Source organism: Camelus ferus, chromosome 14, assembly GCF_009834535.1.
Source record: "Camelus ferus isolate YT-003-E chromosome 14, BCGSAC_Cfer_1.0, whole genome shotgun sequence".
NCBI lineage: Eukaryota > Metazoa > Chordata > Mammalia > Artiodactyla > Camelidae > Camelus > Camelus ferus.
Window position 1 is genome coordinate 31,850,530 of NC_045709.1, and position 121,896 is coordinate 31,972,425.

A 121,896-nucleotide genomic window follows, 5' to 3' on the forward strand; every position below is an offset into this window, starting at 1 on the left:
GAAAGACATCAAGATTCAAAATTTGAAGTACAATTTCTGCTGAATGCATATTGCTTTTGCACCATTGTAAAGTTAAAACATCATTAAGTCAAGCCATTGTTGGATGGGGCTCATCTGTACAGTGAAAATCGCTGTATTGTCTTTCCAATTTTCTATAAATCTAAAATTGTTCTAAAATCTAAGTTTCTATTGGGAGAAAAAAAAAAACTAGCCTTTGCTAAACACTGTCCTTCTTTCCACTGCACAGAAAAGACCGATGCCTTCTGCGGCCCTATCATAGTGGTCATGGCAGGGGAGGCTCAGATCCTGGAAGTTCCTGTGTCTGAGCTGAGTTGGAGTGTGGGCTCCATAATCCGGAATCACATCTCCATCCTAATCCCACCCACTTCCCCCCTGCATACCTTTTGTTCATGGCACAACCGTCTCCCAGTTCCCTAAGTTCAAGACTTCGGGGTCAGCCACTCACTTTTTTATCCCGTTTTCTAAGCCCCGTTGCTTCTAACTCATAATTTTCTCTCAAATCCAGGTCATCAACTCAACACCATGGTCTTAGTTCAGGTCCTCAACACCCATCATCCACACCCCTTTATAATTCTCCCTACTCCCAGCCTCTCTCCAGTTTCAATCTGTCCTCCAAGGTCACCAGAGTTAGCTTCTCCAAATGTATTTTTGACCATGCCAACCCTGCCTTAAAGTTTCCTACTCCTTTCAGACAGAATGCACACTTACTAGCACCTACAGATGGTTCTTTACCATCTGACCTTGGACCCCAACTCACATTTCCACTTTCCTTCCCCACCACTCCCTCTGACACCCCTTACGCTGAAGTCACACCAGCTTGCCACTGCACTTCACGAATACATCCTGGACTCTCAGGACTTCACGCCTTGGCAGGTCCCTGGAGCTTTGACAGGGGTGCTCATGTCATTCCCTCCCTACGTTCCTTCACTCAGTGACCTCTCATTCCTCAAACCCCACAGCAGAGGTTACCTCTTCTCAAAGCTTTCTCTCACTCCCGCAGACAGTCCCCCTTCCAGCACAACCCATGTGTGATTAACCTGATTTCCACAAGAAGAATCTCGCATATGTGAGGACCACCTGCCACCACCTATGTCCTCCATGCCTCCAACAGTGCCTTTCCGTGCTGGGTACCCAGTGAATGTGCACTGCATGCTGCTGCTTGGCGACTCCCCACATACCCTCTGGGCCACACGCCCAGGTCCTCTGGCCCCCACACCACCTCCGCCTCCCACCCCCATCAGAACCTTCTTTCCCAGGTGACCACGTCCCTGTTCGCTCAGCTGAGGGTCAGCCAGGACTACCAACAGCAGGACTGGGAAGGAACTGGCACCTTGAGCTTAGCCACAGACAGAAGCCCGGGAGGCAATCCAGCTGGTGACTGTCTCTCTTCTCCTGGTAAGGTAATTTCCCCACACCCCTGTTACATCCGGCCAACTCAAGGTGGAGCAGCTGCAGCCCTCACGGGGACAGGGGAAACCATTTGCTTTTCCTAATAACTAGAGCATCCCAGCGCTTCCTCCCCGACTAGTCAGAGTTACAGATTCCAACAGAGAGCACAGGAGTGCCCCTGCCCAGTCCGGAGCCCATGAGCTCGTGTCCCACTAGCCTGCCTGGCATGTCACAGTCTCTTCCTGGCCCTCGGAGTCGATGAAACACTCCCTCAAAGCACATAGAGGTACCGCCAGGAACGCAGGTCCGAAAAAGGAGTCATGAACGCCTAGAAACCAAACTCATAAGAGAGGAAATCATCAAATAAATTTCCTCAGTCACACAGACACTCAAACATGTTCACACAAATTGGTGCTCAAAAGTAAGTAAGCTTAAAAATTGGACCCCTGACCCCTACTACCAAGTGACTGTCAAAGCCTGCATGCAGAGTTTCCCAAAGCTGTTTTTAGAGAAATCTATCTGTGATTACGGGAAAGCCCTTTCTTGGTTTTTATACAATTTGTCTAATAATTTGAATTATAAAGCACATGAGTTTTTCCCTCTTGTTTTCTGTTGGTTTTTCATATATATTATCTCTTCTCCTAAATAGTAATTCTTCTTATTCTTCAAAACATGTAAGGCCAACAACGGGGGATGGAGGGGTGGATTTTGGCATGAAATTACTAGAGACCAGTGCTTCCACTTGGGGCCCAGCTCTGCTGCATATCAGTAAAATCCCTCCCTTGCTGAAAGGCGCTCAGTTTTTTTCCACTGGGACCTAAACCTGTTCTCCGTGACCCTGATAACACTCATATAGTTCTGTCCCCAAAGTCGAAATTCAGTGAATGTTAAACGTTAGCGTTCTTTTATGCTACAATTTTCTTAAAGTTTTTAAATCAACTTTTATAAATAAGTATGCCAATGTCAAAGAGCATCATCTGTATATCAATAAGGATCAAAATCAGAAATACTACAGCTGTTTATTTCAACAGGTTCTACATTGGGTCATTAGGCAGCAGGAATGTAAAAAGTCGCCCCCTTTTTTTTTTTTGCTGTCATTCTCCAAACTGATATTTGCATCCGAGTTAGCAGCTGATAACAGAGAGATTATGAAAATTCTGGCTAAAATTAAAATGCCAAAACTGGGTCTTCTGGATAATGAGAAAGTGATTGCCTCTATCAGTGAAGAGGAAATGAAAACAGCAATAGAGAAATTTGCAAGTAGCAAGCCTCCTGCGGTGATGAACCAACTGGAACAGGATAACGCTTTTGAGGGAGAATCAAAAGACCTGTTATGCAGGATTTATGAGGACTGTCCACTTAGGAGACCCATGAAAACCCCAATGCAGAGCCTTTGTTCCTGTAATCTGTCAAATGTACCAACATTGGTCCTGTTTGCTTAATTAATTGCACTGGAAGAAAAAGAAAAAAAAAAGCTCTCCAGGTAGGAACTGAGTGAAACAATTCAGCTTGAGATGGGCAGTGGCTTCTTACCTGGCTGCGTTGACTGTACGTGCAAAATTTCTAATTTGCAAGTGCCAGCAAATAGGAATGTGCACAGAAGCCTTTATTATGCGGAAGAGAGATATTTACAAAGGCTTTGAAACAGATTTCATTTTCAAGAACTTTAGTAAACGAAATACAAAACCTGAGCCCCTTCGTGAGTGCATCAGTTAGTTAACAGTAAGCGTGCTTCGTTCTCCGTGGGAAGAAATGAGGGGTGTATAGTTGCCTCCTTGCTTCAGTTCAACTGTTGACAAAAGAAGTTTACGTTCAATTCAGTCGTGAAGTGATTCAAGGTAAAAGTTAAAAGTCATCCATCCTCAGTGCACAGTAATGTGTTCGTTCCACTTTTCAGATTACTTGTAAAACCTGGCCTCATCAAAACCACCGGCATCTGCAAGTAAACACTTAAAGAAAAGAAAAACAAAGACAAAAAGCAACTTGGCTTAACAGCATTTGCCAGCGGTAAAGAATAAAATCCAAATCTCTTCAGCTAAAGGAACTTTTTTTGACAGATAGTATTCAAATAACCCTTAAAACCTCTGAAGTTGATCATTTATTCATTCTCTTTGGTTGTTCTCAGACCACAGCCCCACACTCCCTGTGAGTGAAGGAAAAGAGAACATTTCATGTTCTTTCAGTTGCTTCTGAAATTATTCTACGAGACAACGCAGGCACACTGCCCGGCGTTCACCTGAGAGGGACTGGCTGTGGTGACACCAGCGTCTCCCATTCCTCAGCACCTTCTGCTCTGCTTGACCTGAAAAGTCCTTGATGCCGGTGAATGACTCAGAGTGCAGGTTCTACTTAAGGCGAGATTTTCCAGACTGGAGAGCTTATTTGACTCAAAACATTTATTTCCTTTCCTGTTTGTACAATTACTAAGCAATGTTACTTCCCAATGAAGTAAAACGTAACAGTAGCGTGTTAGAGAGTCAGGAATTGTAACCCCCTATGTTGACTGCAGCATTCGTTACAACAGCTAAGACACAGGAGCGACCTAAGTGTCCACTGATGGGTGAACGGATAAAGAAGATGTGGCATATGTACGTATGTGCGTATATTCCTATATAAGGGACGTGGAGGTACCGTAAGGGCATTATGCTAAATGAAGTAAGTCAGACAAAGACAAATACCATGTGATCTCACTTAGATGTGGAATCTAAAAACAAACAAACCAGAACTCACAGATACAGAGAACAGATTGGCAGTTGCCAAAGAGTAGGGGCTGAGTGAAATGGGTAAACAGAGTCAAAAGTACAAACTTCTAGTTATAAAATAAATAAACATGATGACTATAGTTAATAATGTATATTTGAAAGTTGCTGAGAGTAGATCTTAAAAGTTCTCATCACAAGAAAAACAATTTATCATCATGTGTGGTGACAGATGTTAACTAGACTTATTGTGGTGAGCATTTTGCAATATACACATACATCAAATCATTGTGCTACGTGCCTGAAACGAATATGATGTGATGTGTCAATTATATCTCGATTTAAAAACAGTCAGGAATTAGTAACCCTAGGTATACTGAAGGGAACTCATTGAAAGGATCTTTTAAAACATTAACAACTTTGTTATAATACATATTTGATTTATAAACTGTTATTTAAAATTTTCTTATCCTCCCTTTGTGTGTGAAATTAATATCTCTACTTTTCAAATAGCAAAACCAGGCTAACAAAAGAAATACTGTAGATGTTTATGATTATAGGAATGTATGGTTATTGAACTTTGCCGAAACTATTGCACATTGCTGGAGAAGGCATAACAAGAAACGAATTGCTGAGGAAGCTATTAACTATTTAGTATTTCCAGCCCAAGAGGAAATACTAATATTACATATTCATGAGGGTATGATAGGTACATTTAGTATGAAATTAATATTCTCTCAGTGGAATGGTTGGGGTTTTTTGTTTTCGCTTGTTTTTAGCATTTTGGCCAAGTTCCCATAAACACCAGTGTCTTTTGAAATTAGCACAGTTAGGTCTTTCTTGTGACATATCGGTGTTTGGAAGACTGCATTCCAGAACAATTTATTAGAGTTATGAGAGCTTTTTCAACAGATTGGCTGGCCCATCTAAGAAGGAGGATGCCAAGCACAGAACGGTAAGGAGGCATTGCTCAAGGGATGGCCAGCCTTCAGAAATTCTCTAGGGTTTCATTAGGGGAGGGGGCGAGACCTGGGCCCCACACTTACCACCCAGAATTACCAGACTCCAGGGTCTGTTGAGCCAATCCTCAAACCTAGATTCAGCCTAAAAGAACTCCAGTCAGGCTGCAAGTAGACACATGAGGGTCATGACGGAATGGGAAGCGCTTGGGGAGTGGGGGTGTGTGTGTGTGTATACACAGCATCCGTGCCTACACCCGCCAGAAGGTGGAAAGGGTCAGAAGAGGTGATGAGCGAGCTACATCTTGACAAGTGACTCAGAGGAGATCTTATGAACAAGGAGGGAAATGCACCCCATAAAGGGAAGCGAGTAGCTCGTAAAGGCACAGAGGTCTGAGGAAGCCGCTGAGTTAAGGGACAGGGAGATGTTCGCCGCGGCTGGATTGTAAGGGGAGGGGAGGTGTGGTGTCATGTCAGTTTCTCCTGGGAGAGCAGATGATTCTGGAGCAGGACCTCCAGGACTGGCTTCAAGATACCAGCCAGGGCACACGACTGTTTAGCTTCCAGAAGGATAGCCCAGCAGAGATGGTGGCCAAGATTCCGGAGCAGACGGCCTGGCTCTCCCCCTTTCCAGCTTTGTGACCTGAAGCATTTTACTTACTCATCTGTAAAATGGGAATGGTCATAGTATCTATCTTAGGGTTACTATGAGGATTAAATGACTTAATTATTTGTAAGGCATTCTGCAAGCATCTGGCAAAGAGTAAGCGTGACTGAAGTGCTTGGGAAACAAAACAGCGGTCGCAGCAGTGAGCGCATCAGCCCTTTATCTTCCAGGCTTGAAGAGAGTCGTGTTTTACAAAAGGACCCTGAAAGGACCCCTGAGGTCCCTTGAGTCCAGACTCTTAACCGAATAACTCGCTCAAGGAAGAATTCCAGTCTTGACCTGAGTATTAATTGAATGGAGCCTTGTGTAAGAAGTTATGGGGTTCAACTGAAAGGTGGGAAGTCCTGGGCTCCCCAGCAGAGACTGAATATGAGCCTCCCGGTTTGCTGTGGGAGACAGGCGAGGAGAAAGAGAGCAGATGGATGAGTCCCAGCAAAGCCAAGAGAAGAGCTTTTTCCCTCAGGGCTCCCTGACTATCCTTCTCCTCTCCAAAAAGCCATCATTCCTTTTTAAAGGTTCTTCAGAAAGAAATACAAGGTTATTAAGAACATTTCTAAATTCACAGAGCCCAGGTATTTTGGGGTAACTGTGTCATAATGACTGAGTTATGTGTCCAGATTGTATATAAAATCAATCGCTGTATATATATGAGCAAATGAAAAATGAATTACAATATTTCCTATAATTGCAGTGACAATCTCCTAAAAGAAACATTACAAGTTTTAAAGGGACACTCCAGGTGCCACTTCATCTGCAACTTAAACCTATATGGCAGGAAGGGCATTAGACATATAAAAGTGAGAGTTTACTTGCTAAATTCTTTATAGATTTATACTGCCAACTACCGTACTCTACTCAAAATAATGAAAAGACAGTATACCAATGTCATCCTAATAAAACAAATGCCTATATATATGTATGTGACACAAAACACTGACTTGTAAATTCAATCTACTAATGAATAACTTGCCAGGACCAGCATCTATTAAAAATTAATTATTGTAGTTAACGATTCTAATATAAAACTGCTTTCAAATGTTTACAACTAAGAGACTTGCCATTGCTTTAAAATGCAAATTAATTTGAATGTCTCAGCTTAGGCCTCCCCCACCACACCATCACCCTTCCCTAAATAAAATTTTACCTATAAAGAGAATAGGGGAGGAAAACCTGGATCAAAGATAACGTCTCTGCAACTTGGGCAGGATGGAAACCATGGCAGGCTATTACCTTTCTTTGTGATTTCCGGAAAAGAAACAAACGCATCCCCAAGTGCTCCATTTAAGTCAATAATAAAGCTTCTTTTGGAAAAAAAAAAAAGTAGAAGTCAGGAAAATTTTAAAAAGAATGCTTTCTGAAAGAGACTAACAAAAGCCTTCCGATGTCACGAACTATACTACCTCTCAACACAACTGTGTCCCTAGTGGGGACTTCTAAAAGGTTGAGTTTAAATTTTTTAGAAGTGTGTTTCATGTAAGCATCACCACATATGCCAAATGATCCATTAAGGACACTCCATTATAGCTTAAAGAGTTTTGAGTTAAACACACAGGGTATCGTGGCCTAAGATGCTAAGAAAATACACGGCTCCATTTCCATTCAATGTTACTCTGCGGGAAAACGTTATCCACAGAACATTTGCTGCGTTAAGGCAAGCACAGTGCCTTCAGAACGATATTGAAGTTTCTGACCTCTCTAGACCAAAGGCCATCTGTCTTCAGGTTTTGGAAAATTAGTCAGTTCTCATGAGGGATCTGTGTACATAGACCGTGCATGCAATCATGCCTGGAGGTCTAAATTAGATCTTCGGGTTTTCTCGAGGACTTCCTACCACCAAGCCAAGCCACTCTCCCGATTTGCACCCACAAGGCCTACCCTCTTGCCTTGGGTCTTTCCCAGGCTGGCAATTTCAGAGTTTAAAGCATGGACTGTTTGGACTTTTCTCCCAGTTCTCCTGCTCTCGTATGTGCCTCCCATGAGAGTCGAGTATCCTGAAAACACCTTTGAGACCGGATTACATAAGAAGTGTCTGACTATTTGGAGAGAAAACTGATAGATGCAAGTCACTGAGAGTGTCCTAGACTCAAGTCTGGCTGAGAATGTCCCGCCACCTGAGCCCCTGCAGCCCATTCAAGGTCAATGGTGCAAAAATATCCTCACTGGATCTTGAACAGATGCCATGCTGAGGGAGGGGGACATTTGATACTTCAGAGGGCAAAGCAAAGGATGCGTGTCTTAAAGGTATTGGTTTCCTGGAGGCAGTTTAGATGGCTTATTTCTGGAAAGCAGGGTTCTCCCACATCATCCTTTATATTTCACTTTCTCTCCACTCATTCACTCTGGCCATCAATCACCAAACTCAGTTAGGCATCATGAAAAGAAAGAGCCCAGCTGGGCAGGGAGAGGGCAGGGGAGGTGAGAGAGGCTGTAAGGGACAGGTAGGATGGGAGCCTTGTCTTTAGCATCTTGCCTGACAGTGGAGGCATGAAGAAGGCATTCTACAGGATGAATACATCATAAAGACAGGAATTGCTGCGAGGCATCGAAGGAACAGTGAGCATGCCTCTCCCCTGGTGGAAGATCTGGGTTGGGGATCATACAGGCGCTTGGAGAGTCAAGGTTCTTGAATGTCAGCCTCAGGGGGTAGGAATTTATCACACAAGAATGAGAAGTCACTAAAGGCTTCTGAGATAATGAAAACGACATCTCAGGAAGGCTTATCTGATGATGTGCAGAAGAGATTCGGAAGGACAGGCTGGTTGAGGAACACTAGACAACAGGAAGTATCAACAGGCCCTCAGCCAAACCTCTGCTTTAGCTCCATATGGTGACTTGGTCTCAGAGGGAGAAACCCAAGCAGGGGAGAAATGGAGGACTTCCTTCATCCAGTCTCACCCTCTCCCCACTCCCCAGGGCTACCCCACCCCATCCCCTAGAACAAGCACCCTGGGAGAACCCCAAGTCCAGCTCTGAACATCCCCTCGCTTATTCACTTACTGAGGATGCACAGCCAGATAAGCAGAAGCTTTCCTTTCTGGAAAGGAACTGGATTCTGCTTAGCTGATAAGGACCCTTTAAGACCAGTAAGTCTCCACCTGGGATATAGCCAACTAAACATATCTGAATTGTCCTGGATAAAAGGCTCCTTATCAAAGCCACTAATCTCTCTGCGTATTCTTCATGCTATGCCCAGCCAGACTGAAGTTTCTCCCACCTGCTTGTCAAGTTTTAGGGTCAGAAGGCCACCTAATGCCAGATCTCATTCCAAGCAGAGCTCACCTAACTCTGTTTACAACAAGACCTGCGCCGACCTCAGTTTGCTTGACCTGAACTTGTCTCTCAAGCATTGCCAGTCTCCAGGGGCCATGATGGCTCTGACTCACTTTCCCATAGGGATGCCATCAGCTAAGGAGGGTGCAGCCTTCCAGTCATAAGGTGAGAAGGTCTGACCCATATTGGAAGGAAAAAGGCAGCATCAAACAAAGCACCCGGATTTCTCCTATCACATCATAGTGAACGGGCTGCGGTCAGATTACTCTAGAAGATACAACATACAGATCATTCCCATGGGGTCTTGCAGAAGTCAGAATCGTGTCAGTGGAGTTCAGTCCTAAAAGACCTCTGTAGCACTGGTGTTAGGTATAAGCCCCGGAAGCTCATAGTAATTGCGTGCACAGCACACAGAAAGAGAAAGAGACTTCTTCGCCTTCCTTCTTTCAGAGAAGTAAATTGGGTCATTGAAGAAAAGCACAGAACGCTGGCTCTCAAGAATCCTTCATCACAAAATTCTGGTTGACTCATTTCTTTCCTGTAATACAAATTTGGAATGTGAAATATTTACATTCTAAATGAAGATGAGAGAAGGCAAAAAACAGAAAAAGAATTGTAGGTGGAATGTAATAGATGGTAACATAGGTACTGAGAGAATTTGTTCTATTCAGGCACCTACATAAACTATTACAACATAAAAATAAGATTTCTGAGCAGACCCAACCCAAAGTCCTGAAAATGCAGATGTGTCTGATAGTGATACACAAGGATGCATGAATGGACAGTCTGAGTTTGTTCTTTCATTAAACAGTTATACTAGGAACTTATTAAAGTGTAAAGATATTGAGGGGATTTTTTGAAACCTTTTTTTTCAACAATAATGACAACATTTCTTGTGGTAAGTGCAATAAATGCAAAATGCTAAAGAGACATGCAAGACGAGTTCTTAATTCAGAAAATGGATCAGGGCAGTCTTCCTAGAGGTGGTGACTCCCAGGCTGCGATGCTGAGGATAAGTAGGAATTGACTAGGCATGTCAATGTCAAGTCAAGGTGAACGGGGCAGCAGGTGCAAAGGGCTCAGCACTGTGACCAGACATGGACCACATGGGGAACTGGAAATCGTTCCATGGGACCGAAGCGTAGAGGTCGAGGAAGGAAGTGGTAAGGGCTGGGTAGAGAACAAAATGGGCAGGGGCCAGACCACCAAAGACTTTACATGCCAGTGTTAAGGATCTTGGATTTTATCAGGAAGGCAGTGGGAAGCCTGGGCCCCTGGTTAAGTGAAGGCTGATCAAAGCATTCACAACCCTGGGATTGCACAGTAGGTGAAGGGTGAAGCAATTCTCCAAGATAAGGGGCATATCGGCAGGAAACAGTGAGTTTGAATTTGAAGTTTTTTTGTCAGTTATCCAAGCAGAAACTTCTTGGCCTTTCTTAATGCTCAACCTCAAAAGCTTACATCCAAACGTCTCGACAACTTTTGTGTCCAAGTATGAAGTTATCATTCACAAAAATAATTTATTTGACTCTAAGGTATATAGTATTTCCCATGGATACCAACTTTGGGGTGACTGAGTCCTGTCGCCATATGACCTGTGGGAAGAGTACTTCCCATTGTTTCCGGGACGTGTCCCTGGCCATATACCCTTCTGGAATTTACTGAGAATCTCACTGTTTAGATTTCTCAACCCAGAAAATAATCATTAATCCTACTGGTTTTCTGTTTTTTAAACAACTTCCTACCCAAGATACTTCTTTAATAGCCTTTAGTACAAAACATTGTCCAGAACTTTTTGAAAAGTCTGTTATTGTCCTCTCGCACCTAACCTCTCTCAAAATTCTCGAATAAATTATTCAAGATGCTTCTTGATGAAATCTAGGAAGGACAGTTTCCACAGAGCTTATGAAATACAGCCAAAATGGCTTTAAGTTTCCAGGATGGATGGTGACTCAATAGTAGTTTTGGCAGGGGGGTAGGAGGGGGACGGTTTATATAAAACAAAGCAAGGTTTTCATCTAAGTGGAGCTTATAAATTGTCATTCTCCAAACCTTCCAGTTATGACCCACATTAATACTCTCAGAGAAGCCTTTCAAAACATTCCTGAGTCTTAAGCTCAAGGTCATGTTTGACCAGGATTAGTAAAGCACCGTTCACCACACACCTCTGTGCAAGTCGGGGGTGATGTGTGTGTCGGGTCACTTTCCCTCTCCAGGGCTGCCCCCTGACCTCGCACGTTAATGCAGTATCTTCCCTCCTTGTCCACCACTGCTCACGCCTCCTCAACTCTCAACACAGCCGCCGGAGGGTCCTTTGAAATCACTGAGCCAAGTTAAATCCCTCCTCTGCTGAGAACCTCCAGTGGCTCCCTCTTTGACGCAAAGAAAACGCCTAAGTCCTCACTGTGGTCCACAAGGCTCTACTGAGCCGCCCCACGTAATCCTTCCACCTGCCCGCCAAGACTCTCCTCCCACCAGCTCACTTGGCTCCAGTTCCACTGTCTGCAATTCCGGTTCCTTCAAAACTCCCAGAACAGTCCTTCCCTAGGCCCTTCGGCCAGACTGTTCCCTCTGCCAGGAACGCTCTTGCCCCAGACCCCCCCTTGGCTCACTCACCCCACATCTCCCCTCAATGGTCACAGTCTCAGAGGGGCCTCTCCCGACCACTCCATTGAGAAGCATGCACTCCACTCCCACCCAGAGCTCCCAGAGCCCCCAACGGCGCTCCAGGCCTTTTATACACCTGCCATTTCAGACATGTATCGTTCACATGCTGACTGTATTCACTGTTCACTATTGCTCTCCTCACACTGGAATGTAAACACAATGGGACGGTGGGGTTTGCTTCTAAAACAGAAGTTCTTCAGTTCTAATGCCTGGAACCAGGTCCGGCGCCTGACAGGCACTTAATAAATATTTGCTGAGAGAACGTGAATGAATAGTAAGTGAATCCTTTATTGCCCATAGTTTTCCGTTTGAATTTTACCCAGAAAGGAAAATGTGAGGCCGGAGGAAGAACTGGTAGGGAGACTCTGGGACTGTTTTCCAAAACTGAACAGAGAGAGCATATTGAGATTCCTGACCAAGTCGCAGCAGGACCAGATCCCCGGGACCCCAAATCGTTCATTCGTCCTTGCAACCATTTTCAGAAATCTGTGGGTGAAGAGACTTTAAAGGATTACACACTTTACTCTTGATATTTACTCACACACACCTTGAAAAATTAAAACATGTATTAATTCCTTTGTGTGCTAAACACTCTGCTAGGAGCTGCAGGGGACATTTTTAAAGATAAAAAGACAGGGCTCTTGGCTCGAGGAGAACAAAATCTAGGTGGGAAGGCCGGGAAGTGATTACATCTGACTAGGGATGAGTTAAGAGCCGTCCTCCCAGAGGAGAGATATTTGAGGCCAGTCTTGAGGGCAAGAATGATTTTGGCAAGTGGAAAAAGAGAAGAGAACATTTCAAATAGAGAGAAGAGAAAGAATTAGGGCCGAGAAGCATAAAGGGGCAGGAAGGCACTTCAAAGTCGTCTCAGCCACCTGTCCGTGTTAGTTGCGACGGAGGTAAGTGACTTTGAAAGTACAGAGAAACGAACAAACGTAAGAGGTCCTATAAAGACTTCTACCTTTGGGACTTGAGTTTGTACAATCTGTGTTTCATTCTAGAGATATCAAAAATACCATAGTATACAAGCGAGACAAGTCAGAGACAAATGCTGCATGATACCACTTACATGTGAAACCTAAAAAGTAATACAAACGAATGCATATGCAAAACAGAAACAAACTCACAGACAGAGAAAACAAACTAGTGGTTACCAAGGGGAGATGGGATGGAGGGGGTCAAATTAGGGATGTGGGATTAGGAGATCCAAACTACTATGTATAAAATAGATAAGCGACAAGGATATATTGTGCAGCACAGGGACTCAGAGCCATTATCTTGTAATAACTTGTGATGGAGTATAGGCTGCAAAAATACTGAATCACTATGCTGCACCCCTGAAACTAAAATAATATTATAAATCAACTATACTTTAATTTTTTTTAATTAGGTATATTAGAGGCATTTTCTCTTTGGTTGGCCATAGAAAAACTTAGTACCTTGGTATCATTTGCTCCTAAACAAAAAGAATAAAATATTGGAAACTTCTCCTCCTTCTTCTGCTATTTTGCCAAGTTACATATAACTCCTTAACTGACCTCATTGTCTCTACAGAGAAAAAGGGAGAACCACAAAGGAAGAGGAAATGAAGAAGAGAAATCTATTCATTGCTTGAAACACTTTTTCTACTACCCTCCCCTTCTCGCTCTACAGTGGTTCTTAATTTTTCTAGATTCTGGACTCTTTTGAGAACCAATGAAAGTTGTGGACCCTCTCCCCAGAAAATCACACACGTAGACTGTGGATTGAGGTTCAACCCAAAGAACAGAATCCTCTTGGGAATTGTAGTTTGTATTGTTCACCAATTACAGTATGGGAAGGCTCACCAGAAGGAGGAAAGGAGGTTAAAAAAAAAAAAAACATAGAAAAAGGGTGAATGGAAAACAGGCAGAAAAATGTCTGTGCACGTGTAAGACTATTCCACGGGCTCCCAGATCAAAACTTCCCTAAAACAACAAGCCCAGAGCGAGAGGTAAGACAGGGAACAGGGCACTCTACGTCAAGCACCAATGTAAAACAGAACGTGGCTTTTCTTTCATGTCAGCCTGTCCAGCTGACAAGCTGCCCTGCAAAGGCTGAACTGCAAAACCAACAGGAGACTTCAGGGCTAGAGGATACAATCATGTGGCTTGATCTTCAATTTCCTCATCTGCAAAATGGGTATAAAATCCTGCCCTATCTACCTCCTGGCATGGCTGTGCAAGTCACAGGAGACAGCATATGTGGAAGAATCCATAAGCTCTCGCGTGCTTACAAATGATGGCTAGTACTATGATGTCTGGTCCAGGGTATAGATCACCTTTAGGGAATCAATAGCTGCTTCTATCGCCCACTTGAAAGGAAAGGCTCTTAACTACTGAAGTGCTCCAATCAATTAATAGTTAATCGTATGTACTAAAATTAGCTGCTTCAGCCTAAGTCTGCTAATAGTATCGGATTGATCAAGCAGCATTTCCATTAACAAATATCTATTAAACACAGGTAGATCAGCGATGCTATTATTGAACGAGTATATATGGAATGCCAGGTGCTCCAGAATATTTTTCAAGGGAAACAAACACAGGGAGCTGAAGTTCAGCTTCCTACTAGAAATGCTCTTAAAACTCAAGAGGTCCCGCTGGAACAGACCACCTTCCCCTCTGCCCAGACTTCCTCCTCTCTCCTTTCCATTCTCACCATTCACAGCATCACTGACCCCGGATTGGCTCTCATCACCTTCCACTCCGCGTACCCCGTCCTCCACCTCCCGTATTCAGGAAAGCAGCGGTTCCCATCACTCTAATGACCAGTTTCATCCTCTTAGTCCATCGATGCTGTTTTTGTCCAGACCGACTTCATCTCTTGAAGAAATATTGGCAGAATCATCCTAAATGTGAGCTCTTCATATCTGGAGCAGGTAAATGAGATCAAGTGTTTTAGCTGTGTTGGTCAAATCCACTCTAACCTCACCAGCTTTTCTTTTTGAATGATCTACCTGTTACCAACAGGAGTGCGCTACAAATCTCCCACCGTGATGGTGGGGTTTGTGCCTTTTGCCTTGTGATTTTTGTCAGTTTTTGCTTTTTGAATATAACCTGCATTATTGCGTAATTTAAAAGTTTAGAGTTGTTGTATTCTTCTATTTCCTCCTGAATTAGTCCTTTTATCAAAATGCCATCCCTCAGTGTCCAATATCTGAGGGAAATGGGTCCCAGGACCCCCATGGATACCAAAATCCACTGATGCTCAAGTCTCTTACACAAAATGGTGCTGTATTTTCATATCACCTGAGCACCTCCTCCTGTATACTGTAAATCATCTCTAGATTACTTATAATACCTAATATAATGCAAATACTATGTAAATAGTCGCCAGTGTGCAGCAAACTCAAGTTTGACTTTATGGAACTTTCTGGAACTTTTTTCCAAATATTTTCAATCAGAGGTTGGTTGAATCCACAGACAGCCCAGTGCACAGATACAGAGGGCCAGCTGTAACCCTCTCTAACCTTGACAGTGTTTTTTGCCTTAAGGCCCCTGTGGCTAGACTGGCTTTCTTTTGGTTAGTGCTTAGCTGGTATATCTTTCTCCACCGTGTAATTTCCACATATTATGTCCTTATATTTCAGATATTTCCCTTGTAAATTACATACAGCTGGTTGGTGTTTTTATTTTTGCCTTTTGATTGTAAGGGATTTTTGATCTATTCTGATAATCTCTGGACAAAAAGTGGGAAATTTAGTGTAATTTTTGTGCTTATTTCTGCCATCTTACTGTATGCCTTCTTTTCATCTTTTTTCCTGCGATTTTTCCTCCTTCCCTGCTTTCTTTTGGCTTCATCAAGGTGTATTTATTCCTTTTCTCTCCTCTATTTATTTGCAAGTTCTGTTTCTATTCTTTGAATGCTTAGTGTTTTAGTATTTTGACAAGCCGTCCCCACTTCTTGTTACACAAAATAGGGCAGTTAAGTTGGGATGATGGGAATGGTAGCTAGGAAAGTAAGAGGGCGGAGGTGAGGTACCCCACGTCCAAGCCTGGCCACACTCACCCGTGTGATGCTCCACTCTCCTCCCCTGTAGTGGTGTGGGCAGAAGCCACATGCTGAAGGCAGGGGTGTCCCCAAATGGAAGAGGCCTGGGTTACTGAGTCACCACTTCAAAGACAATCACTTGAAGTCAAAAGCAAGTCCAGGCAAATGGGACAATAACAGTAAAGGCCCTTAGGGAGCAGGCTTTGCTCTTTCAAAAAGCATAGAGGCTAGTGTGTCTCGAATGCAGCCAGATTAGGGGACAATGGTCTGGAACAAGGTCAGGGAAGTAGACATGGGCCATATCATGTAGGGTTTTGTAAACCAGGGAAAGGAATCTGGAGTTTACTCTACCCATGCTGGAAGCCATTGGAGGGTTCTGAGCAAGAAAATGTCATCATCTAAGTTCCATATCCAGAAAAATCGCTCTGGCTGATCAATGCGTAGGATGGAGAACTGTTTGAGGAGATGCAGTGAAAACAAACGCTGGGCAGTCGCATCCTTTCTGCCTGATCTCCGGTCCGCCCTGTAAGTTCTGAGGCTCCACCACCACCTACCACCACCATCAGTGTCCACACACAAAGCTCTGGTCTCATACAGACATCTGGTGGCCAGTGTTGGAACTGATAGATCCTGTAGCCTCTGAAAACACCCAGATCTTCACAGAAAATCCCCACCTCGCCAAAGTCTCCTAACTTCGCAAATCAAACTCTTTCCAGTCCTACAGTTAAAAGCATCTGCTATTCAGTTTAGCTATTTTCTTTGCAAATATAAGAGCAGTAACATCTTTTACTATTTGTAAGTAAAACAAAGTCTGGACTAGACTCTAATGTTATAAACTGATAAAGTTATCATCTTATTAGTAAAATTTATTATTAATCATAATAGGTGTCATGGAAAAAAATGAGTTATCAAATTATTCCCTCCTCTGACAAACCACTTACGGACACTTCTAGAACATAACTAAGGGGTAAACAAGGTAATTTATGATGTTTCTTTGCTGAAGAGGTTGGAAGACAATCTCCTGTATGTATTTTTAGTTCAGAATGTGGTCCTTGATGTGTAATCATAACATCTGGAACAGCTGGTATGTGCTGAAAGAAGTTCATGATATTTTTTTTTCTTCGCTTAAGAAAGTAGCAATTTGAAAGATGAGGCTTTGTCTCAAATGGGAACGCTATTTATAACTGGCAGTTGGCAATTGTTAAAGCTATCTCTGGCTAAAATATATATATATATATATGAAAAGAACTGCCTTTTCCAGCAGTGTAATGGTCAAATCAGAAAGCTCTCCACTTTCTCTTGGCTAATACAAAGCAGCTCCTTTTACGTTAATTTAAAAATAGGGCACCGAGGCCACCAATCCCCTTTGAGAGGGTTTTTCCACTTGCAGTAACGTGGCTAATTGCAATGCTATAAGGAGACCTACTTCACCACACTGATATTTTCTTGTCCATCACATTGAAAGATCTTAAAGGCAATGCTTACTCACTCAACTTTATTCAGGAAACTTTGACACATAATAGCAAGTCTGTTAAAAATTTATTTCCCTGGGCAGAAAGATCTGCTGCTCTGCTAGACTGAGCTGAAGCAGTGAATTTTTACCCCAGACGTAATTAGATTGACTCTTACTTTGGGGATCCTGTTGGGTCTTCCCACATCAAAGTACGATCTGGAAAAAGAAGTAGCAAAATTCCTTTCTGGGAAAATTAATTAAAGTGTGGTTTTCAGTGTCTGCTCGTGGATTCTAATGAGACAGGTCTGTTGAAAACCACTGTGCTCTTGGTAATGATCTTCTTTCCCAGTCCAGCCTTACTGCTGCGTTATCCCCAAGCACCTCCTCTCGTGGGCACGCTCGACATGAAGTGAGTTAGGGGTCTCAGCCCTCTTCTCGGTGGAGACTTGCCACGGAATCCTTCACCACCATCGGCAGCAATTAGCGCTAATTGGTACCCTGGACGGCAGTCAGACGGAGAGGTCGGTGATGGAGAGTGCAGACAGCACGGATGACCCTTTCGCCTCTGGAAGGGAACTTACTGGTTCCGTGTGGAGCGGCCCTGTTCCTGCTACCTCTGCTGGGCCTGCGAGGCGGGGCAGGAGGAATTTATTCTCTGAGGCTGGAGAAGGTCAGCTCACCGAATGGGCAAAACAAAGCTGCTGAATTATGACCATGAAATGGCCATAAATAGGTCTCCCCGTCTGCAGCCCGTATTACCTCACCTCTTCCTGCCTCTCGCTCTCACTGTAAGTTTCTTCCCATTATATTATAAATCCAGTCACAGCAAGCGCTCTGTCAGCACTTTTCTCTCCTCACCACAGAGCCCACGTGGCTTACACTCAGGACTGTACATCCAGGTCACCCGGTGGCTGGGACGATGTGTCATCTGCCTTAGCTTTGCCTCTTCAGATATTCATCCTCCCTCCTTCAGGAGACATGAGGGGTGATGGTGTGAAAATGAGGAAAATCAGACCCATGCAAAACTTTCCCTTTGTAGAATATTAATTCTCCTAAGTGCCCTTGTGTTTGTCATCTTAACATCTTTACCATAGCTCCTTGAAGTCAGCGGTTTGAGAAATCCTTGAGAGAATTGTCAGGGAATAATTAATAATCCTCTCCTCTGCAACAAGGAGCCACCAGATGACTTGGCATCACTCACAAGACAACAGAAGGCAAAGGAATGTTGGCATCCTGCCACCTTATAAAACTTGCTCCTCCTTTTCACTTAACTCAAATGCCAGCACTTTCCTGAAGGCTGAGCAGAGGGGAATAGAGAAGGGAGTGGGCGTTTGATGAACAAAATCACAACAAATAAACTAGAAGACCAGCACGTAAGCCAGGGCCCTTCTGTCTCCCCAAAAAGAACAGTGCGTTTGAAACTCAACAAAAAAGATTCACTTTCCACTTTGTGGTACCTAGAAAAGACTTCTTGTCTGAGTTTCTGAGCATTCACTTGGAGAAAAGAACCAAGAAGTGGTTGACCTAGAAATAATTCAGCCTTGCAGAGTTGCCTGAGCCCAGACGTTAGCCAAAGCCAAGAGGGACCTTTCAGGACCATTTATAACTAGATCAATATGTCAACCGGTCCTGCCCGCAGCTCACTCAAGCTTTTGTTGGAATTGAAAGATTAGCCCAGAAACGAAACTGCCAGAAGAAACGTGCAGGAGGCAGATTTGTTCTGCTTAGCTTCATTTCCCTCCCTCCAAGGACTCCAAGATGAAGTTAATGAGGTATCTGGCCGGACATCTTTTTATTCTCATTGACTGACAAAACCCCTGACAATAGAAAGTGTTCAGCACCATTCATGATATGAAGGAACCGGTAAATACCTGGATGGTCATTTGAAGGCCGATAAAGGAATAAACTTCACAGCCACTAACTGAGCTCATTCCATTCAGCCATACTGCTGCTCTTGGCTGAAGTCCAGAATTAAAGTGCCTAGAGCAAAATGAAAAATGTGTAACACTAGCTAAAGAGTAATTTTTTTATTTTATTCAATCAACAAACATTTATCTTGACATTTAAGATGTGTCAGACACTGTGCTAGGCACTTGGGCACAAAGATGAAAAGCACAGAATCTGCCTTAGTTAGAGTTCAGTTTCGTTGAGAGTGTAGAGAGAAGAAGGAAGAATGACAACGCAGTGTGAGAGAGCCTTCCCCAGCTACATCGGGAGGGGCCCAGGGAAGGGGGCTGCCAGCCCTGGGGAGTTGATAGGGAAGGGACACTTGCTGGGTCTTTGGAGAGTGAGCAGGAAGCCAAGATGAGAAAGAGAATGAGGTTCCAGGCTTAGAGGATGGGCAGAAGAGCAAGGACTGGGCCGGGAGGGAGGACCACTGGGGAGGAGCAAGGGTTTGCGTGTCAAGTTCATAAGGGACACAAACAGGGTGGAGAGGGAAAGAGGCAGAAAAGGTGGAAGATGGGGGGAAGAGTGGTGGAGACTAAGAAAGCAAGGGCCCATGTGCTACCGAGAAACAAGCCGGGCTTGGTCCACAGGCACAAGGTACCACAAAGGAGTGACGTCGGGATCTACCTGAGCAGATCAGCTGGAGGACCACTTACCTGGCGAGTCAGTGCTTCCTCGTTCCCCGTTCACTTCCTGAGTGTCCTTCCGGGAGCTCTGAATGAATGAACGTTCGCAGAGATATTCTGTTTATTTAAAAACAACACAGAAAGGAAAACAGGTTGAAGTAGAAAAAGTCAGGAAGGCTGTTTAAGGGCAACACTAAGAGGGTAAAACTGATAAGCCCTGATGACTGAACAATCCCCGAATTAAGAGCGACAACTGACTTGACAGTAACTACGCGGCTTCTAACACGGCGACAGGATGCTGAAAACGCTTCTCAGAAGAAGGCTGGAACTTCTGTATTTCAATCTAAAAAAGAGGAACTTGGCTCTCAATACAGACTCAGAATTTTCATCACCATGTTGAACTATAACGTGCTTAAAAGCAGAGGCCAATGTCAGGCTTCCTGTTGGTGCCAGAAAATAGCAAGAAATACTTTAATCCTGACAAGCCTTACAGAGACCGACGAAAGTATTATCTCAAAACATTACAGTTTAGCAAAGGTACTGCTTTTGTTTTCTGTGCCTGTGGTACGTGAAAAAGTAAAGGTGACATTTAGAAGTAAGGACGAGAATGCATTTCAGTGATAAAGCCCCATGTTCATTCATTGCTAACTTCCTGATTTTAAGAGCAATCTCAATTTTGTCTCACCTGAGAAGAGCGTGCATTAGTAAAGTTAGAGTTCAAAAGCCTGTGAGACCACTCAAGGCCCAGAAACGGTGAACAGTGATGGAGAGGTGAACCAGCTTGGACGAATATGAGACAGATCGAGGCAGGGGCTTGTCTGGGTCAGTGGCGGCCCCTCCCACGGCCTTGCAGATGTTTGCCTCCTTTGGCCCAGGCCTTCCTTTGGGGACCCAGCCCTGTGCATTATTCATTTTGCCTTCGGCACCCAGAACACACACTTCCAAATACGCGGACAGATGGATGGACATAGCTATGCAAATAGCCCTTGACCGTTGCAAAATGTACCTGAAAATCACATTTCCCCAAGCTTGCCCTCAGGCATTTTAAATACTCAAAACCAGGTAGATTTTTCAATTTACACCGAAGTTAGCAAGTACTCCGCTTTGTAGGAGTTTCACTCAACTCCAACAGGAGAAGGTTTTTGTTTTTTGTTTTTTTTAAGTTATAAGCCACTTAAGTATTGTTTTGCACAATAAGGTATTTCATTTGGTTTTTAATCTGTATCAAAATGACACAATAAAATTATTACTACTTCCCAGCTGGTTCTAGCTGAGGTTTTATTTTTTGCTCTTACCCTTTTATTTCTCTCACAATCCCAGGAAATTAAGGATGAAATGTGTATTAACAATGTTTATGTTACAGATAGAAGCACAGAGAAGTCAGAAAATATTTTAATAAGGTTCCCTAAGTCATTATAATTCATCCACGCTGTTCTTATGCAAAATCCTATATTCTTGTCTTGTTTTCTATGTAGTTTACTGAGGAACAGATACGTGTGGCTAAATCCCTGTTTACAAAGAGAATCCTCACGTTTACTTTTGTTGACTCACATTCATAACCCAAGTAAACTGAATTACTAAATTGTTTTACTGATACTCACAGGGAAGACTTCATTTTTTTACTGTGTTTCTTGTTAATACCTGTCAGGATAACTAATCGAATTGACTCTTCATAATCTATTCTGCCTCTGCAAAGCCATGTTCTTTTTCCTCTTTGATTTACTATCTGAAACATACCAAAGATGACCTGAAGCTTTAGTGAATTTAAATCCCATATGAACTGTGTCAGCATGTGTATTTTGCCTTTACACACAAAAAGAGCTTTTTCTGACGGCTTCTTTCATAGGAGGGGATGCGGCAAACCAAGCAGCTTGCAGAGCGCCCTCTAGTGAAAGGCCACGGATGCAGTCTTCCAACTCGGTTATTCTCCGACGGGTTTAGGGATAAACAGCCTCCTCTTCCTGAATCCCGCACAAAACATCATAAGACTCTAACTCCCAATGCAACAGATTTCTTGACAACTAATCACAGCGACCTGGTTGCATTGCTGATACTCTATTAAAATTCCAAGTCAGCTTATTAGTGTATGCATTTCTTCAGTGAATAAAAACAAGAATTCTAACAGAACTCCCGTTAAAGCAGCAACAAAGCTGGAAACAGGCAAGATGATGAGGCGCTGAGACCTGGAAAACTCACCTTTAAGTTGCTATCAGAGGAACGAAAACCCCCAAATCTGGAGGTCATTCGACATAGCAACAACCTCTCTCCAATAAAAGACGAAAATGCCACATTTGCAGATATTGACCAAGACAAAGGAGTGAAGTCATGTTTTTTAAACATGTTTCATCTAAGAGGCCATTTTCATATGACAATCCTTAGCATCATGAGAAATTTAAGTAAATGTAAGGTTTCACTCTGTGTGTGCCTGTTTCCATGAAAGACTGGAGAATACCAAAGAGTATTTTTTTAAGTGAGAAGTATAATATTTCCTTTTTTTTTTTTTTGAGAAGTATAATATTTCTTACACCAATATTGTGGTTCATTTCTGTTTCCATAGGAAAAGGTAAACAGACCTAGGAAATTCAATGCAAATATAAAGAGGACTAAACGTGCCAACCCTAGTGATCAATATGGTTGTCTTTGGCTCTGTGCTGTTTTGAAATGATCAGGCTGCATTGAATGGTAAGTAGGATTTCTTTTCAAAGGGAAAGTTCCAAAGTAGATTTATTATTATGACTTCACTTGAGCGTTCTGAAGAAAACAGAAATAGTTTAAAGAAAGTATTGAATGTGGCTTTCAAATTCCCTAAATGAATCAACATGTGGAGGAAAAATGTCTAATGTTGAATATGAAGGTCATATTCCTTCTTGACCCTTCAGCTAGGAGCCAAGTTCAGGCAGGTACTTATAATTTCCCAGCTCCTCCAGGTGGATGACCACTCCCTCTTACCTATTACTCAACCTAGCATAAGTTTAAGTAATTTCATAAGTTACTGAAAGGGAAACATTGGACTCTGACCTTGCAAAGTAAATAATTCTTCGAGTTTATAGAGCATAGGAATTTCCAGAGGAAATCCTCAGCCCCTCCCCCTGGGTGGACCCAGACATGCACAGCAATGCCTTTCAGTCCTGTGTTTCCTACAGACCAACCAAAGTCAGATACCTAGAAGTAAGACACTTCTTGGTTCCTTCCATATCTATGAAGTACGGCCACTGCCTGCATTCTGTTGTTAAAGTGTTAAGTATGTTTAGAAAAAGTGTTCTCCATCTGGGTCAGACCAACTCTGCAGCACTGCCTCAAGTCTGAAGGCCACAACTTAAGAAGAGATACTGAGTAACTGGTGTACGTCCAAGGAATGTGGTCAAGATTCTCAAAGTAATGTCAAATAGCGAAAGATTGAAAAAGAACCGGAGATGTCTAGTTTGAAAAACACAGACTGTCTTATATTTCTCTCATTGCCATTTTATAAAAAAAGACTTATTTTGTGTATGGAAGGCTTATTTTTTTTTTTTTTTTGGATATAAAAGGCAAGCAGATTTCAGTTCCATATAAGAAAGTACTTTCTCATAATTAGAATATACTGCCTTGTCAGAGATAGGGGTCCCTTCCCTGAAAGAATTCCCAGCCACCATCTGTTAGCAATACTTTAGAAGATGATTTCTGACTAAAATAAAAGGTTGGACTCCTAACCTCAAAGGCAGCTTGAAATTCCAGGTTCCTAATAGTCAATATATTTTGTTAGTTCTTTTTTAAAAATTTGCATGAGAATTCTGAATCATTTCTGGAGTCAATAATTTCTTCCAAAGCAGCTCAGTAAGGCAAAGACACTTGATTTGATCCCAGTGAGTATGATTCCCATTACCTTCCAGATGGGGTAATAGATAAAATCCAGAAAGCATGGACATCAATGTTTGACTTAAGTTCAAATCTCTACTCCACATACAGAGGAAAGTGGGTGGGGAAAGGGAAGGACAAAAAGTTCAGTGTGCGCCATCTGTATACAAATAAAGACACCTGACACATCTCTTTTTAAAATCTTTTTATTTTAATATAACTGTGGATTCATGTTCAGTCATAAGATATAATACAAAGACATCTCTTGTAGCCTTTACACATTGCATACCTTTTTGTATAATGTTATTTTCTTATAATGTTAGGCATTGGTGGCAGATTTTTTTCCCTCCATCCAGTGTACTGATGCCAAAAGAGGAAATGGTAAATGTTGCTGAAGCCACTGAGAACTTGGATCCCTTGGGACCTGTGCAGTCACCCTTGGCTTTTCCCTGTAGCCTGACACATCTCACTGCCTGGTGAGTCTTCCTGTCTAGATAATGCCTGCCTTCTGCTTTGTGAAAAGCAGAGCCCTGCGCGCAGAGGCTGAATCTCTTGAACCCTTGGGGCATGGCAGTGTTGTGGCTCGCTGAAAAAGAGCACGGTTCCGTTGAGTGTGGTAATATTCCAATTTCTCCTGATTAGATCGATCGATATTCCAGTGCAAAGGTGATGTAGTATGTTTTCTTTCCTCCAAAAACAATTAATCTGTATTAATTGAGTGCCGGGGGAAATATATCCTACGATATATCTGAGATTGGTCTCAACACAGTGGGAGGCTTTTGTGTGGAAAATTCTCTATTTAGCAATTACATGCAATGAGAAAACTTGGAATTCATCAGTGATTCAGTAACTCAGAAGCCATGAAGAGTGCAATAAAAGCCAGAGGGTTCAACCCCGGCCAGGATTTGTCATATACACCAAACCAGTACTTCCCCTCCAAATGGCTACTCAACAAAATCTTGTGAGAAGCTCTAAAAAATACAGATTTCTGCACCAAATGCACCCCCACCAATCCCTGAGGGTCAAGGCAGGGCCAGGGAAACAGTACTTTCTCTAAAGCTTCACAGGGGTTTGATGGACAGCCAGGGCTGAGGACTGCTGCTGTGAGTCAGCAGACTTCAACATGATGAGTGTGCACTCCTGTTAGGAAAGAGAAAATGAACACGTTCCCTCCACCCACACGTTCAGCATTTTCCAATTACTCTTATTTTTAAATCATTTTTTACAATGATAATGAGGAATTCCAGTTTTTCTAATTACTTCCTGGAAATTGTCTAGTTGGAAGTATCAGTATGCCAATTTCATGGACGACGGTGACTCTAACTCATCACAAATGTGAAAAAAGAAAAAATGCTATACCCCACCACCAGAATAATCCACTTGTGTTAAAAACTCTCATCAATGCCAACATCTTCTAGCTTACCTGGCAGGTGGTGAAGGTGGCTGGCAAGCGGGGTGCCTGCCCAGCTACACATCTGCCGTGATGAAACCAAGAACTCGCTCACCCCAGGCCTGACAAACTCCTTTGCACCAGCACAAATCCCACCCCAAACGCTATCACTCATTTTGTATATCAGGACTTTCCCTTTAAAGACAATGTAAGGTTTAGGAGTCAAATCTCTGGTACTAAGAGCATCAACACATTTTTTAATTGAGCCCTTTCTAATATGGAGCTATTTCACACTGTAGCAGTAAAATTAAACACTGTCACTGTCTGTTCTTTAATAGCTTACAAGTATTTTATAGTCAAGCTAGGATTTCAAGAAATATCCCCTTAGTCTTTGACTGTGAAACAATCTGCATACAATTTTTTCTTACTCCCTCTTCACTTCATGGACTATTTATAACTATGCTTAAAGAGACAGACTCAAAATGAACATAAATTGTGCATAAACTTAAAAGAACATTAAGCTCAGGCAAAAAGGTTAGTCTGTATCTTGCCACGCTGAATAAAATGGTTTTCTCAACAACTCAGAAAGGATGGAGCCTACAGGAATGTACGTAGGGGGTTCATGGAAGGTCCCCTGGGGAGGAGTGTCCATTCAAGGAAGAGGGTGCACTTTAAGATGTGACTCATCAGATACAGAACAGAGGACACGGTGGAACAATCAGAAGGGGCCATACCCCTCACATGCCCAAAGGCCCTAGTCTCAAATGATTAACCCCGAGGGTGAAGTGTGATGTATGACAGCAGCTGTGCTCAAAGTGCATCCGGGGCCAGGAGCATCAGCATCACCTGGAAAACCGTTAGAAATGCAAATTCCCAGGCCCCACTTCAGATCTGCTGAATCAGAAGCTCTGGGTTTGAGGCCAAGCTGGTTGCGTTTAACAAGCTCTCCAGGTGATTCTGACGCGCACCCAGGTTTGAGGACCGCTGTATTACAAGAGAAGATATGGGCAGATATTGTCTGTCCTCCGGCTGTTAGAATCAAAACCTCTTCCACCCACGCCCCCGCCCTGCGTGCTTTTCTCTCCTCGAGACCCCGCTCCCTTTTCTTACATCCTCCCCTCCCCTTCCCGCCCCCCCAACAGGTACTCAAACGTGCGCACACGCCCCCACGTGCCCCACTGCACACCTGCAGAGCAGTCAAAGAACTGGAAACCAGCCCTCATCTTCTCTTTTCGTGGAGAGTTTATTTCATTACGTGTGCACGGCGCTGAGGCAGGGGCGGAATTTAAACAATCCCCAATGAAGGAGGACAGCACCACATATTTATCACATTATACTGTTGTGTATTTACCCCTTACCGCTCTTGAGGCATTTGCATATAATCTTTCATAATTCAGTTCACTTGTTTAAATCATTTCTTTTCTTTTCACTTATTTACTCTGATGGGAAAGCTCATTTCACAGATCACTGGGGCCTCCCAGTGGCGATCTTTGGTAATTTCAGACTCGGGGTTTATTCCAGGAGCTTTGAGGGACTGGTATCCAAAGCCTTACTTAGCTCTTCACCTCGTTGGTGGAAGCGTAAGACAGAATCGGAGCAGGCTTTTCGTTTGGGCTGAAGTTTCCTCAGATGATGACTTCGGCCTCCTGCGTTCTCAGGCTCCGCGTTGCGTCTGTTGCCCAGAGGGATGTCAGCCAGCGGGCTGGGTCTGCTGGTCCGTGTGAACACCAACCAGGAGTATGTGCGGTAAATACAGAGCCTCTGGGGAGAAACTTACCCTGCCATTCCTTTTTCTCAGTAACCTTGAGGTTTTCCCCCTAGAGTTTACACTCCCAGCATCCTGCCTTTGAAGTTGTGCCCCCCCACCCCACCCCGGGTGGCCCCGTCCTGCCAGCAGCCTTGGCGACAGCGTTCTCCCTCCTCTCGGTTCTGGAACATTCCGTGTCCCGGCCCACGTCGCTCCCAGCGGCAACGGGCAGGGTCCTCCGAGCCGGGCGCCCCGACAGCTGCCCGGTCCTGAAGTCCCCCGCCGCCCCGCCCGCATCGCCTTACATCCCGTCACTGGTCCAGGCCTCCCGGCAGGGCGTGAGGCTTACTCGCATATCGACCTCCCGGAACCGGAACCGAGGTGACTGTCATCGGATGAACCTCGGGCTGACAGACACCAAAGGCCGTTTCCACTTGGCCAAGCACTTTGCTGCGGCGCCGCTGGTGTCCTCCCTGTCCCCCCTGCCCGGTCCCTGTGCCCTCTGCGTGCGCTTCCGAAGGCCACGCTGCCTGAGTCAGGTCTGCCCTCGCCTTGAAAGGTTGCTGAAGGGTGGTTTCCGAGAACCCGAGTGCTCACGTCACCCCAAGGCTTAGGTCCGTGCTGATGCAGTGAGCGCTACCACCTAGCAACAGCCCTGTAAACACCAGCATCGCGGGCAGATCGGATGATGTTTTAAAGTTCAGCCCCGCCCCCTTGGCCTTTCCTGCTGAGAAGTCATCTGAGGGCATCCACTGGCTCCACTTCATTCCGTCTGAGCTGTTTCAAGATCACTGCAGAGCTTTAAATTAATCAATCTAACTTTTGTTCACTATTCCTTGCAAAAAAAATGTTAAGTCTTTGCTGGGTGTGTACATACATTTATACACACTGTGTGATCTACTATGAAAAGGCCTTCACAATGCAGGTGCACCTCCCATTTACACTCTTTTGTGCTCTGGAGGCCAATAAAGACAATATTCACTAAACTAGATTGCTCTGAATTTGCTAGAATAAACTCAAATGCAGGGTTCTGTCTTGCAGGGCTCGGAGTGGAAAATGGACACAGGGTAGTACTTGAAGAGATCACGAGTTTTGGTGCCATAGAAACAGAGGTTCCCAACCGACAGGTGCACGATCTCAGAGAAGCCGCCTTCTCTCACTGAGCCTCAGTTTCTTCATGTGTAAAACAGACTAATACCTCTAGGGTATTAGAGGCAGTCAGTGAGAAGCTGTATGTGAAATATCTAAAACAGAGCCAAAAACAGTGAGTATTGTGTAAAAGGAGTTATTTCAGCAAGATTATTAGAACCTACAATTTTTCCAGCCCAGAAAGGGTCCCGTCCCTCCATCTCCTTACCCAGCTACAAGTTATTTCTCCAGGAAGCCCCTACTGACTGGGGAGCAAGTTCCCTGCTATCAGCACACTTGACAGTGCTCTGGAAACGTGTCTACTTCCCTCACCATGCATTGACTTCGCTGCCTCTGCCCATTGACATGGAACCTTGAAGCCTCCAGGAGGACTGGCCCATCTCCCTCACCCACTGCATGTCTACAGCCCCTGCTTGGCAGACTGTGGGATTTCAGTAAGTACTGAATGAATGAATGAATGAATGAATGAATGAATGAATGACAGCCATTAGATGACTTCCCAGAGAAGCAAAAATAAAATATCAGGAAAGTAAAAAGATAGCTGCATTAGTTATTTTGCATTTATTATAGCTGCCTTTAAGCCTCTTTGAATTACTTCCCAAAAAATATGAAATCTGTTCCCAGCAGCTCCAGCACTTTGTGCCCCTCACCCCAAGAATGCTGCACATCCTTATTATATATTATATTTATTAGAATAATTGTATAACTAGTCTAATTATAATCTTATAATTATTTCTCAATTCCTCTTTTGACTTCATGATTATAAAATATGTTTATCATGTTTGACACCCTTCTAATTCCTAAAGTGACCATGTATTAACCCCATAGATCCCAAGGAAGAAGGAAATCCTTGGTAGAAAAGTGTTAATAATTTGCTAGCTGCACACTGTACTTTTACCTCTGAACACCAGGTGGGTAAAGAACATTACTCATGTTTTTTAATCTAAGAATTTCTTACATTTTTATGGCCTGCTCTTTGGGCTTATTTATGATGGTTTGGGACAAAGAGACAACCTTTGTCATTATGATTTATACTCTTCCAACAAAGGAAACACAGAAAGAGATAAACCCAAATTAAATCATGGCAGTAGATAATAAAACCCAAATTAAATCATGACACCAAAAAAAAAAAAAAAAAAAAAAAAAATCCAGTGAAGGTTAAGTAATGGGCTGACTGATTATTTAAAATCAAAACAAAGAGGAGTATAGACAAACACTATGGAAAATGAAAAGATGAACATTTTCAAAACCTAAGCTACAAAATCTCACACTTACCAAATAAAAAACTTTCAGATGCCTTGCATCCATCCTATATTTGCAGCATTCTGAAATAATGCCTAGCCATTAAAATATTTTATATACCTTATTTTAATCCTACCTAGCTTGCGCTTTTGTTTAGAAAATGAAACTAAACTTGGTATGGTAAAGTGTTAGTGACTGGCAGCAGATAGCCAATATTTTCCTATCTTTTTTCTACTAATGCCATGTATCAAAAAATTGCCTGGACATCTGTTTTCATTTTTAGTGATGCTTTTAAATGTCTTGATGGTTGAGTGCCAATTCTAAAACTTGATTGGATTTCAAGGAAATACAATTGCCTTAGAAACAAAGAAATTGAGAGAATTGAGAGGGAAAACTCCTGCCTTCAAGCTTCCCAATGTAAGCACTGTTGATGACAGAGGCCAAAGGTTGCTTCAATAGAGCAGGCGGTCAATGGTGTATGCCCAGCCATCTAAATACGACACAGCTCTACTCAACCCAACTCAACACGAATGGCCAGCCCAGGAACTCTGAATAAAAGGAGTTAATATGACCACAGGACTAACAGACGCTAACTAAAGCCACCTAAGACACAACTGTCCCATTACTATGACCACACAATCACACAGAACACTGTCTTCGATTATATGTAGAACTGGAAGCACAGGAAGCAATTCCAGTGCCTGAAATTGGACTTGCAGGCAAATAGTTTAGCCTTAATTTCACATCACAAACTCAAAACTGTCAAAAAACCCTGAATGTGAAAATCATTTGTGAACTATTTCTAGGCTCCGTAAAGAAGGCATTAAGAATTAGGTCCACACACAAACACACTTGCAAATATTTATGACTTTTAAATTTGGCTTTGCCTGTACCCCCTACATTTTGTGAAAGTAGTTACCTGCTGCATCCCCAAATTTGTTTATCATTACCTTATAGTTTGGTGGGGAAAATGCACATATTTGACGATTTTTTACTTCCTCCACACTCAAATTTCCACGAAAATTAAGTTGAAGTGCAGTTGAAAGAAGAGGCACAGTGCAGTTAGTTTTCTTCTAAACTTATCAGGAAGCTTACTTATCTGATTTACTTAAGGTTCACTTTGATTCTTTTATTTCTAGAACCCAAGGTCCCCAGCTTGTTTTCAAAATTAGTACATGTAAATCTTTTCTTGCATCAAAATCCTACCCAATGGACATGTTTTACTTCCAAAGTTCATTCAGAAATTATCTATCTGAGAGGAAGGTATAGCTCAGTGATAGAGCGTTTGCTTAGCATGCATGAGAGCCTGGGTTCAATCCCCAGTACCTTCACTAAAATAAACAAATAAATAAACCTAATTACCTCCCCCCAGAACAAAAACAAACAATAAGAAAAATATTTTTTAAAAAATAACATGTAAACGCTAATGGTTACACACATGTAACACGTAAATTTTAAGCTGCAGAGTATCTCCAGCAAGTTGATATGTCTGCTGTGAAGCAAGATCTATTCCGTGATAACTGCTATTAAAACCTTAACAGTCAGTATGTTTATTCTATTAGAAACCCAGAAAGTTACTGCAAGAATTGGACCGAGGGTTTCAGTAGCATAGTTTAACTTGTCAAAAATATAAAAAGAAAGAAAGAAAAAATAAAAAGAAGGAGTAAAGGCAAAGCTCACAGTAAACTTCCTTGGATTAAAGTTACAAATCAGTTCCTAGCTATAAAAAAAAAAGAAAAGAAAAGAAAAAGTCGACTCAAATTACATCTTTGGAATTACATTATTGTAAAACTGAATCTAGAAAAGTGCGGAGAAACTACAGCAAAGAAATGAAAGTAGACGAGCACAGAGTGGAGCGAAGCAGGAGCGCACGGCACAGGGTGTGTGGGTGGGTGTTAAACTTTGCAAGTGAGCGCTACAAACAGAATAGAACAATGGGTATTGAACGCGGCATTTGACAGATCGACACTTCGAGAAAGAGGAACTGGTAAGAACCATATGGTTGGTTCTGTCCTAACACAGTCTTTGAAAGAAGGACACTTATCTATTCTACCTAAAAATGGCTTAGTAGTGGTATTCCAACATTTCTTAGCAGAGGAGCCTTTTTTTTTTTTTTCCTTAGTATCCCCGGATTTGTGCTGTTGCACCTAAAACACTCGTAGAAGCCCCTGGGGCGGCGTCTAGGAAACTTGAAACTCTAGTGACCAGTTCAAGACCCACTGAGGGAGTGAACTCTGTCAAAGATCCTAATGCAATCTGGGGAAGGTCGGCAGAACCTGGACAAGGCTCCGAGCTACAGCCCTGTCTGATGTCAGCGCTGGCCAGCCGGCCCCGGGGCGCAGTCCTCCTTCGTTTTACTGTCCTGTCCGCGCTCCCCTTGCTCCCTGCCCGAGGCTTACAAACCAGGATGCCGACGGCGTGCGGGGTCAGCCCTCCTCACGCTCACACCCAGCACGGCGAGCAGGTCTGTTGGGTTTGGCTTCCAGACTTGCCTAGAAGCAACCACTTCTCGCCGCGGCTGCAGGCCGCCATCCTCTCGTGCCCGGACGGCTGCCGCCGCCTGACCGCAGCCTCGCAGCGGGTCCCCTGGCCCTCCGCAGCGGTACCCAGGGGACAGCACCCGGAGAGCGCCTCCCACGGGGCGCTGGCGTTTCACTCCCCGGCTCCAGACCTCGCAGCCGAGGAAGCGCCCCGCTCTGCCGACTCCCGAGGCCTGGAGGGTGCTGCTCACGCGGCGGGCGCTGCCTCGATCCCCTCGCAATGACTTACTACCTCGCCCTGGAAGTGCTGCTGGCAGACGGCCCCCGGCTGTCAGCGTCTTCAGGGATTGCCTCTCCCAGCATGCATCACCTCACCCAAGGTCACAGCCGCCCGGCAGCCCACGTCCAGAGACTGAGCGACAAGGGCCATCAAGGCTCAGACACCTCGCCCCACCCTGGGCGACTCTGAAAGGCACCTGGGTCCAGCCCCTTTCCACAGACCTTGATCCCACTGATAGTCCCTAAAAATGACCTGCACACCGAGTGCCGTCTCCAGGTCTGCTTCGGGAGAACCCGGCCTGCCACAGAGGTCCGATGTGATCCAGCCCCTCTGGACCCCTTATCTCCCTACTGTCCCCCGCTCGCCCTGCTCCAAGCTCACTGGCCTTTGCGGTTTCTCCCCAGCACCAGTGTGCTCCGGCTTTCAGGGCCTGGCCGGGCTGTTGCTTCTGCCTGGAACACACTTCCCCAGCCTCCCTGGCACTGCTTCTTCCCTCACCTCCTTCCAGCTTCACTGAAATGTCATCTTCTAAACGGGCCCACCCTGAGAACCCAGTGAAGGCAAGACACCAGAGGAAAAGATTTCAGGAGGAACAGCTCTCCTCTTCCCCTCATGTATTTGCTTACCCTTCCAGGTTACTGATTTTACTTGGAAGAAATGACTTCACTCATTTAGAGAAGATTTTGAACATTACTGTTTTAAATACACAAAGGCAGAGCGATGGTTAAAAACAAAAACAAAAGCACACGCTCTGGACTCAGTCCTGGGCCTGCGGGCCTGTCACTTGGAAGCTGTGTGGCTTCAGGACAAGGGACTCCACCCCTGGCAGCCTCAGTTTCTTTACCTGTGCAGTGGGGATAATGATGTTACATAGACTCCCACAATGGTCGCGAAGATTAATTGATTTTATGTACATACCAGGCTGTGGAAACTCTAAAGGGGCGTGTGAATACTGGGAGTTATTGGGAGATGACCCCAGGAGCTGCACATACCAAAAAACCCCCTGGGGGTACACCCGTATCCTGGCGTGCAGGTCAGGGTACAAGGAAATAATCTTTTCAGCTCTGCTCAGCTCTGAGTGGGCTGGGAACTTCCAGCAAAGCAGGAAGGACTGGGCTTAGGAGGGGAAGTGCCACTCCAAGGGCACAGAGCCGGCCTTCCGTCACTGAGAACCCTGAAGACTTACCGACCAACACAGTCTCCTTATGTGGAACAAAAGTCCTAATAGTTTGCTCTCCCCGCATTGACTTTAATTACTTCAGACTCTATTCTAATCTCTAAGGTCCTTGTAAAAAACAAAATCACACAGGATTTCAGATATCTAGGTCTATGCGTTCATCAGCAGAGCTTTGAACTTTAAAACCGGCCATATGTCTAGTTTTTTGAGATTAGGGGCTGAAATCTTTTCGTGTGTATTTTCAACCCAATGGTTTTATATCTATTTTTGTTTCTTGTGACGCAGAATAACTGTACTTGGTTTAAAAATAAAAACAATAACTCCTCCAAAATCCTTACTGTTTTGATGTTTCCTTCCGTTCACTTTTCATCTACTGGGGAAAAGCGTCCTTGCCCACAACCTCACATCTACAAGCGTGATTGATTTCAAAGGTTGTGCTGGAGGGCTTCGCTGCCAAGCACAGAGGACAGACCACCGAAAAGCTGGCACGAATGAAACCACAATAATCTCACCCTGACCGTCACGTTCCATGTCTGTCTTTTCAGGTTTATTTGCAGAACCCATTTCTTTATTTCTGAAGAGAGAATTGCATAAGCTTATGTTTAAAATATTTTAGAGACGTCATGATTAAAAAACATCACTCTACAGTTATGCGTTAACAATATCAATCAAGTGTACCAATTATTAAAATGATGATAATTACAAATGGTGCTCTAGAGAGAGAAGGAAAGCAGACATTGTCCTAACCAATCAGCACACAGAATGGCTTTGCCGTCCTCCAGATCCACGTGCTGTACCTGGGAAGATCCCTGTCTGGGGTGATTGTGTGTGTGTGCGTGTGTGTGTGTGTTCCCTTGGGAAAGTCAGTGCTACATCAGATTACCCAGGGTCTTTGTTCAAGTAATAATCTGCTAGAAATTGCCTTCGCTTTGCCAGTCCTCCTTTGAGAATATCATGCATTCCTCCGATTTTTCCTCACAGCTTTATACAACTTAATATTCAGGCTGGGGAAACTGGAAATCTCCTCCAGGTCAAACAACTCCTTAAATCTATCTACAAATTTATTTTCCTTCTCCAACCTGAATTTCATGACCCAGAGGATGACGGTGGTTTCTTTGCACAGATGGTCAAAGGTAATGAGGAGTTCTTCCAGGAAAGGGTGCGCGTAGACCACGTCGGCTGCCAGGATGTAGTCAAAGTTGTTGGAAGACCTGGGGAAGTTCTTGTCTAAGGCGATGCCCCAGGAGAGCTCCTTAACCTGAGGCAAGTGCTTACATTTCATTTTGGTGTTCCGGGAAATATTATATTGCAGGTTTCCAAGTAACTCGGGTAAATCTGTGGCAGTCACATGTGCCCCTGGGGAACAAAGGACAGTAGGAACTCTCGTGGGATAAGGTGAGGCAAGCAGGTTTCAAGGCACCACGCATTCTGCAATTCTGCATGATCGCCAGCCCCCAGGAAAAGACTGGTCAGTACACATAGGAGGGAAAGCCCTTCAAAGTAGATGCTAAGGCAGCTTTATGCCTCCCCTTAAAAAAAATTAGAGCCTCATGGTACTTTTGCCCTCAGTTGCATTTTTCTGTTCTCCTGGTTTTTTGTCTGTTTTGTTTTGTTGTTGTCGCTGTTGTTATTTTCTATTTATCTACTTAAAAAATCAAGAGAAAGGGAAATTAAAAATATTTGGAACCCTCATGGGAAAGATCAGATGTCACTGTTGAAAGGTAAACAGGCTCTTTCCTAGTCTGAGGCGCGGGCACGTGAGACTGGGTGAGTGTCTATACCACGGGGCATCCTACGGTTGCACAGGCAGTGTTCAAGCATGAGAAGGGGAGGAAGGGAAGGAGACATTTCAGTGTCACTACCCTGAGAGCACCACGACATCCACGTTCCTGCCTGTGTTCTCAGCTGGAACCCAGTGTAAGTGTGACTCTTCTCACCGAGAGATGTTTAAAAGCGAGCCGCGACATGCGCAGGGTGCTCGCACAGCCGAAGGCCACAGGTGCAGGACAGAAGGCTCAGAGGAAGACGACATAAAGGATTCCCGAGTTAAAGATGAATACAGGCGGTGGGCATTTTTCGGAAATAAATCGGAAACCAATAACCAATAAAACTCGGTCCTTTAACTGAACTTTGAGCAGCAGTGGAGCCTGAAAACAATGTGGAAATGAATCTAGGGCTGGCTGATTCTGCAGTGTCAGGCAAGAGCAGACTCGGGCGAGGAACGGCGGAGAAGCCCAGCTCCGCCCAGACCAGTTTAGTGCACATTCCTTGCCCATCGTGGCAAGTTGCTCTGGCCATGACGGCATTTTCTGGAAAATACTAAAGTGGTGGAGAAATATGCGTATCCTTGGCAGAACCACAGAGTATGGATCTCCACATCCTAGGGTGGGTGGATCTATAATTTTCCACAAATCTTTTTGAAATTCCAAGATAAGGAATGACCCCCTGCCCACAGTGAATATAAACTATCTGACTATTAAGATCTTTGTGTCCAGAGAGGTAAACGCCACCACTTTTGGAATATTGACTTAGAAAGCTTCCATCTTTTGATATTTGTGTTGAGTCATACAAGCGGACCAAAAGGATCGATTCGTTTTAATGAAATGAACAACTTCCCAAAACATAAATTCTGCTCCTAGATCAGGAAGGCTTCAGGTATAAATCCAATAGTGCCTCTGACTCTGTCCATACTAAATGGAATAGTGACCTTTGAAAGCAGTATCAGGATAGACTAATTTAAAAACACATATATTTGGGGAGGACTTCTAGAGGCCTGTATTTCTCCAGTGTTTAAAAGTTGTAAATTGCTAAATGTTGAATTCCTCTCAAGTTTTTAGAGCGGCAGGTGTACATTTCTGAAGATGGATCTGGGTAGCGCAGATCAGAGAAGGCAGCCAAATCGAGGCCGTGAAATAGACAACAACAACAGAGAGAGGCTGAACTGAAGCAGGCTCAGGCATACACAGAGACCATCACACATTTAGCTGGAAGAGAAGATGCTGGTGGGAGAACAAGGGATCACAAAAGAAGAACGGAAATGAACCGATAAAAATAAATTCAAGGGCAAATGCCTAAACTTAGAAGCGGACGTATTTTCTAACACTCTTCCTCTATTCTAACCGGTGCTTTTTCATAAAAGCGTAGGACATCACAACCCAAACGGAATATACAGCTACACGGGAACGCTGAAGTGGGGCTGGAGTTTAAACAGGGAGGATCAGAGTCCCAGGGGTCGGTTCTGCCAGTGCCTAGCACTCCGCATGCCCTGCAGCGGCCAGGATGCTGGGTGCACCTCCCAGCTAGACTGCACTTGGGACCTACACCCTGTGAGAAGCATTAACACAGCTTCCCAGAAAACTCTGAAAGAAACCAGTTAGGTGACTTTACAGTTGGTAGAGTTTCTTGATGAAGCCCATTCAAACCACTGAGGGGTCACAAATAGGCCCAGGGCATAGTACACTGGGTAGTAAAAGCAACCAAAGGTATTGGATCACCAAATTCTCTGACCCCACCCAATCAGAAATGCCTACTTACCGAGTAGGCTCGCCACGATGGAGACCAGTCCTGTTCCGGCTCCAATTTCAATCACATTTTTGTCGACCATATTATATTGCTTTACATTTGTTTCCAGAAAATAGCATAGAACAAGGGCCTGTGAAAATTCAAAAGAAGAAAAAAGTAGTGCTTGGTAACTGAATACAGAAAGTAAAATTAAACTCTATTAGATAAACATCCCACGAGTGCGTATACAACATATGTATGTTGCCACACGTGAGTACACATGTGCATCCAAACACATCACTTCAGAAAATTATCAGCAGAAGTACATCTTGTGATAGGCTCAACATTTAGGATAGAGGGAGTCCTTGGGGATTGCTGGGGAGAAAAGAAAACTACAAATACAGAGTTCAGTTACTTAGGTTTGATTGCCTTTAAAGAAAGGTACTTCTAATAATGACAGTCATTTTAAAGACGTTTGTGTGTGGAATTGGGGCAGACAGCGGTAGGAAACGGGTGTCTGCTCCCTTCCCGGGACACTTGACGAAGGAGAGGTGTCAGAGAATCCTGTGTGTTGAGACTAATACAGATTTCAATATAATTGTTTGATTTAAATGGAGGTAGTTATATGGAAAATAAAAATGTTTACTATTCTAAACTTTTGTGACTCATAATCACAAAAAAACTTAAGGCGTAGACAACGTTCTTTATTAACCTTCCAAGTCAGAAATGGAATTAATTGTGGAAGCATTTTCCTACTTTCGTGATTTCTGAATTTCAGCGTTGTTTGAAGAACACATAAAACGGAACTGTGGAACCTGTTTTCTCCTTCCAAATAGCATATAATAATGAACAAAACTGGCTGAAAAATATTTGAGATGTAGCAGAATTTGCATGACGTTATACCGATGGCCAAACAACAGCACCGTAACAATCCATGGCCTCCCTGATCCGGATCTCCTGACCAGCAAAGTGGAATCCCTCCCAGGAGGGGGCTGTTATAGAAGCTGGAACAAAACATCTTGCCATGATCTCTGCGACCACTTTCTTGTCATCACCTCCTCTGTTCTCTGAAAGGAACAGGAAAAGGCAGTGTTTGTGGTTGTGTTAGTAAAACCATGACAGAGGGAAGAACTTGGTGGAAAGGCTGCATTTCTATTTTTTCTAAATTAGTTTTGAATAGTCATTGGCTTCAGGTGCAATGTAATCGTAACATAAACTATTTGAAAATAATTCTTAACAGAAGCTAACATTGCCTACATCAGAGCAGCTACATCTTTCTGATGATCCCTGAAGTTGAATTCACCACTAGTCATTTCTGCAATGCCATGTGAAACAAGTAATAATTGACACACTTTTTTAAAAGCAATGTATCTTAAAGGCTATCAATCTATTTACCTGCAACAAGAGAAAGACTGGTGATGGAATATAAGATTTCGACCGTTCTTCCGGCTACACAGTACAATTCCAGTTATTTCAATAATGGAATAGTAAGTAGCATGTCCTTTATGGCCTGCCTTTATCCAGACAAAAGACAAATCATACCACCCAATAATACGCCCTTGTGCTATTTTATTATTACTTATTTTTATATTATTACTTGGGGGCAACTTATGGCATCTTAACATCCCCAATATCAAATAAGTTTCATAAGCAACATTAACTACCAATTATGAGCACACACTTCACATGCCAGACCGAGTTAAAGACACTGTATATAATATTTCATGTTATCTTTGCAGCAGTTTTGTGAGGTAGGCATTACTATTTTCACTTTTACAGATAACAAAACCAAGACTCAGAGAGCTTTACTAACTTGACCAAGCTCATGTAACTTGTAAATGGAGGAACCAAAATGTGAGCCCCTTTTTAGTTGTTCCAAAGCCCCTTCTCTGCACTATAAAAAAGCAATGATGTCATTTTTAAAAACCAGTTGTCTCTACGAATTTACAAACTAGTTACAGAGCAAGAACGCATCTCTCTCGAAGCCTCCGTTTCCCTGTTTGTAAAATGTGAAAGGCAGAAGAACCCGCATCAGAGAGTGTTGGGAGATCTACGTGAGAGGATGTGCGTAAAGTGCTTAGCGCTGTGTTACACGGAGCTCAATAAATTATTATCATTGTCATTGTAACTGTTACTGTATTGTGGTCATGAAACTAAATGGTAAAACAAGACACCAGATAATCAAAAGTATTGGATTGTGTGGCATTTGACTGAAAACCCTATAGTCACTCGTAGAAGCAGTGAGTACAATGATGGCACCAGGGCAGGGGCAGGGGGAATGGGGAGATGCCGGTCAAAGGGCACAAAGTTTCAGTTACACAAGATGAGTAAGTTCCGGGGGTCTAATGTGCGGCATGCTGACTATGGTTAACAACAATGTGTGGTACCCTCGAAATTTGCTAAGGGAGTAGATCTTCAGCGTTCTCTCACTAAAAAAAAAAAAGAAAGAAAGAAAGAAAGAAAATGGTAGTATAGCACAGGGAACTATATTCAATATCTTGTAGTAACTTATGGTGAAAAGGAATATAAAAATGAATATATATATGTTCCTATATGACTGAAGTATTGTACTGTATACCAGAAATTGACACATTGCAAACTGACTATACTTCAATAAAAACATACTAAAAATAAAAAATAAAAAATAAGCCTTCCCTGAAATGACAAGAAAAAAAAAAAGAGCTATGTGATGTGGGCTGCATGCATCTATACATGGATGTGACGAGGGAGAATAAATTGTAGATTATAGACATCACTGTGAACTAAGAAAGAAAAATGATTTCTCCAAAACAGGGGCTGGAGCTTAAAGATGAAGAGGCATCTCTGAACAGCCCCAGCTGGGGAACGACCCAGGAAATAGATGGAATTGTGTATTAGGACACTCTGGCACCCTTGCCCACGTCCTCCTCCTTTTCTAGCCCCCTTACTAGCTTTTCCTTGCAAGAGAGAAGCCGTCATCTGATTAGCAGCCTACTGTGTGGACTGGGCCGTGGTGTTTCCTAGTGGGAGGGGAGCTGTGCCTTACAAGGTCAGCCCTCGTGTCCCGATGCCTCTCCCCACCATGTTCATGAGGTTGGCTGAGCTGGGCAAAGTCCTGCCTCAGTGAGAACTTAGCCAATAAGAGCGTCTAGGGCTGCAGCCCTTTATCTCTAAGTAGAACAGGATCACTGCTGACATCCAGATCATATCATGTTAAATGTCTGCCACTCTAAACGTGTCTTTCAAAATCTTTTACACACCTCATGGCTGAAATTACGTTCAGCAGTCCCAACTTCGCACTTGCTGGTTTGAAATATTTTTCAATGCAAGATATAGAAGATGATATGCAAAAATGGAGGGAGACTCTATGCACTTAATGGGGTGGCTTAATACTATAAAAATGTCCTATGTACTCAGTATAATATCAAGCATACTTCCAGTTAGCTTTTCTGAGAAACTTGTTATGCTTACTCCAAAACTTAAACGGAAAAGTAAACATTCATGAAGAGTCAACTTCGCAAAAAAAGAACAAGGGGTAGGGAGATATTTGCTTTATTAGGTATTTAGATGTCAAAGCCATAGTAACAAAAACAGTGTGGTACTGGTGTAAGAGAAAAATGGATCAGTGGGCAAAGTAGGGGTCACAGAGGCAGACCTACGTACGGAGAGGGGACGGGGCAGCTGGCGCATTATCTGGAGAAAAATAAAACTGGATCTCTGTGTAATATCTTTCATAAAGCTGGATTCCAGAAGGATCAAAGACCAAAATATAAAAGGAAAAAATTAATTTAATAGTAAATAGTACAGGGTGATATCTTTGTGAAATTGAGAAGAAAACCTTCTTAAAACCTGAAATACCCCAAAGTGATGAATATCCTTGCATTGAAAGTAAAGATTTCTATTCAGTGAAGAACATCATGGATGAAATTTAAAAATGAAAGATGAGAGAAGATATTCTAAATTGTCTAAGACTGAAAAGGGACTAATATCTTGAATATGCAAGGTATCTGAGTAATCTCCAAATTAACAAGGAAAAAGATGGCGACCGCATCAAAAAATAAGCAAAGGATGTAAACTGGCAGGTTACAGAAGAAGAAATCAAACAAGCCACAAAGCAACATGGAAATGTTCCAACTCAGATATAAACAAATTAAAACAACAAGGCATCCCTTACATTCATTAAACTGACAAAAATTAGAAAGCTGGATGGAGAATGCTGAGCTCGTGGGGATGGCAGAACCTCAGATACCACTGATGAGAATATAGAAGGTGGCAGTCATTCTGGAGAGCCATCTTATGATATTTTGTTAAATTAAATATACAAATATCCTATAACCCATCAATCCTCCTCCCCCAAATTTTTACACAAGTATTTAAGTGGATATGTGTGAAGATACTTATCAAAGATACTTATATATAGAATATATAAGCAGCTCATACGACTCAATAAGAAAAAAATAAACAACCCAATCCAAAAATGGGCAGAAGACCTAAACAAGCAATTCTCCAAGGAAGACATACAAATGATCAAAAAGCACATGAAAAAATGCTCAATATCACTAATTATCAGAGAAATGCAAATCAAAACTACAATGAGGTATCACCTCACACCAGTCAGAATGGCCGTCATTCAAAAATCCACAAATGACAAATGCTGGAGAGGCTGTGGAGAAAGGGGAACCCTCCTACACTGCTGGTGGGAATGCAGTTTGGTGCAGCCACTATGGAAAACAGTGTGGAGATTCCTCAAAAGACTAGGAATAGACTTACCATATGACCCAGGAATCCCACTCCTGGGCTTGTATCCAGAAGGAAATCTACTTCAGGATGACACCTGCACCCCAATGTTCATAGCAGCACTATTTACAATAGCCAAAACATGGAAACAGCCTAAATGTCCATCAACAGGTGACTGGATAAAGAAGATATGGTGTATTTATACAATGGAATACTACTCAGTCATAAAAACCGACAACATAATGCCATTTGCAGCAACATGGATGCTCCTGGAGAAAGTCATTCTAAGTGAAGTAAGCCAGAAAGAGAAAGAAAAATACCATATGAGATCGCTCATATGTGGAATCTAAAAAACAAAAACAAAAACAAACAAACAAAAACAAAGCGTAAATAAAGGACAGAAATAGACTCACAGACAGAGAATACAGACTTGTGGTTACCAGGGGGGTGGAGGGTGGGAAGGGATAGACTGGGATTTCAAAATTGTAGAATAGACTACACTGTATAGCACAGGGAAATATACACAAAATGTTATGATAACTCACAGAGAAAAAAATGTGACAATGAGTGTGTATATGTCCATGAATAACTGAAAAATTGTGCTGAACACTGGAATTTGACACAACATTGTAAAATGATTATAAATCAATAAAAAATGTTAAAAAAAAAAAAAGATACACATCAAACACACTAGAATGGTTGCTGGGTGAAGTGGGAAAAGGGAGTAGGAAATGGGTAAAAGAGGAATGAATGAATGAACAAATGAATGAATAAGACAAAATACAGACAGATATACATCCAACCGCAGGGCCTTGCTGAGATGATGGGCGTGCACCACGACCTCATGGACATGATTAACTCACACTTCAGTCCTGAGCCAAAAATGAGAAAGTAAATAAACCAAAAACAAATAATGGTATTTCCAAGAAATTTAGGGGAAGGACAAAAATTTCTCATTTTGGTTTTCATGGAAGACAAGTTCCTCTTGGGAAATTTATTTCCCAAATCTTAAAAGGGGAAGAACCCTAACATTTTCCAACCTTGCCGTTATTCACACTTTTAAAACAGATATAATACTCCAAATAAAAAGTCCTAGAATCCTAGAACATCAGATGGAAAGCGCCTTAGATGGCTTCTAGTATAAGCTTACACCTGATTTGGGAACCTCATGTTCATGTTCATGTTGGGTATAAAATAACAAGCCCAGCTTTCTCAACCTCTTTGAATAAGTCCAATGAGACTGAATGTGCTCCTTCACAAGGTGCCTGTTCTGCAATTATAAAATATGATTATTGACCAGAGGAAACCTTAATTCAAAAAGATACAGGCACCCCAATATTCATAGCAGCACTATTTACAATAACCAAGACATGGAAACAACCTAAATGGCCATCGACAGATGGCTGAATAAAGAAACTGTGGTATATTTATATAATGGAATACTACTCAGCCATTAAAAATAATAAAATAATGTCATCTGCAGCAACATGGGTGGACATGGAGATTGTCATTCTAAGTGAAATAAGCCAGAAAGAGAAAGAAAAATACCATATGATATCACTTATATATGGGATCTAAAAAAAAGAAAAAGACAAACGAACTTATTTACAAAACAGAAACAGACTCACAGACATAGAAAACAAACTTGTGGTTACCAAAGGGAAAAACCAGGTAGGAAGGGATAAATTGGGGGTTTGATATTTGCAGATACTACTATATATAAAATAGATCAAAAACAAGTTCATACTGTATAGCACAGGGAACTATATTCAATATCTTACAGTAACTTATGGTGAAAAAGAATATGAAAATGAATATATGTATGTTCATGTATGACTGAAGCGTGACAATGTATACCAGAAATTGACGCAACACTGTAAACTGACTATACTTCAATTAAAAAAATACACAAGGAAAATGTGATTATTAAAAATTCTTCCTAATGCTAAACTAAAATCTGACACCAGCAATTTTTTAATTTATTATTCCTAAAGGTCAGCTCAAAGATGAGCAACCTTTTATTATTAAAACATGTCCCAAAATTTTAGGGACAGGGAAATAGGCAAAGAAAAAAATTACAAGTCGAGTGCCAGTCTTAATAATTCTCAGCTCAAGAGTAAGCAATGGCCCCAGGCAACTTTCTAATTTCTCCACGGCACTGAGGCAAGAATGGGAGTGAAATGGTCTTGAGTGCTTGAGTCCTGAGGGAAGATGTAGTTGCCAAACTGTCCTATAAGCTCCAATAACCTCATCCCCTAGTATCTGGGGAGTCCAATGGCAAGATGGAGGTAGATTAAGTTTGCCCTTGTTGGAAAGTTCCCTTACGGCCACCAACGAGCAGGGACTGCCAGCCAAGATGATCTCCTGGCCTAAGTTCTGTGATCCCATTACAGAATCCTGCTTAGGATCCAGACAGAACCAAGCATTCTCTAAAGAGCTCTCATCTGACCGCACTCTTTACCACTCCTTCCCCCACCACTGCAAACACTGACCTTTGGCAGAGATGCAGAGAAAGCTAAGCGATGAAACACCGATATTCTTCAGCGAGCGTCACCTCTTCTAATATATTTCACTACATTTCTCCTTAAACAACGGCCTGCATTCACATTCAGGAAAAGCTCTAAGAACCAAATAATATTGGTAATATGTTGTATCTGAACTTTAACTTTCATTTCACTATGTTCACTTGCTGTGCTTAGATGGGAGCGAGCGGGGCGGTGGAGGGGCAGCGTTTGCTGTGGGAGTTCTTTAGGGAAAAGCAGAGAACATTAATTGCTTCCTTGAACTTTAGCTGAATGTGCCCTCTTGGGTCTCCCTGCAAACTCCTTGTAAATGCAGCACTTCTTTGACAAGGCACCCAAGGTATCAGGGATTAATAGATGTTAGAGTACACTAAATCCCAGGAGCATCTCCTAAAGTCCCACTCTTTGATATAAAAACTTTGCCAGTGAATATTTCCTGCTGCCAAACTGACATCTCTGACTTTGCACTTTCCTTGAGAAGTTAGTTGACCAGATTAGTGCTGCTGTCCTAACAACTACGTGTAATGACAAATGACTCCTGTTTTTTCACTGTTTTTCTAAATAAATAAAGCTAGTCATTTTTTTTTACAGAATGACCGTATCTTTACCTCTATAAAGAAGTGAGATTAAAAGTACGCATGTGAATATATTATATAATCAAAAATAACTCATGTTTCCCAAAATAAAGGCTCTTCAAGGGGATTTCATGAAACAATAATAATCACTGTGAATTGCATACACACTCTAAGGACACAACTCTATCCAGCACACGTGGCCATTCAGAATTATACACCAAGGATGACCACCTACCCTACAGAAAAAATTATCAGATTGAAGAAAATTTAATTGACAATGTTATATATTAATATAACACTATTTTCATACTTAATATTCTCTTTAGCATTTAAAGGCAACATGAATACCAGTCATTCCATAAGAAGTGACACTCATAAAAAATAGCATAATCGATAGCAGGAAACCAAAATATACTGAAGTTGGCCCCTTAGAATAATTTGTCTAGACGTAATGTGTAGGGCTTTAAAAGCAAATATACACACACAATTATTTCTGTCTCACAAATTTGCTGTTTTTCAGCATTAACTTCTATTTAAAGATTTTGAGGTAACAGTTTTAATGGGTAGTTATTGATTTTAATGGTAGTTATTGATTTTAATTGTAGTTATTGATCTCAATCAAAAGACGTGTTTAGTGTTTTAGCAACATCACCGCTCATTTCGAGGAGGATGACAAGAACCGCTGAACAGGAATCTGATGGGAAGAGCTGCACCATCACAGGGGCGTCCCTAAAGTCACCTGTTGTCACAGAAGGGGGAAATCTGAGCTCCAAACATGACAGACAAAGAACGGGTCCCTCAGAGTGCATGCCTCGTTAGTTGTTGACTGGAATTGAATCTTGAGAAGGTTAACGAATGAGTGGATATTCTTTGGTTTGGGGGTAAGGTTTGAAGAGCAATTTTCTCCAAAAATTAATAGCATGATCATACAATGGAATTCTAATTTACACTTCTGAAGAATAATTTTTCCACACATGTTCTCTCTAGCCACTTAGGCCCGAGGACAAATAGCTAAAACTGGGAAATGTTACACAAAATGTTGAATCTTGGCTTCCCTACATGAAAAGCAGAAAACTTGTGTTATCTATACCTTTAGATAAAAGCTATCTCCTATAATCTTAGGATATTATTTGATTAATGAATTTAACATTGAAATATAAATATTAAAACAGCTTGTAAATAAAACAATCAAGAAAGCATTACAATTATGTTGCTATCTTAGGCTTATCTATTTTAATACTTTATGATTCAAAAAAAGCCTTAACATCATTTTCCTGCTATTAAATCTTTGCTGAGAGAGAATAAAATCTACCAGGTGCTCTTGTTCTCCTGAGAATTAAATGCGTTTCAAGTATGAAGTAAAAATTAGCAAGATTCTGCCACATTATGATGATGATTTTCCTAAGAGGAAAATTCGACAGCAAATTGACTTTCAAGGCTGGTTTGCAACAAGCCTTCAAAAATAAAGGTTCTCTGCATTCTTCTCTTTTATACTTTTGAGGTCAGTAACAGCAATAATAAATGGAAGGGTCAGATCACAGAAATACACGAAGAGAAAAAAAATTCTTTAATAACTCTGACAAGTGAATTTAAGCTTCCATCTGAGGGCTGTCATGAAAACCTGTCAGCGAAATTTAAAGTAAAAACCCTTCAGCGAAATGAAAGAGACTGTCATTCAACTGAATCGTCTATTCAAAGATGAATGTCATGTGCTTCTTAGAAATACCTAGAGAATCTTTTTAAAAGACGTTAAAGATATTTCCAGATTAGTGAACGGTCACGGGCGAGCCTGAAAGCCAGGGTTCTGAATGCCTCAGCGATGCCAAGGTCTCAGGCCCTTACATTGAGACTAATTCCTGGGAAATTTTCACAGATGTTTTTCAGTCTGGATGTCGGCTTAGTTTCACCAATACATTGAGGCTGTAACATTGATCAAGTTGCCCAAATGATAACTCCATTTCCGGAAGAAAGAAAAGTCATTTTTTATGGAGACGGCTCAGGATGTAAAAGGGAAAAAGAAAAAAAGAAAAAAACAGAACACAATCTAGTTGTCCTCAAAGTCTGCTGCTGGGATCATAGTGGGGACAGACAATTTAACAAATGCCAATGAAGTGTGCTGAGCACAGTAAAAGAGTATTTTCTAAGCTGCTATGGGAAGCACACGGCCTGGCTGAGTCAGGAGAAGCATCTGGAGGAGGAGACGTGTGAGCTGACGTGGAGGAAGGTGTCAGGCAGGGAACCAGGCAGGGAAGGGAGGAAGCCAGGTCAGGGGAGAGGTGACATCCACTGGCCGGTGGCGGGCCAGGGAGGACCTTGGAGGGGGGACAACATGCCTGAAGGTGCAGGTTGGGATCAGACCCGTGGGCCATGTCGACCTTTGTTCTACAAGGTGAGCGGGAGCCAGTAAAAACCATGAGGATGGAACTGACACAGTCAAACTTGCTGTTTGAGGATTGCCTTCCAGCAGCAGCCACTGAGGCTGGGTTGGAAGCGATTAGAAGTCTCCAGCGATGATCTACACAAAAGACACTCAGGAGTCTCCTGTGAGGCGGCCCCCTGGGTCTCAGAGCCACGGGTGAGTCTGGGGGCCCTTGAAGCAGGGGTAGAGCGCCCTTCAAGGGCGACAAGTGGCGTGCAGCCTTGACATTCAGCCCTGAGTTTTGAAGACCTCCGAGGCAGATTGTTATATTTTAGAGTTCTTTTCATTCAATGTGTGGAACGTATCAGTCTTATGTAGCAGATACTTACTCAGGCTACTTTTTAAATGTGTAAGATGTGTTGATGAATGCTTCTCACATTAGCGATTATATGTGTTATAATACTCCAACCAGTACGTTAACGTATATTAACTCAGACTGCAGTCTGATGTTTCTTAAACAGCAACAGAAGGACTCAAATAAACTTTCTTCTTTCTACGATAAGGCAATGTTGCTTATAAAAGCCGTAATCCCCATGAATCCAATTCTGTAAATATTTGTGAAGATCCTTGTGAAAGATTTTCATGTGCTATCCCCAAGTCATGCATTTTACTTGGTCCTGGAAAGAGGCAACTGACTAGTGACTGGAAACCCATGATCACCCCAGTGAGCAAGGTTTCAGTCGAGCCATTAGGCCTCAGATGTAGCTAATTCACTCACTCCCTCAGGTGTAGAGTCCCTGGACACTATGAACACAAAGACAGAGCCACATGTAAGTGCTCTGGTGGAGGCTTAACTAGTCAGCTCAGAAACAGACAGAAAGCTCCACGCCACCAGGGACTCAGGAAAGAATGACCTGGGCCTCGGTGACTCTTGGTCTGTGAGTCTAAGAAGAGAAGGCAGGACAGTCCATACATAGGTGCCGACGTGGGCTAAAGTCCACTGGCAAGAGACCTGACCAATTTTCCAGTTTGGGAAACCCTGAGAACTCAAACAGAGGATAAGCGGGGGTCCTAGCATGATATAAAACACTTTATGTTGTACTTGAAGTCTTAATTTTATCCTATTGGAAACAATGAGGCATTGAAGAATTTTAAGCTGAAGGAGAATGTGATAAGATTTGAATTCCTGAAAACATCATACAGCTCTGGGAAAAGAACCAGAGGAGATAAAGAAAGAGAGCCAGCCCAGGGTGGGGCAGCCAGTCAGAAGGCAGTTAGCAACCCTCAGAAGAAGTATTAGACTTGATGCTGCAAACAGGGGGTGGGGAGCAGAAAAACAAATTAGGAGGTAAAATCAGTGGGATGCGATGAGGAAGGGTGTAAGGAAAGGGGAAAGACTAGCGTGGCTCCGGGTTTCTGGGCAGCCGGAGAAAGGATGTTGCCATAAACTGAGATAGAAAATACCGGTGGTGGGGCCAATCTGCAAAGGAAAATGATTTTTTACTGCATATTAATCAGTGGTGTGACACGCTGGCTGTGGAGGGAGGCTGCTCGGATGAAGAGAAGCTGCCGCAGGTCCCCTTTGGCACCTCAGAGGCCACGCTGCTCCTGGGGCTGCCTCCTAAGCCAGCCCATTCCCGTTCCAGAGGACGCTCATCCCGGGGGCAGGTTTCGCTGGGTGACACTTTCTCAGAGCTGTGTTGCGGCCGGAGGCCCTTCCTACCCGACCTGTTCTCTCTCCCCCTTCCCAGGTGTCAGACCTGCGTGGTGACCGGAAGGCTCTCCATGCCTACTTCTGGTCCTTCCCTCTTTACCCTCCACAAGCATTTCCCCCCAGAAGTCTCTTGCATGTTTCATTCCATTCCGGCATCTGCTTCTTAAAGGAACGAAACCAACACGAGGCAGTATGAAGGGCGTCAAGTAAGTAGCTGGGGGGAACACATTTAGGAGTCACTGTGCACGCGAATCGCTGAGCCGTGGGTTAGGATGTCCCTGCCAAGGCTGCAGACTTGAGGAGCACTTTCTGTTTTTTAACATGTTGCTACAGGTACTAACAGCTGGAGAGCAGCTATTGGCAAGAGTAGGCAACCTAAGACAGTTGGGATAGTTAATGTAGATGAGGTTTTAGACAGTTTAGAGAACAATGCAGCATCAGGAACCATAGCCAGAGGAATTTTCAGCATCCACCACAGTCCTCACTTTAACCTGTGTGTAACTAATTGACATCCTGTAATTCTTGGATCTTCGGGCCAATGTTGAAACAGGAGAACTGGGCTCTGGGTTTGCTCATTCCTTTTAAAGTGCAAGACGCTTCAGTAGAAAAGAGTTAGGACAGGAAGCCAGTATCCTTCAGTACTTGAGAACTGAGTGTTCTATTAGTGGAAGCCTTTCCAACAAAATGCCATCTGACTCTGTCCCAGTAGCACACACTTCATCCCCTTAGCACCGTGCCTGTGAAGGTATTTTTAAAGCTTCAGTTGGCTATACAGATGATAATGGGCTGTGTTTGTTCACGTTGTAAAATATTTTAATACTAGTTCTGTCTCTACCTTACCTTGAACTTCTTCCATATCCTTTGTAATTTGCCAAATTATCATACGCAGAGTTGAAACCAAGCATTGTTATTAATTGTAATGATAATGATGAATTTTATTCATAAACTGCAGAGAAATTGCATCTGCATTCCAATCATCTAAATGGCTGGATGCTCTAAGTGATTACGACTTTAAATGTTTAGATTTGCAAAAATCGCTACAGTAAAACCATTCCTGTTTAAGCCGCGTAGCTGCCAACACTGGGCATACACCCAGCTCCCTTGGCCTAAAAATATGCTCACCTAGGTAGAGGCCACCTGGTATGCCTAAAAAGAGGGAAAAAAAAAAAAGAAAACAAGACTATAGTCCTTAGAAAATATGCACAGTGTGTAGATGAAGGAGAGAGAGAAAGAAGCCAAGATAATTAAATTCGCACTACAATTGTTCTACAAAAAACATGGTAATAATTCTTCTAGTCTATGTCAAGAACATATGTCTGCATTTCTTGTCTCAAGACAGTGGGGACAGTCGTGTTATGTAATCTATGCGAAGTTAGACTTGATATTTCGGATGATGTAAAAACAATGGGTTAATTCCAAACAACTCCACTGGTAGGAGAAGTCAGCCCTGAATTCCCCTTACGACAAGAAGTCAAATTACACTGTGTATCTGACTCTAATAAATACATCAGAGGGACCATAAACACAGAAATGTTTTGAAAGTCTAAAATCATCTTTCACGGAAGCATTTGTAAAAACTTGTAGTTTTGCATAGAACTATTTTTATCTCTCTTGCAATCTTCCTTTCTGAAAAGAAATAACACAATCATGTATTCAGTGTCTAGTGCTCGGGGAAAAAATGTATTCCACTTTTGCTGATTGAAGAAACTCTAAATACCTAGCAAGTCTATATATTTAACTTACTATCTGTCAAAATTATCTCTAATATATCATCAGGACCATAGGTCTAGCAAAAGACATTAGAGATATTTACAGGTGAGCAAACAGGTCAAGATACAATATGCAACTGACAGCTCTCTTGAAGACCTTAGTGTATACTGCAAAGGCGAGCGTTTCTATCTTGCTGGTTGTTTGTCTTCTTAGATTTGGTCAAATTATATAAACAAAATAATTTACCTTTTTGAGCTTCTGCATCCATTAAACGATGAACTAATGGATGGTTATATATTGATGTTTTCTTGATCATTCCTTGAAAACTAGGCAAAAATACATTAAAATATCAAGTGACAATAATGAATTTAAAATGTGTTAAGCACTTTCATATTTACCTAATAATAAAGCTTAACATCAAATACAGTAGAGAAAATTATATTAAAATATCTTATTAATAAGTCATGATTTTAAAAAGAGCATCGAAACACAATCTATCTAGTACAAACCAAAATTCACTCAGAAATGTTAAAAGCTCCTGGAGAAAGAACAACCGTCAGCAGAGACTACCTCAGCTGTCACAGAGGAAGGCATTGTCTTCACACTGACTAGTCACAGAGCAGTCCTAACGCTTAGCACTGATGAACACGTTGGGGGGAAATTGGTTTTAATCAGTGTAATAAAAACCACTGCATTCATCTAAAACAAAGCTTCCTACATAACAACAGATGCAAAGTTCACTCGCTCTAACCCAGGCGTCTTTAGCAGGTACCTAAGGTCACACGGCACAATCACAAAATGGTTTTTTGAATAACTTCTATTTTTAAAACTCCATACCATCTCAGCAAACATATTTAAAATGGAAGACATTCAAGTATGTTCTGCCTCACAAACAGAGTGTACCATGCAAATAAGCTTAAGCGAGCTGCAGCTCTAACTTCGGAAAACAAAGACCTGATGTTCTTCATCTCCGTCTGGGATCGTTTAATAATCACTGCATGACCATGAATTTATACAGCACTCCTTTCTTCCAAGGCTCCCAAAACACTTTCCACAGCCACCACATTTTTCTTTACAATATGCCTCAGCAAATTAGAAGACAAATTATTTCCCCTACAGTTTACAAACAAGGAAAGTCAAAGGTTAAATTAGGTCCCTGAGGTCGCAGGGCCAAACAGTGGTGGTCACCCGCTCCGTCCCCAGTTTAGTTTCTCTTTCATTAAAGATAGCGGTCTTATGATGGCACGTGCGGCCTGAGGGCCAGCGCTCATTACATGTTAAGTCTGGACGTACATATATGTGCGAGTTAGCTGGGTTTCTCAGAGGTTAAAAAGTATCACCCACCACTTTTGCTTTGCTGATGACACCTCTGCTGCTGCCTGCAAGTCGGGCACCAAAGCCCTCGGTGCGCTACTGTACACGCTGGCAGCCAGTCCTCCGGGGGTCAGGGTCCCGACAGCTGCAGCTTCAGGGCCTCTGGCTGTGCAGCAGGGCGGCTGGCACGGCCGTAAGTAAGGGGGCTGAAGACAGTGAGGAGGCAGATTCCACGTGAGTGTCCTGTGAACAGAGCGAGAGCCAATAGGTGGGCATAAACCACGCCTGCAAGGGAGTGAAGACCTGTTAGGCAAAGCCATCCCAGGACGCGGCCAAGAGCTATTTGAGTCCACAGCTGTGACGTCCTTGCAACGGAGCCCACGTGCTTCTCATGTCACCTGTCTGGGCGCGTCCTGGACATCGTTTTTAGAGTCAGACGACCACACCAGGGTGTTTGCATGCAGCAGTTCTGGGCACAGGAATTAAAATACCACTGTTCCTTTCTCTGTCTGGCTTGCTTCATTATGCTGTACACCAGAGACCGACACAACATTGGAAACTGGCTATACTTCAATAAAAATATATATTTTTAAAATACCACCATTCCTTCCTCCTTGGGCTGGACAGGAAGGTGGAGGGTACACGTTGCCTGTGTACCTGCTCGTGTGCGTGGAGGGCTGCATCTCAAGAGGATGAATAAATCTCCCTGGTCACTGAAAATAGCCTGAATAAGAAGTTATCGCAGGCAATGAAATCAAGCAATATTGCAAAGTGAAATAAACCAAGAAATGTGGGTACCTCTTCTAAGAAACACTCCATACACCATGATGTCTACCACCAATGTACACATACCATGATGAACAGAGGTCATGTTAATTTATTGGACAGGATTAGCAGTCTGGGAGCCTGCTTTTAGTCATTCCTGCAAGAATTAGCTTGTGATTTTAGGAATTTACTTAGTGTGTTTCCTGGCTTCCTCATTTATAAAACAGAGGTATAAAAGGCATACAACATACATTTGTGAGATGAATACGGTAGGTGAAAACATTCTGGAAACTGCAAAATCCAAAACAATGAAAATAATTATTCACAGGCAGTTAATTCTGGGCAGAGGACATTCTCTGTTTTTGGGGTCTTTTTAAAACAAGAATAAAGAATCATTTGGTGAACAAAAATCACCTGTCTCTTCCCACGAGGTATTTGAAAGAGCAAGAAACCTCAGTGCTGGATTTCTTAAGAGGCAGAATCTTCAAATCAATCAACTAAACCGACATGATGACAATGATTATTTCAGTTATACTGAACTGTTAACAAAAAAAAAGTACATAGGGACTTGTCTCCAGCTATAAGTAGCTTATAGCAGACCCCCGCTTCTGGGTAGAAAAGCAGATTTTAAACACATATACACACACACCACCTGTTAGAAGGCATCAGACAGCTTGCCAAGGCAGCCAAGAATTCCATGCTTTTGTTTATCATTGTTGTACAGAGGCTAGAAGCCAAAGAGAGGACACAAGAAGGGCGCCGGCAGAGATCCTGGCAACCTCACAGAACTAGAGACAACAGAATAGTGTTTGAGCTGGAAAGGCAGCCAGGACCTGGAGCCCAGGATCCCAGAAAGAAAGGACAGAGAAGGAAGCCTGACACGCAGCACTGACTTTTCACTCACGGTATCTATTCAGGAAGATGTTTAGGGCAAGACACTAATTTTCCAAGCAGAACGTGGCTAAAAACAGAACAACCCTTAAAAGAGAAAAACACCGTGGCAGTCAGTTGGTATCCTTGGAAAACTACTTTTTAGGAAGGGGGGGGGGGACCAGGAGATGGAGTCTTAAAAAGACTGCATACCAGCCTGATTGCGTTTGGTCCTAATTGAAGTAAGGTGACCTTCCCCTCTGCTGCCTGCCGGAATACCTTCTGGAATCCTCTCCAGAGGAAGAGGCACGACGTCTACAATTTTTTAAACATAATGTCTGGCCTTCACTCAAAGTTTACCGGTCACACCAAGAAACAGACAATAGAAACAAGTCCACAGGTGATCTGACACTGGCGTTGTTTGACACAGACTTTAAAGTAACCGTGATTAAGACATACAAAACTGATGACAAGAATTACACCAAAGAACTGGAATCTGTAAAAACAAGTCAAACAGAACTGAAAATACAATAAACGAAATAAAGAGCTCAATATATGGGCTTAACAGCAAATGTAGACAAAGGTAATGAAAAGATTAATAAGGTGAAATGTAATTTTATAGCAAAAGTGAATGGTCACCGTCCTAAATAAGTTACAGGTACCCCAACTTGCTTTAAATAACGATGAATTTGCTTCGCTGCTGTTTGTCTTAAACAGACAGCCTATTTTATAGGTAAAGCAGCACCCGGAATTTTGAATTAGAAGACTTGGGTTTAGGTCACAGTGTCTTCCTACTAGGTGAGTGAATTTGGTAAAGCCAGTTAACATCTCTAAACCTGTCTCTTCCCTTGTAGGATATATCTAGGTTAAGAGGGGGGAAAAAGGGTATAATATCAAACTGTTCTATAAACACTGTACTCATGGCATAAGCTACTAGTGGTTCTGAATGTCCATTTTTCTTTTCTTCCTGGGCACACAGCACAGGTAGAGACTACATTTCTGAGTATTCCTAGTATGCTCTGAGGAATATGCTCAGTTCAGCTTAACAGGACGGGGGCAGAAGGGATTTTCCCAGTCACCCTTCACTTAAGACCTTCTGCTTGGCCAGCACTTTGGTTCTTTCCTCTTCCAGCAGCTTGCAACGCAGATGCAGCGGTGACCTGGTACAGACCGTTCATGCACCACAGCAGCCTAGGGGATGCTGAACCTGGGACCCTGAATCTCTCAGGGTGCACACGCCTTAGCAGCTCACACTGGCCAGACCGCTGAGCAAGAGACAGGGTTCCGGCTAACGCAGGCCATTGGATATGAACATCTCTTGGCTATAGCAGCTTCACCCCAGCTACTGCAGTGCAGAACAAATGTGAATTACCTACGAAAGACAACAAAATTAAATTTTAGCAAAACTACTGTTATTCTACCTACAAACACATATGCAGAAAACTCCCCATGGTGCACCTTTGAGAAATGAGAATAACATGAAAAACCTCCCCCCCACCCAAAATGCTTCTGCTTTAAATGCCTCCAGAGAAAAGCAGCATTAAAAAAAATGAGTGTATTTATGTGGAAGTTGACGTCAGAAGCTGCTAGAGAAGACTGAAGCAGAAGGCATATTTCAAATTAGGAAGGAATAAATAACGAGTGAAGGAAAGCAGCAGCTGTAGTCCAAGAATTTGAGAAGGTGGGCTGGAGAGCAGGTAATAAATGAGAACCTTAAAAAAGCATCCCGGAGTCACTAAAGGACTGTTGGAAAGTGTTCGTTTGTATTTGGGTTTCTGCAGTGAAGATGTGCATCTATATGAAGGCGGAGGGAAGGAAATGAGTAGAGCTGAACTAGCAAAGAGGCCAGCAAAGCCACAGGCTAGGGAAGGGAGTACCTCCAAGGCCTCAGAACCCGAGCTCAAAGAAACCAGTCAAACTATCCTCGGATTGATCCTCACTCTCAGCACCCAGGACTTTGGGAGTTGTTACCGCGAGGGGTCCAGCAGGGGCAGTGACAACTAAGCTTGGCTGAAGAAACGTCTGCTAACAGTGAGCAACCCCTGGAAGCCACGCCCACACTGGTTCCACTGCAGCCCTGAGCCTCCACATCTGCTTGCACAGAAGTCAGGGGGCGACAACTGAGTACTTTAAAAGCCAAAACTCACAAGACACAGGGTCAGTGCTGACAGGTGGAACCACACACCCCATGTAGGCTTCCTACTTGTTTTGCTCAAACCACAGAAAACACACTCTTCTGGTACTTGTGACAGTGAAGGTCTCCCCAGCTAGTCTTTTGAGTGGACCCCGAGGGAAAGTGGGAAGTGGTGGGGGGCAGGCCCGTACATGTCAGGGGGACCTGCCCACATGGAGCGAGAACTAAGAATGACTTTCTTATCGGCTGAGTGAGCATCAATCAACTGAAACCTTTTTTCCTCTTTTTAATGCTTTAATAACAGAAACATGGACAGAGCCTGTGACTACAAGGAAATAGTCAATGAAGAGGAAGACACTAGAAAAAATGTGACATGTGAAGAAATAATCGTCAAGTCTGGCGTCCGTATTTTTAAAAACCACACGGCGAATGCAGAGATGGTGCAAATACTTTTAATTTTATCATTTCCTCACAACAAATTCATGACGAAATGCCAGGCTGTGGGCAGTTCCACAGGACACACATGTGTTCAGCTTGTCCTCTTCCTTCCTCTCGTACTTCGGCGTTTCCTCCTCTTCTTCCCAAACACAGACCTGGCGGTGACCAGCACGCGCGGTGCCGGCTCTCCGTCGTCCTCACTGGAGCTGCTGGTGGTCCCAGGGGCTGGCCGCCCCGAGTCCTGCACCTCTGAAGGGCCGACTTTCGACTTCCCGGCTGCTGTGCCCCTGGGCGCGTTCATCAAAGAGAAAGCTTCCCCGTCCTCACCTGAAGACGCATCAGATGACTGCGAGAGGTAGGCCTCCCCCAGAAACCCCCCGCAGGGCTTGTCCCATTTAGAACCCAGCAGCCTCTTTCTTTTGGGGCTGGATGCCTCTTCCCGTCCACCTGCCGAGCTTCTCTTCAGGGTCTCCCCTTTCTCCCCATCAGGGGACTCAGCCTCCCTCTCCAAGGCGACGGACAACGCTTCTATTTCACTGGCTGCTGCCTCCCGTTCTTTTCGCAGTATGCACGTCACGGCGCGGTTCAGCCTCTGGCTCTTAATGCCCTTGGCCTCTTGATGCTCCTGCTGAGCTAATCTAAAGAAAGAATCGATTCGGAGCTGCGTCTAAAAAAATGAAATAAAATAATGATAAATCAGACGAGTGAGTAAACTTTCTAAAGCAAATCAAAGAGTTCCACCTTGATTACTGGCACTGGGTGACTCTTTCAGAAGATACTAATTCATTCTCTTTCAAAAGCCACTCTCTCCTAAATGAATTACTGACAGTAAATTTTACTTTCGCGATCACACTTAAAACAGGACTTGCACCACTTCTGTTAACTGAGTCCTCTGTCCACAGAGCAAAAGACACATCATCATACAACACCTTTAGGAGGCAACTTCACAGCATTATACACTAGGAGTCATGAGAAATATTCTTGATTTTTGTTCAGCACATCTACTTTCAGGAAGAAGTTCTTTAAAAACAGTTATATTTGGGGGAGGGTATAGCTCAGTGGTACAGTATGTGCTTAGCATGCATGACGTCTTGGGTTCAATCCCTAGTACTTCTATTTAAAAAAAAAAAGTTACATGTTGGAAAAGTTATAAGCCTGATGTTCATCACAGCATTATATATGAAAACCTGAGAATTCAAGGTCCACTAAGTGAACGGGACCCATTAAGTTAAATCTCTTTGATGAAATGTGATCTGTCCACTTCAAACAATGAAAGCTATGCAGTGCACAGAAAAACCCTTAACGTTAACCAGTGACTGGGGGGGGGGGGGGTTATATCAAATTGCACTTATGTCTGGTAATAAATATATGTGGGAAGGAGGGGAAAAATAAAAGAAAATAAACCTAAATGTTAACATCTGTGTTAGAGGAAGCAAACAACAAGTAATTTTAATTCATTTTTTTTCACTTAATAATTTTGGGGAAGTAAACATATTAACTTCTACAATGAAAAGGGAAAAAGATGTTACAGCAAGATTTATCTGAAACTGAGAAGCAGTCAGTCACTAAGCCAACTGGTTTTCCCTGTCAGCTGGCGTTCAGTGCTTCCAGTACAGAAAACCATCAAACAAACAATAGGAAACTTCCTGGAAAGGTCGTCCGCCTCAGTTTTATATATTTACTTTTTTTCAAAATTAACCCAACCTAGTGGGAAAAGATTTAATTTAAATATAGATCTTGCAGGATGTGGTCTGAATTCTGCTGAGCTGTGTGCCTGCACGCGCGTCGTGTGGGCTGTCTCGGGGTGGGAGGAGGCTTCTGCGTGCACAGGAGCATACTCATGGAGAAGCAAGACGCAGTCACCTACACAGGGGGACTGAGGGCCGTACGAAGGCCTCTTTTCTCCTCAGAAATCTCTCCCATCGATACACCATGACTGAATTTGTACCTTGGATGATTCACGTATAGAATTAAAGAACATTAATACTTGGAGAGACTTAATGATCAGGATTGCTTTGGACTGGGCCCTTAGACTTTTAAAAAAGGAAAATAGCCCTGAAAGGGTAAAATATTTAACCATAAACACCTCAGTGTGCAAACCACTATTAGACTGTTTTCTTCAAAATCAAAATATGAAAGGGTATCAAAGTCCAGCCCTAAGAGTGAAATTGGAGATTGAAGACAAAGTCCAGTTTTCCCATTTTCTGTTTTCCTCTGTTCTCTTATCTAAAGTACAATCATTTAAAAATGTCTATCACATGCCCTAACATAGAAGAGCCACTGGCCTCACAGCCTTCCTGCGTTTACTCTCTGGCCTGAACTTAGGCAAAGAGCTGCCAGGATTACCTGCTGGGCATTCAGTTGCTTTAACACTGGAAACAGAGATTCATCTGTCTTTGTCCTGTTCCAGCCAAAATACCGCTGACAAAACATGCAGGCAGTTAAGACTTATCCATGTTTTTAGAGATATTTAAACAGGTAATAAATAAAAAGGTCCAAAGAACCCACCCTTGATTCCATTCCCCATACCTTCAAAGCTTTTCATATTTATAAAGATTCAAATGATGAAAGAATAACAAAAATTGATACATTGTAACTATCTTTCAATAAAAATAAAAAATAGAAAAAATAAATAGAATAAAAAGAACAAAACTAATCAAATTTCCTGTTCTTTCAGAGTGAACAGTATCTGGTTGTAACTACTAGTGCTCTTCACTGCTTATTTCAAATAAGATCTCAATAAAAATAACTAAATAATGATAACATGGAAGCAACCCAAGCCGCCCATCCACAGATAAATGGATGAGCAGAATGTGACACCGCACACAATGGAATAGTATTCAGCCTTGAAAAGGAAATTCTGACACAGACTACAACTTGGATGAACCCTGAGGATATTACACCAAGTGGAATAAGCCAGTCACACACAGACCAATACTGTATGACTCCACTCCAACAGTCAAAATCATAGAGACAGATAGCAGAAAGGTGGTGGGCAGGGGCTGCAGGGAGGGGAATGGGGAGTTACTGTTTAATGGGTACAGAGTTTCTGTTTCACAAGATGAAAGGAGGTATGAGAATGGATGGTGGCGATGGTTACACAAAAGTGTGAACGTATTTAATAACCACTGAACAGTACCCTTAAAATGGTTAAGACGGTAAATTTTATGTTACGGGTATTTTACCACAAAAGAAAAAAATTAAGGAGAGGGAAAAAAGGAACTGAAAGGAGCATCTCAGAAAATGGAATATTAAGGAAAAACTGATCCAAGTTCATGCTCCATGAGTTTTAAATCGAAACACGCATTTGACTCAATGTTCCTCATGTTTTACTAAGTGAAAGGATATTCTCTAATCTTGTCAAGATCGGGCTTCCCCCACAGAAACGAGCCCTTGGAGTCATCGACCACGGGTCTGAGGTAAGCGTCCGCAACAGCTGGGTTAGGAAAGCCAGGTGTGAGCTGCAACTTGCGCAGCTTTTTTTTCACTTTGGTGTCGTAAGGATTAGGTCTTATCTTCTTGTTTTTTTGCGCTTCATGCCACCACTCTCTAGAAGGCAAAGGAGACAAGTCTTCATGAAACAGGGAGACCTTACAGTAGATGCACTGCAGATAAAGACTTACGTTTAAGGTTCAGAGATGTAAACTCAAGTCCCAACTCCAAAACGAAGTCTGTGACTTACAGAATAACAATGTTATCTTTTTTTTGTGTTATTAATACAATCTGTAAGGATGGCAAACACGGACTGGAAGCTTACTCTGGGTGTGACACTGTGTTACCTGTTCTACACGCCCCATCATCACACGAGCACCTCCTACCACCGTCCTCATGTCACAGACAAGGAAACTGAACTCAAGCAGAAGTCACTCGCTCAAGATTTCACAGCTGGGATTGGTACGCTCTCCCTCCAGAACCCACACTCTCAAAGAAGTCACAGCTCCCCTGGGTCTCTTTCCCAGTGGTCAAATGAAGTAATGTACCTTGAGTCAACTACAATAAGGGACCCAGAATATTTAATAAAATAAAAATGCTAAAAAGGTGTTAGAATTTTAAACTGTGAAACAGAACTCCACAACAAGTATGATCCCAATATTGGAGAAAATGCATATATGTGGAGAAAGAGAGGAAAAGTAAATAGGGACATTTAAAATAATAAAAGTACGGACGCCTATTATTTTACCGTGTGCTAGGCAATCTAAGTGAGGAGACAACTGCATCGTTTTCATGTTTTATTCATTTTTCAATTTTTCCACTGTGGGCACAAATCACTACAGTGGGTTAAAGATAGTCCCCTATTCTCAGACCCTCCTTCCAACAAGAAGTGTCCCCTCCCCTTGAGCTGGCTGGGCTTTTGGCTGAGGAAGTGACACTGTGCCAGGCCTTCAGAGACTGCAGTTTCCACTTCCTGTTTCTTAGAATATTAGCCCTGGAAGCAGCCGACATGCTGTGAGGAAGCTCCAGCTGGTGAAGAGGACCAGATGGAGAGGGTCCAAGTCCAAGGCCCCCGGGGCAAAGCGCGGGCTGAGCTCCAGCTGACAGCACCACTTGCCAGCCACGTGTGAGCCATCTCAAGTGGCCCCCCCAGCCCAGCTGCGATGCCCCCGACAGCGATGGAACCAGGCGAGACATCCCCACACAGTCTGATCAAACTGTGGAGTCCTGAGCACAATCTGTAACGGGGGCTGTCTGAAGTCACTGAGGTATAAGGTAGTTTGTGGTGTGGCAACAGATAACCAGAAAAACCTAAACAACTTGGAAACAAGAATGGCATAAGAGTTAAAAACATAAATACAACCCTCACCAATCTATGCATTCACAGAACCTTTAAAAAAAACTACATTTCACCGCTTCATACTTAATTAGACTTAAGAACTGACTCACAGACCTGCTCTCAGCCAGTGTGCCATCTCCCCAGTGCAGGAGCGCCATCTAGTGTTAGAACAGACTAACTGCAGTCTTCGTGCAGGATCAAAATGCAAAAGGGGAAAAAAAAGATCTACCTTCACCAGTTTTACAATATTGCTCAGAGTGCACTGGGAGAACACCTATAATTCTCCCCTACTCTCTTTTGAATTTCCTTCATTGAAATAGTCATCATAACTGCCAGCCTGGAATATCAGCACACTACACTGTCAGCTCCTCAAACGAAAAAGCTCACCCCTCCGTAAAGCAAGAGGCCCAGACACTTGACATAAAAAGGAAAGAGGGCATCTGACAACCAGCTGGGGCGGGGGGGTGGGGGTGGCGGAGTGGGGGTGTATGGACACACAACGAAGAGTGGCAGCAACTGTAGCAAAACTGAAGAATCTGTGCCCTGACCAAGCCAGTGGGGAGGAATTGCTGTTCTGTTTTTGGGCTTTTTGGAATTTTGGACTCAGTATCTTCAGCTTTTTAATTTCCTCCCAAGAAAATCCAAAATTTTCTGTGAAACCTGCCCCAACTGTGTGGGTAGCCAATTCAAAATTAAAAAAGAGCACACTGTGTGGGCCAAACCAAACACAGCCGGGCTGCACTGAGGCCGCAGACCCGGAGCAGCTCTGCTTTACGGGGGAGGGACTGGCCGGGCCTGGTGAGAAGACAGCAGGCCACACTCGGGGCTTCACTGCTCTTCCTCCGTCTTCCTGCTCGTTAACTGCACCATCCCAACCCTGCAGAGCCCGGGAGGCTGGGGCAGAAACCGCCAGAGCTGATTAAAGAGGTAACCACTCAAACAGCAACGAGCCACCAAAAACTGTTGAGGAAAAAAGAAAATGGCATAAACAGGCATGCGCTAGATCAGAACTGCAAACTGTCAAGAAACATGAAAAAAAATTTAATAACCAGGACACCAAATCATAAAGTTAGATGCAACTTTCACTTATCCTAAAATAATACTCAGGTAAGAACTCAAAGATATGGCTATAAAGTCACTCAGAGCAGTGTTAGTTTAGACCTTAAAAAAAAAACCAGACATAATAATAGGCATTTGATTAAATTATTCAATCATGCTATATCAAAAGACTACAATGGAGTCATTAAAAACAGTGATGTAAGTCTATATACTGTTGATAATAGGCCCTGTTCTATCACCACATAAGTTACAAGTAACACAAAAGTATACAGCATCATCCCATTCTTGTAACAAACAATAACACACACACACTGATATGAGTATAGTTGTATATACATGTGTGACTGTATATAAAATGCATGAGTACCCTGCACGCAGAAAAGCCTAAAATTATATAAACAAAATGTTACCTGTAATCGTTCTAATCCATATTTTATCATTTTCTAGTACATATTTATTATTTGTATAAAAGTTATTTGTAACCTAATCACCTCCCTTACCACCCCCAAAAAACAACAAAAAAATCTTTTAGGGGAGGGGGCATATAACTTAAGTGGTAGAGCTCATGCTTAGCTAGGTCCTAGGTTCAGTCCCCAGCACCTCCTCTAAAAGTAAAATAAATAAATAAACCTAATTTTTAAAAAAACTTTAAAAATAAAAGTGATTTGTACTTCTGCAAGTTATTTATATATCGTGACTTACAAGCAACCTAACAACTTACTTACAGTACATACGTTGCCTCAAAAGTAATAAAATCATCAGGAGAGATGGAGAAAGCATGAAATAAACACTGGTATGTGTGCTAAGGCTGGAGGACAGCAGTCACTCAATTTTGTATTTAAGTTTTAATTCTAATCACCAAATCTTCAGACCAGAACATCCCAGAATTTTTCAAACACAGGAGCTACGATTGTAGAGAACACTAAAGAATCATTAAATCAACTACTGCCAAACAGTATCTCATGACAAACTGATGACTAAAAGATGCCGTCACAACCTGGGAGCAGACTAAAAACCACTGAATTATGTACTTAAGAGTTAAATTTATGGTGTGTGAATTGTATTTTAATTTTTTTTTTAAAAAGCCACCAAGGGGCAAACTTAAAAAAGAACTACTCTTGGGGAGTGGGTGTAACTCAGTGTACAGTGCATGCTTAGCATGCACAAGATCCTGAGTTCAATTCCCAGTATCTCTGTTAAAAAAAAAAAAAAAAAAGCTACTATATTAAGAAAAAATTAAAAAGTGTACTCCAAGTGCAGCACCACTCTGGGTCCTGCACCAAAGGCGACCCATCCCCCACCACTGAATCTCAGTCTGCATGCAGCAAGACGCCACTGGCACGTGTCCCCATGCCCTGCTCGGGCCGCTCTCCCTCAGAACACTCAGCACACAGAAGGACAGACACATGTACAAGCACAAGCCCCTTGGTGGACAGCCTGTGACTTAGTCATCTTCCCTGTTCCAGCCTATCGTGACATCTGGCACAGTCACTATTCAGTAAACACCTGAACGCATGGAATGGTAACTTCTACACCCCTGGGAAGCCCCACAGGACTGGCTATGCGCCCTTAAACTCAGAGAAGCCTGGCACCTTCAAAAACAATTGTCTCTGATCTTGTCAAACTCTAGACTCTAGAAAAGGGAAAACAAACTTGAGTAACCCCAACCAACACCTCCTCCTGTTTTCTCAAAGGACAATGATTTGTGACAGTTCATGACGTAAATAATAGTTCTGTTTAACTATTTATCTATATCCCAAGTACCTGAACTAAAGAAATTAAGAAAGAACTTACGAGAATTTTAGGAGAGGTTCCAGGCCGTGTCCAGGAAATTCATTGAGAATTTCCATAGCTGTAACACAACCCACAGTTGGTACTCCTTCTGTATAATCACTTCCAAGCAAATAGGCCAAATTTATTAATTTGTTCCGGTCCAATCCTGTAAGAGTAAGAGTATTACATATTTTAAAATTGGTATTTTATTAACATTTATGACATAACATTTATAAGCATCTTATTACATAGCTAACATATATGCATACATATCCTTTTCCAATGTCGAAAGACATCTCGCTTTTACTATTTGAAATAGATTCTTTTTTAAAAATAGCTCTGTTAGAATTTTTAAAGTTTCATCCATCCTCACAGCTTTAAATGCCATATAAACGCTGACCCCCAAATTCAGCTCTCTAACCTGGATCTCTCCTTGAACCACAGTCACTCATCCTCAACTGTCCCCTTAACTCTCCACTGGGATGTCAGACGGGCATCTCAGAAACAACACATCCAGACCTGGACCCCCACCTCTCCCTGCTCCACCGGCTCCTTCCCGAGTCTCTCTCATTAAAGTGAGTCTATTCCATCCTCGACTGCACTCCTTCTCCCACGTCACAGCGCAGTCCACCTGCAGGTCCTCTCCACAGCACACTTGGCCCCCCTTGACTTCAGTCTCCTCCTTCCTCTCTGATGTGAACTCTTACTGTTCTCATTCACTCCTGCTGGCCTCTGGATCCGTTTCCTGGGCGGCCGTGACAAAGTACTCAGACTGAGGATTTATTTCCTCATAGTTCTGGAGGCTAGAAGTCTGAAATCAAGGTGCCACGGGGCTGGTTTCTCCTGAGCCTCTCTCCTTGGCTCACAGCTGACTGTCTCCCTGCTTCTTCCTTTTATGTCCTGATCTCCTTTTCTTACAAGGACACCAGTCAGACTGGATTAGGGTCCACCCTAATATCTCATTTAAAGACCCTCTCTTCAAGCACAGTCATACTCTGAGGTACTGGGAGCTAGGACTATAACATCTGGATTTTGGGGAGACACAGGTCAGCCCCTAACAGCCTCCATTCTTCCCTAGAACACATCAAGCAGGCTTCTGCCCCAGGGCCTTTGCACATGCCAGTCCATTTGTCTGACATGCTTCTCCACAAGGTATCCACAACACCTGCTTCCTCTCTCTTTAAGGCCCCAGCCCAAAAGGTACCTATTGTAAAGCCTTTCCTGACCACATGGGACACGCACTTCCTGTGACCACAGGTCACTCTCACCTCTCTTTTACTGCTTTATTTTTCTACATGGCCCATACCACTGTCAATTTATGATTTATGTATTTTTTATCACCTGTTTCTCTTACTAGACTGTTTTATTCCCTTCTGTTTCCCCATTCCCCATTGCCAAGAACAACGGGCACACAGGAATCACTCAGTATATATTTGCTGATTGAATGGGAGGACAAAGGATCACTGCCAGAAACAACATGGGACCATGAGGCGTCTCCCACCCGCCTCCCCTCTACACCGCCTTTGGTTTACTCTAGAGAGCTCAGGGAAGCAGAGTGTCACCAAGCCTGATGATTAAAAACTGCATAAGATGTCTAAATGGTACTAGGCTTTTAATTTCTTAGTTCTATGTTAAAAATCCCACTTTTCTACATAATCAAAAGATCATTTCTATGAAAACTTGAAATCTACCACTTCCATTAATGCATCAGATTAGTTCCTCGGGAAGAAAAAATTCATAATACAAATTCTGGAGGGAAATTGCACAAGGTAAGCGTACTCGGAAGTCTTACCTAGTTGGTTGTGAAAGTCCACATACTGGTAGTATTCTACAAACTTGTTTTTATTAAAGAAGTTTTTATAGACATGCCGTGCTCCAAAGAGCCAAATATCGCTGTCATCAGTGATTGTTCCAGAAGTCTGATCGGTCAGATCCAGGATGGCACACTGAGCCTCTGCTTCCATGGGAGCCTCGATGTAGGGGATGCCAAACAGGCGGAGAAGCTCCTGGAGGGTTACAGACACACGGTGACCCTGGGAGATGTGGTACTGGGCCTCGAGCCAGAAGCAGGAGCAGTGCTCAACCAGGTTGTTTAACACACATTCCCTCATGAAGTCTGATTAAATAAAGATCTCGGCAGGTGACGGCCCAAGCGGGTTGCACCCACCTGGCTTTCCAGGAACATCTGGCCTGTCACGGTAGCGGCGATCCGCTCCTGCTGCTGCTTCTGAGATTTCAGTGAATTCTGTTGTGCTAAAAGGTCACTCTCCAGGGTCTCCAGCTCCTCCTATAAAGTAGATTCATTTGTAGATAATTATGTTAATAACCCAGTTAAGCTCATGTGTTATTAAAAAAAAAAAAAGCCTGTATTTTGTCTGACTGAAGTTACCACTAAGATTTTTCTCCTTATGAAGTTTTCCATTTGCGTTTCTCAGCAAGTCTGTGATATCTTTAGGGTTCCCTCACTAAGTCACACGGAAAGTGGACACTACCCCAGACAGCAACCTACACAGAAAAGGAGGCATCAGCAGGAACAAGGTGCGTGCAAACAGCTACTAAGTACTCGCCCGGTAACTCATTAGAACTCAGAGCTACTTAACCCGGCTTCCTCAGCAATCAGTGAAAACACCATGTCGCGTTATTACCAGATCAATATCTTGCCATTCACTGGGGGCATCGTCTGCCTCTCTCGCAGTTTCTTCAAGTGGCTCGGGATGCACGGCCTCTCTCTCAGAGTGGTCTCTCAGGAGGCCCTCGGAGTCCCTGGGGGATTCTTCCCTCTCAATTCCCACCAGCTCCTCTTCACTTTGTCCAGAGGGAGGTTTGGAAGCTTCGTGTAACTCAGCCTGAAGTTCATCGTCACTATTTACACTCCGCACTTCAATGAAACTTCCTGTACCAAAATAATAAGGTCACTTTACCTATAACCAAAACCTTAAAATCTCCTGAAATCATCAAGAGCTTTCCAAGGGGTCCTGAAAAATGTTCTACCCTAAAAAACAAGAGGCTTGAATGCAAAAGGAAACATGTAACCGTAGTATACTATTATTAAACTTTTAGTTAGATACACTGGCACTGTCTTTGAAATTAGAAACCCAGCTTTCAAAAATTTACATATTTGCTTTATACAAAAATGTTCTCTAAGTTAACTGGTATCATTTTAAAATTCAGGAGGAGGGTATAGCTCAAGCAGTAGAGTGCATGCATGAGGTCCTGGGTTCAATCCCCCATACCGCCACTAAAAAAAAACAATAATAATAAACAAATACACACATACACATATATATATAAATAAAATAAATTACCTCCCACAAATAAATAAATAAAAATTGGCCATGCTAAAAAAAAACAAAAAACAAAAAAGACGAGCTAAAAAAATTTTTTTAAATAAAATTCAAAGAGATTATCAGGGTATACACAGCCATGGCAGTTGTTAAAAATATTATTATGCTATTTCACTATGAACACAGCAAAGAATAAAGCTGTGACTTAGTGGAAAGGTCCTGCATAAGGACTCAGGAGAATCAGCTCTTCCTCTTCCACTTTCCTTCCCTCCTCTCTTGATGTCTTTTCTTTTCTTTAAAAAGTACTTACTGATTCCCTTCCTTCACTTCAGGTGGAGGCTGGGTCTGAGGTCACACTCAGGACGTGGGACTCTCGGGGCCAGGGGGTGGGGCCAAGGTGAGATGGAGAGATGGTTACAATAGAGAATGAGCAAACAAGTAAACACACTGAAGATGATGGAAGGCTCCTCACTGTTAGAAAGGGACACATCAAACAAGCAGAGTCTAAGCGGGGAGGGTATAGTTCGGTGGTAGAGCGCAGGCTTAGGATGCACGAGGGCCTGGGCTCAATCCCCAGTACCTCCTCCAAATATAAATAAATAAGCCCATTTACTTCCCCCTCATTAAAAAAAAAAGAAGGTAGAGTCTAGAAAGAGGTCTGTGACGCTGGACTGGAACTGCAGCTACCAGGGTGAACTTGTGAGTATACACAGGGTCCCACTCACAGGGGCCAGAGTTGGGATTCAAACCCCATCTGATGGCCCCGGAGCTGGAGCTTCGTGATCTACACGGCACTGCTCTCTCCCGTCTCCACACTCTGGTCACCTCTGCAGGGGAGCTGACATAAGAAGGTGGTGTCACCTTGCCACCCTCAGCTGGCAACTCACATTTTTCAGCCATTCTCCCCATGTCCACAGTGACCACAAAGACACTACCGTGAGGGCTGACTCTGGGGTGAGAAAGAAATTTTATCCAGTATGCAATTCTGCAAATATGAAATCTGCAAATAATGAGGACCAATTGTGTGCATACGTATAAATATAAAATATACATGTGTGCATACAGAGAGAGGCAGAGAGATATGATAAAGCCAGGGTGGTAAAATGCCAGCCACTGAGGTCCTGAAGGAAATACAGTGCTTTCAAATATTTCTTCAACCTTTTAAAATATGTAATTGTTTCAAAATAAAAAGTTAAAAAAAAATTAAAGGAAAACTCACCTTTACTTTCTCCAACTAAGGCACTCCCTCCCTTTAAAAACAATAAAAAGAGTAGCCAGACAGGAAAGGTCAAGATTCCATCACTAGCTGTGTGTCTTTGGGAAAGTCAGTTTGCCTCTCTGGGTCTTCAGTTCATCACCTGAATGAAGTGGGAACTGGGCTACACTAAAGGCTCTCTCGGTTCCTGCAGAAGTGAAATCCTACTTGTCTTTCTCTCTCAAAGAGCACCAGCACCTACCATCAGATTCACTTTCCTCACAGTCGATTTCCGTTGGCTCCATGGACTCTGGAACTGAAACTGAATCTCGGCCTGCAGATGCAACAGTCTCATGTTCTTGGATGGTTTTCAAGACATGTTCACACGCTTTGGCATTAACTGATTCTACATTTCCCAAGTTACTTATTGTCTCGAAAGGGACACTTAGCACGTTACTCAATTCTTGCAAACTGGCAGTGCCAACAACTTCACAAGTAGGAATTTTTTCACATTCTGCTCCATGGTCACGTGAAAGAACAGAGGTATCAAATTTATCCTCAGGTGGAAGAAGCTCTCGTTGTAACTCAAGCTCTCTGGTAAACGTTTCATTCCGTGATACAGAACTTGGAGTCATGGGAGGTGGTGGTGTCAGTTCTGCTCCACTCTGGAGCCCAGGGGCATCCCCAGGTGTCGCCACTACGCCTTCTAAAGGGGCTAGATCCTTTCTGTCCTCTGGAGCCTCATCGCTCTTCTGAAAGGCTTCCTTCACCAGGGGAATGAATGACGTCTGTTCTTGCGGGACGCCGTGGCCTTGACGAAAGACAGTGCTCGGTACATGGGCTGGGTCTGCAGGCTCTTTCTCATCAGCAGCGCTGGTGATGCGCTCCTCGCTGTCTGGATGAGGCACTGTTGCCAGCAGCACTCCTTTCCCATCCCTCACTCTGGGCCCTTCGTCACTTTCTTCATCAGAACTGCTCGAGAGCAGCCTTCTCACTCCTGACCCTCGTGTCTGCCCGTGGTTCCTGGCGCGCACTCGCACGTCTTCATCTTCATCATCATCCAGAGCTTTCTGAATAGCCAGGAGGGTCTGCGGCGACACCGAGCCTTCGGGCGCAGGGGCGGGCAGACTCTTCCCGCCCGGCTGCCTCTGCTCCTCACTCTCTTCTGTGCTGCCTCCCAGCACAGCATCCTGCACAGCCAGGGAGGTTCCTGGAGAAGGAGGGGAAGGTTCGGGCTCTTTCTTTGGCTTCAGTTTTCCACATGGAGATGATGTCACATCAGAAGACCTGCTGGGCACATCACTGCAAGAAGGAAGAGATGCTGAATCCTCTTCTGTGACCTTCTTAGCTTGAATACCTCGAGAAAAATTAAAACATTCTCACCATGTAGTTTCACAGAGTGATAGCAGGCTTCTAGTGAGATGAACAAGAGCACAGGGGTTCTTCTAAATGAAGTTACACATTTCCATTTAATCACAACTAAGAGTGAATCCGTTAACTGATTTTAAAGTGAGTTGGTACAATACTAGTTAATACATTAATGGCCTGTGTACATTATTATTACACTAATAATAAATAATCATAGTTAATAAATTAATAGGACTTCATATTATCTAGGGGTGGTAGTTTACAGAATTGAGAGACAACATATTTTTGGTTTTTAACCATCAAGTACGTGATGGTATCTGATACCTTTTATCAAGATGTAATGTGAAGTGTCTTCAGAGACCACCCTCCTTGACTCTACCTCCTTCAGAAAGCCTCCTTCATCTTCATATTGCCTTTGGATTTGTCCTGAATGTTGTTGATTCATTTCCTTTTGGACATTTTCTATCTGTTGGTTTAGATAGTTTTTTTTAAGCAAGCCTTTGAGCTGGTACTGCGAAAAGTCATTGGACTCCTAAAGCAAAAGAAATAGATGTTTTTACATTAAATATAGATAATGTTCCCATATTTCCATCCCTTTCCCCCAGCACAGATAAAGGACAATTGACTTTTTTTCATTGGTGGCATTTTCATACTAGGAAAGTAAAATTTGGATAGTAGGGAAAAGCTATGATTGCGTTGTTAAAGAATAATCCTTCAAACAAAAAGAACTGGGCAGAAGAAAGGAAATCATGGATGCTGTTAATGACTTAATCACTTGCTCAAAAAACATTTATTGAGTGTGTAATGCATGCCAGGCACTGTGACATTTTGATTATGACCTAAGAGATAGACAATCTTTTAGAACGGAAGTGCCCAGCACAGCCCCTGGTCCATAAAGGACACACAGTAAGTCACTGCAACCAGTTATTAACCTGATTTATAAAGCACTTCCTAAGTAAGGCATCCTTCTGAGTGTTTTTATACATGTTACCCCATTTTATTCTAAACCACCGATGAGACAGATGTGATCATGTCCATTCTACAACCGAAGAAACTGAGACTGAAATAGCTCAAGTAAGCTCTCCAGAGCCTCACAGCTCGTTAAGCGGTAGATCTGGGGCCAAAGGCAGGTTGCTGAGCCTTACACTAAACTGCCTCTATTACTGTTACAATTATTACTTTTTTTAATTACCAACATTACTATTATCAACATTGCATTTGCCCAATGTACAGGCAGTGCGAAGGTCCAGCTTGTATGACTCAGAACTCCCCTCGGCCGCCAGGATGACAGAGCCAGGAGCTGCACACCCTGCCACCCGGGCCCCCCAGTCCCAGGGGCTCTGAGGTGGCAGGAAGAGAATCAAGTGGAGCACATCTTCAGGGACCGTCTCTCTCTCTCCCATCCCGCCCACTGTTGTTTACTCAATCCAAATCTTACTTCCTCAAAGGCCAGCCAGAGACCCTTTCATGCTCAAGAAATAAAATGCCTGATTAACAGACTGAGCCCAGATTTTCCCCCTGAAATGAAAATAAATTTTCTTCTGTCTTTTGTATATTACTTCTGTACACCTTAGCATTTTCCGACGTTCACGTTCTTTGTGGAAAAGCAGAAAGGGACGATGGGGAAATCAGCTCCTGCCTTTTTCATATATTTGGTATCAATTTAAGAAATGTTCAAAAGTCTGTAGAAAAAACATCCACTCGTTAGGAATAGTAACGCTGCAAGATTTATATTCTGTCCTACAGTGAGTTAAGGGAGAAAGATGCCAGAAAGAATAGGCTGTACGAGCAGGAAGAAAAACAAAACTCATTCACCAACGAGAGGCAGTGATCCGTGGTGCAGCACGACCAGGAGACAGGCTCGACACTACCCAGCTCCACAGACCACCTCACTCCAGGGTTCCGTGGCTGTGAAGCCACCACCACATGCTCCAGGTTGAGGAATTTACCACCAAACTCCCTATTACCACTGTCCAGAAGGAGTAAGAGGGAAGATGGAGATCCAACTGCATTTCTAGGGCTGCAGAGGAGAGATCCTGCAGTTTCACGCCAGAACAAACTTCTCCGCTGTGATTAGGTTCTTATCACTGTTAATTCTACAACGTACACTATGGGTCAACATAACCTCTATGAACTAACCTAAGAATTGGCCCACTAAGCGTACACTGGGCACTTACTGTGTGAAAGATACTGAACTGAGTGCCGAAAAGACAGAGGTGAGCGAGGGTGCTGAGAATACGCAGAGACACTCCGGGCGCTATGAGAACACAGAGCAGGAGGCAAGACCTGGCCTTGGGTGGAAACCCAAGAAAGGCCTCTTTCAAAAAGTATATAAAAGTTCAAACTCATAAATATATGATGCTTCATAGGCTCTCTGAGATACACAAATGCTGTTTCCTGGAAACGGATATCGTATCAACTACGCTTATCAATTTTCTCCTTTTTTCTCATGAAAAATTTTGCTGAAGCTCTTAATTCTAAGCATGAATGTGCTGTTGTATATTTCACCTCTGGCATTGCTTCAAATAATGTTCTTCTTCGCTTGGTAAATTCTTTCATATCAGTCAAGATTTCATGCTTTATTTCAGGCGGCAGGCTGCTGAAGTCTTCAGACTCAATATCTACTGCGTGAGGGTTACGGAAGAACTCTTCCTGTGAGGAGTAAAACCCAACACCATGAAACTCACACTTTATACACTGAATTCTATTCACCATGATAGGTATTTTTTGTGCTTATAACCAGAGTCTTCCATAATCTGCAATAGGCTAACCACATTATCTGCAGTAGACATCAAAGGGAGTAAGCAGATTAGGGAACATATCCATTCACTCATCCATTCATTCAAAACAAAAAATACCTAACAGGCATCTCTAATGTGCCAGGCTCTGTTTGAGGTGCCAAGGTGCCAAGCCACATACGGTCCCTACTCTTGGGTGTAGAGGAAGACAGATGATAAACAAATAAATGAACATGATGATGATGAGAAAACAAAGCAGGTTAACCTGACAAGACAGTTGATTAGAAGAATAGGAAGAGAAAAACATTTATTTGATAGAAAACACCCTACTAAATATAATGACCTGTGAGCAGGGACATGAAAGACATCAAAAACCTGCTCAGGGACAGAGCATCCCAGGCTGCAGGAAAGGCGAATGCAAAGGCCCTGGGGCAGAGACGAGCCTTGTGAATCTGAACAATATTTATTATCCCCTCAATTAAATGAGCTTTGTTTTGCACCTAAAATCAAAAGTGAAATTAAAAGTGAGAAATTTCACAGACCTGGAAAGTGTAAAATCTTTCTAAATTTCAACTAATTACCAAAATATTTATAAAACTCTTCATTAGTAAAGAGAATAAAATAAAATAATGTGCCTCCCTGTATGTATGTGTGTTGTGTATGTGTATAAACCAGCGAGCACTTAGGACAGGCCAGTCATATCGTCAGAGCTTCCTGTGCTTTCCCTCAGTAATGCTCCCATCACCCCTACGAGGAAGGCATCAATGTTACTTTTGTTTAAAAATAAGGAAATAAAGCCTTGGAGAAGTTAAATTGTCTAAGATCTCACAACCAGTGAGCAGGAGAGCCTGGAACCAACTGCAGGTCCTTCTGACCACGTGGTCCATGGTCTTCTCCCAAGATCACTCTGACTTCTGCATTAATAATGCAGGACCTCCCCGAGTTGAAGAATCTTGCAGTTTTAGCTCAAAAGTCTTCTACCAGATGTACCAGAATAATATGAACACACAAGAAAATAGTGAGCTTGGGAATCAAAGAAAGTTACCCACTATTCTGAGAAACTTGGGAAAATTTTCAAAAACTTAAATCTATAGTACAACTTCAATTTGTAAAAATGTTATTCATTAAAATATGTGTGGTGGTGGTTTTGAAGCATGTCCACAGGTTGTCTGACCCTCTTCTTGTCTAGTTCCCCTCCCATTAAGTAGGGGCTGGCCTAAACCAGCTGCTGATGGAAGAACGTAGTGGAAGGGAGGCTACACCATCCCCAAAGCTGGCCGGAAAAGGTAGCCCGGGTCCTGGGGGCACTTCCTCGTGGGCTGCCTGCCCTGGGAACACAGTGCCAAGCTGTGCAAGACCTCAGGCCACACGGAGAGGCCACAGACAGGTGTCCTGGCTGAAAGCCAGTGTCAGTCACCGGGCACATGGGTAAGGAGGCTTCAGAGGAGACTCCGACCCCAGCTAGTCGGACTGCACCTGCCTGGGAGATGCTGAGAGGGAATTGCCTCTCTGAGCTCATCAACCCCCAGAACAGTGAGAGAGGACGATGATAGAAGACCGCTGTCACACCTGTGAGTTACACATCAGTAGGTTAACTACAGCACACGCACAAACATGCATCTTTGTGTATATATACGTATCCATGCACCCTTGATAGATACACACTCACCCAAACACACACACAGGTACTCAACTTTTTAGGGGTAGGTGGGGTACTAACTAACTACAGCAAAATGTTAACGGAAGTTATTAATGGGTAATATGCTTTCCGTATTTTTTATACAAGCATTTGTATGTATTTATTGGCTACAAAAGAAAGGTGGCTTATTTTGTGTATCTAGATATGCATAGTTCCATATATACATGTATGAGCATATGTGTATTTTATATACACACACACGCATACATACATAAACACACAATAAAGAAGGCATCTATCTTTCTTACCAAGAATGTTCATCAATTCATACTACCTCATTAAAATTATTCATTTTCATGTTCTTCATTTCAAATAGAATAACTCCTGAACTCACAAACTACTTCAATACCTGCAATGCTTGTTTTTGATTCATTCTTTCTTGCCATTCTTTTTCATCCTCCTCTTCTGAACTGAAAGTCAAGCATACAAATATACATTTACAGCATCTATGATTTAATGACTACTCACAAAAATATTTCTTGAGCACAAGGCGCTGCTAGTTACAGGAGCCACAAGGGTGAACAAGCTGGCAAGGGGTGCGCCGTCACTGGCCGCAGTACGGTGGGGACAATTGTAGGTGAAAAGTCACAGTATGACCTAATATCTTCCATCGCAAGGGCAGAGCAGGTTGCCAGAGGTGCAATAAAGAGTCACCCCACCCCAATCTGGGGGGTCATGCAAGCTCTCTGAAATCTCCTGCAACTGCATTGCTTGGAGAAGCATGTGATTAAGGGGTTGAAGTTCTGTCCTAAAGAAATGAGAAGCTAGGGAGTATTTTAAGAAGGAAATGACAATATCAGGTTTGAGTTTGAACAGATTCAACACTTACAAAACAGGGATTGGGCTTGGCAGGGAGGGGCTCCTGCAAAAGGGTAAGATCAGAGACAGAGAAAGAATGTGGAAGCCAGGACTGTAACCTCGACACCAGATGATGGTGGCAGTGGAGATGCAAAAGCTGCTTGGCATCACAGGAGCCCCTGGGAACAGAATGGGGGCCGGTGGGGGACAGAGGCAAACTGGCCCTCCCCTGCACTTCGACCAGAGAAGCTGCTGACACTTAACAGCCAGCTGCAGGAAGAGCAGCCAGTGAGGTTCCCACGCAGCGGGACAGTGCGGGCGCTGTGTTCAGCTGGGAACTGCAGAGTGCCCACTGGATTCAGCAAAGACAATTTAGCAATTTTGTCTTTAAAAATAATCTAAACGGTGTCAAGAATGCTTATTTCAGATGCATTAATTCCCACATGCCTTATCACGTAGGCAAAACATAAAGGTTTATGTCTGTCCGAATACAGCAGTAACATTTTAAAGAGTGAAAACATTTACCTGTCTTTCTCTTTCTCCTGTAAAGGTGGCAAAGCATAGATGTCATCATCTCTCTGAACTTGAGTAAGACTGGGAAGTGCTTCCTCCCTGAAAAGGACACCGAGCCTTAAACAGATGACAGGAAGTAGTATTTTGAGAGTCAGTAACACCCCCCATTAATCACACAGACCCTGCAGAGGAGGACAGAAGGGGGCACATGGGGGCGACTGGTTCCACCCCACTGGCTGCCCAGGCCGCTGCTGTGGGAAGAAGCATACAGGCAGCCATGAGAAACAGGGGACCTGGTGCCGCCTCTCAGGGTCCGGCAGGAAGAAGAGCCATTAATGTCAGATGTGCATGTAGGGCAACCCTGCAGCTTTCCTTCTCGCTGTCAAAGCTGATTCTCAAGGAGCAGAGAATTTTCACCACTTCTGTTTCCCAGACCAAAAGGAGATCCCACTGATTCCTCTCATTTCACCCTCTATTTTCTACTTGCGATTAAAACTGGGGAAAGGGAGCCCTGAGAATCCAATGCAAACATAAAAGATGTTTAAATTCATCTTTGAAATGAATGTAATTTCCCTCTTGCCTTTTGCTTTTTAAGGCAGTTTTGATGACTTGTCTTTTCAAGAATGTTTTCAGAAGCTTCTCTGTAGTTTTTTTGGAGTCAGTGGATGCCAAGTCCTTCCTATGCCTCCTCTTAGCCTATGAAAAGAAAAGATACAGAATTTTACTTCAAGGTATTAGTATGTCAGAAACGTGTCTGAGGGTTTTTTCCCCATGGAATTTGGTTTGTCTGAGTTTTCAGACTCTGGCTGTTTCAGTATTTTCCAATTGCCGTATGAGTGAATGTCTTCAGGTTTCTGCTGTGTAAAGGACACCCAGAGCTTCCAACCATTACTGAATGGATTGGCTATTACACTATTTTAGTTTACTTCCAGTTATTTTTAAATGTCCTTTAATGTCCCCAAGAAGCCTAAAACTTAATGATACATAATTAAGTAAATGCTTCCTAAAATGGATTATTACACCACTGTCATGCCAAAATCAATTTCCAATATTAGTTTTTATAGAAATACATTACTTATATGTAATCCACATTCAAGACTATGTCATAAGAAATCCTAAAATGTATAGAAATACCTTGTAAGAAATGTCCAAACAGGGAAAAATGGAATAGTCTCCATACTTATGGTTGAATATAAATATTCTCTATACCAAAACATTCTTTTCCTCTTTTTTTTTTTAATTGTGATGTAATTGACATATAACATCATGTAAGTTTAAGGCAGACAGCATGTTGATCTGATACATTTAGATATTGCAGTGTGATCACTACAGTAAGGCTAGCTAGTACCTCTATCCTGGGGTGGGAGAACCAGAAAGACGTTAAACGGTACAAAGTTGCAACTACGAGATAATAAGTTCTGAAGTTCTTTCCCTTTCTGATCCTTCCAAAGAGTACCTGATATAGAGTATGCCTTGGATAATTAAAAACTGCATCTGAATAGTCTAGACCTTTCCCTGAGGGCACAAATGTTCCCAAGCATTTACAAATCCTTACTTTTGCCCTGTGTCCTCAGTTCGACAGTATCTGTCTGATACAATGATAAGATGATGAGCTGACCTTTTCAACATATAAAAGTCCTATATTTAAACGGTGCTGTCATTGGGGGCACACACGATTAGTCCAAAGCACAACATTGTTCCAACTTTGTTTTAAATGACTTTCAGAATAAGGAAATTCATTCTCATTCTTTTACACCCTGTCCAATTTCCTTCCTTAATCTACTTTAGTCACATTTGGTGCCATAAAGCATTGCTCACTCCTGACATCCAATTCACCTTTAAAAGAAGGCTCACTGTCCCAGAGGGTGCGCCAGCTCTGCTCAGGGAGGTGCTTCCCTATGATGCTCTGAGCAACAGCAATGTGGCGAGAGCAGCTGGAGAACAGCTAAGGAGACCCTCTGAAGGGAAAACTCCCGACTGTAACTTTAGTAGTTTTATTACGACTTAAATTTTATCATTGCACCCATAATACACTTTCAGAAACAAACACTTTTTTTTAAAAGAAAAAGCGTCTATTGGCTCAAGATAATTTTTTTAAAGTTGAATTAAATTGAATATATGTCAAATTAAGTCTTGGTTTCCAAAATTCTCAGGAGAAAGTTTAAATTTTACATGAACTTTTCTTTCTTTCTAAGAATGCAGAAAGAAAAACATAGATAACTCTTACCAGAGTCTGTTTCTTTAACAGTGGAGCGTCCCCATCAAACACAAAAATAGGACGAATTCGAAAAAATAAGAGTTTGCAGAGCCGATGAAACAAAGTGAGAAGATGAGCATTTTCTATTGAGTTCCCATGGCGATCCCGGACTCCTTTAAGTGCTTGGTTTAACCAAATGCTAATATCTACAAGAATTGTTAATGGAAAACATTTTGCAATTTCTTCCCTCATCTTCACAATTTCAAATTCCTAATGCCTGATATCAACCAAACATTGAAACTGAGCCCTCATCACAACTCACTTGAAACCGAAAAATGTTGAGCCCTGATGGAATCTGCCTAAAATCAGGTAAGTTTATGTGAACCCATTACCACTATTTACATCCTGAATTTTAAAATCTTACAGAGATATATAGGTCATTTAAAAAGTCTAACTGGAAAGAACTGCTTCTTTAAAAAAAAAAAAAAACAAGCAAACAAAAAACTACCAACCTGTATGGAATTTTAGTAAATTAACACAACTCTTTTGGAGAACAATTTGGCAATTCATAGCAAAAAACTTAAAAACTTGCACTCTATTTTACGTAAGAATTCCACTTCAAGACATTTATCCTCAGGAAATCATCACAGACTTACAATAAGAGGTACTTATAAGAATGTTTGTTAATAATACTGAAAATATGAAGAATCATTTAAAAGTCTTCTAACAGATCTTTTTTAATGAAATTATACTGATTTGCTGGAACCCAAGGATCCCTTAAAAATGGAAGTTGCAGAAGCACCTAAGGAAGATGGTCACAAATTATTAAAGGAAGTAAAACAGGTTACAAAAGTATGGAAAGTATAATTCTATTTTGTAACATATGCAGTATGTCAAATAGTAAAAAACAAAGCTTAGACATCGAAATATTAAGAGGAGTGATCTTCTGCTGTGATTACAACAGATTTACATTTTCTTCTTGGCATTTTCTTATACTTTTAAGCTTTACTAAAGAACACTTTTTGGGGGAGAGTATAGCTCAAGTGATAGAGTGCATGCTTAGCATGCATGAGGTCCTGGGTTCAATCCCTGGTACCTCCTCCAAAAATAAATAAATAAACCTAATTACTCCCCCCAAAAATATTTTAAAAGAACACTTTTTAACAGGTTATTTTCTCTTTGCTCGTAAGAGAGGGGCACAGCAGTCTGCTGGTTTCTCTGCTCTCCGTCTCTCTGCCAGCTCCTCTGACCCACCGTTCAGGTGTTGACTTTGGCAGTGACCACTCTCAGGCCCTCTCCTTTCCTCCCATCTGCACTGGCTACCAGGCTACTGCAGCCCCCACAATGTCTCTGTAGTGAAGACCCTTGGAAAGCTTCCCACTGCCTGTAGGATGATATCCAAAACATCTTCCCACCACGTAAGAATCCCTGAATGATCTGCCCTCTGCTCCCTTCTCCTGTCTCATGTCAAGCCACTGGGCTTCCCTCAAACCCTGGAAACCACTAAGCTCATTCCTGCCTCCAGGGTCTTCCCACAGGCTCCTTCCCAGCCTGAACCAGTTCCTCCATCTCTCAGCCTAGTGACCTCCTACTCTTACGTCTCGGTCTACAGGTCACTCCCTCAGCCGAGATTAAGACCTCCAATTATACACTCCTATTCAAAAACATCTTGCTTATTATGTGGCAGAAATACTTCTCTGGACGGGGGATACAGTGCTGAATAAAACAAAGTGTCTCCCCTAATGGAGTTTACAATCTAGTCAGGGGAAAATCCAGACTCTGAGCTCCATGACTTGTCTAAACCATACTGTTGTGCACTGCTCTCCCTCATCCAGAGCACAGAGGAGACAACAAAGGTCTGCTATCAAATGAGCTGAACAGTTCCATATTTAAATGAATGCACATTACCTAACTTACCATAAAAAATTAGGCCCATCAACAATTAATGTAATAAACATTATATAACAAAATAACTAGTGGAAAGCAAGCTATTCTTATATTCATGCCTACATCTGAGTGCTACTTCATGCCAGGGATTTCCAAGATCCTAGGGATAACAATGAACAATACAGCCATGAACAAAACAGATACGGTCCCTATCCCTAAGAAACTTGCATTCTAGTGGGGAAGACAATGAAAATCAAGTAATAGATGTATTTGTTAGGTTTTTGGTAAGTGCCAAGAAAAAAACAGAGCAGAGTAAAAGAACCAAAGTGTGACTGGAGGGTCAATGGCTTTTTAGTTAGGGAAGGCTATGTGAAGAGGTAACAAGACTAAATGAGTGAATGAGAGGAGTGAGCAAGTAAACAGTGAGGTGGGAGGGAGAGCAGATGCAAATGCCCTGGGACAGAAGTGGACTTCCATTCAAGGACACTGTGGCAGGTGCATGGCAAGAAGAGCAATAGGAGGAAGTGACGTGTGTGTGTAGTCACTGAAGGTTTCTTGAGTGTGACTGAAGGATCACCCGAGTGGATATGCGAGGAATAAACTAGAAGGAAACCAGTTTTAAAACTAGTTGCAATAACCCCAGTGAAAGCAGAATGCAGTAGTGAGGTTGATGAGATGTAGTCAGATAAAGGTCCCATCTTGGAAGCAGGATTTGGTGTTGGCTTAGCTCTGTATTGTATTGGGTACGTAATTCTAATCGGCTTGTTTCTGGTTGCTACACTGTTGTTTGCACGGAGTAAGTTTCTAGTTGGCCTCTTGCTTTAAATTTTATAATTAAAGAGAAAATCTAATTTCAGATCAAGAACTGGATATGAAGTTTCTAAAACACAGATTGCTAAACATAGGTATGCCTGAAAATTTACATCATAGAGACAGAGATGGGTCTTTTTTAAATTAATCACACATAGTGCCAATTGTCAGCCAGGACTGAGATTTCCAGCTTGAAATTCTTAAAGAAGAAATACATAGAATTAGGCAAGCTGAAAATATTTGCGTAATTTGATTTGTCTAATTTCAGTAAGTTTATTAAAGGACAACAATAAATTCATCTCAGGGCTGGAAAAGTTAAATCTGAAGTAAAGTCAAAAACCATTTTACAGATAAGATCCAGAGGACAAATGACATTTTGAAAAAAACGTAAATTACTTTAGTGCTGTTAGGCAACGTAAAATTTAACTAACCCCTATTAGTATGCACAGACTAAAGAAAGTGTAACATTTTGCTAATAAACTTAAATGCATTTTACAAATATTAAGGCCCATAAGAGACAAAAGTTTAACTATTAATTCTTTATTATTTGACACAAACATTCAGACTGTATAAATAAACAAGACATTCAGCTAGAAATGGTAAGATGACCAAATAACTTATTTTAGGGATCCAAGAGTAAAGTATGAAACTAGTTGTCATGGATAATTTCTTCATTAATAAAACCAAAAAATCTGAATATATTTCAGATATTTGAACTGAAATTCCCATGAAAACAAAACAAAGCAAAATCAATTATAGAATTGCAACCAAATATACTCCTTTTACATAAATATATACACATATACCTACACACATATATGAGGTTACCATCATAACTGGAGTATCTTTAACAGTCTTCTTTAAATGATCCATTCTTTCAGAAAAACCTAATAACCCCATGAAAATGACTTTATGTCCCAAAAGAACTTCTGAGTCATCTGAAAATAGACAATCTAAATTAAATGCTTTATCTTTCTTTATTTTGGACAACTTCCTAACAAATTCGAATGCTTAAGTTCACATGTCATCTCAATTATCTTACAAATTATTAATTCTTCACATGGGCTGCAACATAAAATGATCTAAGTTTTTGCTTAAGTTTTAAGGTTTCCTGAAGCTGAAGACTGTGTTTCAATCCACGTACAGTTCTATGAGGAAAATCTTCAGAAAGCAGTGATTTGAGGAACCCCCAGAGGGCAGCAATAACACATGTGCTTTGTAAAAAAAAAAAAAAAAAAAAAAAACCTTTCTCACAAGGCACCTGGCATAAAACTTTTAAGCCAAAATTCATTGCGAATGTATTTCAATTGCTCATGTTCCAAAAACTATAATCATCATTATTATCCTCTTCATCATATTACTTTATTTAAAAAAATTATCAATATTCTGTTGTGTATAAGTTGTCTCCTTACTAAAATCAATAGCTCCTTTTGCTGAATCCACACATACTCTGACAACGCATTTACGACCTGAGAGCAATTATTTACTGGACACTTTTCCCAGAGTATGGGCTCCTAGGCTTATACGTTCCCACTTAAGAAACTGGTGTAAGGTACTACCAGCTTCTGGAATAGAACAGACCAAGGGAGGGAGGAAGGCCAGAAGGGAGGAAGGAAGGGGAAAACAGGAAAAAAGTAAGTAAAAGAAAATGAAGAATGCTTAACGAACAAAAAGATCAAAATTTCAGAAATAGCTTTCACGTGTTTTGGTAATGAAGAAAACATTTAATTCTAAAGACACAAATAAAACCAGCCAAACATGCACACAAACAAGTCCTTAAAATATCCACCATAGAGGCTGGAAGGAAAATAAGTCACTGTGTACCTTCTGAAATCTTTTCAGTGTCGTACCATATGAATTTCCTACTCGAAAACTCACAAGAAATAACAAACGTTACTTTTTTTTTTCCTTTTTTAAGAAAAGGTCAAACACTTGTCCACAGTTTTCTTCCTCTAACAAATAAATGGAGCAAGACTCAAATCAGCAGGGAAAACTCCTGGCAGGAAGTCTACTTCGTTTTCTCCACGCTCACCTTACAGCAGGGATAATACTTTTAGGATTTACGGTATTAACAGTGCCAGGGACTATTCTCAACTTTTTATTTAAACAGTCCCTTTATTCCTCATACTAAGCCTGTGGGTAGACTATTACTACCTCCACTTTCCAGATGAGAGAACTAACGCGCAAAGACAGCGGTAAAGCACGGCCCCTAAGTGATAAAACCAAGACTCAAATCCGGAGCGGCGGGACGGCAAAGCCGCGGGAAAGCAGACACTTCGAAAGGAAACGTCTTGATGGAAATTCTATGGCTAACCCCCTCGAGTGAGACCGTCATCCTACCAACGCCCACTCTGCGCCCACTGCGGAACTGAGAGCAAAATCCTGGAGCCAATCGCTGCAGCCCAGGCCCCCACGCCGCGTAAAGGATACCCACGGCCAGGATCTTCCCTTCCAGCGTTTCCGGGTTGACCTGCCGCCCGGAGCACTCCAGCAGCTTCCAAAGCCCCTGGACCCCCATCAGGCAGGTGTGTCCCCGGAGCGCAACTCGGGGGCGGGGTCGCGGGAGGCCTTTCACTCCGAGTCTTCCACACCTGGCTGCACCAGCGCCCCGGACCCGAGGAAGAGCTGCCCCCGCTCCGGCTCAGGAAAGACGGAAAACAATAAAAAGCCCTCCGCTTTCCAGGGAAAACCGGCACCAGCGAAAACCACACTTCCCACAAGCTGACGCTGCCTCGCGGAAGAAAGACAGGGCCAGAGAATGGCCGGCGGCGGGGAGAAGGAACAGGTCCTCGTCTCGCCCAGGGCTGTGGCCCAAACGTTTGCGCTCTTAACGGACGACCGAGTGACGAGCAAGATAAACAGCCAGAAGATTTCCCTTCGACAAGCCCTGTCCCCTCCAGTGGGTGCGTAAACTCTCGAGAAATGAGACCCCTCGGCTTCTGTCTAATGCGACTTGCAGGGCGGAAGTCCCGGCTCGCCGCGCTGACGTATATCCGCTGCGCCGTTGCACTCCGGAAATGAGGGGGCGGTTCAGCCCCAGTGCTTGTATTGTGCGGAGCTTCTTCCGCGCTGGCGTGCTGTCGCGGTTTAACGTTGACACCACCGCAAAGCGTCAGCCTGCAGAGTTTACGGTTTTCTAGGCGCTTTTCCGGTATCAGTTTCTTCCCACAGAACTGCCAGTTGTTAAAACTGTTAATACTAAGTATTGTTTTTACACGTGAGGCGACAGTAGAAAGGTGGACGCTTTGGTGGTTATTTCTTAACGCACAAGTTTTCATTTGTCCGATAACTTGTAGTAACTACGTAGTAATACGATTTAAAATCTTAACCCTTTAAATATAGTTTAGTTTTCTCTGGCATCTAAAATTTAGGATTCCACGGCTTGTAAGTCAGAAATGACAGGAAGCTGATTTCCAGAGTAGCTCGGACCCTCAGGCTAGGATTCAAATCCAGACCGCCCCACAGTATGGTGTTTAGCGTAGTTTGAAACACATTTGTTCAGAGGTTCTGTTCCTTCATCTGTAAACTGGGCAGGCATAAAACCAAACTTGCAGATTGTTTTAAGCAAAAGTTAGAGGTACTTTATGCAAAGTACTTACCACTAGTAGTAAACGATAGCCATATCATACATACTGGTGCAGGTTGGAACTATTTAAACTACATTCAAAATCAGTGAAAAGGTTTTTAAAAATCAGTTTTTAGCAAAAACTATTTTCATGCCCAAACAGATGGTTCCCAGGGACCAAGTTTACTTGACCTAGTCACAACTAATTTTCTGCCAGGGTTAATCCTGACAAAGTACTTATTTGCACTACGTCCATGTGTAAAGTAATCCCCAGAACTGTTTCTAAATATATTTTGTGGGAATTATTTTAATTGCCTATTTATTTTTTGTCTCCCCCCAACACAGTATACTGTAAACTTATTGAAACCAGGAACTATTTTGTTGAGTGTGTGTATACCTCACCCCTGATATTTAGCAGGAATTCTATATATATATATTTCCTAAATAACCAGTTTCAGCATCGGGTCTAAAATTCTGCAGTGCATCTTGCACCTGCTGAAAGAGAACTTCTTCACAGGTCAGGCAGTTGTTAGTTTAGATCCTACCTGAGCCATGTAATAACCCGGTGTTATGGGCTGAATTGTCCTTACAAGAAGAGGAAATTTGGACAACCAGACACTAAGGAGGTGTGCATAGGGGAAAAGTCATGTGAAGGCACAGGAAGAAGGCAGCCTTCCATAAGCCAAGGAGAAAGGTACAGGAGAAACCAAACCTGTCCACACCTTGATCTTGGGCTTCTAGCCTCTGTAACCACAAGAAAATAAACGTCTGTTGTTTAAGCCACCCAGTCTGGTATTTTATTATGGCAGCTCTAGCAAACTGAGACACCCTATGAACAAGGCAGGTTTCTTCACCAGTGAGAGTGCGAATAAAATGGAGATGCCACTTCTTTTTGTGGTGGTTCTGAGATCAGTGATTTAACGTGAAACACCTAGTAGGTAATGGTGCTCTAATTAGTTTGTCAAGTGAATGACTGAGGAGGAGAACGCTATGGGTAAAACTGAAATACAGAATGTGATGGATTGTACAGCACCTTGCCTGAGCCCCTCTGGTGTCCGGGAGAAGACAAGTCGGGAATTACTACAGCTGCTGCACCAGCCTGGCCAAATGATGGGGCATACTAGCAGGAAAACTGACAGTTTCAGGATTTGACCTAAATGAACATTTTTTACTACTTGAGAGCTGGGTAAAAACGAATAGCCACTGTGAGCATTTGAGTACTCTAAGTGCTTTTAAAACTAGAGTAACATTTCTTGAATACAAAATTCTTTTGAAGGGACAGCAACTAAGTGTATATTTGATTTACAAGGAATTGTTTCCTTTAGTTGCTATTTCAAGGGCTAACAGGATTCTGACAGTAAAATACACATCTCTGAGGGTAAAAATAATAGCAACCACTTAAATAGCAATTTCAGTCTACCAAGTACTGTTCTCAACACATTATAAGCATTAACTTATTCTTGAAAACAATTTATAAAATCAATACTATTATCCCCATTTTACCAATGAGGAAATATACACAGGAAAAATAATCTTAACTTGCCCAAGGTGATACAGCTAATTAGAGAAGAGCCAGTAGTATGAACTTTTGTTGCTTCTGTGGAAACTCCAAAGCAAAACTGACCAAGAAATTAAATATACAGGAATGTTACTAATCTTGAAAGAGAAATATGCACTAACTTGCTTACAGATTCTGAAAGAGCAGGCTCTGTAAACCTTTGAATAACTGCTAAACTTGTAAGGCAAGTTATTAAGTGATCATATATATTAAGACTTTCATACAAGTTGATTATGGCCAATAAGCAGTGTATATAAACACATCCTCTTTTCCTAGATGTCACGGTACTCTTTGTTTTACGTTGCATTCATCTTATTTCCTCTTGGCTCTTCCTACCAGCCTCTTCCCTGAAGTATTTGGCTGAACTATATGAAATTGCTGATCCTCAACCATGTTTGACCTACAGAAATGACAATTTCATTTGGTTCAAGCTAATGTAACAATTAAGTTTTCTATTTCCTGTTATAAAGTCTTACAGAAATCTAAAATTATAGACATCATGCATAGTGTCTCAGTGAATATAAAAGTCAGATACAATATGCTACTTCAAACAGAATTATAAGGATACTCCCTTCCTAAAACAAAGGTTCAAAACATTCACATGATTAAAAGTAGAAAACAAAACTTTATTGATGAAAACTTCTTAAAAGTTCCAGTATGAAGTAACAAAAATCAACAACCTACAAATCTCCTTTCAGTCCTTTGCAGTTCAAGCAAAATATTCTCTTCAGAAAAAAAAGACCATTTCATAATATATATCCCCTTCTGTAGGCTAGGCATGTCTGAGTGGATAAATGGATACAAAATTCAAAAGAGAAGAAAATGAAAATATTTTAAAAATAAAAATCTGAACCCTCTCCTTGAGGTGTATTGCAGTATGGTTACCAACATATTCAGCACCTTGTAATAATCAAGTTACTGATTTGAGTCCTGGAACAGCCCTGAAATGGAAGAACAAGAGATCCCAGTTGTTGGTGAGTCACAGGTTGGCAGCAGAAGAAAAATTGATAGCAACTAGAGAGAAGCTCAAATACATGAAATCCACACTATCTGAACTATTTAACACTCACTTCCAACAGCTAATGGTCTATATGGTTTAAAAAAGGAAAGAGCTCAGACTCTGGAATATGGCTAGTTGCCCTCTTGAGTGATGTGGCCTTCCTAACGCAACCTGAATGCTGTTATCAACATCTGACTCCAAACTGAGGGACCAGTCAAATATCAGAAGATCTCATTTCAGAGGTTACCTTGGGTATAAAAATTTCAGATGCCACTTATTCTTCTACTCTATCCCTAAACAAGGTTTATTGTAGACTTACAGAAGTCTTCCAAGACCTAACGTTCTTGTCAGTATTTGACAGTAACATACCAAGTCATGAAACTCAAGAATACCTGAATCGATGCACTAAGTCACCCACCAATAGAAAAGATTGGTGTCTTGACTCTTTTCTCTTTTGCTTCCTTATTGAGAATCCTGAGAACGTCCATCAGGAAACAAAGGAGGCAGGCAAGATACTGCTACAAGTAAAGGAATTTCTAGACTCACTGAATCATTTTAAATGAGCTTTGACCATGAGAGAAAAGTAGAAATCAACAGCCCCACTTTTTTTTTAAAGGGCAGATAGTTAGTACCTTACATCTTGAGCTTAGGAATAAAACCCCCTGCAACAAACATCTAGGGATCAAGTCATAAGAAATCACTTCATGCTTAAGTATTTCCAATTGTGATGCTATTGAGTGAAATTAAGTTTGATTTGTTTATATGTAATTTTAATGGACTTTGTGAAATTGTCCAGAATGTTTATATACTCAACTTTAAAAGGACAAAAAAAAAATCTGTGCTTATCTGCTTACATATCGGAAATCACCCATCATAATCATATACACGCTTATTTACTGGAGAACTACAAGGTTATGTTTTATACCACAAGATCTGTTCCTATTTCATATAGACTTAAAATCTGGTACTGCCTTCACGCAGTCCTGTGTAGACCAGCTGAGTGTGAAACACAAGTTGTCGGTACCCAGCATGGTCAGTCATTTCCATCGTAATCACTGTAACCGTGGTAGCCACTGTTCCTTCTCTCATGGATACTGGACATCTTTTTCCACGTTGAGTCTTGATGGAAGTTAGCACTGAAAGACCGGCCCAGACGCCCATGCTGCTTCTTGGAGATATTGTCCTCACTTTCAGATTTGGCAATTCCCTGGGCATGTGTTGGAGGTTGTGATTCTTGTCTAATGGTTCCAAATGGAAAGTTCCAAAGGCCAAATCTTTGCCAATTAAGTCTCTGGAATGCTATGATGCAATGCAAATTTCCCCCAACCTGAGAAGAAAAAAAAAATGTTGGGTTAAGAAAAATGATAGGAAATTAATTATACTAATATGTGGGTTCCTACAAATTCCCTTGTTTTTCCCTCTTCGCCTGCCTCTAAACAGTACTTATCCTTTCAGACATCATCAGATCACATTATCCAGCATCTTACCTGACCAGCTGCCTCTACAAAAATATAACAATGCTCACAGGAGCCAAACACCTTTCCCCCCACCTGCCTTTCTGTCACTCACACACACTACACCCTCCCAAGCTTCCCAATCCAAACACCAAGACCATTCCTCCTCCTCTCCCCCCTAGACATTCTCCATGTGTGAGGGAGGTGATATCAACGCGACGTGTGATCCGTCCACAGAACCTACCTTTCCCTGAGAACTGCCCCCAGCAGCCTTGTTTGTACACCTGGCTTTGCCCCATGGCCACAGTTAATTTTCCTTGGGAGTGAACACCCCTGCCAAGCTGGGCCAAGACTACAGAACTGGGCTGGAGGCAGGCCAGTCTCAGACTAGACTGCTCCCCTGGAAGGGAGACCTAAGTTGAAAGACGATGATCTTCAGGAAGAGAACAGCCAGACAAAAAGAGAGATAAGAACAACACAGCTCCCAAGAACGGGACAGACTGGCTCCTCGGCCCCTGCTGACAATCTCCTACCTGGTACCAGTCCCTTATGATCCAGGCCAGACTCCGTGCACCTTCCTTTAAAGAGACCCCTGTGTCTTTAATATAATTTTCACTTTTCTGTCTACAGTCATCTGAACTGGGTTTCTGTTATTTACAACGTAGAGTGCTGACTAAAATAACTGCACTGTGGCCAGCTGAGAAATGCTTTCAAAAACAATGGTGTTCTTACCTTCTTTGTTTTTCGATACTGCAGCCCCCTCTCCAAGTGCCGGATGTCTAGATATTCTGGATTTTGAGTGTTTAGATCAGTAACGATATCTGCCCATCTATAGTTAAGAAGGAAGGATAAAGCATAATTTTAAGTTCAAAACACCACTGTAATGGAACTTTTCACATGAGCAGTTTGCTACAGTACTACCATGCAATAATTCTTGTATCACAGGATTATTCCATCTACTAAGCTTTAATAAATTGTTTTTAAGACAATTCTGTTTATCCAATTATTGCCAACATTAAAAATGGTTACTCTCCGTATGAAATAATATATATCAACCTCTTAGATGACATCCTGCAGGCTAATGTAGAAACATTCCATACTCCCTTTTTGATTGGAGCCAAGTACATTTTCAAAAGACTTATAAATCAATATGCCTTTACTCACAAACAACATGAATAATTGTGTAGAAAATCCAATGCAGTTACAAATTGCTTTGTACTGCAAAGCTGTTCCTAGAACTAATAAGTGAATTTGGTAAAGATGCAAGATTTAAGGCCTATATAGAAAAATCCATTGTATTTTTGTATACTCCCAGAAAATAATTGGGAAATGAAGTGTTTTAAAAACCAATTTACAGGGACAATATGCAATATCTTGTAATAACCCATAATGGAAAATAATCTGAAAATATATATATATAATGAATCACTTTGCTATACGTCTGAAATAACACAATATTGTACATCAACTATACTTCAGTGTTAAAAAGTCAATTTACAATAGCATAAAGAAACACACTCAGGGAAAATTTTTAACCAAATACATATAAAACTGCTAAAAAACACAAAACATTGCTGAGAGAAATTAAAGCTCTAGTCAAGTGGAGATACAGTCTATGTTCACAGATGGGAAGATGCCATATTGTTAAGATGTAATTCTCCCAAAACTAAGCAATGGATTCTATGGATTCTATTCTAATCAAAATCCCCACAGGCTTTTTAGCAAAAACTGGAAAAAAAAAAAAAAAAGTGGGGGAATTAACATACCTTTTACAGTGAATGGCAGGATGTTTTCTACTTGATTCTCCAATTAAGATCCAGTATTCTACTTCTTGTGGTGAGAGGGGACCCCTGCTAAAGATAAAATACATTCACAGTAAGCTTCATAAAGTCATTCACTCCCTTGACAATACTGTTTCAGTTATATATTCATAAAAGATAGACTGAGGTTTATGCAAAGACAGCATTCATTAATACTAGAATAGATATTGGAGTTCATGCTTGAGCAAATATGTGACAGTCATTAAAGAGAAAGCATAAATATAATTTAAGTCTTGACCCCCATTATGAAACATAGAACAAAAAAGTTGAAATATACCACATCTCAGCGTCTTGGGGGGAAAAACACCCTTAACTGTACTTCTTTCACTACACTTTCAAAAAGTTCCAAAAGGCCTCCTAGGTGGGAGGGCACATAGCTCAGTGGTACAGCATGTGCTTAGCAGGCACAAGGTCCTGGGTTCAATCCTCAGTACCTCCATTAAAAAAATAAATAAATCTAATTACCTCCCCCCACAAAAAAAAAAGAAAAAAAAATTGTAAAAGGCATCCTAAAAACAGAACCCTAAAGCAGCAGTATACCTGTGGAACTTTTAAACATACTGATGCCCTAGACCCACCCCCTGGAAATTCTAATTCTAGTAGGTCTGGAATAGAGCACAACGGGGATGGGCGGAGGGGGATTTACGCAGCTGTAAAAGCATCTCAGGTGGGCTTTAGGTGCAGGCAGAAGTGAGGAGCCCTCCTCTAAAGGATACAAAGTAGGAGTACCTACTTTTTCACGTTTTACATTTGACAGATGTCTGGAGTAAGGTGAAACTGCAGGATGAAACTATAGAAAAAGCCACAATAAGCCTCCCTGCCAGAGAGATGAACAGAAGATTTCGGAATCTGGAGAGACTGCATAGTTTTCCTCTTGCTCCTCATTCACAAAAATACAATGTCCAGTTTCCCGGTTCTTCCGGATCGCTGCCCCCACCCAGAGGCCACATTGGCCTCCAGCCTCAAAGAACCCATCTAACCCCAGACGACCAAGTCATGTTCTCCTCGCCTGACCTTCAGCCCTCACTGAGAAAGCAGTGCTGCTTCCTCCTCCTCAATTACCAGCGCCACCCGCCCAGGCTGAACAAGCCAGACCCAGTTGGGTGAGGATAACCGTGCCTCCCAACCCTTCCACTCAAAGTGCCCATCGCTTCTGTTTCCAACATTCCCACATAGGACACTTCTCTGCTTTTAACTGTCCTGGCATTATCTCAACCCAAGGAAGAAAACTTGCTAAGGAGGGGAAAATAGTATTAAAATTCAGTCTCCTTCTCTTATTTATTGGTCTGTGTCTTCTAAAAAGATACAAGTTTACTTGCATGTAAACATAGTTAATAAAATAGAAACTCAGGATCAAGCAAAGAAAGAAACATACAAAGCCATAAGGGTAATATAGTTTCTGACATTAGAAATAAAAATTGGCTCTGGGCTTCCTTGTAGCCAGGACAGAAGGGGGACCCTGATGAATTCCATGTTATTCACCATGAGACAGGAAATCCTTTTTAACGTACTAAGTTGCGACAATATTCTTGACACTAAGATTCCATAATACATTTTCCCTAGGGGATGGTGGATGAGGACACTGAGACATACTGTGTCAAGTCCTTTGCAACCATTTTATAATAAACATAAAGTGATCTTTCAAGTGACTTTCTCTTGGCATGACCCTGAACAACAGTATCTAAGTGGAGAATGTAAAAGCACAACTAACCAAACACAATTCTGCAAAAGATGAAGCGTAAATGTTTAAAAGAAGAATCTTAATTTGATGTAAGGAAAGCAAATCACCAAGTCTTCCAATTTCTACAAAGCCAAATATTTCGTGAACGTTTTCTACAACGTGTTTTCCTGGCGAAGCACCCACATAAAACACAGAAATGCTTACCTGAATGCTTTATTAGCTTTAACAGGGGTTGCTTCAAAGCCAATTGGACAAAAGTAATGATTTTGACAATGGTAGATATAAGCTAGCGATTCATCTTTCAGTCCATGGGTTAACTTCGACAGGGCCCCTGATGCTACAAAAAAAAAAAAAAAAAAAAAAAAAAAACCAACTGAGGGACCATTAAAGCACTGTCTGTGCTTTACACAAACTAGTTAAGGACTCGAAGACAGAAAAGACATTACTTGAAACACATGGACATTGCTCGGGGGAGGGGATGAAACGCTATCGACAGATTAAAAAAATTAAAGGATTTCAGTTTTACCCTTTAGATTGAAATTCCAATAAACCGAATAGCAAACTAAATAACTGAAATATGTCCTTGCTTACCAGAACCTTCAAATAACACACGTGCTTGTCTAAAAAATTTAATTACCATATAAAACCTAATACCTAGTGTATGCAGCAATGGTCTCAACTTCTCTGATTATGTATGTCTGTCATTAGAAATTTCTAAGTAATCATGCCAATTATAAGCATATTTGTTTATAAACTATGTATATATACTACTGTACTAATATGTCTTTATAAAAGATGCACAAAAAGTAGGACTTTTAAATTAGATTAAAATATAGACACTCTAGTATGTTCTTTCCATCCCACAGTGGTCATCTTTGCTTGGCTGCCATAAAACGGACATCCCAATTTGAAGGCCACTTGAGGTATACGGATCAATATAAACTCCAAACAAGTTCCAAAAATGGAAATTTTCCCCCACTAAAACACACTTCCATCTTTTCTACAAAAGTCATGCAAACCAGAGGAACAGATTTCACAAGCCAAGCGACAAGAACATCCCCAGAGAGGGGCTGCAGTACCACGGCATCCCCTTATAATTGCCTCTTGTGTATTTCCATAGCTGGATGTATTAGTTTTACCCTTTAGATTGAAATAAATTATTAAATAATTTCAAAAATATTACCCTAAGAAATAAGTTTTTACGTACACAGTCCTCAAAGCCATTAACTGAGGTTTCATTAACTTGCATCTCCGGGAAGAAACTAAATTATTCATGAACAAATCACCCATTAAAACTGGAAGTCCTAAGAATGGTTGAAGTAGATGAAAGCTTGCAGGTTATGGTTTTTCTGATTGACTTTCTGGCCACTGAAACAGCTGAAGACCAAGAACAGCAGGTCAATGGCTATAGCAGAGCCAAGGAGGTGGGACCCCATCCCCATCCCCACCCCCACCCTGCAGACACACGCAATTTGTGAGTTTCATGGAGACAGCAGCATTTCTGTCTTCGGCTCTTTCCTCAAGGCTTCACCTGGGCCTTCCCCACAGATTTTTACTTCCTAGCATACCACCAGAGCATATCCGCACACAATGCAATCTTTTTTCCTAAAATCTCCATTTCATAATAAGAAACAGTCTTTCTGCTGTGTTGGGTTGAGATCCCCTGACCAATTCAAAACTGACACCCAAGAGGGCAGCTCTAAGTGAAGCATTGTAAGAACTAAAATTCAGAAGATGGTCAATATTTCATTTCCATAGTTGAACTTGATGGCAGATATGTTCCAGGATAGAGGCAAATGTAAACAGACAGATTTAGACTCATAAATTCAACGAATACTAAAGATGTTTATACACATAACTGGTTTAGGAAGAAGTCTTGAAATCTTTTTAGACTTGTGAAAATACTAAACAAAAAGTTAGCCCAAATAAATAAAATGTTTAATGAACTTTTACTGTAATCTTTTAATGGAAATTAAGTATTGCACACTTCTCCTCCTTTCTTAAGTCAACTATTATATAATACAAGATAGCTGACACTTCTTTACTGTGCTTATGAACAGTACTCACTTCCATGTCCTCAAGTATATTCGGGGGCAAATGAGACAGGTATGAAAGTTTGCTCTCATTAATATTCATGTCATTTTGTCAAATGTATAAATACTCTTTGACCAAGGGCATAAGGTGGCTTTTCTCTTTTTAATTTTTTTTTAATGGAGGTACTGGGGATTGAACCCAGGACCTTGTGCATACGAAGCGTGCGCTCTACCACTGAGCTATACCCTCATCACCCGAGGCGCTTTTCCTTCTATGGAGTAATGATCAAGCTACTCAGAAACGTTTTTCCTTCTTACTTCAAGGTTCATAACAACATTCGGATGCATTTAGATTAGGAATCAGTAAACTTTTTCTTTAAGGGCCAGTTAGTACATGTTCAAGGTTGTGGGTCACGGGCAATATGCTTACTATTCAATTCAGCAACCACAGCATGAAAGCAGCCGTAGGCAATGTGTAAGCAAAAGGGTACGTCTGAGTGCCAATAAAACTTTACTTACAAAATGGGGCTGCCAGCTTACCAGCTGTTATTTGCCAACTACTAATTTAGATCAGTAATTTTCAAACTTATCTGGACATGGAACCCTTTCTGCAAGGGAAGTTTACACGGCCGGTCAGTCCATAAAAAGGATCAAAGCAGAGTCACTGTGGCCAAAAAGGGGATAGGGAGTCGAGGTGTCCGCCCCCTCCTGAACAAGCCCCTAGGCACTGCCACAGAATTCCACTCAACTGAGCACAGTTTGAAAAATCACCGAATCCCCCATCAGTGGAAGACTAACCTCTTGATAATGATGTTGGACAGCACCTCTTCAGAAAGGCTACAGGAGTAGTTCTCAAATTTGAGCACAAAGGGCTTGTTAAATAGCAGATTGCTAGTACCTACATCCTCAGTGACTGGCCCAGCAGGTCTCAGCTGGGGCCCAAGAATTTGTATGTCTAACAAGCTACCAGGTGATGCTGTTACTCATCTAGGGGCCATACTTTGAAAGCCACTGGTCTAAGGTTAAGAGGACATTTTCATCGAACTCAATTCAGAAAGCAATTTATGAGCACCTGCTAACTCTAGCAGGAACTGCAGGGAAGCAAAGACAGGAAATGCACAGTGCATCAAGCTGCCCTCGTGGGGAAGATACAACAAGTACCTTCAATACAGGGTGGAGTACGACAGTGCCACAAAAAAGGATGGAATTCCACAGAGAAAGAGTACATAGGTTCGAGGAATCAAGGAGGGGGTGGCATCAGAGACAGAACTTAATAAACTGGCAGGATTTCAACAATCTGGACAGAGGAAAGAGCGTAAGGAGAAAACAGACTCACTGGAGGAGAGGGATACACTCAAGGAACAGCACACAGTCCAGTTTGGAATACAGGGTACCATGGTTAGTGTGGAGAGGCCTACCGGAGGGCACCCCCCGAATTTCAGGATAAGGTCAGAAAAAGATCACCCTCTGAAACAAAAGACAGTAAATACAGTATTTAATACATTAAAAGAGTCATCCAAGAAAGGGATTCTATTTAGGAGAAGGCATATCAATGTGTTACAGATGGAACTAAATTAGAACGATGTTCCATCTAGACCAGAGTAGATCTAAAATCTGAAACTTAAGTGACAAAGCAACCACTACCAAATGCAGAGCCATGACCTGTAAGGTGCAGAGAAAGCAGAACAAAACTACCAGGATTAGCTGGCCTGGCTGTGCTGTGAAGAGCGACACATGTCCTCAGCGGCCAGCGAGAGAATTCTGGTGCCTTTGATACTGTATTTCTCACTCTAAGTTAATATATCAACACTCTGATATTCTTTGAGCTAGTTTAGTATGAGTTTAAGCTTGTTAAGTCTGATCACTTATAGAAGAACTACAGAGAACTCAAGAAGAACTTATCATAATGTATTTTTATACCTTCAAAGACAAGAACCAGAGTCTGCAATCCCACAACATAATCATCCTGCCGGGCTCTTACTCCCTTGACATCTTTTAAATACAGCTGGTACATGGAGGGCAGCAGTGAAAGATCACTGTGTACTGGCCTGGAACGATGCCAAGGAGTTTATGCTTTAAGCAAGCACTAGAGAGCTCCCAAAGTCAAAAGGGGTATATTAGCACTGCACGTCAAAAAGATTTTTCTGGCCTTGTGCCTAATATGACTTGGAGAAAACCAGAGGATGAGGAAAACAGGATATTAACACATAGTCCACCCAAGACTCACTAAGACACTGGAGTTAGCTGGTAGCAATGGCCCCGGGGGGACATACACGAGGTATGTCAGGACAGGGCAGAGGAAACTATTCTCTGTTGAGCAAATAGAAGTTACAAAACCAAATAGAAGAATACAAATTAAATACATGGGGGAGGGTCTAGCTCAGTGGTAGAGAGCATGCTTAGCATGCAGGAGGTCTTGGGTTCAATCCCCAGTACTTCCCCTAAAAATAAATAAATAAGCAAACAAACGAAAAACCTAATTACCCCCCCCCAATTTTTTTTAAATGAAATACATTTCAAGCTAGCTATTAAAAACAAATGAATCTAACAAGATTAAACTGTATAGTACAGGGAAATATATACAAGGTCTTATGGTAGCTCACAGAGAAAACAATGTCTCAATGAATATATATATGTTCACGTATGACTGAAAAATTGTGCTCTACACTGGAATTTGACACAACATTGTAAAATGATTATAAATCAATAAAAAATTTTTAAAAAATGAATCTAGACATCCCTGGCACAAATGTTGGCAGCTTGACCAAGGGCTCAGACATTGAGTGATGTCTAAGGAAACCAACAGTTTGAAGTTACCTGAATAATAAAATAGAAAGTGAGTAATAAAAAGTGAACCAACAGTTTGAAGCTATTGTAGACAACTTCTGGCACAAACTTTTACTATGAAGCGCTAAAAAAATTACTTCAACTCATATCAATAGTCAAATCAGTTCATTTTACCAAAATCCCTGAATTTCATTTTGATTTCATGAGTGGGCTCAGTTTGCATTCACTGAAGTCCCACTAGAAATAAGCATGTCCACCAGCACCAGGGAATTATGAAATCAAAGAAGTGTAATTCCCCAGGAAAGTGTAAAATTTTGTGGAAAACAAGCCTAATAGCCCATAAAAATAATCTAAACCAAAAAAAGAGACAAAGTATTTTTTAAATGCACTGCAACAGCTGGCAAGGGTTCTCACTACTGAATATCCCAGATAAATGAGAACAGTCCATCTCTGCAACCATTTCTTCCACAATGAGAGGGAACAGAAAAGACTTCTGTTTGACCTATGTACCACTCCTCCCTCTGAATACAGTCAGAAGTCCCAGGGTCACAGGTGCAAGGTCAGGGGACATCACACAGAATCAAAACACTACTGAGGGCAGTCCCTATCGGTCAAGGAGCTGGGCAGACACATTAAAAAGATGCAACATAATATCAGGCTGCACAGGCCAAATGCCAAACCACAGATGCAAACAATCAGTACTACAAGAATTAAGAGGAATCCGAGCATCAGAGATAAGGCAGGGCCCATGAGGGAGCACTCATTACTGAAGAGGAAGATAAGAATATTCCAAGAAGGAGGCAGATCAATCATCCTTCAGAAAATACACAGACAAAGAGACAGTGAGGAGTCACATATTGTAACAGGGAAAATGAAAACAGGAATAAAACTGGGGAAATACAGTATTAAAATTTATTTGAAGAAATTACAGCAACCATTCCTCTCCTCCTCCCTAAAAAAAAGAGGGGAAGAGTCAGGGAATAGGTTGTTTATCCTATTCCTCAAATGAAAAAGGCTGATGTATGTTGGAAAGTACAGCCTTCCTTAGTTTTTAACTGCCTGATCAATTATTGAGAAAGGTGTGTTGACAGCCTCACTGGAAAGAAGAAAAACAATTACTGACACACCATTTAAAGCTGCTCTTTCCACAGAGACAGGCCCCCTGCAAGCGCACAGAATTCAGTCAGTAAGAATAAAGCTAACACTTATGGAGTCCTTACTCTGTGTCAAGCAAGGAGCTAAGTGTAGTACAAATATGTCTCCTTTTATCTTCACAGTGACCCTATGGGGTGGGTAAAAATACGGAGACAAGGTCTATGCTAGACTCAGTAAGCGAAGTGTCTAAGTGCCTTGTTCAAGGTTACAAAACCAGTATGTGCGAAACCAACATGTGAACTCCAAGCTTGCCTGACTCATCACCAACTTGATACACATGATAAAGGGCAACAGAAGCACACCCACTCTATGCACAGTCTTTGCTCTTAGTAAACCATATACCCTCTACTGACAAAGACTCTCTGCTTGACCAAACCTCAATTGGGCATCTCTGAGCCCCTTCCCAACTAGCCTTCCATCTTGGACTTCTTGCTGAGTCCAGTTTTAGCAAGAATCCTGCTGAAGACAGTTTAGAGGGACTCCCCTACCCCTGATATCTGATTAAGGTCCTAGTCCTTCACCCTCGATGTCTAAGCCCTTGGCCTGCCTGTTACAAGAATCCTGTGCAAACACTTTAGCAAGAATCCCCTTACCCCTGATGTCTCCTATTAATAATTTTCCATCCACTGAACCCCTCACTCTGCTAGTTGGCTATAAATTCCCAACCATCTTTGTTGTATTTGGGGTTGAGCCTGATCTCCCCCTCACATCCAGTACCCCATTACAACAGTCTTGAATAAAGTCTTCCTTACCTTTTAACAAGTATCAGAATAAAATTTTCTTTAACACTGTATTATAGATTTCTGACTGTAATGTCAAAAGATTATTGTGAAATTTTAAAAGCAGAAATTGCCAAATAATGCAAATTATTTAACTAGCATGTAACCAAAACAATCCTTAGGATCAACTCCATTACTCTCTGTTATAACCAAGACGAGTCTATAATAGAACTCTGTCTCTTTCACAGTCCATTGTCCTATTGTTATACATTATTTTGCAGGTCCAACGTCCAATATTCTAAAATCCCTGCATCCCCTTTCAGGAAGAACTGCAAATTCCATGCTGCTTCTTGGAAGAGTTTTAGTAGCAGGCAAGCTCATACACGCAGGTGCACACACCCACACACACACAGCTCCCAAGACCCAAACAATACAATGCGTTAAGGCAGTGTTTATGACATGCCTTGAAGGTTTAAAAGTTCTACATGCAAAGATGAGAAGAGCTAAAAATACTTAACAGTATATGGAAAAGTACCTTACATACTACTATTATTTATTATGATTTCCCCTTAGACAAAGAGTGATAGACTGTGTTCAGGGTTTACATCAGGTCCTATGAATCAAAACCAGTCTTTGAGATGGATCGTAAGGCATATATGTGTGTGTGTGTGTGTGTGTGTGTGTGTGTGTAAATCTATCTGTTTACCTACCAGTTTCTCCAGCTGTTTTGTTCTTCCCGTGAGGCTTATATAGAACATACGAGCATCCTTTTACGTGGAAGTGGTCATTAATTTGTCTAAACCACCTGAAAATAACAAGGAGATTTGCTCACAGCAACAGTTCCCTAACAAAGAAGGCACTATTTCAATTCCAGAAAAATTCAGGCAGAGCCCACGTCTGGCATATCTACCAGCGCTTGGGTGCAAACAGCTGGACACATGGTTTACTATCAATGCACATACATCTACTGCATTATTCTTTTGCAGAACTAGAAATAAGGTATGGCTTCTAAGTGAGGGCTTTGTACCTCATAAGTGTTGTATTTCCGGTGAAAGGGCCAAACCTAATATCTTCAAATGGGGGTTGAAAGCCCAAAATATGTAAAGCTTCTTCTTGGGTGATAGCTGGAAGACTGCAAAAGAAACACCGCCTTTCATTTCACAATTCCAATCACATGCAAATATGACCCGTCTCACTGCTACTATGGCTGTTTGATCTGCAAACAATTTTAGTCATATTTTTAATTTTTATTTTATCAGAAAGAATGTATGCATATATTTTAGTTAAAAGGCTATAACAAAACACAACAGTTTTTTTCCCCCCAGTTAATGAAAAATCTCTTCTTCTTTAAAATCTTCCATTATAGAAAAAGCAACACCAAATAAACTTTGGAGTTTAGGGACTCCAATCAATGAACATACTTACTTTCCAGCTCCCATTGTGCTGTATAAGAAATTCCAGCAAGAAATTAATGAGGAGATACCACAAGACGTCTTATATTGTGGTCGGCTTATGCAGTACCTGAGAAAACAAAAGACTGTTTTCTTCACTTGAATGGACACAAAATATGCATATAGAAATAAAGCACTCATGATAACTGAGAGCGTTAACATAATGAAAACTTTGATCATGTAAATCAAGGTAAAATCTTTATTCATTTAAAGTATTTTTATTAGTAGTATACTTAGTACATTACATACTATTAGTGTATTTAGTACGTTTAAAGTATATTTATTAAACACATGATAAATGTCTAACAACAATAAATCATGCATTTTAAAAAAGATGATTAAGTATGACTAACTACAAGTTAAAGTAGATGTTACCTAAACCAATGGAAAAAAATTAAAGACAGATAAATCTAGATACCAAAGACTAAAATTGCAAGGTAAATGCCTAGATGAGCTACATATATGATTATCTGCAACTTCAGTTGTAGGAGTTCTTTATATATTCTGCATATTGAGCCTTTATCTGATGTATGATCTGCAAATGCTTTCCCCCACTTCATAGGCTGCCTTTTCACTTTGCTGATTGTTTTCTCCGACGCACCAAGTGTTTAAGTTTGACATGGCCCCCTTTGTCTATGTTTGCTTTTGTTACCTGTGCTTTTGGAGTCATACTCTAGAAATCACTGCGAAACCCAATGCCATGATGCTTTTCCCCTACGTGTTCTTCTAGGAGTTTTAAAGTTTTAGGTCTTACATATATGTCTTTAATCTTTTTTGAGTCAACTTTTGTGTATGATGTGAAGTTAGGGTCCAACTTCATTCTTTTGCATGAGAATATCCACTTTTCCCAGCACCATTTTCTGAAGACTGTCTTTTTCCCCATCCTGTGGTGTTGGCACACTTGCAGGAGATGATTTGCCTGTTTACATGATTTTTTATTTCTGAGTTCTATTCTGTTCCATTGGTCTACATGTCTGTCTTTATGCCAGTACCACACTGTCTTGGTTACTGTAGCTTTGTAATATGTTTTGAAATCAGGACGTGTGTGGCCCATGTTTCCCCTTTTGCAGTCACCACCTTCCCTGCAATTCACTGCCAACCTACCGGACACGTTGCTAGCATCCGTTCAAAGACCCTTAGACCCTTCATCCTCTCAGATTTCCTCTCTTAAGACCCCAGTCCTCAGAGAAGCCTTCTGGTGACCACTGCCTCCCCTGATGTTGGTTATTCATTCACACCTCCACTCATGCTAGGTGTCAATTTATCTGACAAATTTCCTGAGATATTTTACATTCTCCCCTCTTCTCAACAAAGACGGTGTTTTGTTTATCTCTGTATTCTCAACCCACAGCAAAGGGTCCACTATTTATTAAATAAGTGAAAACATCTAAAATTTCTAAAACCTCACACAAAAGAACTTGTAAAACCTCAAACCATAGATTAGTAATACTTAAAAACTATCATGAATTAAACATTTTTTTCTTTAGAAAAGGAAATATATCTTAAGGTAACCAAATAGTCCCAGTTGGTAAGTGAAAGATCTTCTTCTTAAAAGAATGCCAGTTCACAAAGGCAGAAGAAAGGATGGGATTCCGAACTATCACCATTTTATAACAGGATTCAGGCAGGGGTCATCAATGAGTTTGGCTTAAACCACAGGTGAAAGGCTGATGCAGACCTGGATGTTTGCCTGCTGCCACTGTCACCCCACTGATTACTTGATGATTGCTGAGGAAAAAAATAACTTGACAATGTTGGCTAAAGCTGTCAACACCCTAATCCAGTAATCACTCTTGGGATCTCTAAGATCAGACGACCAGACACAATATAGCTTCCGATGGGAAGCAGTATGAAGGACACGGGGCCACCGAGGCAGTATTCTCGCCAAAACTGCTCACCCAGAATCTAACCAAGCTTCTAACTTTCAGTTTATATGTACTGAGGTTATACGAATAATGCAAACAACTAGCAGGAAAAAAACCAGACCAATCAGGGGAGGGTCGAGTGGAGACAGTTCCAGTTTAAAAGAGATGTTGAGGCCACAGAAAGCAAACACAGTACATGGTTCATTGTGCGTCCCACTTTGAACAACCAAGTGTGAAGACATTTCCAAAAAACTCTGGGAAATCTTAATTTAGCCTGGAAATTAGATACTCAGGAAATGTTGTTAACTTCACTAGGTATGACAGTGGTATTGTGGTTAAGTAAAAAAAAATAAAAATAAAAAGTCGATTTTTAGAGATTACCATCGTCTGAGGTCTAATACTTTCCGCTGCTTAATATCCTCAAGAGGAGAATACTGAGGCCATTCCCTTTGATGTCTTCCTTTCTTATCTGAAGTTTTTTTCTTAGAAGTTTGTTTCTTTACATTGCCTAAAATACAAGAGTACAAAATGAAGTAAGATGAAGTAAGCTTCCAAGGCAATACATCTAAGTAGGCAACAAAACTTAAAAGTAACTGCCACTCGGTCTAAAAATGATATTTGCAAACATACTGAAGAAATACATGTATCTGCAAGAATACCCTCCCCTGCCTTAAAGAGAGAGAGAATAAAAGCAAATTTAAACAACCATGAATGCTCTCTCCAATCCGGCTCTTGTATTCCAATTCCTGAACTAGTCACTTAGCTGGTAAAAGAATCAGTCACAAAACGTTTAGCCACCTCTAGAAAATCGAATTACCAACAGTAAAATATTTAACCAGACCACTTTCCAGAAAATGAATCCTTTCTATAAAACAATAAAACCACATTAATGAAACCCTGTTGAGAAAGTAAAAGCAGTGGATCCAATAATCCGATGACGCGATGTTTAAAAATATCTCCAGGCCGACAGAGACTGCAAAGTGGATTAAGAAGGATGCACACAAGTACATTATTAAAATGCAACTTTAAAAAAAAAAATGCAACTTCAGCACCAGGAGCCAGAATGGAAAACAAAGTCTCCGTTCAGTGTGAGTATGAACCTATGTACATATGTCTACATACATGTGTGTACACACACACATTCTCCAAAAGACACATAAGACAAATAACAGTGGTTACCTCTTGCGGGACAGGAAATTGAGAACCAGACAAAACAGAGACAAAAGTGAAAACATTAGTCAGAAGAAAGCTGGAGTAGCTATACCAACTGTTAACTAATATCAAACAAAGTAGCTTTCAGAAAAAGAAATATTGCCAGGAATAATGAGGGATGCTCCATAATGATAAAAAGGTTAATTCATCAAGAAGAAATAAAAATCATAAATGTATACACACCTAACAACAAGGCTTCAAATTACATGAAACAAAAAGCAACACAATTAGATTTGTAGATAGTAATTAATGTATATGAAATAGATAAACAACAAGTTCATACTGTGTAGCACAGGGTACTATATTCAATATCTTGTGGTAACCTATGGTGAAAAAGAATATGAAAACAAATCTGTGTATGTTCATGTATGATGGAAGCGTTGTGCTGTGCACCAGAAATTGACGCAACTTTGTAAACTGACTATACTTCAATAAAAATATATTGAAAAGACAAAAAAAAATCAACACAATTAAATGGAGAAAAGACAAGTCCATAATCATAGTTGGAGACTTTCAGCACTTTATTTTCAGCAGTTGATGGAACAAGACAAAAATTAGGTAGCGACACAGAAGATGTGAGCAACATTTTCATATGCTTTGACCCCGTAAATAACTATAAAACACTACACCCCACAATTCCAGAATGCGCCTTCTTTTCAAGTGCATGTGGAACATTCAGCAATGGAGACCATGTGCTGGCTCATGAAACAAGTCTCAGTACATTTAAAAAGACTGAGGTCATAGGTCCTCTGTCCACAGTGGAATTAAATTAGAAATCAATACTTAGAAAAACCCTAAATACCTGGAAATTACATAGCATACTTCTAAATAATGCATGTCTCAAAGAAGAAATCACAAGGGAATTAGAAAATACATCAAATTAAATGATAATAAAAATAAAGTGTATTAAAATTGTGGACTGAAGTTAACACAGTACTCAGTGAGCAATTTAGAGCATTTAACACTTATAGTAAAAAAGTCCTGAATCAAGAGGTTAGAAAATGAAGAACAAAGTAAACCCAAAGTAGGTAGAAGGAACAAAATGATAAAGAGCATATATCAATGAAATGGAAAACAGACAATTGAGAAAATAAGCAAAGCTAAAAGCTGGTTGTTTGAAAAGACAAATAAAACTGATAAAACCCCAGCTAGGAAAAAAAAAAGAACCTAAATCACCAGCATCAGGTATGAAAAGGTATTTATCACTAAAGACCCTCCACGCGTTAATAAAGGGAACTGTTAGAAACAACTTTCTGTCAACGCCTTGACAACGTAGATGAAATGGACAAAGTAAACTTTGACAGAATTGATGAGAATCAAGGCAACTCCATAATCATAGAGATTTTTAATACCCCTCTGAAAACCCCTCAGAAAACAGAAGAGAATACTTCCCAACATGTTTTAGGAAATCTGTATAGACACTGCGAAAAAAAATTATAGACCAATCGCCCATAAAAAGAGACACAAAGTGAACAGCCCCCGACACCCCAAGAATTACGTATTTATATAATATTCCATGAAACAAGTCGATTTTGCACATGAGTGAGTAGATGGATGGAGGTTTTACAAAATGATCAGACAAGACTAGCAGTGAAGTGCAAACCCCACTTCTGCCTCTTACTAGCAGTGCAAGTTTACCCAAGCAACTTATGCCTCAATTTCTTCACCTATAAAGACAATAGTACCTACCTCATAAAATTTCTGTGAGTTCAAAAGGAAGACATGGAGAGCATTAGTGCCTGCTCCAGAATCACCACTTTGCAATTGTGAAGGTTATACCCTGCACCCTCTTAAATTGTGCAGTACACAACCTACTCAGCGGTACCTGGAGAACTTGCTGACTGTTTAAAATTTTTAACAACAGAAAAACCTAAATGTTATAGAGTAGAAAAGAAAACCAGATGTGTAACTGGGAAAAATGAATTCACATCCCTGTAAAACTATGAAATAGTAGTATGTTACTCTAGCCACCTCATTAACCATTTCTAAGATACGGCAAACTTAACTGTAATACTTGCATTTTACAGCATTCTTAGATTTTTTTTCAAAGCTCTCTAAAAGCAAGGGTTATGTCTGAAGGTTCCAGTGGCAACACATTAATGAACTAAATGTCCTATGTCCAAGATTTTTTTTTTTTAACTACAGTAACAAACAACATGGTAGTGCTATCCCTTGCTTGGTATTATGAAAAGAAAATACATTGAACGGCAAGTTCTAACAAGATACACTGCTTGTCCTTTCCTTACTTTCACACGTGAATGCCATGGCTCCTTCCTTACCTGATTTGTGTTTCAAATTCGTGGTCACCCCATCAAATTCAGATTTATCAATTTCCCACGCGAGAGGTAGCTTGCCCAGGCTGTTGGATAAGTTTTCCAAGCTATTTTCTTCATTGTAGATGATTTCCGATGTACTGGTTGGGAGACTCGTGTATCTGGAGGAATTATTTCCCACAGATAAAGAGATACTATCAGGGAGGCAAGAAGGGCGGGGTGGATTGGGAGTTTTATAGATTGAGGTGGCCTGGTTGAGAAAGGCATAGTCTGAGCAGATGGCATAGATTTTCTCCCGAGTGTGGGTCACCGGACAGCTCCACGGATAATGACCATCTCCTTTGGGACCCAAGCGTTCTCCTGAGGCACGAGGGCAGAAGGACTGGACGGCACCTTGCAGATTCTCTTCAGGAGACCTTCTCTCAGATTTGTGCTCACCATTTCCAGAATCGTTTGTCCTTTCTGTTTCTGCAACGTTAGGCATTGAAGGCAACAATGAAAGTTCTGTTACGAGGAAGAAGCTGCCACTCGTTCTATTTCTTGAAAAACAACTCTGGTGGTTGTTCACAGCGTTCTACAAAACACGTGAGAGCTGCCAAATGGGCTCCTAAGAAAAGAGGGAGGAGAAGGAAAGATCAACGACCCACCAGACGCTCCAAAAGCCCTAAAAAATATTTCAAGGGTTTCCATATATGCCTCATTCAATAAATATTTTATTTTACAACTACTATACACTTAAGTCATGATCACTGACCCTCTGCCTTATTATTTTAAAATGATGCTTTAGGATAACAAAAAAGACAAATAACTCATTTTTAAAATGGGCAAAATATTTGAGTAGCCACTTCTCCAAAGACAGTGTAGAAATGATCAATAAGCACATAAAAAAGATGTTCAGCATGAAAAGCTATCATGGAAATGCACATCAAAACCACAAAAAGATACACCTCATGTTCACCAGGACAGCTCTCATCAAAAAGACAGATAATAACAAAGATTGTAGAGGACGTGGAGATATTGAAACCCTCATACGCTGCTGGTGGAAATGCAAAATGGTCCAGTGACTCTGGAAAACAGTTCCTTAAACGTTATACATGGAGTTACCATAGGATCCAGTAATTTCACTCCTAGGAATATACCTAAGAGAAATGAAGACATATGTCCACACAAATGTTCCTAGCAGCATTACTCATAAAAGCTAAAACAATGGAAACAACCCAATGTCCACCAATTGATGACGGGATAAATAAAAGGTAGTATATCCATACAATGGATTATCACTGGGCAATAAAAAGAAACAAAATACTGATGCAAGTTACAACATGGGTGAACCGTGAAAGCATTATTCTAGGTGAAGGAAGTCAGTCACAAAGGATCAGAAAGGTTGAATTCCATTTATATGAAATGTTCAGAGTAAGTGAATCTGTAGTGACAAAAATGAGACCAGTGATTACCTAGGGCTGGGAGGCAGAAGCGGGCTGGCTTCTTTTGGAGTAATGAAAATATTCTGTAACTGACTGTGATGATGAAAGCACAACTCTGTGAATATACTAAAAGCCACTAAATTATACACTTTAAATAGGAGAATTGTATTGTGCATGAATTATATCTCAAGAAAGCTGTGCATTCATCCCCACAATTGACTATACCTAGCAGTAATGAACTTCCGACCAGCCTCAGGAAAAAGTGAGTTTCTAGTATACACTGATTTCCTTTGCAAAAGAAAACGAAGAAAAGTTTAATGGCAACAGAGGTCATTCGAGGAAGATGAAGATTTATACAAAAGGAAGACCTTGGAGAACCAAACCCCCGCAGGTGGCACGGAGGTGCCCGGCTGGCCGGGTGAGCTGGCCTCAGGGCTCTTGCAACAGAGCAGCACGTAAGAGATCAAACCCACCCTGGCTGACCAGTTTGACTTTTCCCAGTGAATCTCTCTGCCCGTTCGCTCACTGAAAAAATTAGAAACGAGAATAATTTTCACAGATGACAGGAAAATGACTACATAAAACCTATCATTCAAATACTGAATGACAAAAACCTTGAGGGAGGTGATGAGAAATACCAGAAGGTGACTCCCCCGGGGGCCCTGGTTACCCTCAGTCCGGGAGGAGAAACCGGGAGAGGTACCTCCTGTCCTTTGGGTCATGTATGGAACAGAGCTCCAGACAAGGAGGGCTCCACAAGTCCCAGAAAAGATTTCCTTTTCATTTTTAAAGAATGCTTTTCTCTATTCAAACCCTCAGGTGGTGATTTTGCAGTACTTTGGCAGAAGGTATAGTTGTCGGCAGGAGGAGGGCTGGTTTGGCAAGAGCTTCACCACCCAAGGTGGACCCCACCGTGGGCTCACTTGGGAAATTTTCCTTTTCTTTTTGGCCTGGAAATCCTACGAGCAGGGGGAGGGGTCTCTGGACAGGAAGCTTCTATGCTTTGTCCTTCCTCCTCACCTCTGGTGTGGTGGTGACCGTCCAGGAAGATTCAGAGAGGAGCTCCGTACTAGAGGTTGTACAGGCCAGACTCGGCTTTTCTGAGGAGTCCGTAGCTAGAGGTAGGTCTTATTCCTGGCCTTGGGGTCGTGTGGGTGGCTGCAGGGTGGGGCACGACAGCACAGGGTCCGGGAAGGGGCAGTGAACAAAGGGTACTAGAGTTAGTCTGGTGGGAGGGAGACAGAAATGTTCCAGGCCCTGCCCTGTTTATCTCTTCATCTCAAGCTTAGTTTCCACTTTTGATGGTGTCCTTCCTCAGATTAAATGGAATTTGGCATGTGGGACCAGCTCTCTGCACGGCAGCATTGGGGTTTTTGAAGGATGCTAATTTGGAACATATATAGGAGAATATTCTTCCCCGAAACACGGGGAAAGGGAAATCACTGCATTTGTGTATAAAAGGTAGGTAGGGCTGAGTGTCCTGGATGCTAGAGACACGAAAGAACATAGTACTTGACTAATAAAAAGTTTAACAAGTTTTGTTTGTGTGTGTTTGGGGCTTGTTTGCTTTTAAAGAACGGTCACTATACCTCCACCACCACCAAAAAAATTATAAATAAATAAATAAATAAAGGTCACTAAATGAGAATGATTTCTTTGGTTGCATTTTTACCAAAAAAAAAAAAACAAAAAAAAAAACCGAAGCTCATCAACCAAAGGGTATGTTTTTATGTCGATTTTCAGTTAAAGCCAAGAGCAAACTTGGAGCTGTACGAAAACTTTCTCATCTGAACCACTGTTTATAGAAATTTCTCTTAAAAATGTATCTAATATTTATAAATTTTATCACCTAAGTAAAACAAATTACAGAATATTGCAAAATACCAAAAGCCAAACACAGAAAAGGAAAACTATCCAAACCCCATGACCCAAACACCGCTGATGCTTATTTCCTTTCCTTATTATCTGTCTGATCCATGTCTCTTCTCCCCACGGCACTGGGGGCTCCAGGAGGCCAAGAGCACTGGTCTTACTGCATCCTTGGGGCTTCTTAAAAGGGACGAAGCACAAGTCATTACTGATTACAGAATCATTGCAGACGCCCATGACTGCATTATGTTGTAATCACAGCCTCAGGAGATGCCGAAGTACAGAGGGGCAGTTTGCACCGCCACTAAATGGCCTCCAAATCTCATCATTTGGTCACATCTTGTACCTCCTTTTGTCCCCATTTTTATGAACCACTTCCAATCCCATTCACACTCCTAGCTCCTCACCCACTCCTGTGAGTTGACATTTCTAACCTGACTTGCGGGTAGAATTTGGAAAGTAAACCTCATACACGTATATGATCGTATAACTTTCCTGCCTAAAACCCTCTGATCCTGGGACAAAAAGCCAACTCCTTGCGTGGCCCTGATCTCTCTCTTAACCTGCACCTCACTCTCCTCTCCCCATTGACTACCTTTCCATTCTCTGAATACGGCCTCCTCCCATTTTCCTTCCTTTATTTAGTGAATCCCCATTATCCTTCAGAGCAGCTCAAATGTCACTTTAAGGGGGACGTTTTCTCTGCTCCTCCAACTAGGCCAGGTCACCCTCTACAAACTCAGCACCTTTCCTTCACAAGTCTTACCAGGGTGCATCTCTACATTATGCGTGTGTGTGAGATAAATGTCTGCCTCCTCTAAGCCTGGTTTTCCTGCCTACTGTATCCCCCAGGGCCCAGGATTTGCAGAACTCTGTCTCATCAACAAATATTTTTAAGTACCCGCATCATGCCAGGCATTATTGTAGGACCAGGATTAGGAGCCTAAATTCCAGGAGGGCTTCCCAGGAGTGGCCTTACATCAAGAGCTGGAGTTTTAGCCAAGGGGACTCTTTTTCTCCTCCCTGGTTGTCATCTGTGCCAGTAAGTGAGGCGATGCTATATTAAGATTTACTAATAAGAACGATTGCAGGATCTAAGGCTCAATTTAATAATTTACTCATAATATTCTATCAAAAGCAACATAAGTCTTGGTTAACTGTGCGCAGCTTTAAGTGTCCCGCTGGAGTAACGATTTTTAAGTCACTGGGATGAACTGTTCCCGTAAAACATCTGTAAGGCCAATATTCATGGCCTAGGTTGCATTCTTCTCTGGTTATATTTTAAACCCTTACTTTTAAGCATCAAGTTTGCTTAGAGAACGAAACATCTTAAAAAGTCTCTTCAGTAAAACCTTCCACTATTGACAACTATTAAGATCTATATTCTGCACGGAAGGCCGCTGAGCCGCAAGGGCAGGTAAGGACTTACTAAGAATGGAGTATGTCCCGGAAGGCCAGACGGGCTAAGCCCCACCGGGTCTGACCTCGGTCCTTCCCCACCAGACCCCTCCCCACGCCCTCCAGACCCCTTCCTCGGGCAGACCTGAGCCCCTTTCCCAGGCAGGGGCGCCGGCCTACGAAGGATCCCGGGGTCCTCCCGCGCACCGGCCGGCGTCGAGCCCAGGCTCCGGGGCAGGCGAGCGGCGTCCCCACCGCCTTCCTCAGCGAAGCTCGCGGCGCCGCGGGCTCGGAGGCCGCCGGGACCCAGGCCGCAGTCGCGCAGGCCGGTCCCCGCCGCGCTTGGCCGCGGTGTGCGGAGGAGGCGCCGGCGGAGAGGAAGGAGCGCGGCGGCGCCCCCTGCCCGCGCCGCTCGGCGGTCCCGGGCCCGCGCGCCCTCACGAGTACCGCGCGTCCCCGCGTCCCTGTAGCAGGTCCTCCCGGCCCCTCCTCCCGCCCGGAGGAAAGCCGGAGTTCGCGGGGAGAGCGAGCCGGCGGAGGACGGCGGGCGTCCGCCTCCAACTCGCCCGAGGGCCCGGGGACGCCCCCGATTCAAGCTGTTGAAGGCACGAGTTGAAACCATTACTAATGACAATTGCCAAAAAGAAAACAGTCGAGAAACGCCCCCTTGCCTCCTTCTCCCCGCCAGGCCTGTTGTGGCTGGCGGTGCCACCCGCCCATCAGAGTTTTAGAGGCAGCTGGCAAGGTCGAGAGAAGGAGGGAAAGGGAGCAGGGGGCTCCAAGTACGATCGTGACCCGTCCTGTGACCGCGCTGGCCCCGGGGGAGCGGGCAGGGGCGAGGGGGACGGCCTCCACGCGCTCTGGGGCCAGGCCCTGCCGAGTGTGGCGTGGACACTGGCACCGGGCGAGAGCCACCAATATCCGCGCCCAACCCCCCCCCATCGGGCTTTGTTCCTGAGACGACTCGTCCCTTCTCTCCCTAGCGCCTCCTTCCACCATGCGGCCCAGCTCTTCACCCTACTTTTCCCCGGGAGGATGGGCACCCACGCAGTGGCATCCGTTCGGAAGGCCACCGGGCTCCGGAGAGGCCAGGGCCACAGCCGCGCAGGCGGCGTTGGCGGCGCGGAGAGCAGGCTGCGGCTGCAGGCCGGGCCCGCGGCGCCCCGGTGCCGGGCGGAGGGCCCATCGCTCAGGGCGCACTGCCGCTGGCCGCCACCTCGGCCCCTGCCCACAGCTCGGTGTACCTCTGGCCTGTCTGGTGGGATCGGGTTGCTGCTGCCACGGCGGAGCCCGGCACCGATTCGAAATCACAGCTTCGAGCGCGCGGCCCGCGACACGCCTCCGGTTACCCTGGGGCTGGCGTCTCTCGTCCCATCGGAGCGCGCGGGGACAGTGCCCTGACGGCTGTGCCGGGCGACCGATCGTCAGATATCATTGATAACCCCTCCCTTTCATCGTGTTTTATACCTGCCCTCTGCACGAGTGGAGGATATGGTGACAGTTTTTTTTTTTTAAATCTCAGCTGTGCCCCTCTATCGGGCATCTACTATTTATTTGTCCCCTGACCGGAAAGTAAATAAAAGAGTGAAAGATGATAAAGCCTGCGGGATTTCCGCTAGTCCTGGCGCGAACTACACGTCCCAGGAAGCCCTGGCGCCCGGACGCGTATCCACCCCGCCATCCACTTGGAGAAGGCTTTACTCAGCCCGGGCCGACGCGCGGGCCAATCCCCTCGCCCTGCACCTTGGGCTGGAAGCTGAGGCGGATTCGCCCCCCAATGATGCTCCAGTTACAGAAGCAGCGTAAGTTTGTCATTGTCCAGAGGAAGAGGAGCAACGTGGTTCTTGCCCATTTCAGCAGAACTGCTGGCATCCTTCAGCTGGACCAGCCAGAGCTCCGGTTGTGATTTTCCTGGGGAGACCCACGCTCCAGTCCAGCCCAGCAAAGGACCCCTCTTGGAGCCGCGTCTGCAGCTGCGATCGGCCGACGTGCCTCTGCCCAAGCCGCGGCTGGCTCCGTCCACCTCTTACCCTTCATTTATCCGTGGATCATTTTGAATCCATCTTGTAAATGTTTAGCATTTTGCTGCTTTACTGCTTCTTTCTGGGGACAGTTCCAGCCTTGGCCGAGACCGGCGGAGAGGGGCTACTGAGCCCGGAGAGAAGCGAAATATGGGGACCGGGGCTGAAAGCAGCGGTCGTCCTTCCCGCGCGCTATTTCTATATTCAGGCGGTGGACACATCAGGAAATAAGTAAGTCGAGAAATGGCTCGCCGACTATTTGGGGATGCGGTTAAAACTTACTGTTTCTTCCCTCACGTGTTATCCACCCAAGAACTCATTTCTAAATAGCAGTTTAAAATCCAGGACATTTGGGTGCTATTCACATCTGATTTTAACAGTCTTACCCCGTCCCAATCCATTATTCTCTGTAGCTTTCGAAATAATTTTGAATAAGCTTTTCTCCTGGCTGTTTTGATAGGGATTCCCACATGGCTGGAACAAACCCCTGCACTTTGCTGGAAGTATTTTCTAAGTCCTTCTGCATAACCTGTTACAAGGATTTAAACCCACTTGTTAGAAACTGGTTGGTTTCAGCTTTCTCTGGTGCTGCCCTCTGTTTTTAGGTAGACATGCAGGTAAGCTGCTTTGAAACTGAAATAGAGAACTACAGCACTATTTGCAACTTTATAGTTGAGAGGGAAAATACCAAAATGTGAATCCCTTGTGTGTTTGTTACAACTTTATGTCATTCCATGGAATTCAACAATTAAAATTATACTTAAAAATTTTTATAGCATTCACGTACTTCTGAAATGACTACCTTTTTTTTTTTTTTTTTTTGTGGATGCTGACTACGTATATTTGGCAGGCAAAAAAATCTTAGGAATGTTTTCCAAAGCAAAGAAAAGGAAGGTTATAAATTTTTGTCACTTGGCTATAAATAGTGCAATGGGGGAAACTAAATACCATCTTAATCTTAACACCAAGAGCACTCACTCAAAAGAAAAAACTTTTTTACAACATCACTTACATGATATACCACCTCGTAGCTTTTGCCCATGGCTGAGCATGATTTACAATACTGATTTCTTAACGAATCACTGAGAGTGATTTGTCAGAAAATCATTATCTTTAGAGGCAGTATTTGATCACAAATTTCCAGATGTGATGGGCATGAAGTAAGTAGTAGTTTGATGAGACTGTGTTTATATATGAAATGCATAAGTGTAAGTATGTTCTATGTTTACATAGATTAGTAGTCTTAACATATTCCCTTGCAATTTTCTTTTTTTTCTATATATATATATATTTATATATAGTTTTTTAATTGAAGTATAGTCAGTTTACAATGTGTCAACTTCTGGTGTACAGCATAATGCTTCAGTCATATAGGAACATACATATATTCATTTTCATATTTTTTTCACCATAAATTACTACAAGATATTGAATGTATTACCCTGTGCTATACAGTATGAACTTGTTGTTCTTTGCAATTTTCTAATGAAACTGTTTTATATTATCTTGGCCATTGTCATCCTCTTCTTTTTTATTTTTTTAATGTCTGTTTTGTCATATTCATTCTGGTACTAAAAGCATAAGGACAGAGAAGCAAACATGTTAGGGGAGGATGTGGGAGAGAAGATTAAGGTTCACAGACTGGAGAACATAATCTTTGTACGTTTGTTAAAATAATCTTTATATCTTACTGTTCTTCCCATCACAGATTCACATCTTCTCCGGGTGAAAAGGTGTTCCAGATTAAAATCTCAGCACCAGATGAGCAATTCACTAGAGTTGGAGTCCAGGTTTTAGACCGAAAAGATGGGTCCTTCATAGTAAGATACAGGATGTATGCAAGCTACAAAAATCTGAAGATAGAAGTTAAATTCCAAGGCCAACATGTAGCCAAATCTCCATATATTTTGAAAGGTCATTTGGAACATAATTTTAAAACAACAGTATTTGAATACAATAATGAATGTCTTTCAATCAATAAAAACAAGTTAGCATGCTATTTTTTTCACTGAAAAAAAAATGCACATCTCCTACTTGAACTGAGATTCCTGGTAAAAGAGAGAAATGCAAGATTTGAATGGAAATTATAATTGGCGAAAGAGGAAAGAACATATTGATAGAGAATTTGCTCCTTGAAGACACAACATTAGCAAGAAGAATCCAGCCGTATACACACGGTCATAGATGGCTCTTTCTTAATTAGAGATGTGTGATTTAAGTAACTGACAAATGTTATTGAAATTTGGTCAATCACTTCAGAAAGAGAGAGAGTGGAAGTTGACTGTGGTTTTTTGTCTTTGTTTCACTACTAGTTTTCCCAAGAAATCCTCTGATGTGTTCTGACAGAGGATGAGAGTACAGCTTTCTTACCTAGAGCCATATCATTTCCTCTCAGTGGAGACAGCACCCTCAAATACTAGAAAAGCGGTGTTTGTACAGACACACAAATCTTCCTTGTCCCCCTGCCACAAGAAAGGCAAATGTTTTTCAAAAAATGTCTAGATGTCTTTCCCACACTCCACCAGGACCACCTCGTACCATATAACCTGCTAAACCTTCAAAAGGTATCCCAGTGTCTACTACTGCCTAGGTCAGGTGACAATCTGAGAATTAGAAAAATAAATGACAATAAAATGTCAATTCAGATTCTGTTAGTATTATGTTATATTAGTATTATTTCTGTAAATGTAATTCATTATAATATTAGTGAATGAGTGTTTCGCAGATTACTTGGCTTCTTTATAATTCTTCACAAAAATAGCAAACACAGGAAGGAGGCTTTACCTGTATCGACTGTATTATCCATTGAGAAGAGTAGCTTAGACACTTTAAGAACTTGCTTGTATCATAGACCATTGAAATTCTAATTTCTTATCATTTTTGTCTTTCATTAAAACACTTACTCTTCCTTTTTTATGTTTTACCAATGTTTGGTTATTCTTAAGTACACAGAAGATAAAGAATAATGGACTCTGGTAGCCACTGAGAGCAGAAAAGTAGTACCATTGGCTTTCTTTTGAACTTGTACCAAGAGGGCCTGACTGTGAAAATATCCTAAGACTTAACTGTAAAGTGCGGTCAGAACAGACTTGCTAGCGATACCGCAGTGTAATAAAAATGTTTTTCTTTTTAAAATGTTTTTCTTTTTAAAATATTTTTCCCATCAAAATGCCCTTCCCATCTAGGCAAAATGTGTGAAGTCCTATTATGGGTATTTGTTACATGTTTCAAATGCCGAGTGAAGTTAATACTGTATATTTTGTTCCTCATGTGTCATTAGGGCCGGTTTACCATGAGAATTGTGACTGTCCTTTGGAAGACAGTGCAGCCTGGCTTCGGGAGATGAACTGCCCGGAAACCATTACTCAGATTCAGAGAGATCTGGCACATTTCCCTACCGTTGATCCAGAAAAGATTGCAGCAGAAATCCCGAAAAGATTTGGACAAAGACAGAGCTTATGTCATTATACCTTGAAGGATAACAAGGTACAGTTCATGACTGAGGTTTGCTTGTTTGTCTTAGTGATTTTGGCTTTGACCACTTGACTACAACCAGCTATGTAGTTTTATTAAAAAATCACTCTACGGATCACTTTGATCAGCTTTATCTCAGCGAAGTCAGCCAGTTCTCTTAGACTAACAGAATAAACATTCAATTCTCTTCCAGGTTTATATCAAGACTCATGGTGAACATGTAGGTTTTAGAATTTTCATGGATGCCATACTACTTTCTTTGACTAGAAAAGTAAGTATTTCTTTTCTATTCTCGCCTATGTATAATGGACAGTCTAAGCCCAGATTCTACAATATAATTTTTAAAAATAAAAATAAGAGAAATTTCAGGGGTGTTCTGTCCTGGAGCCTGAAGTACCGTGATAGTCTTCTGAGGTTTTATGTCATGTAGGACACCTGTGTTAGTCTCCTAGGAATGCTGTGACAAAGCATGTGAACTGAGTGGCTCAAAACAACAGAAAGTTATTTTCTCACAATTCTGGAGGCTAGAAGTCCAAAATCAGGGTGTCAGCAGGGCCATGCTCCCTCTAAAACCTGTAGCGGGGAGTCCTCTCTAGGCTCTTCTAGTTTCCGGGGGTACCCAGCAATCCTTGGGTTTTCTCGGTTTGCAGGTGCACCACTCCACTCTCTCTGCCACCACGTGGCATCATCCCTGGGTATCTTCACGTCTTCCATTCTTCTGTGGCCACGAAAGGCCGCGTGCTCGAGCCAGCCTTTCCCAGCTCACTGATAAATAGAAGGAATTATCCGATTCAAGAAATGTGAATCAGCCCTTGGCTTTCTTTTCCCAGGTGAAGATGCCAGATGTGGAGTTTTTTGTTAACTTAGGAGACTGGCCTTTGGAAAAAAAGAAATCCAGTTCACACATCCATCCCATCTTTTCCTGGTGTGGCTCCACGGATTCCAAGGATATCGTGATGCCTACCTATGACCTGACTGACTCCGTTCTAGAAACCATGGGCCGGTGAGAGACCCGGGTCGAAGAGACCCAGAGCCTTGGTTTCCTTTCCTTGGTGAGTTCTTTCCCAGTGACCTTTGCGATGTGATGGTGCAGGGGAAGAATCTGTTGCACTTTCTGTCTTCCAGAGTGAGTCTGGATATGATGTCTGTGCAAGCTAACACGGGGCCTCCCTGGGAAAGCAAAAACTCCACAGCTGTCTGGAGAGGGCGAGACAGCCGAAAGGAGAGACTCGAGCTGGTGAAACTGAGCAGAAAACACCCGGAACTTATAGATGCTGCTTTCACCAACTTTTTCTTCTTTAAACACGACGAAAGCCTGTATGGGCCCCTTGTGAAGCACATTTCATTCTTTGATTTCTTCAAGGTATGATATCACCTGTGGCAAATCTTTTCTGTTTTTCCAAATACCTTCATTTTGGGGAGGGAAATCGAGGCCTATAAATTACAAGGAGTGGGAGAGGTGAGCGCAAAATGTAGTGAACTTCAAGGCACGGGGCCCCGGACACTGTTTGAATAACCTGGGTTATGCTCAGTTTCTAGACCTGACATTAAATACGCATCAAGGGAGTTTGGGACCTGGGTAGAGCTCTAATTTTTCCCCCAGCTGACCCTCAAGAGAAGCACATTTTGGCTCCAGATCCTTTTTTGTTAATAAATACATACAAGTGATTTTACAAATATTTCTCCCCAGAGCCATAGCATCACAATGGTCTAAAGAAGAAATATAAACCATGTGTCTCTTATCAGACCTCTGGTAGGGAAATGACTTGGAATCTATCTAGATGTTCTGCCCAGGAACCCTGGGGATTAGGGAGTGCTTTCTGTGTCTAGAATGTGGATTGTTCACATTTCCCAGGGTCGATCCTTTTTCTAACAACTCCCTTTTCCAGGCAGTAGGATACTGCCCTGATCTCTAGACCACTGTGTGGTTTTTGGAGTCCCGTGTGGCAGAGAGAAAAGTAGGCCAAAAGATAGTCAGCTGTCTTCTGCAGGTGGGAAGGCACGTGATTAGCAAGCTCTGTCTGTGCTGTAGATGGCCAGATTTTCTTTCCATGGGTAACATGGCGGCAGGAAGACCTAAAGAAAGCCATAAGTTGACTTCTTGGTGTCTTTTCCATACACATATCACAGAAATTTTCAAAAGAAATGATCATAACCAAAGAGAACTGATACCAGCCATCCCCCCTCAGAGTCTTCTGTCATATACCTTTGCTTTATTTCTGCTTGTTGAATTTGCTACAGCTAAAGACTGTTGACTGCCACAGTGCTATAACCATTTTGTCATAGATGTTCTTGCCCCAGAGCTTGTTAATTTCCTTAAGACGTGTGTGTGGTCATCTGATGTTTTAAAGGTACGGTTAACACAGCATAGAATGTGCCGTTGATAAAGTAGTAAAGTGATTACATAGTCATGATAAATGTATGTTTCCTCTATAGTCAATATCTTGTAGTAACCTATAGTGAAAGAGTATGAAAAGGAATATATGTATATACGTGTATGACTGAAACATGATGCTGTACACCAGAAATTGACACATTATAAACTGACTATTCTTCATTTTAAAGTCTATTTTGTATGATACTCCAGCTTTCTTTTGGCTTCCATTTGCATGGAATGTCTTTTTCCATCCCCTTACTTTCAGCTAGCTCTGAAGTAGGTCTCTTGTAGACAGCATATATATGGGTCTTGTTTTTGTATCCATTCAGCCAGTCTGTGTCTTTTGGTTGGAGAATTTAATCCATTTACATTTAAGGTAGTTATTGATAAGTATGTTCTTATTGCCATTTTGTTAATTGTTTGGGGTTTATTTTTGTAGGCTTTTTTTTTTTTAAACTGACTATACTTCAATAAAAAAGAAAAATCTGTCTTCCCTTAGGTTGTAGCCTTAGGACAACAATTTTGTAATTTTATTGGCTGCTCCAGCCTTAGCCTCATGGCCCCTTTGTGAAATTTGGGAGACCATCAAAATACGCCTTTAGGTCCAGGTGTGCGTATTGGATGCAGTAGCACTCACTGACTGGTGGAGGCCAAGGGCAAAATCTGGCCGGTTTGTATCTGAGGATAGTGAGGCTTTATGTGTGGAAAGAAGAGGAGAATAAAGAGAGTGGAAAAAGAGAAATTTAGTGGAGGCTCTTATCCGATATTGCTGTTTTGCAGCATAAGTATCAGATAAATGTAGACGGCACTGTCGCTGCGTACCGCCTGCCATATCTGCTGGTGGGCGACAGTGTCGTCCTGAAGCAGGACTCCATCTACTATGAACACTTTTATAACGAGCTGCAGCCCTGGAAACACTACATTCCAGTTAAAAGCAACCTGAGCGACCTCCTAGAAAAACTTCAATGGGCAAAAGATCACGATGAGGAGGTAAGGTCAGTCTCTTTGTAGCCCAATATCATGGGTTCGTTTTCAAGGTCCTGTGCCTGGGAAGCATTCAGGCACATGTAGACCCTCACCTGTAAATGGGAAGCCACCTCTCCATGGACAGCACAGTTCCCTTCAGGGTGAACACAGGTGTTGTGACTTGGTTAACTGTCCACCGTGCACATGAAACTAAAAGCTAAACCTTGGCCTTGATTATGCTGTCGTCTAGGCAGTTTGACCTGAGCCTCTAGCACTGCTTCACTCTACTCTCAATGTGAAAATTAAGATGGCCAGTATGGCAGGAGGAAAACTGACTGTGCAATGGATTAAAATGAGAGATTCATGAAATAAGCTTGAAACTAATTCTCTGATGAAAATTGTTAAGCAGTGCATTAAGCTTCATCTTGAATTTACAAAGTTATTGTTACTTCATTTAATGTTTACCTTTTCTTTCCAAGAGAAGCTAATTCCAGGAGATCCAATATGACTTCTCAGACTTTCAAAACTTCTCAGAAACATCCCTTTAATTGGAACAAACATATTCTGTTAAATGTTCCCTTTACCACGTAAGACCCCAAAGATATTTTCCCCACTATTTTCCCACTAAAATGTACTCTGAAGATCAGTTAGCATGTGTCCATATGGGGAAAAGTATGTTTCATGAAAGGGATATTATTTTTGTTCCCATAGGCAAAGAAGATAGCAAAAACAGGACAAGAATTTGCAAGAAATAATCTCATGGGTGATGATATATTCTGCTATTATTTTAAACTTTTCCAGGTCAGTATTTTCTAAGAAAGTAGACATACAACTTGTAATGGTCAGTTCTGTTAATAGCAAGGAATATTTCACTTAATTTCTCAAAGTGAATTAATTAAAGGGGTATGTGTATAGCTCTGTAGGCAAAAATCAGGGACAAATATCAAAGAATAATGAAAATAATAGGAAACCAAAGATCAGCTAATGGAGAATGCTACAGCATTGAGGGAAAAGTATCACTGTTAGAAGCATATGGTATGTGGTGAGGAAATTGGCGTCTGATCCTCCAAAGGTACTGTGCACGGATCTGTATTTCCTCTTTGCACAACTTTGCTGCTGCCTCACCACTTCCTTGTCTAAACAGTGCAAAGCATGTTTGGACTGGTTGTACTGACCCCAAATGAGCCATGACTTTTCTTGGAAAATATTTTCATGCATTTAAGGATTGTAATCAAAGCATATCTGACAATTTGAAAAGTTCTTTAAAAAAAATGCTCTGGGAAACAGGTACTTGGCAAATAATAGTGCTAGATCTAAGTTAAGATTTTTTTTTTAATTTCAGAATTGAAAATATTAAGCCCCCAGTCTTAGACACTGCTACAGAACAAAATTGGTCTTTTTCTGGTCTGCACTGGCCCCTCCCCCTTTATAACCTTTCCTAGGGGATGTGAAATGTGTAGACTGAAGGAGCCACAGGTGTTTACTATCTGAATTCCTAGAGACCCACAAGGTAGAGTTCATTCATTCAACTCAATTATAAGCATAAGCACCTGGCCCGGAGCCCAGCACAGAGCAAACACATGAGGAATGAAGGTGCAACTGAGGCTGTACAAGATGTGGTGGGTCCGGCAGGCATGGTCAGTCCTCAGATTCTCAGTCTAGGGAAGATGGTGAGCACAGTTACTTTCACTACGCGGCAGAAGGTGGAAAACACACAACACACACACACACAACCATACAACCATAGAAGTCATATAAATGAAGGATGGAATAAGGAGTGGTCTATTACACTAGGCAGCCCGTGCCCGGAGGACAACGGCTTCTCAGAAGCTCTGTGGGGTGCTTAAGTAGGGAGGACTCTGCACATCACAACTTGACACGTGAGTGAAATGGACCGCGTTCGAGCAAACTCCAGCGTATGGAACTTGCTAAGCATTATATCAGACATACTTTTGTACTGTTGCCGACACAGGAATATGCCAGTTTACAAGTGAGTGAGCCCCAAATCCGAGAGGGCATGAAGAGAGTGGAACCACAGACTGAAGATGACCTCTTTCCTTGTACGTGCCACAGGAAGAAGGTAACCAGAGCTGACCTTCTGACCCACGTCAGAGTAAGAACTGACAGTGATCTAAGTCCTTATTTCTTAACTCAGCCAGGCAACAACTACCCGAATTCCTCTTGGCGCCTCCAAGCAATTCGTTCTACCAGATTCAGTTATAATAGATTCCAAAGAGGCAAAAGATGGGTGCTAAGATGCAGTGAACTGAGAACACACGGGGCTCCCAGCAAAGCGGAGGGAAGCCTGTTTTATTGTGAGAATTCAGATCAGATTGAATAATTACAGTTTGTGAAGTATTTTCACATGTGTCATCTCATAGCCTCATCTCCCTGTAAAAGAGCTTCTGCCAAGTTCATCATCCCAATTTAGAAATGAAAAAAATATATAACCATGATTATTCATGTGAACGGATTATTCATTTGAAAGCAGTCTCTGTTGATACTCCACGTACTGATTTCCTTTGTAAGAGGCAGATTCATGTATGGACTTGCTAGGCTGAAGAGGACCTTGGCAGAGGTCACTCAGTAAATGCCTTCATTTTACAGTTAAGAAAACTGAGCCCAAAGAAGACTTTAGCTCAGAATCCTCTATCTGGATTATAGCAAAACAAGGACCCAAAACCAGTATATCATTCTCAAATTGTGTGCATAGTTGTGTAGAAAGACAGTGTGGCAGGGGAGGGTTGTTTTGATTATAGTTGTTTTTTGCTTAAAGGAATATATATTATATAAAATTATGTATATATTCATATATGTAATATGCTGGCTTGACATTATCTCAGGCAACCTCGTCAGATCTCAGAACAGACAAACTCAAAATGGTGACTTTGAACCCAAAGATGATAGTTATTACATCTGCCTCTCAAGGGGGTTTAAAAGGAACAAGGTGACTCCTAGTCCCTGTGGTGTGATGGAACCAACTTTTATGGGCTCACTGATTGTGAAATTTAGGAATTTTGCACAGCGGTTAAGTGTTGGTAGCTTGGGATCCACCTGGTGGGAGCATTTACACCATGACAACAGCACATGATACGAATCAGCTTTGTTTTGTTTCGTTTTGTTCTGGTTTGTCGGAGGACTGCTCTGCCGCTAACTGGCCCTCAAGCAGTGCACCATCAGTGCAAACCCCTCTCAGCGCTGTCGGACCATAAAATCAGTTAAAGCCAGTGATGAAGCAGAAACTGCCAGAAATGAAAGGGACCCCCATCAGGTTCCCCATCAATGTGACTTACCCTTGGGTGATTCCAGTAATAGTCCCAGGTCCTAAAAGCCTCTAGCAGTAACTTGGCTATTTTTTTTCCTTCTTTGATCTTTAAGGGAAAACAATTAAGAAACTAATGTAATCATCTAGACTCATAGAAGACTTCTTGATGTTTCTAAATATTATTTCTTAATTGCAGACCAAAGATGAACTCTAATGTGCAAAATACCTTCCTTTCAAATAATGGTGCTCTGAAGACTCTTCTTAACTGAAAAGAAGAAGAATGTCTTTTAAATATTAATTCCATGGACAATGTAAAATCTGCTATGTGATTGCTTGGATTATGAAGATATGTTCCTTCTTATTATGCAGTATTCCCGTGACTGTCCTTTGAAGCACGTTTTTAGAATTTTATAATAAAATCACTTTTATTTTAAAAGCCTGTGTTGTGCTAGTCATTAGCTGTGTTTGCACCACGGAGCAGTAAAAAGAGAGGGTGTCTGGATCTTGGACTCAGTGTGAACAAAGCATCACAGAAGCCACCACCTACCCAGACACGTGGTTCATGACAAAGCACTAAACCTCTGTCTTGTTTACACTGTTATTTTGGATAATCAGTCACTCACAGCCAAACCTAATTCTAATGATTCTGACAAGGCCTTTCATAACCTGCCCTCTGCCTTTTTTTTTTTTAACTGAAATGCAGTCAATTTACAATGTTGTGTTAGTTTCTGGTGTACAGCGTAGTGATTCAGTTATACATATATATTCCTTTCCATGTTCTTTCTCAGTATAGGTTATTACAAGATATTGAATA

General features: G+C 42.1%; 3 protein-coding genes and 1 non-coding gene across 19 annotated transcripts; 1 reads left to right on the forward strand and 3 right to left on the reverse strand.

Moving 5' to 3' along the window:
• Positions 1–26,154: 26,154 nt before the first annotated feature.
• Positions 26,155–51,775, reverse strand: LOC102513889. 5 transcript variants are annotated; one of them, XM_032496687.1, is made up of 7 exons: positions 51,447–51,775; positions 50,349–50,428; positions 37,410–37,573; positions 36,540–36,657; positions 34,085–34,361; positions 33,518–33,579; positions 26,155–27,921 (listed from the first exon to the last, which is right to left on the reverse strand). In XM_032496687.1, the coding sequence occupies exons 1-7, from the start codon at positions 51,734–51,736 to the stop codon at positions 27,896–27,898; spliced, it is 1,017 nt and encodes a 338-aa protein (XP_032352578.1). In that variant the 5' UTR covers positions 51,737–51,775; the 3' UTR covers positions 26,155–27,895. The 5 variants fall into 5 exon arrangements, with proteins under 5 accessions (XP_032352578.1, XP_032352576.1, XP_032352579.1 ...); XM_032496688.1 differs by lacking the exon at positions 26,155–27,921 and adding an exon at positions 51,057–51,215 and having other exon boundaries at positions 32,781–33,579; positions 51,447–51,587; XM_032496685.1 differs by lacking the exon at positions 33,518–33,579.
• A 3,844-nt stretch (positions 51,776–55,619) lies between these two features.
• Positions 55,620–110,556, reverse strand: LOC102514135 (basic immunoglobulin-like variable motif-containing protein). Of its 8 annotated transcripts, XM_032496694.1 has the most exons (24): positions 106,733–109,065; positions 104,295–104,895; positions 101,185–101,311; positions 98,913–99,008; positions 98,515–98,619; positions 98,198–98,292; positions 90,998–91,130; positions 89,059–89,145; positions 88,025–88,121; positions 86,934–87,165; positions 77,049–77,224; positions 75,402–75,517; positions 74,834–74,920; positions 73,860–73,920; positions 71,582–71,725; positions 69,398–69,605; positions 67,968–69,062; positions 65,872–66,119; positions 65,394–65,513; positions 65,019–65,232; positions 63,248–63,392; positions 58,972–59,172; positions 57,970–58,054; positions 55,620–56,290 (listed from the first exon to the last, which is right to left on the reverse strand). In XM_032496694.1, exons 2-24 carry the CDS (start codon positions 104,770–104,772, stop codon positions 55,715–55,717), a joined length of 4,926 nt encoding a protein of 1,641 aa, XP_032352585.1. In that variant the 5' UTR covers positions 104,773–104,895; positions 106,733–109,065; the 3' UTR covers positions 55,620–55,714. The 8 variants fall into 8 exon arrangements, with proteins under 8 accessions (XP_032352585.1, XP_006195277.2, XP_014423635.1 ...); XM_006195215.3 differs by lacking the exons at positions 86,934–87,165; positions 88,025–88,121; positions 89,059–89,145; ... (5 more) ...; positions 104,295–104,895; positions 106,733–109,065 and adding an exon at positions 82,146–82,700; XM_014568149.2 differs by lacking the exons at positions 55,620–56,290; positions 57,970–58,054; positions 58,972–59,172; ... (9 more) ...; positions 75,402–75,517; positions 77,049–77,224 and adding an exon at positions 109,125–109,924 and having other exon boundaries at positions 85,444–87,165; positions 106,733–106,870.
• Positions 93,005–93,076, reverse strand: TRNAT-CGU. Its single transcript has one exon. It is a non-coding gene; the product is annotated as a tRNA-Thr (tRNA).
• A 63-nt stretch (positions 110,557–110,619) lies between the features above and the next one.
• POGLUT2 (protein O-glucosyltransferase 2) lies at positions 110,620–121,518 on the forward strand. 5 transcript variants are annotated; one of them, XM_032496696.1, is made up of 11 exons: positions 111,092–111,231; positions 111,461–111,617; positions 112,709–112,914; positions 114,281–114,486; positions 114,668–114,745; positions 115,305–115,477; positions 115,600–115,837; positions 117,632–117,841; positions 118,529–118,618; positions 119,790–119,930; positions 121,279–121,518. In XM_032496696.1, exons 3-11 carry the CDS (start codon positions 112,833–112,835, stop codon positions 121,294–121,296), a joined length of 1,236 nt encoding a protein of 411 aa, XP_032352587.1. In that variant the 5' UTR covers positions 111,092–111,231; positions 111,461–111,617; positions 112,709–112,832; the 3' UTR covers positions 121,297–121,518. The 5 variants fall into 5 exon arrangements, with proteins under 5 accessions (XP_014423638.1, XP_006195247.1, XP_032352586.1 ...); XM_014568152.2 differs by lacking the exon at positions 111,461–111,617 and having other exon boundaries at positions 110,620–111,231; XM_006195185.2 differs by lacking the exon at positions 111,461–111,617 and having other exon boundaries at positions 110,620–111,231; positions 119,790–119,897.
• The last annotated feature ends 378 nt before the right edge of the window (positions 121,519–121,896 follow it).

Coding starts and splice junctions, on each gene's coding strand:
- LOC102513889 (XM_032496683.1), bottom strand. CDS start 51,736: ATGGCTTTGCCTAACAGGTCTTCACTCCCTTGCAGGCGTGGTTTATGC. Junction 37,574..50,348: donor GGATGCAGAAGCTCAAAAAG/GTAAATTATTTT, acceptor TGTTCCTTTCAG/AGAACAGAGGAGGTGATGAC. Junction 33,580..34,084: donor CTCTGGGTCATGAAATTCAG/GTTGGAGAAGGA, acceptor TTCTCTCTTCAG/AAATAAAGAAATGGGTTCTG.
- LOC102514135 (XM_032496694.1), bottom strand. CDS start 104,772: ATGCCTAACGTTGCAGAAACAGAAAGGACAAACGATTCTGGAAATGGT. Junction 65,514..65,871: donor AATGGCAAGATATTGATCTG/GTAATAACGCGA, acceptor TCTACTTTATAG/GAGGAGCTGGAGACCCTGGA. Junction 59,173..63,247: donor GAACCTCTCCTAAAATTCTC/GTAAGTTCTTTC, acceptor TTTGCCTTCTAG/AGAGTGGTGGCATGAAGCGC.
- POGLUT2 (XM_014568152.2), top strand. CDS start 111,050: ATGTTTAGCATTTTGCTGCTTTACTGCTTCTTTCTGGGGACAGTTCCA. Junction 111,232..112,708: donor GTGGACACATCAGGAAATAA/GTAAGTCGAGAA, acceptor TTCCCATCACAG/ATTCACATCTTCTCCGGGTG. Junction 118,619..119,789: donor ATTATTTTAAACTTTTCCAG/GTCAGTATTTTC, acceptor TTGCCGACACAG/GAATATGCCAGTTTACAAGT.